The sequence below is a fragment of the Neomonachus schauinslandi genome, chromosome 6 (assembly GCF_002201575.2).
Source record: "Neomonachus schauinslandi chromosome 6, ASM220157v2, whole genome shotgun sequence".
Lineage (NCBI taxonomy): Eukaryota > Metazoa > Chordata > Mammalia > Carnivora > Phocidae > Neomonachus > Neomonachus schauinslandi.
Window position 1 is genome coordinate 134,553,450 of NC_058408.1, and position 144,179 is coordinate 134,697,628.

The window sequence follows — 144,179 nt, forward strand, 5'->3', positions numbered from 1 at the left end:
CAACATCTAGTAATCCCCTATAATTCAGGCATGCTTCTAAAATGGCAAACAGTTGTTTACTGGAGCCAATAGAGGTCTAGCAATTACAAAACTAGTTATTAAGACCAAAAAAAAGAAAAAGAAGAAGAAAATAATGAATAAATAATTGTCCCTGCAGTTTTTCCACCTTCTTGTTACCAAGAAGCAAGTAGTTTAGCTGACCTGCACTAAGGGGGTTATGGCATGCTTTTAGAGAAAACATATCCAGAAAGGAATTTTTTCCTGAATGTGTTCCATCTAAATTTATCAGGGATATTAAGAAGTAGGCCAGGAAAAAATAAATCAAACAAAGAAGGATAAGTTCCTGAACTCAAGGATTTACTAAAGAATTCCACAGAATTTTGCTGTATCCTTAACTTTCTCATCAAGGACAACATTCAGATCAGAATATTGTGAAACAAGGAATGGGAATGTGGGTTTGTTTGGGGGAAATGAGAGGAACCATCTACTCCAAATTTCTTTAAACCTCAGGAGGTTTAGGAGCTACAAGGGACCCTCAGGTCATGTAGCTCTGATGTTCCCCACACTCAGGAATGAGGTGGTAATGCCCACAGAGATGAAGAATCAAAGGCAAACATGGCTCAGCTTCTAAGATAATTCTGTGCACTTAGAAGGTTTCCTACACACACATTATTGTATATTAAAACAAACAGATATACTATTAAGACAAGTTAGCAATTTGCCAGAATTTTTTAAGGAGGCCTTGTCAAAAAACTTTACCGATTGCAGTGGCTGCTCCAAACCCACAGGTCTTCTCTCCTTTCTGCCACCAGATGTACCCAGGGGAATGTCAGAGAAACCCAGAATGAACCAATTCCTCACCAATTCTGTGATGATGGAAAGAGAGACCCAGGAAATGAAAGGGACTTGTCCAGTCCATACTGGGTCTATGGGCACAGCCAGAGCTTGGTTCCCTTTCTTCTCTTCCAGGGCTCTTCCTCTGACCTACAACAGGGTGGAACCTGGAGAGGGGAGCCTGCCCAACCCCATTTGCTTCAGTCTGGCCTTTGAGGTAAAAACAGATTCCCTTGAAAGCTGCTACAGCCTCTCTGGAAAACAGTGGTGGTTCCTCAAGATGTTAAAATAGAGCTACCCTATGACCCAGCAATTGCACTACTAGGTATTTACCCCAAAGATACAGATGTGGTGAAAAGAAGGGGCACATGCACCCCAATGTTCATAGCAGCAATGTCCACAATAGCTAAACTGTGGAAGGAGCCAAGATGCCCCTCAACAGACGAATGGATAAAGAAGATGTGGTCCATATATACAATGGAATATTACTCAGCCATCAGAAAGGATGAACACCCACCATTTGCATCGACATGGATGGAACTTGAGGGGATTATGCTAAGTGAAGTAAGTCAAGCAGAGAAAGACAATCATCATAGGGTTTCACTCATATGTGGAACATAAGCAATAGCATGGAAGACTACAGGGGAAGGGAGGAAAATCTGAAAGGGGAGAAATCAGAGAGGGAGATGAACCATGAGAGACCATGGACCCCAGGAAATGAACTGAGGGTCTCAGAAGGAAAGGAAGTAGGGGGAGGGGATAACAGGGCAATGGGTATTAAGGACACGTGTTGTGATGTGCACTAGGTGTTATACGTAACTAATGAATCATTGAATACTACATCAAAAACTAATGATATACTATACAGTGGCTACCTGAACATAATATTAATTAATTAATTAATTAATTAATTTTTAAAAACTGGGGTGTGTGGGGGGACAAGATTCTCTGGTTGCTGTTTCTCTGGAGAAATCAGCCCCAGGGTGATGGTGCATGGTCCTTCTCTAGGAGCCAGGTCACATCCATTCCCACCCTGTTTCCACCTTCCTGCAACACACTCCCCCTAAAACAGAACTGAGTACTCATCTGTCTTTGTGGGTGGTGTTAAAGAGAGCTCATTCCTTCATTCATTCCTTCACTTTTATCCTATGCATGTTGATGGAAATACAGAGCTAAGTAATTGAGCCATTGCCTCTCCCCTCAGGGAGGTTACAGTTTAGTCCAGTAAGAAGGCAGGGAGAATGGTGTCCATCTACTTGACACTCAATGTGCATTCTCCATCCTAATTCTCACCCCAGGAGGAGTTTTAATGACAGAGAAAATGATTTGTCCTGCCCATGCCCAGCAGCTGAGATTGCTCAGTCCTATCTCCCTGATGAGAGAAAGTAACTGTTCCTTTCTGGTCCTGCCCCCAACTACAATAAAATATATCAACAATAAACAGTGGAACTGAAGCTCTAGAAATTAATCATTTGGGTAAATATTTGCCTGATGATGATGAAGCCTCCAGCAAACTTCAGGAGAACGAGTCCTGGTGCTAAGATGGAGACTCAGGGGCTTTGTGTATCCTAAAGACTTTTTCCCCTTATTTCTAGGTGTTGTATCCTCACCTTTCCCTGCAACATGTGAAGGCAGGATGGAGATTAAGGCCAAACGTCCTGACCAGCCATAACAGAGTGTGGCCCCAGGGCCTCTCAGCCAAGTGGCTTCCTCTCCCTGCCTCCCTCCATGAGCCACACCCCTTCTTCTGGTCTTCCTGATGCTTCATGTTTCCCTCCATCCTGTTGAAGGAGGAAGCACCATAAGCAGCCCTCCTCTCCCCCTGGGCCTTCTAAGAAGGAGAAGACCCTAGATGTCAGAGGCCAACCTGCCACCTAAAGTCAAAGAGTAGAGCACGATCAATGTTTGCAAATACAACTGTTGATGGGTAGATTGTGTTCCAAAGCATCACTCTATCTTGCCATTCACTACCTCTTTCCATACTCTACTTAAAAAAAAAAAAAAATGGCAACATCTTTCCCTTTTTGACTCATGATAAAATGGGATTTTCTTGTTCTGAAGAGCTGCTGAGGCAGGAGACTTGGATTCTTAAAGACAGATTAGCAGACGCTAGCTGGGTTTATGAGCAGCCATGTGATTTCTCATACAGATTCTTCTTGTCCAGTTTGATTTGAAAATGTTTGATTTGTGTATAGTTCACTTCTGGGTATATTAATACTTATAATTTCCCTTGATCCTTGCTACAATTCTATGGGAACTTTTCTTATTATACTGGGGAAGAAACTTATTCAGCCAACATTTACTAATTGTCCTCCAAGGGCCATCACTGTGCAGTGGATATAAAGTTGAGCCAGACCCGTCTCCCATTTTTAATACTTATAATACTCTGTGATACATGAGCCTCACCACCCTCATACTATCTTATATACATGATATTAATAAATGTTGATGGTTGTCCTGTCATCTGCTCTACCTGGAGAGAGCAGGGGAAGATCTAATGAAGATATTCTAGCAGAAACTTGAAGGAAGACAATTTACCAAGTGAGACCTTTGAGGAAAAGAGGCAACAGGACATGCAAAGATCTGGCGCATTAATGTGCATTATAGCATGTTTATGGAACTTCATAGTGGGGAGGTAGTAAAGTGACTTTTCCAAGATCCTGCGGCATCAAGGTTGGGGATCAAGGTCAGCTCTCTTTCCACCATCTCTTTCTCCCCACTTGTAAGCAGCCAGGCTCTCCCTAACACACTGAGCTTCCCAAATGGAATTCTGCCTGACCAGGTGCCCTCTCAATGGGTGCTCACAGCAAATCACCTCTGTTATTCATGATTTCAAGCTGCATCTCTTTGGACACGCTATCTCAATACACTGGCAAATTACAATAGTTATGATCATAGTAATAACATCACAAGAATAATCACATGCTATTGAAACAAAAATGCACCAATTTAAGCTAGGCTTCAGCCACTGTAATGTGCATTTAAGTTTATGCACATTTATGATTTATGATAAAGATGATGCCCTTTATGATTCCCTGGAAGCTGTGATAGACTGCTCCCTTTGCAATCTGGTTTTGTTTGGCAATTTATCTCCCCTTCCCCCATCCTCAGTTTTGAAAGGGAGGGAAAACAACCCACTGGCTGCAATCTGAGCCTCTGCATACTAAGGCAAGGCTAAAGTCATGATGAACTACTAATTGATAATTCCCTTCAATCCACTTTTCACTGGCCAGGACCAGATTTGGTTTGTGTAAATAACCTTCATGCAGCAATCAGCTCAGCAAGTTGGTCCCTTTATCATTTTCCTGAGGCTGACTGGATACCACATTCTCCTTCCCCATGTCTGCTGGTGTCATTCCAGCTGCTCAGGTCATTTTCAGACTCTTGAAAGCAGACAATGTCTGCCACTGATTTTCTCTGCAGAAAGAAGCTGTCTGATTGGTTGGAAGTGGGGGCCAGAAGACTTTTTTGAAGCTTGCATATCAAGGACATTGGGTTGACTGCAATTGTGTGCTTATTTGAATTTCAATTTGTTTATCCCTAACAAACCGTAGATGAGCAGCTCTGGATATAATTATTTAAAAGGGAAAAAAAGGAGGGGCTGGGGGAGAGGGGATGCAGGTGTGCCTAGGAGGTACTCTGTACCTCCCACAGGGGACCACATATTGGGAAGGTTGCTCTGTTCTTCCATACCTATTTTAAATTCCGTATTTCCCAGCAGCATTTTCTTCCAGGAGCCCAGGAAACATTTCATTGACAACCAGGGGCATAGCCACAGGAGAGGGAGGCACACAGAACTGAAAACCCCATCTCCATCTCCACAGTTACCTTGGTGCTCTTCACCTCTCTGAGTGCCTATTACAGCCTCCAGGTACTAGGATTACTCAGGTTTGTGTGTCTTTTATCTATTCCATGTTGAGCTCTTACAGGAAGGAGTACCATAGTTATCTCTGCCTCCCCCATGTACAATAGGGGTTCAATAAAACCTGGGTAGCTTGTCAAAGGCAAAAACAGGTCAGTAGTGGGGCGCCTGGGTGGCTCAGTTGGTTGGGCGACTGCCTTCGGCTCAGGTCATGATCCTGGAGTCCCTGGATCGAGTCCCGCATCGGGCTCCCTGCTCGGCGGGGAGTCTGCTTCTCCGTCTGACCCTCCCCCTTCTCATGTGCTCTCTCATTCTCTCTCTCTCAAATAAATAAATAAAACCTTAAAAAAAAAAACAGGTCAGTAGTATCTCAGTAAATCTGGGGGGAGAGGCAAACACCAAATGAATAAGAAGATTGATTGCATTCAGGCTGTTGCAATAAAAAGAGCACCTGATCCAAAGATCAGGACATCTCCATCGGGTGGTTTTGCCTTAAACTTCTAAGGGAGCAGAAGGAGAGTGAATAAGTTGCAAGTGAGGTGATTTACAGTTGGGGTTGTTTTGCAAGCAGGACAAGTCTCAGTTAGTTATCAGACCAGAAAATGATTTCCTCTGTGGTTAGCTAGTTTCAGGGGGACAAACAGCTCTAATCTCAGCTAATCAATCATGAGACAAAGAACAGGAAGTTGGAGAGGCTGTTTCCAGCCTTGTCAGCAGGTTCAGACAAAAGGGAGAGGGCTGTGTTTGGCTTTGCCCTGGGTAAATAAGGGAGGCACCCCCATGTCTTATGCAAGCCATAAGAAAGAATGGACTTTGAGTCTTATCAAAGTCACACGGGGAGGGTAGTTCTTTATGATAAACTGTTTATTGGAACACAAAAGGCTAGGAGATTTCTTAACTGTCACTGTTTTCCAGGAGCAATGGGCTCAGGTAAAGTTTAATATTGTGAAACGGAATAAGCAAATATGCTAAACACAGAAAGAGAGAGAATGCTTTGTAGAGAGTATATACATATTATATATATATATATATATATATATATATATCTTCAATATATCAATCTATATTGGCCAGTGGTCTCTTCAAAGAAAGATTATTCCCGCTTTCTCTTCCTGCCTCTTCTCTCTATTTGTGACCTACTCAAATGAAGAACTAGAGAGAAGACAGGAAGTCCAAAGGGAAGAATTGCTTTTGAGGTTATTGGATTCTAAAATTTGCAGGATAAATATCACACTGGCAACTAAAGGTGTGAGAAGCAGTGAAAAAAAAGAGTGTTTCTGCATGTGTGTATTGGGTGTTGACGGTGGTCAAGGGTGCTGTGATCTGAAGAACTGTAGCCAGGGAATCATGAAGGTTTGGCGTGATCCTTGTTGACCCCATGGTGGTCCATTACTGGCCATCACCACAGTTCGGTGGAGCTGAAACCCCATATCCCTATTGTTCTGCAACCACCCACATATACCTGAGGCTCACTGGGTAGGGCCTGTGACAAAAGAGTGATGCCTGCACAGGAACTAGCTAAAGATTTCTTTCTTGCTAGGGGCATAGAGCTTGTGCCCATGTGTTTCTAGCCCAGACTGAAGAGCAAACAGAAGAGCCATAAAGCCATAAAGAAAAGAGTTCTAAGGTGAAGAAGTTCTTTGAAAAACAAGCTTTGTTTGAAGTCTCTCCTCTTTTTTAAGTTTCAATTTGTTTATCCCTAACAAACAGTAGATGAGCAGCTCTGGGTATAATTATTTAAAAGAAAAAAAAAAGGAGGGGTGCCTGGGTGGCTCAGTCGGTTGAGCATCTGCTTTCAGTTGTTCAGGTCATGATCTGGGAGTCCTGGGATCGAGCCCTGAGTTGTATCAGGCTCCTTGCTCAGAGGGGAGTCTGCTCCCTCCCCCACTTGTGCTCTCTCTCTCTCTCAAATAAATAAATAAAATCTTTAAAAAAAAAAGATAAGCCTGTATGTACAGAAATTCTTATCTTATGCTATTTGGTGGGGTGCCGTGCTGTTTTTAACTCTAATACCCCATCACCTATTATAGTCTTTGGCATATAGTAGGTACTCAATTGTTATTAGTTGACTGAATTTCAGTCAACTTTCAGTGGTGTATCTTATTAGGGGATATAGCCGTACCTCCCAGCATTTTGTGGGAGCACAGCAAGGTTTATTTGTTTCCGGGATTTTTAAGGAGCTGCAACTTGTCATTAGTGTGGCAGGTGAAAGACTTTACCCACAGACCCAGAAGATGCAGGCCAACTTGCTCAAAGACAGCACAGGTGGATGCTAATTCTCAGTCAAAAGAAAGAAAAGTTCTCTTCCACTTGCCTGATGAAGGCTGAACTTCCGTTCATAGAGAACGAAGCTTTTCACACCAGGATTCATTTTGGCCTTGGAAGCCAGGGTCCTCCTCCTCCTCCTTCTCCCAGCCCTTGTCACCGTTCAGTGGAGCTGAACGAAGTGGAGGCATAAGATTCACATGGAATCAGGGCATGGTCAACTTGGGGAATGGCCATCATGTGCCTAGGCTTGTGCCAGGAGCCACAAGGTGTGTGGAGCTAAATCCAAGATTCCTACTCTAGGAGCGGGTGTGAAAATGCAAGGCCCCTGGAGACAGTGGAATGGGCACCCTCAAAGCCTTCCCCAGAGAGGGATTTGGGTTTGGGAAGTGCTGGGGCACTTTTCTCCTGTGATGGGGAGTGCTGACTCACAGGGAAATCAGAACTGAGTTGGACAGCAAAGCCCAGAGCTGAAGCCCCGTTCCCACGTGGCCCGGTCCTCCTGAGGCAAAGCTTTCAGAAGATGCCAAGTCCACTGTACATCTCCACCAGCTGCTCTCCCTGAGCTGAGTGTCATTTGGGACACTTCACTAGCTTGTTTTGCTGTTCGACCCAGTGGTACCACCAGTTTCTAACTTTTCCAGACTAATCTAGAGAGGTTTTTGTTTTTGTTTTTGTTTTTAATTTTCTTCTCTCATGCAGTCTGAGCAGATTAACCCACTGGGTACCAGCGTGTTCTGTGAAGCTCAGTCGTTGTGAATTTCTTTATCTCCTTGATGCAGCACTTCTCCCTTTGGCCTTTTTGGAGTTTTTCTGACCCCCAACCACCAATTCTCTGATTCTCCAGACACCAACCGGGTACTCAATAACTCAATTCGACTCTGATACTCAACTACCCGGAGTTAGTGCAGACCCCATAGGTTTAGGGCTCAGTCCCACAAGATTGCCCCCAACCACTTCAGATGCCAGCTGCAAGTCCTGGACCTCCTGTACTTCTGACCAACAGGCTATAAGTCAGGGGCTCCCACAATCCCTTCCTCAGGGTGGATAATTTGCTAAGTCAATTCACAGAACTCAGGAAAGCACTTTCCTTTTTATGAGCACTTTCTTATAAAGGGTACAACTCAGGAACAGCCAAGTGGAAAAGACACAGAGCAAAGATGCATAAAGAAAAGGGTGCACAGGACTCCCCTGCCCTCTCCAGGTGTGCCAGCTTCTTAACACCTCGATGTGTTTGTTTACCAACCCAGAAGCTCTCTGAGCCTGTCATTTAGGGGTTCTTACGGAGGTTTCATTTCATAGGCATGATTGATTGAATCGCTGAGCATTGGTGATTAATTCAATCTCCAGCCCCCATCCCTCCCCAAAGGTTGAGAGGTTAGGGCTGAAAGTTCCAAGTTCCTGATCAAGGCTTGGCCTTTCTGGACCAAGCCCCCATCCTGAAGCTATCTAGGGGTCCAGAAAGAGTCACCTCATTAGAACAAAAGAGCTTCCTATCACCCTCATCACTCAAATTCCAAGGTTTTTAGGAGCTCTGTGCCCAAAACCAGGGACAATAGCAGCTCTCTAAATAAAATATGTCCTGCTCCTTGTTTCAATCAGTTCATAAACAATCAGATATGGCATTTTGAGTGTGTGTAGTGAGAGAGAAGCACAAAAAGATAGGAAAGACAGTGTCACTTCCACAGGGAGGCTTATGGCAATGTCACTAGTAATTACTCTATCAATTAAAGTATTATCCAAGGCAATGTCTTATCAAGTGCTGAAGTGGGCATTTTTCCAGTTTCCTGCCCAGCTAACACTGCCTCCCATTCCCATGTCAGAGAAACTGACCCCACCCACAACGTGTACCCTTGGTTGGGTCACAGCTGATTGAATCACAGTGGTATCCTGTAAACACCAAAATGGGCTAATAAGAGTGTCCCTTCCAGGGTGCCTGGGTGGCTCAGACTCTTGATCTCAGCTCAGGTCTTTTTTTTTTTTTTAAGATTTATTTATTTATTTATTTATTTGAAAGAGAGCAGGGGGAGGAGCAGAGGGAGAAGGAGAGAGAGAATCTCAAGCAGATAACCCACTGAGCACAGAGCCAGACATGGGGCTTGATGCCACGACCCTGAGATCATGACGTGAGCTGAAAGCTGAAATCAAGAGTTGGGCGCTCAACTGACTGAGCCACCAGGCGCCCCAATCTCAGCTCAGGTCTTGACTCCAGGGTTGTGAGTTCAAGCCCCATGTTGGACTCCATGCTGAGCATGGAGCCTACTTAAAAAAAAAAAAAAAAAGTGTCCCTCCCATAACATTGAAATTCCTGTGTGTCTCTTTAAACACCTGAACTAAAAGGACATGTAAGAGCAGAGGGATGCTGACCAAGTAAGGGACATGAAATAACACAGAAAACCTTTTATACGGAAATAATGGAGCAAAACACAGAGAGAATCTAGGACCCAGAAGAGAGGAGCAGCCTTGCTTCCTGAAGGCTTTCAAGTCCCTCATAAGGCCCAGCTACATGACCTGCCCCTCAGTTTCAGGAGATACTTTTGTGTCCTTCTGGTACATTCTCTTCATATGCCTGAGGTTGGAGTGGCGTTTGCTACTTTTGACCAAAGGACATTGACTTAGACAAGTGCTCACCTACATAGTCTAGGCCCTGCTTGCAGTAAGAATTCAAAGAAAGGAAAGGTCTACACAGCCTGGAGCAGCCTGAGATGTCACAGAGATGAGGGTTCAAGTGGGGCCTTAAGAAATTAGAAATATTTGGAGAGGAAGACAGAGGAGGAAAAAGTCACAGACGGTGAGAGTAGCAGGACCAGAGGCAAAGGGATGGGAATAGACACACAGAGGGGAGACCATGGGGCCAACCTGATTAACAAGATGTGTTTATGTTATGAGGCTATGACAGGTAAGAGCAGGAACACCAGAAATGTCCATTTTGAGGAAGGTCATGGTTGTTGCCCCTTGTAATGTTGACCTGAAATATCAAGAATGCAACATGGGAGCCTTAACTTTCCATTGCCTTTCCATTACCCCTTCTGCAAAATGCTGTGACCGAACAAGGCAGTCAGTTGTGAACAAAAACACATAAACTTTGGGACCAGCCACACTGGGACCCAAACCTATCCCCATCATTTATCAGTGAGACTGAACAAGATACTTAGATGCTCTGGCTTCAGCTTGCTCATGTGTAAACTAGAGATAATAAATTAAGGCTAAATGAAACAATGTATGTAAACTGCCTGGTACAGTCCCTCGAAGATGTTAAAATATGTGCAATTACCCACAACCACTGTACATCAGTTAATTAGGGTTGTAACACAGCACTGATTAGGAATTATGATAGTAATAATAACACTGTTGATTACTTCTGTTTATTGAGCACACACTCTGCCACAAGCCCAACATTAAATGCAGTATGTGTGTTATCTCATTTGAACCTCACAACAACCTTGAGAGTGAGACAATCCAGTACAAGTTTACCCTTGTAAAACTCTCCAATGAAATTATGGCCAAATGATTATCAAGTTTGGACAAATAAAAGCTTCTCTGTTGTGAAGAGGAGTTGGACACTGTCATGAAGACAAATACTCTTCCTCAAATCTAAGCTCATCAGGCTCTGAAGAATATGGCTTTGTTCTCATGAGAAGGGGGGTAAGAGTTCAGAATTCAAAGAGAATTAACTGCTCATAAGTTGGTAATGTGAGAAGGTAGACAAATTATGGAAACAGCCCAAGTGTCCGTCAACTGATGAATGGAAAAAGAAGATGTGGTATATATATACATAGTGAAATATTATTCAACCAAAAGAACTAAATCTTGCCATTTACAATGATGTGGATGGAACTAGAGAGTATTATGCTAAGCAAAAGAGGTCAGAGAAAAATTTCACTCATGTAGAATTTAAGAAACAAAACAAATGAGCAAAGGGAAAAAGAGAAAGGCAAAACAAGAAACACTCTTTAGAGAACAATCCAATGGTTACCAAAGGGGAGGAGGGTGGAGGGATAGGTGAAATAAGTGATGGGGATTAGGAATGCACTTGTGATCAGCACCAGGTGATATATAAAAGTGTTGAATCACTATATTGTATACCTGAAACTAATATCACACGGTATGTTAACTAACTGGAATTCGAATAAAAACTTTAAAAAAGAATTAAATAAATTAATAAATAGCAGCATAGGAAGGAGACTTTGGTTCTAGATGAAGATCTGCTGTATATTAGGTTCCTTGTGTGACCCTCAGACAAATCACTTGACCTCTCCACACTTGAGTTTCTTCCCTTGTAACAGATGAGTTTTGTCATATATAAGGAATGTGCCTTAGATCAGTGGTTCTAACTCCTCATTATACATTAGAATCACCTGGGGAGAATTGTTTGGGTTTTTTTGTTTTTTTTTTTTTAATAGGATGTCCAGGCCTCTACCCAGGCCAATTAAATCACAGTCTCTGGAGAGTGGATCCCAGGCATAGATGTTTTTTAAAATTCCCCCATTTGATTTTAATGTGCAGCCAAATTTAAAAACCAACAAACTAGATGATTTTTTAAGAGTTCTTCCAGATTTAAGATTCAAAGTAACAGACACTTGAAACAACAAGATGAAGAAAAAGTAGATATCCCATTATTTGAATTGAAAGGGGTCAGTGAATATAGTGTGGTACAAATAAAAGTTATGGCTGCCTGGTGATTTGGGGCAACTATTTGAAGAGTTGAGCCCAATGTGATGAAAAGATGTATGAATCTGGACAAAGACAATGGGGTTAGTAATAAACCTAGACATCAGCATCCCGGGAGATTTACTGAATTTATTAATCAATAAATATTTATTGAGCACTATAGGCCAATCGCTGTTAGACTCTGTAGTTGAAACATAGGTAAATTGGACATGGATAGCTAAATATGAGCATAACAGAGACCCTAGCAGTGGCGACATTAATCACTTCCCTGTAGGCATCAGGAATTGCTCATGAAGGAAGTGATAATTGAATTGAACCTGAAGAATGGGGTAGAGGCACATACACATGTGGAACTCAGGTTGGGGGTGGGAAGCACTTTGGAGGGAAGAGGAAGAGGGTAAACAAAGCCTCACACTTCACACTCAGCAAAACTGAACTCCGTGTTTCTCCACACACAGCTCTTTCACCTCTCCATACCTTTAATCAAGGTAATCTGCCTGCCGCTGGTACCTTTCCTCTTTTCACCTGGCTAAGTCCTGTCATTTCTTTTTTTTTTTAATTTTATTTATTTATTTGATAGAGAGACACACAGCGAGAGAGGGAACACAAGCAGGGGGAGCAGGAGAAGCAGGCTTCCTGCCGAGCAGGGAGCCCGATGTGGGACTCGATCCCAGGACCCTGGGATCATGACCTGAGCCGAAGGCAGACGCTTAACGACTGAGCCACCCAGGAGCCCAGTCCTGTCATTTCTAAACAGCCAGCTGAGAGTAACTTACTCTAGGACACCATCCCTGAGGCACTAGTTCTGCCTCCCAATACTTCATGCCTGCCTCCATCATGACGCTTGCACATAATAGCCTCAGTCACTCTGCAAGCTCTTCTAGGACAGAAATGTCCTATATATTCATCCATGGTCTGGTTTCCATTGTCTATCACATGTCCTGGCTCATATAGGTCTCCAATAAGTGTTTATTTAGTTGAACCCAGAAAACAGTCTTTTTAAAAAGATAGATTGTATCATTCTTTAGCCAAAAATTTTGTACTGGTTTCTTGTTTACTTTAAGTAAAATCCAGATTCCTTACTGGGGTCTACAAAGTTCTAGATGATTTGGCCCCTAAATATTTTTCTAACCTTTAGTCACTTTCCTCCTTTTTTCACTATATACCTAAAACAAGTCTTGAGCCCCATGTAAATTAACTGCCTGCCAGGACCAAATTTAACTCTTCTAACAAGGAAAACGATAAAATACAGATAATCATACTGTGGCATCCAGCATACAACCAAAACCTTCTAGTCATGTGAAAAAGCATGAAAATGTGACCCAAATCCAAGAGAGAAATCAGTCAATAGGAACAGATACAGAAATGAAAGGAATGATGGGATTACCAGAAAGGGCTTTAAAATAGCTGTTAGAGGAGATCAAATAACATACTAAAAAAAGTCTCAGTTAATCTTAAAGAATGCAGGAAAGGAGGGAAAAAGGAACAAAGAACAGATGGCCCAAATAGAAAACAAAAAGATGGTAGACTCAAACCCAGTTAAATGTAAATAAATTAAACACTCCAATTAAAGGGCAGAGATTGTCTGACTAGATAAAAATAAAATTGAAAATAATTACATGGGAAATGAGAAATGTCCAGTTTGACCACCTCATCAGGTGTGAAAGTTACGTAATGGGTGATACGACTAGGAAGTCTGACTGAAGCCCAATTATGTTGGGTCACAGATATCAAATCCTATACTTACTTTAGGCACTTGTGCCACTGTGTGCAAATAAATAGTCCACCCCATAAAATGGAATGACCTTCTGGAAAAACAAGTATAAAGCTGACTTATTTTCCAGAATGTTTTATTTCATAAGAGAAGCAAAGCTTTCTCCCATCTGATTCTTCTCACCTTCCTCATGAGGAAACAGGGTGGTCATGGTCATGCATTTCAGCTGCCCAAGCTACAAACGCATAAAGAAGCCAGGACAAAACGTCAACCTTTAAGCTACACACTATGATCTTTTTTTTAAAAGTGAAAATGTACTTGGACACTGAAGAAAGTAATAAGTCTAATCTTCTCTTGTCATTAAATCAATAAAGAAATTAAAGAAAACATTACTCAAAACTGTGGTTCTTAGAAGATATCACTATTTTTTATTATTGTCATTATTATTATTTCATTTTTCAGTGGCCACCGAGTATAAAAGTTCCTGGAGTTAAGGGCATAGCAAGATATAGAAAAGATATTGCTTTTGCCTGAGTTTCATGAAGCTGATATCAATCTTTTATTTCATAAACGTCAGGCTGGTTATTGCTTTAAACGCAGGCTTTGGTGCATTAAAAGTGGCGTGACAGGAATACAAATAAGAGAATTCCCAAGGATACTAAGCAGGAGCCAGGGGAAGGACTGGCTTCACTCCCACGCCTGGAGAATGAAATTCAGGAAAGGTCACAGAACAGCCAGACTTTGGAGATAAATCTGAGCTCAACTGACTCAGTGAATAACTCAGAGGTACTGTGTTTGCTCTTGTTTTTTCTCAACCAGAGGAGAAAGGACAAAAGATTTGACTGAGCCTCAGAGGGAGGTCTGGCTGTGGGGAGGTGGAAGAGGCCCAGACTTGCATCAGAAGATCTGGAGTTTACCCCACAATTACCCCCTGGGGGCCTCAGTTAGATTAGTACAATAACAGCATTTCCAAGCATGCTCACTCTAAAAATCCTTTCTGGCTTGAAATTTTAAGGACCTAGTACATACCTATATGGAGGAATCGTTGACATTTGGAAAATACTCTTCAAAACAGCAGTTGTCTCCATGCTAATCACAACTTCAAGAGGAATGAAGGGTATAGTTGAGTAAATTGAGTTTTAGCTAAACTAAAGGCTGAGCAATTTTAGCTAACCAGCTGACAGCTCTGGTCCTAGGTTGCAGGTCTTCTGGCTTCAGGCCACGTGTCCTCAATCCTATCCCACACTGCCTTTCAACAAAGAGAAAAGAAGGCTTATTTAAAGGGAAGATTCAGAGGCACCTGGGTGGCTCAGGTCATGATCCCAGGATCCTGGGATGGGCCCAATTCATGGTCCCTGCTTAGTGGGGAGTCTGCTTCTTCCTCTGCCCTCTCCCTCATTCATGCTCTCTCTCTCTCTCTCAAATAAATAATTTCTTAAAAATGAAAAGTAAAAGTAAATAAATAAAGGGAACATTCAAGCAGAATGGGGAAATGGTGCTTTTGAGTTCTGCAGGAAGGATTTGGATCTGAGATCAAACTATAAAATGGGATGGGGCCATCCATCAGGTCAGGATTAAGAGTGGAGTTTGCCTACTTTGGGGTATGTACTCAAAAGAATTGAAAACAGGTCCTCAAACAAATCATTGTACACAGATGTCATTAGTGTCAGGGGATAAGAACAAATCTTTAGGCAAGACATCTGGATAATTTCACCATTAACAAAACTCTTAACTTCCAAAGTCCCAAATCATCTGCCCACTCTTACCTTTCCTCACTACTATTCCCTTCAGGTACCTCATGCCTCAGGCAACCAAAGGACAATTGTACCTGCCCTACACTCTCCTGACACCATATCCTTGCTCACACTATCTCCTTGGTCCATAATTGGATTCTCTGCCTTCATCTAAACATACCTCCACAATTCTGAGAAGCATCCAGTGATTCTTCCAGATGCAAGGGCTTCTCTCTCTTTCTCCTCTGTACACTTTACTTCTTCCCTATAATTATTCCTGAACTTGCCTTAGCTCCCCTCTTAAACGGTACATCCCTTTAAGGCTAGAGGAATTGTCACAGGACATAAATTTAAGGATTCAAACCAATCTTATCTTGATCTTTAGGGTGCCAAGAGCCACGAATTGTCATCTCAATTTGGATATTAAACAGCCCAATACATAGTAAGTGTTCAATAATATTTGTTGAATGTTATTTCTTTGCTTACTCATTTTATTTTAAGACCATTTCAATATTAAAGCTCTCTTTCTACATTTATTCACTAGTTTATTTTAAAACTGGCTTTTGGAGGAATATTATCTAATGCCAAAACAAATTTGCAAAATAGCTATGGACTTCTATGAATTTTTTTTATTTTTATTTATTTATTTGTCAGAGAGAGAGAGAGCACAAGCAGGGAGAGTGGCAGGCAGAGGGAGAGGCATCTCAACAGGGAGCCGGATGCAGGACTCAATCCCAGGACCTTGGGATCATGATCTGAGCCAAAGGCAGACGCTTAACAGACTGAGCCACCCAAGCGTCCCTTCTATGAACATTTTTAGGGAATTTTCTTCTAGAAAAAAAATGGAGGCTCTAAAGACCAAGACTCAAGATCTCTTTCCCATTGCTGATATCGTCAGGAGAACCTTAGCCTTGGAGAATTTTTCTTGTGACGTGTTTTTACAGCTCCCAGATGAAAACATGTTGAACTGAAAGGAAATACTTCCATTTCATTGCTTTAAACCCTTATTCTCTTGACTCCTAAAACACATACCTAATCATGGCACATATTTAAAGCCATGAAATATTTACAGTGCACTGCCTAAAGCAAATGATACATCATATAGCCATTCTACAGTTCAGTAAATTCTGGATACAAAGACGCAAGATGATGCTCTCAAGTGATCATGTCAGGGCAAACTAACTTTCCTTAAAAAACAGTTCTTCATCTCCAGAATTTGATTTTCACTCTGAAAGATGGTATTCTCTAGACATGTCTCAGATGACATAAATCGATCTAAGCCAGAGCTCTCTCCTACAGCCATCAAAGTACATTCTGCCTTGTGACTGACTCGTTTCTGAACAGGCGAAGCTCTTCCTGCTGCCCCTAACAGGTTAGAGCTGCCCCATAAAAGGCTACGTCTAAGTACGTATTTGCTAAATGAAATAAAAATTCTCCATTGAATTTCCCAGAGTTTGGAACAACCCCCCACCATGGTTTTGATGTCTCTCAGGAAGTGCTGGCTACCTCAGGGAGTTCGTCATCCTGGAAAACCACAAACCAGACAGTAGACACGAATGGAAGTGTGGCACGTCAAGAGCCTTGCTTTGTCGGAGACTGAGAAACTGTTGTACTAACTGCCATACTTCATCCATTTGCCTCTTTAAATCATATTGTCTCTGCAACTTTCCCTCTCTGGTGATTCCACCACCATTATGTTTTGGGCTTTTTTTTTTTTTTTCCTTCTCTCACTTTGTACAAATAGTCACTAGCATCAGTCCATAGGTGTTCAGTAGATATTTGCTGGATGAATGGAAGAGTATTTGTGAAACTCTGTTACCACGTGTGAGGTACAATGCTAGGAGCCTAGAGGTTAAACTGCGAGAACAAATAGGGCCTCTTACACTGTGGACCTCACAGTCTGGTGGGGAAGACAGAGCATCAGTCAAATCATGACAAAATAAATGTTGGCTTACAGGTGCAGTAAGTACCACATAGAGCAGCAGGTGCGGTGGTAAGAGGGTGTTTTGGGTGGGGAAGGCTGCTCTGAGCTGGTCAGGAAGGTCAGGGAGCACTTCCCTGAGACAATGAAGCTCGAACTGAGATCTGACTTGTGAGTGGGAGCTGACAGATGGAGACAGAGGAGGTGAGCATTCCAGGCAGAGCTAGTGGCATGTGCAAAGGCCTGTGGGAAGGAGTCTGGAAGTTAGCAGGGGCTGAAAGTCAGGTTGTAGGGCTGGAGCAAAGGGAGTTAGAAAGAGCTCAAAGAGAGAGAAGCCTAGGGAGGGAGGACTATGTCAAGTCACGCAGGCCCTTAGCTCCACATTCCAAGGTCCTTATTCTAAGAGCCTCAGAAGTCAGTGGAGGATTTTGAGCAGAAGGTTGACATAATTGGATTCAGGTTTCAAAACCAATGTGAAAATTACTGATACCAAAGGAGGAGGGGGCAGCAGAACTGCCCAGTGAGGGGAGAGAAACAGTAACCAGAAGGCTAATATTAACAATATGTTTTCGTGATTGAGCTTTTACTGTGTCCCACTCTCAGTGCTAAATTGACCATTATTCCTAGAGGAATAATCTATTTGAAATCATCTCCAAGTAGATCCTTGCCAACCCACCCTCCTGCACTAACTTGCCGGCCTTCAGAGGCACTAATGGAAATGATGGGAGAAAGAGCATCCCTCTGGGGCCAGTGGTAGTCATGAACTCACTGGGTTTCCACACGTGAAGTGCTCAGAGGCCACATAGTGTGCAGTTTCCTGGGCCACTGGGAAGCACAATGTCGCCGTGCAGCCAGCTCCAAACTGTACCATTACTGAGCAAGGACCTCAGTCACATGCCAGCTCACTCTTGTAGGAACTCTGAGCATGTGACTTTAAGTCATAGGTCCATCACATTAGTTTTGTATATGAACCAGTGGCCCTGTTTGCTTTCCCTCTAGGGTGTTTTAGTGACAGTGATGCCTCACTAAGTCTTGAGATTTAGTACATAATAGGGGACTGTCTGATAAGGGAGGAGGCTTTTGAAATGAGAACCCTATCAACTTGTGTGCTTAATCATCTTTGTGTGGATTACAGGACTAACTTTGGGACTACTGTTTATTTAGGAAGACTCCCTAAATATCAAAGACATTCTACCTAACAATCTGAACCTTTATCCTCAATTCTATCTTCCTAATGAAACTGAAAAGCCTGGTCCTGGGGAGGGGGTCTCACTGATTGTCAAATCTGCTATGTTCACAAATCCAAGCACAACCCTGCAGGGAGGGGTTCCCTTTTCTTCTTGGTTGAAATTCCACCAATCATCAGGGTCCATATTTCTAACAATACCTCTTCTGTTGAGCTTTTCCTGATTACGGCCCCTCAAGGGGCCATGATAGTTTTCTTCTCCAAATCTTCCAAAGCTTTTAGAACACAGTTAGCTTTTTAGACCAATGCCTCCACATACACACTCCCTAGGTGGTAAGTTGTTTGAAGGCAGGAGCTTCAACAATGAGCATCTACTGCATGCTGAAGTTTTCAGGGGGTGGTCCATGTGTTGAGTTGAGCTTTAACTGACATGTAGATGGTCCCTGAGAGCCCCAAACTTAATCCCTGTCCTCCCAAGGCTGTCTCAACAATGTAGGAAAATACATTTCTTATGTTTGAGCTGCTATTTCCATCAGCGAGGCTGGGTCTTCTTATTGCCAAGATAATAATAAAGATGAATCCAAGCCTACAAAAATGAGAGAATTGCAATCTCAAGTGTGTAAATGTGTGAAAATCACTGAAGAGAGCAATGGGTGTGTGTATGCTACTGTATACAGGGGACTTATTTATTTATGTAAGCTGCTCTTTGCTTTCCTTACAGAACCTTATATGCTAAGGAATTAGGGCCATCCTCATCTTTGTACTCACAGTACCCAGAACTATGCCTGGTTGGCAGTAGAAGCCCCACAAATATTTGTGGAAAGTGATTCTGGTATGCCTTGCCACCATGATCAAAGTAAACTATGCTATACAATGTTACCCTTTCCCAGATGTATTTCCATGTTAAAAGAGACACCTGCAGAAAATACAGCTTAATCTACATCTTTACAAAAGTTGGTTGCTGCTTCTTTGAACCACAGCTATAGGATGGCCCACCCACCCCTCAGAAGGCATTCTGTTTTCCCAGCTCGACTTTGAGTTTGCCAAGAGCAAGGACTGGGTCTTGCATGCATTCCTCAGTCACCGGGCACAGAAGGGAGCACACAGAAAGAATACGGTAAAGATTTGGTATTTCTAACCAATATTTATGGGTGCAATCTCAAAAGCTGATAGGAGAGAGTAACAATGCATTGCCTCCGCCAGTCCCAGCTCCAGGAATGGACACTATAGAGCACCAAGCTATCCAATGCCAGAACATTCTCACCCACCCAGGAAGAAGGCATGTCCAGGTCTTCCAAAGGGCCAGAACTGAGCCGTAAAAAGAGGATCGATAAAACAAGCATTGGGCTGTCACTTGTGAATTTGACTTTTTTTTACCTATATCATTACCAAGAGTGGTCAATCCAGTAAACCTGAATATCCTCTTTATCCCGTCAAGGAAAAAGTCCATCTTTGAACAGTCTTGGCTGTAGAAATTCATCCTGATATTGGGCCTGTCTTCCCTGCAACTTCCTCTATTGGGAAAAAAAATCAGCTCCTTAAAGACAGGCATTTTTGCCTTTTTTTTTAACTGTTTGTATCCCAGTGTCTAGAACAGAGCCTGGCACAGAATAGCACTCGATAAATATTTGTTAAATGAATGAATGCTGAGTCTTCACTCTGCTTCTCTGAGCCACGTGGAGTAAGTCTGCCTTCTTCCACATAACACACTTTTAGACACTGAGGACCCTCCCCTTCCCCTACAATTTCTCCAAGACAAATTTCCAAGCTGCTTCACTATCCTGGTCTGTCTTCTCTGACCACGAAGTCAAGGTGCTCAACAGGCTGGTTCAAGGTGGCTTTCTCCCTCTAACTAGACTACAAGCCCAGTGAGAATGGGGTCATGGCCACAATTATGTATGTAATATGTATTATGTCTACACAGCCTGGGACAGCACATTGCATCACTGCATGCAGTAAGTATTCAATAAATGTTGATGAATGGGGGTACCTGGGTGGCTCAGTCGGTTAAACGTCTGACTCTTGATTTCAGCTCAGTTCATGATCTCAGGGTCAAACCCCGTGTTGGGCTCCGTGCTCAGTGGGGAGTTTGCTTCTCTCTCTCTCCCTCTCCCTCTGCACCTCCTCTGGCTTGTACTATAAATTAATTAATTAATTAATTAATAAGATCTTTAAAAAAAATAAATGCTGATGAATGAAGCTTTCTTTAGGTTTATAGCTCCCTGCATGGCTCATCTGGATTTCCATGGCAAGGTCTTTTGCTCTTTCTTCCTTTCTGTTTTGTCTGTCTTTTCTCCATAGCATTCCTTCCTCCTGGACTAATTAGGACTTGCCATTAATTAGGAAATTAACAACAAAACACACTATAACTATAAAATGGAAAATACCCTAAACCAAGGTTATTCTCCCTACCCCACCCCCATGCTCACACATCATTTCGTTTCAACCTGTAGAGTAGGAGCTAAGAGCCATGGGAGAGAATTAAAATGATCAATGAGGCAAAAGCTGAGATGATGGGGAGAGCGTGGATCCCCTCATTCATGAGTTAAGTGAAATCTTTGACACATGTTCATTTGACATGTGTCCGAAAATCATGGCTTTTTTTTTTTTTAATATATCCCTTCACACTTTCTAGAAGTACAGGAGGATAATTAATTAAATAAGGTGGGTTAAGGGTTTTTAATTAACCCCAGACACATCTTGCTTTGGGAGGTGACTTGCACCTTCAGGGAGTGCTGTGTGCCCAGCCGCTGCAGAAGCCAGCGGGTGACACACAGTCCTCCAAGAAGGTGAAGAGCGTGACGCTCTGGAGTTGCATCCTGAGCTGAACTGAGCGCGTGTGAACTTCCAGGCACTTAGGCTCGCTGGGTCATTGTACCTCCTGCTGTCCCGTCAGCATGAGAAAACTGAAGCTCCCGTGACTTTCCCAAGGTCACTCAGTCAACCATTAGGAGATCCAGGATTTCAGCTCCAGTAAGTCACTCTGCTACCACAGCCTGGGGTCTCGGTCCCTACATCACGTGGTAGCCAGAAGAGGAAACAGAGACTCGGAGCTCCAGCAACTGGGACAGGCATTGTCCCTCAACCAGCGACGCCATAGACACTGCTTCCCCCGCCCCAGGCCGCCGTCTCCCGCTAGTTAGCCCTCGCACCTCCCTGCCTTCAAGTCTCTGTGCAAACCACCCCCTCCTCGGAGCCTCCCCCATCACACACGAGGCTGAGTCCTTCCTGCAGCCTTGGAGAACTGGCCAGTTCCCTGGGGCACTGCCTTCATCCGCTCCATTTTGTGTCCTGTGCTGCTCTGAGAATGTTCCTGTCATTTCACATGTGCGCGCGCGCACGCGCACGCACACACTCTTTTCCCCCAGCTCGGCTTCATGATCCCTCGTCGCAGAGAAGACTCGGCCGGTTTTCGCAGAGCCCCGCTCAGGTTCTGCACGCGGCGACATTCAGTAGCTCCCGGCCTGGACACACTGAGGGAGGCTGAGGGAGGCTGCGTGGCTACGGACAGCCGGCAGGAGACCAGCAGACACAGGAACAGTGGCAGGTAGCCTGCTGTGAACGAATTATGTTCCAACAAAAAGCAGAGTAGAAAGTGGAGCAGTGACTGGAGAGGTTCAGACAAAGTTCTCGAGAATCCTTCCAATTTGGGGCAGGCTAGAAGGAGAAGGTGACATTTCCCCTTGGGCTTTGAAGAATGGTAGAAGTTGGGTATGTGGGAGGGGATGGGTGTTCCAGATGGACAGCAAGGGCAAAAGCCTCGAGGTGAGTAACCACGGGGAAGACACAAGGGAGAAAGAACAAATCCATTCGGTGCATCATCTGAAGGATGGAGCAGGGGAATGAAGGTGGTTAGGTGGGTGGGGTCCAGATGGGCAGTGTCTGAACCACAGGACTGGGGTTTGAGATCTAGTCTGTGGACAACGGGGAGTCATAGGAGGTTTTAGAGCAGAGGAGTGGTGCAATCAGAAATGTGCTTCAGAAAATATTCATCTGCTATTTACATGGGAAATGTACTAGAAAGGAAAGAGACTTGTAGCAGGGATGCTGGTCTGAGTAGGTCAGAACAAAATGAACAAAGTGAACAAAATGAAACAACAGGGAGTGGGGCAGCTCCCACCCAGCAGCTCAGGAAGGGAAAGAGGGTCGTGAGGGCCCCAAGAGGTAGAATGAACGAGATTCCACACAGAGGGTGGGTGTCACAGAGGACAGACACCTGGGGAGCTGGGAATAGTAATATTTACTGGGTGTTTATTGGGTACCAAGCACTGTGCTGAACACTGATGCGCATCTTAGCCCTCAGGATCCTCATACCCACAAAGTGGGCATCCCCATTCTGCAGGTGTGGTCACTGAGGCACCAAGAAGTTACACAACTTGCCCATGCACACCCAGCTGCTAAATGGCAGCCCTGGGATTTGAACCAGAGCATCATTGTTGCAGTTCACACCCCTCATCACAAGATTGGGCTAAGTCATAGAATTCTAGCAGGTTAGGGCAGAAAAGGATGAAGAGCCAGAGAAGGTGCCTAGAAAGCATTGGAGAGCAAGGCAGAGACTATGGGGAGTCCAGGGGTGGAGGGGGAGGAGGCTCCCAGAAGGGAGCACTACTCACTGAGCACTCGCTCTGTACCTGGAGCCATACCAAGCACTTTTTTAAAATTAACTTTTTAGTTTTAATTCCAATATAGTTAACATACAGTGTTATATTAGTTTTGGGTATACAATATAGTGATTCAACAATTCTATACGTTACTCAGTGCTCATCATGCTAAGGGTCCTCTTAATCCCTATCACCTTCTTCTCCCATCCCCCCACTCTCCTCTCCCCTGGTAACCTTCAGTTTGTTCTCTATGGTTAAGAGTCTGTTTCTTGGTTTGTCTCTTTCTCTCTTTTCTTTTTTTCCTTTGTGCATTTGTTTTGTTTCTTAAATTCCACATATGAGTGAGATCATATGGTATTTGTCTTTCTCTGACTGGCTTATTTCACTTAGCATTGTACTCCTTAGCTCTATCCATGTCATTGCAAATGGCAAGATTTCATTCTTTTTTATGGCTGAATAATATTCCATTGTATATAAATACACCACATCTTCTTTATCCATTCATCAATCGATGGACACTTGGGCTACTTCCATAATTTGGCTGGTTTTGTTCTTTTGTTGATACATTTGTCTTTGTCCCTGTTTAGCAAATTCAGCCTCTAAATTATATTATCTTGAAATTTGGCTGGGCCCAGAAATCCCCAAACGTGGGCCCTGCTGGTATGAATGAACTCCAGGGTTCTGGGTGCTGTGATTCACTGGGCAGAGCTTCTTCAAGACTCTGATCTTCTTGGTTAGAGCCCCCCGGACGGCTGAGTATGGAGAAGTCCACAGACGCCCATTGGGGCCTGAGAAGCTGCAGAACTAAAACTCTGGACTTTTCTTAAGAGGAGAATGAAGAGAGGGAGGGGAGGTGTATAGCCCACACAAACTGTGTCCACACAATGATAGTAAACAACAGTGTCAACTTCTCTTTAAAACAGACCAGATGAGGTTTAGTCAGGCAGCCTGAGGAAACGGTGTGTAACCCACTTACAGGACAGGACCAGAGAACAGAACAGGACCACATGAAGTCACGTCTGAGTGTCCCCACCTTGGGGCCCACGTGGAGTTCAGGAAAGAGGAGAGGCCATGGGCTGTGTGCTAGAAGACCCTCAGAGCTGAAGCGGGACCTTGAAGAACCTGCAGGGCCTCATGGCAGGCACTCAGTTAATTTAAAAAGAAAAAAAAAGGGCGCCTGGGTGGCTCAGTTGATTAAGCGACTGCCTTCGGCTCAGGTCATGATCCTGGAGTCCCGGGATCGAGTCCCACATCGGGCTCCCTGCTCGGCGGGGAGTCTGCTTCTCCCTCTGACCCTACCCCCTCTCATGTGCTTGCTCTCTCTCACTCTCTCTCTCTCAAATAAATAAATAAAATCTTTAAAAAAAAAAAAGAAAAGAAAAAAAAGAAAAAAAAAAAACTTGCTACACTAACTGGCAGAGGGGTAAGAAAATCCTGTGCTGCGGCAAACAACACCAGCTGTGATGGAATTTGAGTCCATCTGCAACACCTTCCATCCAACAAGAGCACCCAATGAAGAAACCCTTAAAGAAAAACCAGGATAAACATGGAAGAAAGAAAAAATGGAAATTCTAGTGTGCCCAGTTCTTAAGGCGATTATGGAGCCTGTGATGGAATCTTCCAGCAAGATCTACTCAAGGGGAGGGGTCTTCACGGGAAATCTCAGATCTACCATCCCCACAGGTGCGCAGTTACGTATGCCGCTGAATCTCCTTCAGAACAATCCATTATAAGGCAATCCACTTCAAATCAAGTCAATCTGAGGCTGTTTCACATCACTAGTTTGTAAAAGGATGCACCAAGAGCTCCTTTTTATAGGTAGTGTCCTGGTCCATCTGACATAGGATTCCTTACAAACATAACTTTTTTAAAAACCTTACATATTGCATAAAGCAAAATATATATCAGTAGCTCTCTACCCTTGGTGTTTTTGCCACTGGCTCAACAGGGGGCAGTTTTATTTTGTTGTTGGCTATACAGGCTTCAACACCCACCATTCCATTTCTGGTAGCCCCTCCATCTCCCGTTTGGGAGAATTCCCCAACTTTCAAGGCCTTGGCAGAAGGTAAGTAAGTCCAGGCCCTACCACCTCATACTGCCTCCTATACTAGCAGAAGCCAAGGGGCTACATTGTTTCTCCACTGCCCCCTGAGGCAGTCCAGCAACCCGGGCTTCACAGGGCAGGTTCCTGGGACCCTGAGCCTTGGCCACGTGGTGCTAAGTCAGAGAGAATGCTGAAGGGCAGATTCAGCACAGGACTGCACCCTTTTGGCACCATCTGTTCCTGATGCCCAACACCAGTGCCACCAGCCACCCTCCATAAACCTCTTCTCCTTCCACTTTTTTTCCCCTAAATATGGAAAGAGTCAATTTCTGATTTTTACAAATGGGAACCCAGCTGGTACAGTTTCTACCACATGTATAATGTGGCCATATGTCCGCTCAATAAGCTCTATCTCCAAAACATCACAGATTCTTCCATAGTAGAAACATGTTCTATTATCTCTTCCCATAGATGCTCAATAAAGGGTTGGGCGACACTCACTGATACTAACAAAAGAAAGAGAAAGGGATTCGATGACCTCACAAGTCAAGGTATCAAAACTTAGTATGAAGTTCCCTGAAAAGAGGTCAAATAGGCACCTTAAATCTCCCGGAGTAGATTTGGTTTTAAATAATACAATAAGTTAACATGCTAAAGTACAAGAATATAAATAACTCCACTTCATGTCTGCCTCATGAGACATTATGTCTTAGGTATTTAATTTTAAAGTCACACTGAACATTATGTTTTAGTTAATGAACCTTGCTTCATAAGGCAATGAAAACATTTCTGCCAATTAGCATTAGGTCTACCTTATAGCCATGTCCTCTAATTCTGCGCTTGCACCCTGGGGTAGGGGGGTAGAAGGTAATGACTTCCCTTTCACTTCATGCACAGGGGTGTTTTCACCCACTGGCACCTCACATTTGGTCACCAAATGTGAGCCAAAGGACAGCTAGAACATTACATCTGCATCTGTAGATGCTATTCCTTGGCCCATGATCATGGCAAATATCATTCCCTTCAGAGTGCTCCCCCAGGCCCCCAAGACCTCCCATCCCATCCAACTTGTGCAAGGAGTGTCCAGCTCTGCAAACATCGGCTGCCTACCTGGGATCAGCGTGAGGGTGGGGATGAGGGCGGTGTAGCCTCTCAGATAGGAGCATAGTCTCCAAAGTCAGACGGCCAGGTGAGATTCCTGGTTCCATCACTTACTAGCTGTGCAATCATGAACAAGTCATTTATTTCATTTCCTCTTTAGCTTCTTTACATACAAAATTGGACTCTTAGTAGTACCCACCCTATAGGGTTTGCGGGGAGGATTACAGGAAAGAAGAAATATGTGGTACTTAGAAGAGGACCCACACGTAAGAAGTACTCAGAAAAATAAGTGTTTTCTATCACTCTACCTCCAATATATGTACTTGGTAGAGATTTTTCTGCCAGTCTTTATAGGAAACTGATAGACCCAGATGTCATCAATGTCAGGGTTTGGTTTGGTTTGGTTTGGTTTCACACGCAATGCACCTTCCTTACCAGATGTTCTTTGAACCAGGCACCCAGGATGGTGATGGGCTACATTGGCATCCAGGCTCCCTCACCTGGTTGCAACCAAGTCCAGTGCTGTAGAAGTTAGTAAGCCATGTGTCTTCTGATGCCCTTCAGAGAGAAGGATAAACCACAGCAGGGAGTGGCCTGGCAGGATCAGGGATCGGAACTGACCCAGCCCTGGGGCAGGCAGCCACACCAAAAGAGCAGCAGAGCAATGGTGCTGGAGATGGAGTGAGAGGCAGTGTTCCGGGCTAGTGGCATCTCGGCAGAGTCCCGCAAAGGGGGACTGTCCCACCAGGTATGAAGGAACATGGGGTTCTGTAGTCTGGGCGTGAGAAAGACGGGCAAATAGTTGGCACCAATCAAGCTGGAACATTCCAGGTCCCAGGAACCCAAAGACAGAGGAAGTGGGAAAATGGCAACTATATTTTGTGGAAGATTGTACAGGCAAGGTTATTAGCCACTCCCATCCCTTTAAGAAAGGAAGAAACTGGTTCAGAGAAGCCAGGGAACCAAGCCAAGGTCATACAGTGGCTAAGTGGTAGGTCTACTCCACCCCCACCAGGTTAGTACTTCTGCCCTTGTGAAGTCCAGGAGCCACCAGAAGGCTGAGCAGGAAACAAAAGCTGGACCTCAAGCAGGCAGGATCACTCAGAAGCCCAGGCCCTGTCCTAGAAGTGGGCACAAGGGAGAAACCCAACTGGCACAAGAAAGGACTCAGGATCAGCTCAGCATTCAGCTGGGCAGAGGATGGGTATGGTCCTGGAGTGTGGAAGGGGCCAGGCCTGAAGGTGGGAGCTAAAAGACCTCATTTTTAGACTGAAGAGATGGGGATAAAAAAGGAGAAGCCAGGACACCATGACAATGGTGACAAGTTTGAAAGTATTGGCTATGATCATGGAACAAAAGAAATCTACTGGCTCACCTGGGCTCGAAACAAAGGATTCTGATCTTATTGGTGCTGAGCTCCAAATCACTAAACTAACCAGACTTCCTGAGTCCTGAGGCTAGAGTACAAATCGCAACACGTGGAGAGGGCAGAAAAAGTTTCTAGGGTCGGAGAGAACATAACCCTTTAGCCTTTGCTTAGATAGGAAATAGCACTGTAGACGGGAACCCATAGCTGTATATTTCCTGCTACAGATAATGAAATCCACATGGAGTTTCCTTGTTCAAGACAAAAAGGGACACAGGGGAAAGCCACAAAGGGCTGCAAAGTAAGAGTCCCAGAGGGAGAGGGAAGGGAAGTGAGATTGCTGATGGCGAAGATGAAAAGGCAGCAGCCACTGGGGAAGACAGTTTGGCAGGTCCCTACAAAACCAAACATACTCTCACTATACGAACCAGCAACTGTGCTCCTTGATATTTACCCAAAGGAGTTGAAAACACGTCCACACAAAAATCTGCACATGAATGTTTAATTCATAATTGCAGCCTTACTGATGTTTGTCAAAACGTGGAAGCAGCCAAGGTGTCCTACGGAAGGTGAATGGATAAACTGTCGTAGCTCCCAACAATGGAATATTATTCAGCACTAAAAAGAAATGAGCTACCAAGCCATGAAAAGACATGGACGAAACTTAAATGCATACGGCTATGTGAAAAAAGCCAACCTGAAAAGGCTACATACTGTGTGATTCCAACTCTAGGAAATTCTGGAGAAGGCAAAACCATGGAGACATTAAAGATCCGTGCTGGCCAGGGGTCGGGGAGTGGGGGATGAATCGCTGGAGTACGAGGATTTTTAGGGCAGTGAAAAATTCTGTATGATACCATAATGATGAATACATGTTCTTATACATTTACCCAAACCCACAGAATGCACAGCGCCAAGAGGGAAACAGAATATAAACTATGGATTTTAGTGATTATAATGCATCCATGTAGGTTCATCAATTGTAACAAATGTACCACTCTGCGGGGGGGGGGGGGTGTTAGTAATGGGGGAGTCTGCACATGTCTGGGGGCAGGGGTACATGGGAAATCTGTACCTGCCTCTCAATTTTGCTGAGAATCTAAAACTTGTCTTAAAATAGTTACGTCTTTTTTTAAAAGGCCGGAGAGCAAAGCCGCGGTGATTTTTCTAGCATCTGGCCTGGTGAGCCAGCTTAGCAGAGGTCGGCTACTTTAGCTGGGTGGACTCACACAAGCTGGGAAGTCCGGATATGCCAAAGGGCCGGAGCACGGGGCGGGGGGGGGGCTAGAGAGGTTCTGCAGAAACCTCCTGGCTGCCCCACTTACATTATAAACTCCCCTGTGTTGTAGTCACACTTGGACATGTGTCTCCGTTAATGCACATGGCTCTGTGAGGGGCCCCACGAGACGCATCTTTCTGCACCCATCACACCCGGCTGACGGTCCCATCAGAGCTAGCATTTCAGTCCATCTTTGTTAAATGAACTCTACTGACATTCCTATCTACAGACGTGGGCTGGGCACATTGATTTCTGAGGGGACACTGAGTGGCAGCCCTGGGAGCACATGAGGGTGCTCCGCAGGTCTTTCTTAGTACCTAGAATTCCACGCGCCTCCTCCGCGGCTGGCCATCTCCGCTCTCTCTGAAGAACCACACTGCCATCTGCTGGCGGAACACAGGAGGGCCTCGGACGCCGCGGTGCCCGCCCGCACTGCAAGGGCTTGCTCCAAAGTCGAAGGGTTTGACTCCCAGCGTAATGCCCACCTAAGCCCTGGTGTGCGACACTCTCAACTCTGGAAACTCCAGGATCTCTCCCTTCTGGTTTTCCAAGCATCTCCTTGGGCGATTCATCCTTTTCTTCAAAAACGTTTCTCTTGGGGCGCCTGGGCGGCTCAGTTAAGCATCTGACTCTTGATTTCGGCTCAGGTCATGATCTAAGGGTTGTGGGATCAAGCCCCACACTGGTCTCTGTGCTGAGTGCAGAGACTGCTTGAGATTCTCTCTCTCCCTCCTCCCATCCCTCTCTCTATAATAAATAGATAAATAAAATCTTTAAAAAAGAAATTTAAAAAAATTTCTCTTGTTCAGTAAAGTGTGTTCTCCCCTGTCCCCCTGAGCATATTGCAGACTCTTCTGACCCTGGGAGGAAGGGAAGAGAGGATGGGGTGGTGGAGAAGCCATCTCCCACTCACTCCTTTTCCAAGAGGCTTTACCACAGCCCCAGATCACCCGAGCAGGTGTAGTCAGGTTTTCTGTAATGAGGTCTGTTACACATTCTAACAACTCAGACCTGAGGATGCATCTTAGAGTTATGTCTCTGTGTGAAAACCTTCTTTGATACCTTCTGGGGAGATCGAGAGAAAGCACAAGCATCAGCGTCTCACTTTAAATAGAGAATTGCATATTGTGTGAATTATATCTCAATAAACTGCAATTTCAAAAACAAGTCTCTCCGGCTGGGTTGGAAGTCATGGCCATCCAGGCTGGGCTTACATTCGGGGACATGCTCTGCAGGAGCTTTCCCAATCAGTCCTCACAACCAAAGGACAGGAAGAGGCCACCACTAATCTCCCTTTGCAGAAAGGGACACCGGGGCTCAGAGAAGTTGCGCTCTTACCCAAGGACTCACCGTGAGTACCCAGTACCATCTGCTTTGCAACCAGGTTCCTAATCACTACAGTACCCTGCCTTTCACATGCTATTCCTATCATGAAAAAATAAAAATTCCCTTAGAAAGAAAAAAACTTTCCCTCTTATTAAAAAAATTATGATAGATGGGCACCTAGGTGGCTCAGTCAGTTAAGCATCTGCCTTCGGCTCAGGTCATGATCCTGGAGTCCTGGGATCGAGTCCAGCATCAGCCTCTCTGCTCAGCAGGGGGTCTGCTTCCCCCTCTGCCCCTTCCCCTGCTCGTGCTCTCTCTCTCAAATAATCTTTAAAAAACTTATGATAAAAAAGACATCTTCCAATAGATGAATATACGTATAAACAAGCTGGCATATCTATTTGATGGAATATTATTCAGGGATAAAAAGAAATAAGCTATCAAGCCACAAAAAAGACATGGATAAATCTATATATTGCTAAGTTAGAGAAGTCAGTCTGAAACAATCTACATACTGTGTGATTCCAAATATATGACCTTCTAGAAAAGGCAACACTATAGAGACAGTGAACAGATCAGTGGGTGCCAGCAGCAGGGGAAGAGGTGGGAAGTCCGAACAGGTGAAGCCCTGGGGACGTTTTGAGGGTTTGGGTAAAACTATTCTGTATGACACTGTAGGTGTGGATATGTAACACTGTGCATGCACCAAAACCCAATGAACCACACAGCACAAACAGTGAATCTTAATATATGCACATTGGGAAAATCATTTAAGAGGTTGGGAGAATCCCAGGATGGAACGCAGACTGCGACAAGACACTAACTATATTCAAATGTGTGAAACAAGTTCCCTGAAGGGAGAGAGGGGAGGGTGCTGACTTAAGTCACTTTGGAAATGAGTGGTGTCTGCAAACCAAAGCACAAGGAACTGCACACAAACACTGTACTCGAGTTGATAAGAGTTTTTCCCACAGAGGCACAGGCTCACAATCCTAATACTGCCATACATGTACATCAGAATTCAACAGTTTGGCAAGTGGATGGGGATGGCGGGAGCCAGGTTTCTCATAGGTAGAGTGGGAGGTTCCAGATAAGCAGGGGGAGGTGATCATGGATTAGAGCCGGAGACAACAGTACAAACTCACATCTAGTTTCATATAGACACAGATGGTTACATATAGAAATCGGTAGGTAAATAAATGATAGATAGATGATAGATGATAGATGGATAGATAGATGGATAGATAGATAGACAGATAGAGATGCATTAGTGTGCATGTATACATTTCCTTGCTCTCACTGAGAGGGCCTACAAACAATGACAGCCCAGTAGCAAAGCACCCATCTGCTGCCCAGATGGTAATTTTAAATACCTTTCTCCAATAAAAGCAACGAGAGCTCCTTGGAGAAATGGCTGATTCTAGAACTGAGGTGAGAAATATACAAAATGAGCCTGGGGCTTCTTGGGAGTGCCAGAAAGTAAGAACATGCTTCACACACACACACACACACACACACACACACACAATTATGGAAGTGTATCAAAAAGACGAACCAACTGAAAGAGTTCCCTATGGCCAAAGCTAGAACAACAAAATAAGTAGTATTAGTTATAAACCAAAGCATAAGTCAATTTGGATATGAAATGATTGAAAAAATGTGAGAAAAGAGACAAATCTTCTATGCAGAATTCCAAATAATTGATGCAGATAGTCCACCCTCAAGAAAACTGAGCATAGCTTAGTAGGCTACACATAGTGACTTCCTTCCCGAGTACACTATGGAAATGGTAGATAAGAGTACAGTGGAGGGCGCCTGGGTGGCTCAGTTGGTTAAGCGACTGCCTTCGGCTCAGGTCATGATCCTGGAGTCCCGGGATCGAGTCCCGCATCGGGCTCCCTGCTCAGCAGGGGGTCTGCTTCTCCCTTTGCCCTCTTCCCTCTCGTGCTCTCTGTCTCTCATTCTCCCTCTCTCAAATAAATAAATAAAATCTTTAAAAAAAAAAAAGAGTACAGTGGAGAAACCTGACAAACACTACCTCAGCCAGAGGACCAAGGTCAACAACAATGGGAAAGTCATGTTCTAAGTCTGCACCCTTGATATGATGCAATAAAAATGACCCTTTATCTCTGGGGTTTTCCTCCCAAAAACCCATAACCACAGTCTAGTAATGTGAAAAATCCCCATAGAGGGACATTCTACAGTACTCCTCAAAACTGCCACGGTCACCCAAAACAAAGAAAGTCCAAGAAACACAGCTAAGAAGAGTCTCATGAGTCTTTTGATTCTCGATTAGCTCATCCTCCCTCTGGGCACTTGCACATTGCAGTTTTATTCCAGTTCTCCATCTTTCTGGGATCAGCTTGCCTAGTTTTATCTCTTGGACTTAATGCCAAGACATGCAGATCCAGGCAGGAAACTCCAGGCACCCGGCATCAGGAACCTTTGCTTCTGGGGCTTGAGCCAATTAAATCAAACTTTGCTCTAAGGCTGCCTTGGGAAGGGACAGGTTTACGAGCCTGATGAACAAACAGTGGAGTTGCTGTCATGCTTGAGTTCAGTCTGCTTGAACTCCAAACCAACTGCAATTCACAGCTCCCGTTTTCTAGGAGAGGAAAACCTTCAGGGGGAGCAGAGGAGATGATGGTCTGAGTCCTAACGGGGAGGTCTTCTGACTTTTAGAGGGATGACGGAGGAGAAACACGATGAATACATCCTATCATTCAAGGAGAAACTTCTTTTAAGAACAATCCCGTGGGACATAAAAATAGGAGCAAGTGCGAAACAAACACATTCAAGAATGGATCTTTGGTGGATCAAAATACATCCTGTTATTGAGTCCGCATCACAAAAACAACCTGAGAACTAGCCGTGTATCTTGCTTCCTCCACACAGCAAGTTGGAACCAACGATCCTTCAGAGAAAAGAAGAGAGGAGGGAGAACGGAAATGTTGGCAAGGGTTTTAAGGCGCTCTTGTCAATTTAGGCTCATCATATCGGTGAAACTTTCCCTGCCGACACCCTGGTTCTGAATGGTAAAAACAGATTAGCTCACTTCATTTTCTGCTTCCCCAGCTGCAAAGTAATGGACGTTGCCAACCATGCTTTGGTGGATGGCCGAAGTATTTTATTATATTTATTCATCGTTCAAAGCCATCCAAATCCAAGATATGGTTTAAGATTTAATGAGACTATTTAAAAAAAGAACTAGCCATACAACGAAATATCAAAAATAGTCAAATCTATTTGAGACTCCGCAATGTGTAACACATGGTGGACCATGGAAGACTCACTTTTGACATTATACTCACCAAAATATTAGGTTTTCCAGAGAAATATGTGGAGCCAGACAATATGTGGAGAGGCCAGGGATCTCTCCTGAAAGGGGACCTTCTATCTAGAAAATGTCTCCCCCAAAGGCCACCAGTCCTGGAGATGAGCTTGCCTGACATGCGGGGTGGACAGTGCTGAGAGGAAAGACACAGTTGAGACAAAGCACATTCTGACATTTTATTCACTGATCATAAATACAGTCTCATGAATCAAGGTGATCATGAATAATGTACTAGCACCTGGAACCTGACCATCAGAGAGCAAGCACTCAGTGTTTCACCATCACTGGCCAGAGAACTCACTGCGGCTGCTCGGGGCGTCTCCCTGAGCGAGTGATCAGCTTTGCGGGGACCCTCCTTCTGGTGCAGCAATTTTATTCTTGGCTCGTTCTCAACAATTAAAAAAATCATAAAAGATTGAGTGTTTGCAAGAAAATATCAAAGAGGATAAGAAGATTTCTCAGTTCTTCTTAGAATCTCAAAGTAAAAAGGGGAAGAAGGAAGGGAGGAGAGGAAAGGGGACAGATGTCAGGGATCTGGCAGGCTTCTTCCCTTCCCCAGAGCATTTTACAAAAACAAAAACCAGGGAGGATTAATGCTGCTTGGAGATGGGCTGCGTCTCCCTGATGAGCCACTCGAGAGCTTCCTGGCGGCCCTGCTTCTGCAGTTCCTTCCCGATCACGTCCCTGCAGGTCAGGTGGTAATTGTTGAGCCAGTCACACTGCAAGACGGGAGAAAGACAGGCAGTATTCACACCTCTCCCAGAGGCCACAGGGGCAAACAGGGAGAGGCCCCTGGGTGCGGAGATCATGACTTGAGGGCAGAGATACACAAAACCTTTTCCCCCTGCTCAGGGACGAGTAACTTCCTTGGGCTCCATTTCCCTGGAAATCAAGGGGACAAGGCCATGCTGCTTACGGTAAAATGCGTCCAGAACAGTCTACTGCAGGTGGACTGGCAATGACTGTGAAGGAACTATAAATACCTGAGAGCAAGTCATGGCTCCGGGCTTCCCTGGGTGCAGAGTAACCTGTAACCAGGTATCCTTCCCAACAGGACCCCCAAGCCATACTCACAGGACACTTTCAGAGGGACGGGGCAGGGGGTCTGGTAGGTCCTACACCCACCCATGTGGCCTCCTTCCCTCACACCTCAGCCATCTCGGGGTGGCAGTGGAGGGGAGGGGGGCTGAAAACTAGCCCTAGAGGGCTGGTGAAACTCCTGCTAAGAGACACACCTGAAGGTGTCGCACCAATGCACTGAGCTTCCTACCCGTTTCCACTGACAGAGCTGAATAAACTGGGATCAGCCAAGCCCCCACGGTCCTGTGAGTGTGGCTATCTAGATGAACCCCAAACCTCTGGTGACCAAGGACTGTGGTGCTGCAGGGTGGGGCCGGGAGCTTAACTTTCAGACACTCAACGGAACGTGCCCACCGCCCCAGGAGATCTTTTAAAAAGAGGTAAGAAGGGAGGAGGTCTGACAGGACTTGGTGCTGGGTCGGGGCGGATCCACAAGGGCCTAACGGTGAAAGTTCCGCAGCCGTAAAAGGGTGAACTCTCCCCTCCCTGGGGTGGGGCAGGTGTGAAGGCTGGAGTGAAGCAAGTTCTACCAGAGGACAACCACCCATTCTCTTCTCTGGCCATGAAGTGGGCCCGACCCGACACTCAGCTGCAGCGAAGTTGGCAAGACAGACCCCGCCATCCGCGCCCCTGCTGCCACGAGCCATACGCCATCTGGGAAGGCAGCGCTCTTACAGAAGCATGGGCACCGGGGACCCAGTACCAAGTCCGGACCCTGTACCAAGGACGAGCTCCGGGGTTGTGATGGGCAGACGGACACGGCGGTACTGCCAAAGGGCTTCGACCCAGCCAGGGCTCCACTCCCCACGGGGAAGAGCCTACTGGCCCCTGCTGGGAGTTGGGAGCGGGACAGGGAGTCAAAAGCAAGCAAACTGCTGCGGGTCAGGCAGGGCTACGAGACAGCCTGCAGTCCAAAGCAGCCAAGCCCGGAGCCAAGGTGAGACCCCTGAGACCCTTTCAGTTGTACGCGCAGCCTCAGGGGGGCTTGACCAACATTCCAAAGGCCCCGAAAGTCTGCAGCTGCCCACGGTCATGACCAAGTCCTCAGCTGCCATCTGGCGATAAATGACGGGAATGCAAACCCAACCCAAAAAGTCCTTAAAGTAACCAAAAACACTGTCAGTTTGGGAGGGGCATGACTGAGTACTTTAAAAGCCAAATAGACAGAATCTGGTTGTGGGGTATTACTGTGCCTTCTGACAGAATGAGGCCCCAGATTTAAGTGATATATGGAAGGAGATTTTTTTTTTTTTTTTTGCTAAAAGAGACAATAAAGGTACTCTGCTTGGTATGTTAAATACATCTACTGTTTATTTGTAGGAACTTGCTTATGATCTAAGGGTAAGAAGCTATTATCTTCCCTACAGAAACTAATCGGCAGAAAGAAGAGTTCAGTGCTTCGGCCACACAAGGTATAGTAATGAACCACTGAGTACAACAGAGCCCACTGGTCTATGTTCAATGTCATGGGGTGGACCGAGCCAGGTTAACAACATTCCTCCCTCAAGGAAGAATGGCCTCACTCAACCTTCCTCACACACTATTTCTGTGGATAAGGTGGAATGTCACTGGGAGGAAGCCTCCTGATGAGCACACTCTATGTGGACAGCAGGGATTGCCTGACCTAGAGCTGATGGTAGGAAGCCACGGCCTTGGGCTTCCGAGAGCAAAGTGACTTTGAACGGGAGAGCCCCTTGCTAAGACCCTGGAAGCTGTACCCGAGGCCATGAGAAGAGACCCTGGCTCCTACTGAGCACAAAGGCCTCAAGCCGGTGGCTTCCACGTCCGCTCATGTGTTCTTGTCCCCTCTCCCCTAAGCCAGGGACCGCTGGAGGGACTCTTCCTGCCAGGCCCACACCGGACACTGTGCCGCTAACAAGCGGTTTCCTGCCCGGCACCCTCGACAAGCTGAATAAACCCACAATGGTCGCCTCGTTTAAGGGCCGTGAGCGGGGATGTCTGGCCGGTCAAGGACACTGACGGGTAAGCAGAGGTGTCCACACTAAGCAGGAAGCAGATGACCTTTTGCTGTCACCCCTCTGTGAGCGGGTCAGGAGAAGGGGCTTCTGGCTGGGAGAGTCCCATTCCACGGTCCAGCAGAAGGGGCCTCCCCACGCCTCAGAGGCACTTTTCCTAGTGCCGGGCATGGGGCCAGGCGTGCACCGCGGAGGACGTCTCAAGAGGCGCTTCACCGTGGCCGGGGTGAGGTCAGTAGCTGCTCTGGCAACAGGAACTTACTCCTACGGGACCCGCCAGGCTCATCCTGCCTTTGGCTCCCACCACTCATTTGCCGTTTGCAGGGACTTCCGACCACCTGCCTTGCTCTGAAACTTGTGTCCTTCTGGCTTCTGGCTCCCTGGCTCAGGAACTGTTTGGTCTGTCCAGTGCTGATTCTCCCCGCCCTGTTTCTGACCCGTCTCTGCTCCGATGTTGATCACCTGCCTGATCCCTCAAGCCTTACTCACCCAGGTCCCGGGGCCCGTCACCTCACCTGGCCTTGTGGGCCTGGGGACCCAGCACAGGATTGAAGGGGTTTCAAGACCTGTATCCCTCGGAGCTTGATAGTGAGCCCCACTGTGCTCCTAGCTTTATGAAGAGCTTCACAGCCCGGAGTGACCAGAAGAGTAGGCACCGCCTCTCTCCTTGTCTGTGTGAAAACTGGGCATATGATAATAGATTTCACTTTTCATTCCCTTAATATTTCATTCAACACGAGAAAACAATCTGGTACGTGCAGTGGCCAACAGGCCCTACCACCCAGCTGGCTCCTCCTAGGAAGACACATGGCCCATGGTTTGCTAAACGCTCAGTGCAGCCATGGCTCATGCCCTCAAGGAAAGCAGTGGCGAACTAGTCCCACTCAAGAAACCTTACAGCCCCACAATGGTGCAGGGAGGACTATCTCTACCTAGAGAGCCAACAAATACAGGAAAAGCATCTACAGTCCTCAACAGACCTTGGATTTTCAGACTCAGGTGGCACAGATCTCTAAATTACAAAGTGAGAAGAGATGAGAGAATGTAAGGTAGCTCTCCACCCCCACTCCCACTCTGTCTCCTCCAAGCCACCCTCATTACCTCTTTGTCTGTAAGAGAATCCACATCTATCATTTTGGTCTGTATCGGAACCAAAGTTAAAGGTTCAAAGGTGAGGCTTCCCCGGTTATTGAAGTTATACTGTTGGAAAAGGAAGAAAACAGAGGCTTTTACTCCTGTCTACCCCAATGAACCACCATGAGGTCATTCCCACCAGCCATGACCACCCCCCAGGGCAGGTGTGAACGGGAACCAAGAAGGGGTTTGCTGGTCAGCATCTTCAGGGGGCCCAGGAGGCACGACGAACCCACTGGACGCCACTGTCCTAGAGCTGCCCGCTGTGCCAACAGCCACCATCGGGGAAAGCCGAGGGGCTCTGAGCAGCAGGTCCCTGGGCTAACGTCCACTGTGACGGAGAAGCAGTGGGGGCAGAGCATGGCGGTGTCTGGATGAGGGGCATCACTGGTTTGGGTTCTCAAGACTCTCCCAGAGTGCAAGTCCCCAGCATCACTTTTATTTAACAGTTAGCCACGTGTCCTGCCTCGACCAGCCAGTCCCATCCGGTGACAGATAGCAAGCAGGTTTATCCATGCTACGGAGTACGGACTGGCCAGGGCACCTGAGAGCATGCTGGGTCTCTGTTCCTGGCAAGGCCTCTGGGAGCGAGGTGAGAGGCCACTCTCAAGGTGACTTCGATGTGGAAGCAGAGAGCAGAGGCCAGCACGCTGAGGAAGCCACTTCCCTCCAACTGTTCGATTTCCACCGTCACCCACAGAAGAGCAATAAACGGGTCTTCTAGGTAAAGCCGAACACCTAAGCCCTCCAACCTCTTGGTAATAGTGATGGGGAGAAGGTGAAGTGCCTGTCTTCTGGAAGGCAACAGACCCGTCTCATCACCAGCCTGTGGGGCCTGACCTACCGTATAACTAAGGGTTCCTCGGCTTTACCCAATAAAAATCATTTGAGGCATTTGTTGAAAATACAGTTTCCAGGCCGTGGTCCCGGGTCTGGGAGGGGCCTTTAAACAAGCACCTCCCCCACCCCCAGCATCATGACAAGGAGATGCCTCTAGTAAACTCAGAGCCCCAGATCCCATCAGGCAGGGGCCTGCCTTGTGCCCCAGGAATCCCAGTTCTGGGTCCCAGTTCATTACGGATTTTCTTTCTGGCTTCTGCAGAGGAGACTGATTTCTAGGAGACTCCCTTGTATCGGGGAGGAAGCTCCATTTTGGCCCCAGAATGGCACACTCTTGGCTCCAAAGACAAATATCTTCATCTTCCCTCATTAAAAAATAAGGAAAATTTAAAAATAAACAGCCAATTACCTACCTTGGTCTTCACAGGAACCACCAGGACCACATTTTCAATGCGAATTCCAAAAGCCCCATCTTCATAATACCCTGGCTCTAAAAAAAAAAAAAAAAAAAATCAAACCCAGAAATGAGAAGCAGCCCATGATGAGCACGTACACGCGGAGTAGAAGTGCTTGCTCCCAGGATGACAGCCCCACCCTGAAGGAGGAGGGGATACAGGCAAACAGCCCACTCAGTCCGGGGACAAGAGCCCAGAGATGCCGCCTCCTCCCACACAGCCACTTCCAACAGGTACTCGAGGAACAGAAAGAAAGGTTCTAAAGTCCCTGAAAACTCGTGCCAGGATGGAGAGTACAATAGCAGAGGATCCACCAAATAAGTCACGGTGCCCATTCGACATAACGAAGCAGGCATCAAACTCTATGCACAGAGATCTGGTAATGACATGGGAAAAGTACATTAAGGAAGCAAGCTGAATACAAACAAGACATCCAGTATAATCTGAATGAGGAGAACAAAAGATGTATGCACATATAAAAGACCAAAAGCTAATACATCAAAACATGAAGCAATGTTTCCCCTGGGCGGCTGGATTATAAGTGATTTTCACTTTCTTCCACATGCTGTCCCACGGCCTCACCTTTTCTAAAATGAACACGTATCACTTTTATAATCATAAAAAGTTGTTGTTCTTGTTTAATTCAAGGTGACAAGAGGGGGAAATTATATCCAATTTACTTTAAGATAATCAAAAGATAAGCAACAACAGAGAGCCTTCAAACAGGCTCGAAGACCCATGCACACCCTAGATGTGAGGGACACTTACCATCAGTGACAATCATGCCTGCCTCCAAGGGCTCATCGGAGAACGTTTTATAACTGATGCCACAAGGGCCCTCGTGAACATTCAGAAAAGACCCAACACCATGTCCCGTTCCGTGCAGGTAATCCAGGCCAGAATCCCATAAAGCTGAGCGGGCAAACGAGTCAAGAAGGTGTCCTGAAAGACACATAAAGAACCACTTGATGATATTTGTCCAGTACTTTTCAATTTGCAAAGCACTTTAGAGATTAGATTTATTATGTTTGGCTCCAGAACAGAAACCAGCATGTAAAAGTGACTGGAGGGTTCTGATTTCAAACCAGCACAAGAAAGAACTAACAATGCGAGCTCCCGAGACAGCCGCGCCCCCGCCAGCCAGAGCTCAGTCTAAAGCAGGAGGACTGTGTCCAGGAAGCCGATAAAGGGGCTGGCCGCCTGCAGCACTAAGGGTGTGGCTGAGGCAGACTTTCCCTTCCCAGCTCTGGGACCCTGAAGCTTCAGAATTACAAAGATGAGACTCTAAGGAAACAGATGCCCAGGGGGATGAGTGCAGACCTAATCTAAGCAGATTCAAGGCCCAGGTCTTGTCAACTCCCCGTCCAATGCCCCATCCATCAGTCCTCGAGCAGACTGGCATGTATCTGAAGTCAGGTTCCCAGTAAAAAGGAGTCCCAAAAGGAGGCACTGGCCCCGCAAGGCAGGACAGACAGGAGGCTGCACCAACCAACTTCCACTTGGGCCCGGAGGCCTTCGTGCGCTGGCCGCGCTCTCCTGGGAGCCACCTGCCTGGGTCACCTGACACCCCAGGTGGTCAGGAGAGAGGTCCACCGCTGACGTTAAGCCCAAACCGAAGCCTGGCTCCCTGGGAAGCCCGCCGAGCTCAGTCAGTGGATCTAGGAGACTCACTCCACACAGCACTTGCCCTGGCTGGGCCTCAAGGGGCCGGGGCTGACAGGGACAAAGGACGTTCTTCCGCTCAGACTTAGACATGTTTGGTGCCTGAACAAGGAAAAGCCTGCCAGATGACAGAAGGACCCACCTACCTTTGGTTCCAGTCGGGAAAACGGCTGCACTCACAGCTATGTGGCCCTTGAGGACATATGTGAAGCATTCCTGCCAAAGAAAACCCAGGGGCATGTTGCAGAACGAGGACAGATGCTTCAGTCCTGGAGTTTTCCGGCAGCTCAGAAAACCCTGCCTCTAAAGGTTTTTAGGAATACCACAGAGAAAATCAGAGTAAAAAGAAAAAACTCTGGTGGAAAAACAAAAAGCTTGGCCATGGGACCAATTTTCTAGAAAATCTTGAAATTAAACTTAGTTAAAAGGAACTGTCAGAGAGATGACCCCACAGGCCCTCCCCTTGTAATGAACATTCTGACACACTCTGGCTGAGCCTGAGAAAGACGAGCAGAAGTCATAAAACTACCGATGACGCGAGCTAACATTTACTGAGCTATTCCTCTGTGCCGGGCATGGTACTAAGCACTGAGCACTTCATCCCACACTTGGTGCTGGAGATGCTGTTGTCATCCTCACATGGCAGAGAGATTAACCAGCCTGCCAGGTGGCGCAGTTCGTAAGTGGTGGCATCTGGCCTTGAAGCCAGGAGTCCAGCATCAACATCTGTCCCCTACCCGTGTTAGACTCGGGGGTGATCCCTACTGCCCGGGTAAGAAAAGTGACGCTTGGAAGGTTAGTGGCCAGTAAGGTGCAGAGCCAGCACTGAACCCACACTCTTCCATCTGGCCTGGAGCTCTTTATCCAGCACCGAAAGGAGTCACACCAAAGGTATGTGGAGCCGAGGTCAGATTCTTTAAGGTGCTCATGCCTACAAACAGGTCAGGTACAGAACTAAAACTATGAAATCTGCTCTGCCGCACTGCGTAAAACTCTCTTCCTGTAGGAGCTCCTAGAAAAACAGATTCACTCAGGGACTCAACCAACATCTGCTGGGTAGTGACTGATCCGGGAACTTGCGAGGGTCCTGGAACCGTTATAACCAGCCGTGGAGGCAGGTACTCATATCCCCATTTTTATGGACGTGTCTAAGTGCTTTACTCCAGGCCACAGAGCCAGCAAACAGCAGAGAAGACCTGAAATCCAGTGTCCAGACTCCTGCCTCACCGTCATCTCCTCCTCTCCATGCCAGGCAGACCAGAAACTGAGCAGTGTATACCATTTTAGAGGCTTCCTGAGCTAAGCCTATAAATGGAAATGCTGAACTTGAAAGAAGAAGGGGGGGGGTGGCTTTCAGAATCAAATCTAGACGCTGTTTGTAAAAAGTATACATTTCACTACCCTACTCCCATCCCCAAAGAGATTGCCTGATTCAAGAGAATACTGACGCTGTTTAAACTTGAATCTGAGTTACTCTGACCTTAGCAGACAGAATGCTTTTAAAATTTCTCCAGTAATTAATTAAATGGACATCATAAAGCAGAGAAGCCTGACTCCACAGTAATGAGCTATTTTACTATCCCACATATAAATTTTCTTTCATTGTACAATTCCTTTTCCTAAGAGCAATGCTGTTGTTAAGAAAGCAGAGAGGGCTCTCCAGTTTCCTGCCCCACCTTACCTTCTCGTAGGCTGTAGGGGTCCCAAAATGCATGGTCCGTGTCACATCTGTCGTTCCATCCCTTTCCAAAAGAAAGGACAAATTAGTTTTCACTCAAAATAAGCTCTGGCTCAGGCTGCCTAGGTGGTGCAGTTAGGCATCTGAACATTGGTTTTGAATCAGGTCATGATCTCGAGGTTGTGAGATCAAACCCCATGTTGGGCTCGGCACTCAGCAAGGAATCTGCTTGAGATTCTCTCTCCCTCTCCCTCTGACCCTCCTGCTCGTGCTCTCTCTAAAATAAGTAAATCTTTTTCTAAATAAATAAATAAAATGAGACAAAGTATGAAAGCAAGGATGGCCTGAGGTAGTGAGAGTGAACTCAGTCGGCCCTGACACACACACACTCTTGGTCTACAGTGTGAGGACTGTTTCATGGGTGACACTATCATGGGGTTATAAACGAGAAGGAGGAGGACAAAGGAAATAGGAGCAAGTAGGAGCCTGATTCTATCAAAAGAGGGCCAACCTCTAATTCTTCCCATCAGGACAGCAAAGGACTGGACCCTACAATTACCCAAAGACATCTCTTAGAATGCACTAATCCACACCCCTACATAGAAAGGATAACTTCTGGAATCTTGCTAAAATTTAGACGTGACCAAAACTTACACCAGAACCTAAACGATCTCAACACCCTGAGCTCTAAGCTGTTATTATGAATACCGACCCATGTGTCCCGAGGCTAGGCTGTGATTTCCATCTATGTGGTGGAGCCCGCTTAATAATCAGGCTCTCCAGGGGCACCCGGGTGGCTCAGTCGATTAAATAACTGACTTGGTTTTGGCCCAGGTCATGATCTTAGGGGGGTGGGATGGAGCCCTGCATCAGGCTCTGCACTCAGCGCGGAGTCCGCTTGAGATTCTTTCCCTCTTTCTCCCCCTCTGCCCTTCCCCCTGCTCTCGCTCTCTATCTCCCTAAAATAAAATAAAATCTTTAAAAATAAAAAAATAATCAGGCTCTCCATCAGCCACAGTCCCAACTGCAATGGGAACGGAGCATTAAAACTGCTCATGCTATCTTCATGCAGACAACACCTATTCCAGTGCCTTCTCGTGGGTTCCACATTGGGACCCAGCCAAATCTTGGGTTCTCCTCTGAGAAACATCCTAGAGGATGAATAGAACAGGAGCGAGATATGAAGATGGAAATTCAGAAATTCAGGGGCAACCCTAGTTTCTCATTTACTCATTTAAAATTAATCCCTCACTTCCCAAGGCGATGAGGGTGCTACAAGTCCAGAGAACTAGCAGGCTGTTTATGACCTAGGGCAGAAGGCTTTCTAACGGTTTTGAAAGCTTGCTTTCAGTTATTTATTTAGTATTTAACAACTTCCGGCCAAGAACTAAACATTTCTATCAAACGGTCTTTTGTGGGAAGAGTCACCACTGGACAACTTCAAGCAGGGGTGAAAAAAAGGACAAGACATGAGAAGGATTCCATTAGGGGCTGGCACACAGTGAGATTCCCATCTGGGCACCCTCTGCTGGAGCCTGGCTTACCCCCTATTCAACTTTTTTGACCCAACACGATCCCGTTCTATGGCAGCCCTAGTTCACTTACTTGTATTGGGCTCCCGAGTCGATCAGGTACACTTCATCTAGCGACAATGTCCTATTCGTCTCAGGGACCGGCCTAAGAAAGTTAATTAAAAATTAATTATTCCACAAATGTACTTGCTGAATCTGGGAGGAGACATATGAGAGTTCCTTATACTATTCTTACAACTTACATAGGTCTGAAAATATATCAAAATTTAAAGTTACCCACTAAATTGATTATTCCAAATAATTTAATCTTCTAGAACTACTCAAAGACCCAGTCAACCTATCTCCCCAACTGGATAAAGAGCTCAAGAGAAGGAAGAATAACATATTTCCTCATATCTATCTCCATTTGTGTCTGGAACAAAACAGGTTAATGAAATAGTTGTCAAAGCTACAAAAACAATAATCATCAGATGCGAGAGGACCAAGCTAGAGTCTTGAGAACTGGGAATACAGCAGCCAGGAGTCACCTGTCTCTGGATGTGGGGTCCCAGGCCCCATGTGCTTCCCAGACCAAGAGACAGACAGGAGGTAAATGTCTCAATTTGGGAGAAAAAGTAAAGGGGTTTTTATTAGGAAAAGGAGTGAATCACAATGTTCTTATGCCATAGCACTTTTTTTAAATTAACATGAAGTATTTTTAAAAAGTGATCTAATTCCCCCATGCCATTTCCAGACAGTACCACTGTACTGGAAAATGCTAGAAGGAGTAAGGGCATTCCAAGTCTCCACCCTGCAGCTGAGAAAGGGACTCGTTCATTTCCAGGCACCACCCCCTCTCTTCAGCACGAAGGGCATCAGTGGTCACTCCAGCCAAACGAATGGAACCAGCTCCAGGCCCTGCTTCTCAACAGGCTTCCAACAGCCCACGGCGAAAAAATGCCAAAGCAGAAGCAGACTTCTCCCACCTTGATCTGAAATTTTTTAATGTGTTAATTACATGCAAAATTCTAGGATAGTATCCAGCCAAGAAATTCACCACCTGAATTAAACATTAAGACAAAAACTGAAAGTCCTTTTTATATTTTAATTTTAGAACAGAAGCATTAATAGGAGAGAACTGCACAATCACATCCGTGACTGTCTCCCACACACAGGTTCAAAATGTGCCCCAAGACTAAAAGCTCTAAAAGCAATTACTAAGAGTGTGCGGGGAGGGGGGACCTCTGCCTGTGTACAGCACAGTGAGAAAGACCAAGTGTCCCTCCACTGATTGTGTACATCATGCACACAGAGCAAAGAACTCAAAATGCCCGACACTAGGCAAAACCATTCGCCTGGGCAAATCTGAAGCTGGCGTCCAATGAGCAAGCCACGTTCCACTTCCCACCGTCTCCACAGGCAGATCAATCCTAAACTTATCAGGGCCCATCCCGTCTCCCAGCACAGGGAATGCTCCACTCTGTGAGTCCACAGGCTCTTGGAGTCATCTGCTGAAATCCCCCACAGGCTGGGCACCCAGCCTTAAGCCCACAGGGAGGGAAGAAAGGGTGCTGATTACCTCCCTCACCACAACAGGATGCTCAACAACCTAGTGCTAAGTTTTTCAGTATGGGGGTGATGGAGCTCACAAGATGTTTGGACTCATGCATCAAGAAGGCTGCCATTAGGGCGCCTGGGTGGCTCAGTCGTTAAGCGTCTGCCTTCGGCTCAGGTCATGATCCCAGGGTCCTGGGATCGAGCCCTGCATCAGGCTCCCTGCTCTGCGGGAGGCCTGCTTCTTCTTCTCCCACTCCCCCTGCTTGTGTTCCCTCTCTCGCTGTGTCTCTCTCTGTCAAATAAATAAATAAAATCTTTAAAAAAAAAAAAAAAAAGAAGGCTGCCATTATCAGTAAAGACAAACACTAAAATATTACGATCACCATGATCAAGAGCTATGAATACACCTCCTGTTGCCTCGGAAAGGAAAGAGGGGGACAATCCGTTTGACTACCTCATGGAGAAGGTCAACACCATACACCTGAGCCTAAGAGGAGGCTCCCAAAAGGCAGAGACTTGGAGATTTAGAGGAAACGAGAGAAAGCAAGTCCTCGTTTCCCATCTAAGAACAGTCTCAACAGACACAGGGAGGTGGGCACTGGGGCCCCTGGTAAACTAGTGTCGTCTCCCCCCCCCCCCCCCCCCGCCCCAGGCTCCTGCAGAAGCAGCAGCAAAGCCAGGCAGCAAGCTCCTCCGCATGCCTTACGCGTAGTGAATGATGGCGCCATTGGGTCCCGTACTAGAGATCGTTGGAAAGCTCAGGTCCACAAAGTCAGCCTGCTGCCTAGAACAGAAAGACACAGGGAGCAGAGCAGCATGAAGGATTTTATTGTGCCAAGAACAGGGGCCCTCTCAGCCTCATTTAAGTCGCCAAAGAAATGCCCACAAGGTTCAGGCCCCCCACACACACATGGATCCTCACCTGCGAAATTCCTCGGCTTTGTCAGCAGCTGAGATCTCTGACACGCCACCTTTGGGCACCTACAAGGGAGTTGCTTATAAATCATGTGGGGTGATAAATTCATGTGCTTCATACAAGTTAAAGGGGATGCAGTAAAAGCTTATTTTTTCCTCACTTCCCATGTCCCAACTGTCCCACCTCCAGGACACAGCCAATGTCTCATCTTTAACCAGGAGGGAATTTCCAAAGACTCTCATCAAAGCTATCTAAAGTAGAAGGATTTCTATCCTTTCAATTTTCCACTCAACTATTTGTCTCAGTGTTATATCCTAAAGCCTCCCCCAAACTTAATCCAGCTAAGTTTAAAAATTCAAAAGCATCTCCTGCTAGGATATCATCCTAAGAAAGCCATCCTGAATAAATAAAAAAGACCAATGCAAAGATATTATTACAGGTTGACTAATAATAGCAAAAAAAAAATTAAAAATGATCTAAACACTTGAAAATAGGAGGAATGGCAAATTGGTCTAAGCACCAAACTCAATCTCTCTACTTGGATCCCTTTTTTTTTATTTATTTTTTTTTTAATGCAAGTAGAGCTGACACACGATGCTATGTTAGTTACAGGTGTACGAAACAGTGATTCAGCATCTCTGTGTTACGCTGTGCTCACCAGAAGTGTAGCTACCATCTGTCACCACACAACGCTTTCACAATTTGGATTCTTTTTTAAAGGCCTCAAAGCACATGGAGAAGGCTCACACTATGGTACTAAGTGAATAAAATAAAATACAAAACCATATCTATACACTGAGAGACATGTAAAAATGATTTACACAGAAGAACAACAGCCAGAGGGAATAAACTAGTTACATAGGTGGGAGTAAGCGTGATGTTCTTTTTCCACTTTAAGCTACTTTTAAAGAGTTGTTTATATAATATTTAAAGGGAACCTGAGATTGTTTAATAACAGCACAAAGAAATCCCCTGCTGTCAACCGTAAGGAATGAAAAGGCGAGAAACTAATGGCCAAGAATCAATTTACTATCAAAAGTTTTACATCTTAAACTGAAGTCCAAAATGTACACAAAGATCTTTTTCTCTTAATACAGTCAGCTTGCCGATAATATTATTGTGAACCACTTTTCCTTATAATGAAATTCCACTTAGTTAATAAGACAATGCCTTGACCCAAAAAGGATCCTTTCAGTTAAGGAAATTCTTCCTTCATCTGTGTTACTATTTTCTACAGTTAAAAAAATTTCTAAATACACACCAAATTTCCAGAAAGAACTACCAAGAGAAGAGTCCTAAAATTAGATCAAGACCTTGGACCTCATGGTCTCCAGAGCACGGAGGGGGCCACAGTTAGAATCACATGTTGACAGTCTCTGATAACCGAAATCCACGTGTTAAACAAAGACTAAGAACCAACCTCTTTCTCCAGCCAGTTAAAGAGTTCACAGAGGGCAACAGCATCTTTAATCTGTGCAAACAACGGAGACATTTTTTAAAAAGTTATTACTGAAAATCAGCTGGGCAAATTCAGAGCCCAGCCCCAACATGGGACTGGGAAGGCTGGAGCCGCGGGGCACAACCACCAGCAATAAGGGCTTCCCATGCAGGCACGCCCTGTAACACGTCTGCAGCAATTCCCACCAGCAGGGACAGGGCTCCTCGGCTGTTCAGTAGCTCAGGCACAACCAGGAAAGGGCCTACCGGAGAGCAGGGGCAAATCCCTCAGCAGGTTCACTCCCGCCCTCCAGAAGCAGGAAAGGCAAGCCACTGGCAAAAGCCATCTGTGGGCCTTGCATCTTTCCAGACCCACTGCTGGCCTTGAAACATACTCTGGGCATCATCATCATCACCTTTTTTGGGGGGGGGTATGCTATACTTTGTAAAGATCTAGCCTATTGAGTATTCTATTTCATGCTCTCATTAACGCTGAAAGGCTCAAAGAATTTCCCATCTTGTGCCAGGCTCAAAGCCACCCAGCACGTGAGGGACTGGGCCTTCCGACCACCATACACCCCTCCTCTGCACAGGCTGCTTTACTCACGTGAGCTCGCCTCATGCCTTCTGATTCGGCAGAATTCTTCACAGCTTTGGCGATGCAGATGGGGGTGTAAGGCATACAGCATCGATGATCCTAGGGGCAAAAGGGGTAGGATGGGAAATCGAGCCTGGCTCCACACACCCAAGACCAAGGCAATCACCTCTTCACCGGGCACATCACACTTAAGACAAATCATCTGAAGAGCTCCCTCTCAGGAACCCCCAGCTGTGCCTTTTGGTTGATGACTCTGAGCATGACAAAAGGGGCTTGGGCTCTTCCAAAAAGATAAAGTACATCAGACAAGGTATTTCTCTTCTCTCCCCCACATCCTCAGCTCTTTGACACTGCTGGCCACCAGCCATCAGGAAGATACTGCTTTTCAAGCCTCCATGGTCATGGTCAGAGTTCACTAACGATCAAAGCTTGACCGAAATAACCCCTTCCTTGCCGCACAAAGGAGGCTTTTTCCCATAGTCTGGGGACACACATGACTGATGAGGGAAGGGCTCCCACTCCTTCCTCCATCTTGCTCAGGAATCACACATCACGTACTCTTCATGGTCTGATCATAAAGGGCTAAGGAAGACCCTTCCCAATTTAAGAACAAGTTAGAACACCACCCTGCATTACGAGAGGGGGATTCAGGATGACCCTGCACTTGCACAGAGCTTGTTGAAAGGTGCTCATTCTCTCCACTCTCCTATTCCCTCGCTCTCACATGCATATCCCTCATGAAACTGAGAAGGCAGGCATGATCCCCTAACTCAGGTCAAGGAAGCAAATCTCTGAGTAACTGAGGGTCACGCAGCATGAGAGTGGAAGGGCCAGTGGGCCAGGCCTAGGCTCTTCCCAGGACGGAGAAGAGAGGATACCCCTGGGCTTGGATATCCCCTTGGCAGCCAGAGGCCCAGGGCAGGACAGTCGAAAAGGCTACATCCAAGGTGGCTTGGATTCCAGTCCTGCCCTGAGCCCTAGTTAAAATGAGGAGACAGGTGTCCACTGCTTAGCACCACCCAGCAGGGGCTCAGGAAAGGGCAAGGCTATCACTGTCATTTGACCCCCGACAAGTCCCCAACTTCCCAAGCCCCTCTGGGCCTCCAGTCTCCTCAGCTGTAAAATGTGGTGGGGAGGGGGCACGCGAAGTGTTTCCCAGACTTCAGGCACTCTCCTACCACCTACGCAGCTCGTACCCTGGCTGCCTACCCTCTCGACCTCTATTTACTTAATACTTTTCTTCAGACCATCTTTAGATCAACTTAGTCTGTTAAACCCTGTCTCAAGAAATAATTTTTATAACCTCATGGTCTCAAATGCTAGAAATGTGTTTTCTAGTATAGACTAAATTGCTTTTAAAAAAGAAAACATTTAAATAAACCTAAGTTTGAATGTATACCACCTAAAGTCATCTCTCATGCCACACTCTGGAAAACACAGAGGACTCCATGAGTTCTAAGGGCCCTCAGACTCTGAATATGGCTCCAGCCCAAAGGGCTCTTCTAGGGAGGGGGCATCTCTGATCTGACAGCTAGTCCCAGAGATCTTCCAGAACACCCTCTGTTTCAAAGACAAAGCTGCAGGATGCTGGAACTGGGAAGGGGCTGGCAGTTGGAATGTGGAAGGCTTTGAATGGGCATGGGCCTCAGCAGGGCTACCAACCTTGGGGATGGCCTCGCTCACGGCATAGCTGGCTTTGTCGCTGACCCACACCTTCTCCCTTGGAGACAGATTGGCACAAAGAGCCTTGAGCTCACTCAGGATGGATCTGTAGGGAAGCACCTGGATCCTGTATTCTGCTTCCAGGCCCAAGTCAAAAAGCAGGTGCTCCTTCACACTGGGGGCATCTATGCGGTCACCATCAATGAAGAGCCTGCAGAGGGGCGAGAGGTAAGGTGACAGAGAAAGGAGAGCATATGAGCGAGAGCTGGGGGAACACGGACCCACAGATACACAACCGGCTCCATCTTCTAGCCCTCAAAACCAAGCAGCTTCTCCTTCCTCCCCATGCCTTTCCCAAATCCTGCTCTCCAAGTTGTGTCCCTATCCCTGTATATGTTATCACCGTCCACCTCATTCCCCCAGCCAGGACCTGGGCACTGTCCCTGATGTCCTTCCTTCCCTCCACTAAGATCTCTGGACCTACAGTCTAAACCCCCATCAAAGCTGTCCAGCTTTGCCTCCAACCCTCCCCAGTCAGGCTGCACCGACTCTCTGCCGGATTAGTGCCACGGTCTCCTAGCTGGTCTCCCTGCACCCAGTCCTGCCCCCAGCCATCCCATTTGCACAGCCACAGTATTCTTTATGACTTGCCAACCTGATCCTGTGGTTCCTTGTGAAAAATCCATTCAACAGCTCCCCCGTGTCCTCAGAATAAAGGTCCGAGCTCCCAGACTTGGCTCACAGGCCTTCCTTTACGTGGCCCCTGCTCACCCTCCGGCCTCACACTCCACATTCCAACTGCACTGCACCGCTCCACGTCCTCTGCAGGCACCGTGCTCTCTCCTGCCCAGAGCCACCGCCAATGCTGTTCCCTCTGCTCAGATCACCATTCCCTTTGCCCCCCCATTCACCCAGCCAACTCACATGTGCCCTTGATCTCTGCTTCAGTGTAACTTGTCAGTCTCTTCGGAACACCCCCCCACCAGTGTGGGCTAGGCCCCTCCGATAATACCCGTACCCATCCCACTGTCAAGTCAGTGCCCACTTACATGCCTGAATCCCCTGAAGAGACACTCATCTCCCCAACTCTAGCCCAGGACCCTGCCTGCCTCATTCGTCCTGGCACCCAAGAGAGACCCTAGCAACTTAATAAACATTATCAGAATAAAGAGAGCCATCCAAATCAAAGAGCAACCACAGGAAGGCCACAGCAATTCTTTAACAGATAGACAGTTCGACAAAGCACAACTGAGGGGGTTTTCCTGTGTCATTTCTGACCTTCGAAATGCCTGGGTTTATTTGAATTGTGGACCCAGGACTGAATAATGGAGCCTGTATATCCCTTTGCACGGGCTGCTACAAAACAAAATCAAACATGGGGTCTGACCAAGACCTTGCAGCAGAAATTTTGTGAACTAACCTCATTCCGGTTTTGTTCTGCTGTCCCTGCCTACTTATTTTTTTTAATCTCCTAGTACTAGAGATACGTCCATAGATTTCAAGTCATTTGGGAATTAAGAGAGAGGCAGGATGTAAAATATACCTAGTGTTTAGGAAGACCAGAGGGAAAGGAAGAGAGAAGCAGCAAAGGGGAAAGGCAGAAGAAAAGCAGCACACCAGCAGGACCTCAGGCAGTGATGGGGTTGACCAGCAAGGAAGGGGAGACAGGCCATCTGAGGAGCTTCGAGGAAGGAAGGACTTTCCGGTGTGGGGCAAACACTCACATGATTGTCTCCAATCCTATGATTGCATAGGAGAAAAACACCGGATTGTGTTCCACATCTGACCCTCGGAGATTGAACAGCCCTTAAAAAAAAAAAAAAAAAAAAAAGACCCTGTCACCTGCCTGACTTGAGATTTTAACAGATAGATTAGAGGGGGAGGGAAGCACTCTGGCATCCGTGGAAGGCTTCCATGGAAGGATTCGGCAGCATCTCTCAGAAAAGCAGGAAACCTGACTTCCTGGTTCCCCCACTGAGCTGCAGTTGCTCATGTCCACCAAATGATGGCACCAGAACTGTTTCTCAAGCTGCCACATCACTGTCCCGGGAACAGAGTGGAGGTTAGGCAAAAACTTGAGAATTACCCTCCAAACAAAGAGTTGAAACGGTCCGCCCGGTGGTGACCTGCCGGGCCTGGCCTTGCCGCGGGGAAAACCTCTGGCACTCCCAAGTGAAGGGAAAAGAGCCAAGCGCCCTCTCCCTTCTGAAGCAAACGACTAGGGCAGAAAAACTGAGACCCACCCACGAGGAGGGAACCCAAATAAGGCCCTCTGGCTAAGAGTCAAGGAGCCCCATGGAGGCGGAGCTTCCAACACAGGAACAAAAGCAGTGAGTCAGCAGGGCTTAGGCCCATGAATGAAACCCAAATCCGAGCCCACCCAAGGGCAGGCTGTGGTACAGAACCAGGGTGGGGGACCCGCCTACACCCAGTGTCAAGGGGGGGTTTAGGGAGGTCACTGCATGTTTAAGAAACTACGGGGGTCAGCAGAAAGCACAGCCTGATGCTTGCTCTCCTGAAGAACACAGTATAAAAAAGACCCTGGTGAGAAAAGTATTACTTCCATTTTAGAATAATGGCTTCTCATAGTAAAGCAATGCAACTTCTTTTACCTATCAGACTAGCACTTTTTAAAAACGACAGTACCCGGGACTGGGAAGGTGTGGCAGGACAGGCATATTCATATCCACCGTAAACATTTCTGGCAGGTAAATGGCAAGATGCGTCCAAAGCACTACCACGCAGACACCCTCTAATACCGTAATACCACCCCTAAAAGCCAGCCACAAACAGAAGAAAATCATCGGAAACCAAGACACAGATTTTGATGCACTAAGATTTTGATGGTAGCATCATAATAAGATCATGGGAAAATCAGAAATAACTCAATGGTCATCCTTAGGGTAATGGTTAAATAAATTATGGTATAACCGGATGGAAGGATATTTATATTAACTTAAATTATGATTATATATGCTTAGAGTATACTGATACATTGGAAAAATCAAGCTATAAAATTTATATACGCACAGAATATTAACAGTGACTATCTCTGGGTAACAAAATTATAGGTGATTTTTTTTTCTTCTTTTTACTTCCTCTACATTTTCCAGGTTTTCCACAACAGGAATGCGTTTTCTTAAAATCAAAGGGAGAAATTAACTTTATATATGCTATTTTCTCTAATGTCAAGGTTGTTAATTAATTAAGGATATCAATCACTGATACACGACATACCTGTCAAGCATCACTAATATCTGACAGTTTTGGGGCTGGGGATTGGAAAGATAGGACACTGTGTAGTAGGGTCTCTTTCTCTAGTGAGAAAATAAAAAGATAAGGTAGTGCCCATTCTCAGTTAACCCTGGGTCAAATCCAGTCAGAAAACAGAAGACAGGACAGGAAGGTTCAACCAGATTCCTTCAGGTTCTGGAGGATGACAAGGTACTAAACAATTACATAAGGGTTACATAAAGATTCACAAACTGCTACTGTATCAAAAAGGTTGGTGAAGAATTTTTAGTTCCTGAGTTTTCTGAGGTAGAAGTATTTCTAGAACATTCTCACTGTAAAGAACTTAGGGAACTAGAGGAAAAGTGTAGAGAAAAAAATAATCTTCTATGATGCCACTTCTACAAATAGAGACACACATGAATGTCGACAGACTCAAAATGTTAGGAAGAAATGTCCTTCCTCAGCGGTGTCACAGTGCTGAAGAGACTGGCCAGGGGTGGGCATCACCACTGATTTAACGTCAGCCCCTAGCTGTAATACTACTCTGGGAAAAGCCACATTCCTCTCCGCTTTCTCTATAATTCTTTCTCCATCCTATTTGGTGTATCATATACCCATTTGGTGACACAGTCTTTTGCTTATTCCCTGGCCACTCAGAAAGCTGATTGGCCTGAACACAGATTCCCAGAGAACCCAGGGAGAGACTGGGTAACATGCCCAAACACTAAAGCCAGAGCTCTTACATGCAATCTCATCCAGGGCAGTGACCACAAACCACACGACGTTCCTCTCAGCCATTTTCAACCGAAGGTCTGCAACCTTGTCCTTCCAGGAGATGCCTGCAAGAAACAAATGTGCTTGCAACTCTCGCTCCAGGGACCCACGGGAGCCAAGTGGAAGAACCCATCTCGAACACTGCGAACCAGCACCACATCCTAGAGAGAGCGTATCACTTGAGCAAACAGGAGGCCTGATTCAAGCCTCTGTCCAAGCCTGTTGACTTTCTGGAGCCCTGACTGCCTCACCCACAAAATTAATGCATCTGTTCATCCAACAAGTGTGTATGAAGTATCTAGACTTCCCAGGCATAGATATCTGCCAGGCGCTGTGCTGGTCACTGCAGTTCCAGCTCTGAGCGATGCCCAGCCCCTGCCCTCATGGGGCTTACAATCTATCTAGAATCTTCTAGATTGTAAGACAGACAATCCAGCAATAGCTATACTTCTGTGTAAAGACTGACGCAGCTGCAGAAGCACAGGGAGCTATGAGAACATACTGCCTGGCAGAGAAAACTCAGCCAGTCTTGGAGGCCAGGGGAATACCACCCACCACTTCACATTCTTGGAGCCCAGAGACTCACGTCTTGGTGCCAAGACTTAGGAACTCCCTGCCATCTGACTCACTGTGACTAATGCTTCCAAATCACACTTGCCCTGTCACAGCCAGGGTCTCCCTATGGCTCTCCAGATGAAACTCTGGCCCTAGAGAAGCTCACCCTATCACCACCATGACCACCACCACCACCCCCATGAAACAGCACTTACAACTCAGGTTACAACCCCTGGGAACAGGGTAACCATCTGCCATATTCACCCACACCTGGCACAGTGTCCCGCACGTAGTAGGCACTCACGTTTGCTGAACAAATGTCTTACCCCCAACATTTGCTCTCCCCTCTCCTACAAGTAATAGGTCCAAGCCTCTGATTCAGTTAAAAAAAATTCAAAACACTCTCACGGAAAATGTTTAGCTGACCCTGGGCCACTCACTGGACCTATCCCCTTCAGTGTGCACTACCCTCCGGTGAGGGCGTCCGTCACAGGGAAAGCAAGCTGGGGGCTGCCCCCACAACCAACACCGCTTTGAAGATCAGCTCCGGAATGCTGTTTAAAACTTGGCCAAGAGTCTGGGCTGTAATGCTTTCTTCCCAGGACCCCTCTGGGCAATCTGCCTGCATTCCAGACATCCCCCATCCACCTCTCCTCTTCTGTTTCTACTGCACGGCTCCCTCCCCTACAGTCCCACATCCCTGGCCTCTCTCTGCATCCCTCGCTGTTCCATAAATCCACACTTTCAGCTCCCACGAATAGTTCACAGCGCTCGCTCTTCACCAACCACTATCACACAGGCCAAAGAAACCCACCCACACCCAAAGCCTCTAAAGCAGAAGGTACTAGATCCAAGGTCGGGGGGGGGGGGGGTGTCTAGGAAGGTAGATTTACAAATGTGGGCAGAAGGAAAGGAAATGGAACCTAGGAACCCGCACCCACCCCTGCCCCGGCCATTTCCAGTATCAGACATGTTAGAGAGGCAGTGTGGTAAAAAAGCCATCTTAGCAGCAGCCAAAGGTCTGCCCAGAAGAGCGTGGCAAGAATAAATTATGTAAAATAAGTGGCAAGTGGGTGGCTACTGTGGAAACAAATAAAGCTCCTGCTTTCATCAAATGCCGCACTGTGCCAGGGTGGGGCCAAATCCTGCCATCAGCTCAAGCTCAACTCTGATGCAGAGGACTGGGATGGGGAGAACGGTGACAGGTGGAGGGGACGGTGGCCGGGAGCCCCCAATGGGCGCAGCAGGGTTCTGACCTGTGTAGTCCAGACCCAGCGTGAGGAGGGGCTTGCATGGGCGCTCGGGGCGGTCTGTCCAGATTTTGTCCACGAGGTTCTCCTTGACAGGAATGAGGTGGTGGCCTGCATTTCTCAGAACCTTGGCCATCTTCTTCCAGTAGTCTAGGGAGAAATACACGTGGCCCAGCCATGCATGAACCGCACGCCATTTCAGCTGAGGCAGGCAGCAGTGCCTTCTGAAAGGCGATCCTCCTGTGGCCCAGTGCTGGGTTTGCAGGGTGAGGAACTATAAAAAGGTTATCTTCACCACCCATAGCCTTCCCCTGCCTCTCTGCCAGAACTCTTTTGTTCACCTTGACCTTTATCATGACATCAAGTCATGCTGAGCCCCCGAATGATCCAAGTCCCACAAGCAAACAAAGAGTATGGAGAACCATCTAGAAGCCACTTCCTCACCCACGCTGGAAGGACTCCAGCTCACTCACCTGTAGGAATGATCAGTGGGTCCACACCAACCCTGGATCCTTCAGGAAGTACACTCACCAGCCAGTCTTCCTGAGTTGGTGTGTCCTTCAGACCTACAGAGGGAAGAACATAGAAGAAACAATTCCCAATGGACCCAAGCTCATAGTTCTACCCAGAAGGATGCAATCCACCAACAACATGATAACAGGGTCCTTATGAAGCACCTTCTGTAAGGTGGGTTGGCAGCACTTGAAAAATCTGAACTTTCCTTAATCCTGGAAGCATGCAAGGAGAGTAAGATGGTATATTTAAAAGCGTATGATGGGGCACCTGGGTGGCACAGCTGGTTAAGCATCCAACTCTTGGTTTTGGCTCAGGTCATGATCTCAGGTTTGTGGGATCGAGCCCCGAGTCGGGCCCTGTGTTTAGCATGGAGTCTGCTTGAGATTCTCTCTCCCTCTCCCTCTGCCCCTCCCACTTGTGCTCTCCCCCTCTCTCTAAAATAAATAAATAAATCTTAAAAAAAAAAAGCATAGGGGTAAGAAGACCAAAAAAAGAGAAAGAAAGAAAGAAAGAAAAGGCAAGATTTTCATTCGACTCCTGGTAAAAATGGCATCCTGAGAATCACTGCAACAATGACATGTGTCGTTGCAAAGAACATTCTCTCAGCCTTTGGTCACTTTACCACTACTGGGCACTTGATGAGCACTTGGGTGGCGACCGGTGAAGGCTGGGAGCTGGGGACCTCGCTCACACCCCACACCAGGTTAAGGGAAACATGGGCCACGGTGGTCTCCCCTCCCTGGAAGGCAGGGTGGGTGGCAGACAGGAGGCACCCGCCCCTGAACCAGGCCTGACTGGATGGCTGAACACAAGTCTCAGAAGCAAAGAAATCTTTCGAAAGATTACAAGAGGGCCGCACAGGTCCCGTCACCATCGTCTCTACGATGGCTCCCTGCCTTCCCAATTCCCAAGAACAAACAGCCCTTCCCGTTTCCAAGAGACTAGTCCTAGGACACCAAATAAGCTTCAACAGAGGAACTGAAATTATTTTTGATATTCCAGTTTTTCTTTAATCTAAGCCAATACCTTCTACGTTTGGATGTATGCTTCTTAACTGATCAGATTTTACTAAAAAGTTATCATTTTGGTGAAACAGATCTATATTTAGAGTGAAAGTTCGTATATTCTAAAACAGCACTTATCTTTACTGTTTTCCCTACTGACTGCTGATAACCACATAACCACAGAGGGGAAGTTCAAAGGTTTATAAAGAAATGAGCTCATGAATCTCAATTCCAAAAAACTGCCTAAAAACTGGCACTGACTTGTTATTTTGCTATTTGATTCTTTGCTATTTTTTTCCAAACCGCTAAAAAGCCACTTACTAATGAAGTTTCTTTTAATGCCCCTAGTATGACTTTTATAGGATGAAGTCATGCTATTTCCTAGCAGACAGATATCTGGCAAAATCCCAGGGATGAATCACTCCCCAACCAAACCCACCAGAATTTCCCTACACAGGAGAGATGCCTGAGGAAAGGGGGGTTTAGGGAAGACACGGCGAAGTAGAGAGGGACTTGGAAGGAAGGAGGACTCGTCCCCCGGGGTCGCCATGTAAGGAACAGGCAGACAGAATTCGCTTCTCTGACACTCTGACCCCCAGAGTGCTGACAGCTGGAGATGTGGGCCCCAAAGAGAGATACCCACCCCCCAGGGGTACACTGAATGATCCACTGGGGTGGAAACAGAAAGTATTAAGATGTGTATTTGTATTTTTTTTCTAAAAAATAAAGAAATTAAGCTTTGCTCACATGTGAAATGCAGATGGACACCAGGACGTGTGTATAACCCTATAAACAAGTACACATGTATGTTGAGGGTGCACGAACCATTAACAGAGGCATGCAATCAAAAAGTTTAAAGTCCGCCAGCCTGTCCATTTGTAACAAATGTCTGCCTCTGTGTGTGTGTCTGCATGTATATGTGAGAGAAAGAGGGCTTTCTTGGGCCATGAACTGGATCGTGTCCCCCCAGAATTCATATATTGCAGGCATAAGGGTGGCGTTCTCATCTGACAGAACTGGTGGCCCTTTAAGTAGAAGAAGAGAGAGCTCTCTCTCTGCCAGGTGAGAAGGCGGCTGTCTGTCAATCAGGAGGCGGGCTGTCTCCAGAACCTGACCAGGCTGGCACCCTGATCTCCGACTTCCGGCCTTCAGAACTGAGAAAACAAATTTCTGTCATTTAGGTCACCTAGTCTATGGTATTTTGCTATGGCAGCCCGAGCAGACTAACCCACCCTGAATTCTCAAAAGGGTCCTTGACCTCATCAAAAGGTTAAGATCCAGAAACCCTGAGGCCCTCGAGGGTCCCTTCCCAAAGCTGGCCAACTCAGGTTGGGCTGGCCATAGGCCTCTACACACCCATCTTCATGAGCGTCCAGTTGCTGTCCATCTGCTTGGCCGCCTGGAGAAAGTAGCGTCCATCAGTCCACATGGCCGCATGCTCTTCTGTGATGATGGCCGTGCCTGGAGCAGGGGAGCCAAAGAAAGCGAAAGGTTTCTGACGACCACACGGAAGCTGCACACAGCGGCAACAAGCCGGCAAGCACGTGAGAAGCACCAGCTCCTGTGTGGCCCAGCCTCCCACCAGCACTCACTCTAGTGAGGCAGATGGGCCTTCGACTCCAGGAAAAACTCTAGGCAAGGGAAGACGATGCCACGGAGAACCAGCTGTGGGTCAAGCTCTGAAGGACGCAGGCTGCAGGCAGCCCCGGCTGCCCGGTCCCGGCCCAGAACCCCATTTGCACAGCACGAGTCAAGGCCAGCAGAACAGGGGACTGTCCACCTATGCTCCAAACAGCCTCATACTCAACAAGACAGCGGTGAAAATGATTCCCGCACAGTGATCACAGCCTTCTGCTCCACCGAATACCCCAAGGGAACTGCTTCACCTTTGAGAGAAACCAAGTGGACTCTTAAGTACTCACAGGGACTCACTGGTCACCAGCAGGGAGCTGACACCTCCCACCCCTACCTGCCCAGTTCCTACAGGCCTGACAGAACCCCGGGCTTTCAGCAGAGGTGCCAGCCAAAAGCAATCCTGAGGTGCCAACCAACACAAGCACGTATAGGAAAGGAAGCAGTTCTTGCCGAGTCTAGCTAGCTCAACAGATGGGAGTCTGAGGGGCGGAGGAAATCACCCTAAACCTCAAGAGCACAACAGTTTTGGACAAGTTAGGGCAGGGCACCAATGTAGCTCGACGTTAACCTTTGTTACTTAAACTGAAAGTGAAATTACTGAGCCCCAAAGCCAAGCACTTAGAGAATTACATAGGACCAGCAAGCTAAGGCAGGGGATCTGGGGTGCTCTTAGTGTCCCATTTCTTGCTAGTTACACAGGTATTTTCAGTTTAATCGATGCAGCTTTCTGTATGTATGCTATAGTCAAAAGTTCCAAATATTTTTAAATAAAAATGTTTTAAACGTTACTAGCAAAAAAAAAAACAACAGTAAGAAAAATAAATAAAACTTTAATAGCAAAAGCACTGAGAAAAGGGCCACTGAAAGGTGAACTTCGAGAGCTGGGGGATGCTGGGAGTTCACACCTTTCTGCAGAGGCTCAAGGGGGGAGTGTCTGGTTTACATTTTCTTTTTGGTTCTCTCACAGCCTGCAACTTGGCCCAGTTATTTTGGGGAAGCAAACAAAAGTACAGAAAGAACAGAGAGAGAATTTAGCAACTCACCCGCAGAGCCATCAAATCCAGAGACGAAGGCCCGCCGGCAGTCACACGGAGCAATGTACTCGCTCTGGAAAACAAAAAGGATGAAGTGGACCTGGACCCGTCACATACCGACCGCTTTCCATGTGCTCAGTTGTGTGCGAGGCCTAGCAGGGACACAGAGGCTGGCGAAGCCTTGGCACCTTCAAGGAACAGTCTAGCTTAAAAGTCAAGCTGCACATGAAAAAAAATTAGCACACACTGCAGAAGACCCTAATTAAGTAAGGGCTAAAGAGCTATTCCCGCTAACCTCTCTTTCTTCTTCTAGAGAACAAAGCAAATCAAGACAAAACATAATAAACTGCTCTTTCCTCACTGAGATCTTACTCAAAAAACAAACCAACAGCCTTCCCCCTTCCTTTGCAACTGACATTTAGGCATCTGTTATTTTTCTGAAAGGAAAGGCTGAATTTCTGTTTTAGGTGCCAATAATTCTCCGAGATCCCCTTAGGCATGAGCCTGCTTCCGAACTTCCTGTGTGCGTTCCCCTCCAAGGTAGCATCACCAATCGCTACCATGCAGACCCTGTCCCTTCCTATTACGGAATAAATGGAAACACTTCCTCCGATCCAGGAGGCTTCAGCAAAAGCAAACGTCATGACCCAAACCAGGTCTTTGCCATCCCTCGCCTCTAAATGGAAGGGGCTGGGAGACTGAAGAACACAGGCGGTCCTCACTCCCATGCAGAGGGTACACGGCCACGGGGTACTTCTGCCAACAGCCAGGAAGCACAGAGAGTGAAGTGACTTCCCCAAAGTCACACAGTGGCAGCGGCGGGCTTTGAACTTGGGCTCTGAAGCACCCCGCCACGCTGCTCCCACAGGACACATTATCTCTCATCCTCGTAACGACTCTCCAGGGTAAGACAACTGGCAAATGAGAACACTGAGGGGTGAGGCCAGAATCGTTAAGCAACGTGCCCACTCCCAGGTCAGGAGCAGGCCCGGATGTGGTGTGCTGCTGCCCCTTCCAGTGCTGGCAGCTTTCTCCCGAGCTAAAGCACCCGTCAGGGTTAGGAACGCTGAGGATGGACAATGGTGCTGCCGGACCAAGGCACTTTTAGGTCACCACGAAGGAGGGGCGAGAAGGCACCCATGTCTCACTCCTGCCCCTTTCACCGAGGCAGCTGCAGCCAAAGGACCGCTACCCACGAGATGCCGGAAGAGCTCTTGGGGACCCCTGCCCTCCAGCAGGCCCCTCTAGGTGGTCTGCGGTAAGTCTCACTGCACCTCTTGGCTGGGTTCCTCATCTAAAACAGCTCTCCTCAGACTGCTGCAAGCAAGAGCAGGTACATGTTTTACCCCAGAACACAGAGGAACACTTGATCTTAGCAGTAAGAACAAGAAGAAATGGCCACCAGCAGCACTGATGAGCTGCAGAATTCTCATTTGATTATAACCCAGTAATCACTGGGTGTGAGACTAAAGAAAAATGGAGGGCAGAGGAGAGTTCCCACCCTTCTCCCGGGATTGTCGTGAGGAAGACTAAGTTAGTGTTTGAAACAACTCACCAGGAAACCGAGAATGCGGCATGTATGCAATGGAACAGAAAGTATTAGCTTCTTCCTGAATCATGCATGAAAAAGCCACCAAGAGGCTGGGCAAATGAGGTCAACAAAAATAACTCTCGTGCTATAACTCAGGGTACACAATGGGGAAGACACAGGGGACACTCCTGATGGACGAGGAGGTCCCCCTGCTTGGGGCTCACCCACCTATGACATACAGTGAGGATGCCAGCAAAGGGCTGGCAGAGAAGGTCCTGCTCATCTCGGCCCAGTGAGACTCTTCCACGCAGGGACGCAGCTCTCCTGCCTCCTCCAGGGACAGGGCCTCTCGAAGGAGCTGCCTATCAGCAAAGGCAGGAGGCAGGTTTCTCCAAAGGGAGGTGGAATTAACAGCAGGTGAACATGTTTGGTTTGGGATCAAGACAAGGTCTGGGCAAGAATGTCTAGACATGACCTAAGTAGTCAACACGCCAGGAAGCCGTCACTGACCGAAGCTGTCACCTCCACACCAACGGGCTAGGCAGAGTCCAGACAAGAACTGGGCCTGGGCCTCCCACTCTTCCCCCAGTTGTGAAGCTGGCAAAACCCAAGAACATTCTCCCCAGACAACAGAAAAAGGTCTAAAATAAGCCAAATCCTTAGCATGCCGGGAAAAAGAAACAAGGAAGCAGAACTATTGGCTTTTTCTCCAAAACCACCATTTCTCTCCATCTCTAAGACCAGCACTCAGTCCAGGCCTCCATCATCTCCCCCTGGACCAGGGACCCAACAATCCATTCTTCACACACACTCAGAGTGAGCTTTCCCAAATGTCTATATAGGCCATGTTAGCATCCTGCTCAAAACCCGCCAATAGCTCCCCATCATACTTAGGGTAAAATCCAAACCCCAGCCCAGTCCCCAAGGCACTGCCTGACCAGGCCCTGCTGTTCTCTCAGAGCTCTCCTCCACTCTCCCAGCCACTCGAGACATTAAAGCCACACCGCCTGCTTTCTGCTCTTTGTACTTCCCAAGCTCGTTCCTGCCTCAGGGCCTTTGCACATGCTCTTTCTTGTGCCTATCAGAGGCTCTCTCTGATCGTGGCTTGGCTAGCTCCTTCTCATCACAGCATAGGTAACACATATTGGTCCTCAACCAGTATCTGCTGAATAAACGAACAAGCGAAAGGAAAGATGAACCTGGGGCTCCTGGGTGGCTCAGTCTTTTAAGTGTCTGCCTTCGGCTCAGGTCATAATCCCAGGGTCCTGGGATCGAGCCCCACATCAGGCTCCCTGCTCTGCGAGAAGCCTGCTTCTCCCTCTCCCACTCCCCCTGCTTGTGTTCCCTCTCTCGCTGTGTCTCTGTCAAATAAATAAATAAAATCTTTAAAAAAAAAAAAAAAAAGGAAAGATGAACCTTTTTCCCTCTATCTAGTTAAAACCTTAGCCATCTCTGTGAAGACGGAGGAAGGGCTACAACCCAAGGAATGCAGGTGGCCTCTAGAAACTGGAAAAGGCAAGGAAATGAAATAGATTGACCCTGGAGCCTCAAGAAAAAAACATAGCCCTACTGACCCACTGTAGACTCCAGAGCTCCAGAACTGTAAGATAATAGATTTGTGTTATTGTAAGCCACTAAGTTTGTGGTAATTTGTTACAGCAGCAGTAGGAAATAATATATTATTCAGACCAGAAGGGATTGTAACTGTGGTTTCAAATTCAAATGTCTTGGGGTACACGCAAGCAAACTAAACCAGTAAAGCAGGATAAGGAAGAGACTTTTCCAGAGAGCAGCTCTTCTCAGCTCTGATTCCTTTCATGCTGGAATGCAGGCCACGTGTTGCCACCCCTTAGTATTTCAGAAGCTAAATATATGTGTGTTCATGAGAGATCACCTAACTTTTAAGTGGTGGCATCAAATACAAACAATGTAAATAATACACAGCCAAATAGAGCACATCTATAAATAAGAAAAAAAAAGCTTTAGCCACCTCTCAAAATCCAGCTCAAACATGCCCTCTTCCACAAAGCTTTCCCACTCCACTCAGAGAACTCCCACGTGTCAGAATTTTTCAGGACCATCCACACGGGCATTTATCCATGCCCTACCTTAGGTGATGAAAACAGAATTGCCAACAACCACATTCCCATCTAGGACTTCATTTCTCAGGTCCCCATGCAGCTAGGTGGGATCACATGACTAGTTCTCACCAATGGAATGTGGAACCGAAGTGATGTCCGGTCACGACAGTTAAAAAGCAGTGTGGCCTCTCCATACTCCTCCTCCTTCCACCAGCTGGAATAGTGGCATCAGAGGATGGAAAGAGCCTGGATCTCTGATTCACTCTCTTCCTAGTAGAAGAAAGACACCCACCACCAAGAACACCCACTCCAGACCACTACATAAACAAGAGACAAGCACCAGCCCACTGAAACCGTGAGAGGTGTTATCACAGTAGCAATACTCTAATTAATACAGTGGATAAAATCACTGTGATAAAAATCATTACTCCACCCTAGGAGAGAGCCTGTTTAAGAAATACCAAACAGGAAGCCAACTCCAGGAAGAATGGGAGTAGGACAGAGGTTAGGAAAATCTGATTCAAGTCTTCCAGAAGGAGGAATCATAAAAATAGCCAAAAACTCAAGTTGGCAGAGTCACCCCTGACAGAACATGACCCTTTGATTGCACTACGCCCAAGAGCAGAATATGAAGCCTTAAAGATGCGGAGGATAAAGAACTGGGATTTCTAAAAGGCAGTGCTGGTACAGCTCGGGCCCAACCAATGGTTCTCCCGGTTTGGAGCCAGTGGTACGACAAATCTCAGTGTTTGACTTAGATGGTACATGGAAGCATCCAGATTACCAGAAAGAATGGACAATTCCTCACTGTGAAAGTGCCCCTGGGCCCAAACTCACGGTTACCACAACCCTTGTTCTGGGTTTACAAAGAACGAACCCTTAGAGTTGCAGAGGACAGCAACCGGAGTGCCCGGGCCTTACGTAATTATGCATTTGGGGTGCATTTTCTCGCTAGCACGGAACAGTGTGTGGGTGTGTGTATTTGTGTTTTGGAAAGTACACAAAGGACAGAATTCAAGATTCCCCTTCCTTCTCCAACACCCTCCCTTCCCCACCCTTAGGAGAAATTCCATCAACCCTGAATCTAGCCTGAAATGAAACAATTAGAAACAAGAGCCACAGAGAACAGTAGCTTCTATTAATGAGAAGGCTGCTGCGGCAGGTCACACACAAAGCCAACCCTTGCTCCTTGTCCTCACGGTCCTGGCAAGGCCCCAGAGTCCCAATTAGCAGTCACCCCAACTATGCCCCACCTTGCCAAAGGAACTGAAACAAGGAACTGAGGACTTCTCATTTGTTTGTCTGGATGGCACCACAAACCCTCCCAGGTTCCAACCTCCCCAAGCCCCTCTGCCATCTGCCTGTAGGTCCATACTCAATCTATGTTCTACTGCTTCTCCTCCAAATCCTTCCCCTCTTCTCCACTCCGAAGGCCAGCACCAAGTCCAAGCCCTCCGTACCCTGACACCAGGATCCTGCAATGGTCTCCCAATGGCTTCTCAGTTCCCAGTATGTCCCTTCTCCATTCCACACTAAACACTACTCCTTTGATTAATCATGTCACTCTCTTGTTCAAAAGCCCTCAATGGGTCCCTACTACCTGATAAAAACCTAAATTCCTGACTCACAGTTTCCTCATCCAGGGAGAAGCCATCCAATTCTAAAATTCTGGGGTCATTAGCAGGGGATGAAGAGCTGGGAAGAGCCTGGAATATCACCTGTGGTTTGGCCAGTCTCACTGCCATTCCCCAGTTTAACAAGGAACTGCTTTGGGCATATTAGGCCCAATCAGGGTTTCAGACTAGGAACAGGTTTATAATGACGGGAAAAATAAAAAAAATGGCTCACGAACAGCACCCAGAACCAAGAATATCAAAATAAACTTGGCTTATCTTGGCTACAAGGACATCCCCTACTAGTAAACATATAGATTGTATCCTAACTCCAGGCAGAAGAATACAAACTGAAATCTCAACCCACCCTTAACCAGAAACTTTCAACTTCTAATTCAAATAACATTCACAGTCCAGCCTTTCCTACACCGAGGCCTCCCCTGGAGGTGAAGGCTCACAAATGTAGTAGTACTGTAAGGAGTCTTTGGCTGGGACTCTACAACAGGCTGGGCGACCCTCTCGGAGGAGAGACCCGATTTCACACGACAGAGTGCTAGGGGACTGTGATGGTGAATTTTCTGCATCACCTTGGGGGTTAAGGCACCCCCCGAGAGGTAGCTGGTAAAACATTATTTCTGGCTCTGTGAGGTGGTTTATGGAAGAGACCACATCTGAATCAGCAGACTGAAGACTGCCCTACCAATGTGTTCAGCATCCAATCCACTGAAGATCTGAACAGAACAAAAGTATGGTGGGAAGTCGAATAGGCTCTCTCGTTTGAGCTGAGACATCTGTCTTCTGTCCTCAGAGATCACCGTTCCTGCTTCTCGGGCCTTTAACTCAGACAGGGACACACGCCATCCGTGCTGTCTGCAAGCTGGAGAGCCAGGAACGCTGGTGGTGCAGTTCTAGTTCAAACTCAAAGGCCTGAGAACCAGGGCAGCTAATGTGGGAGCCCATCCCTCAGGATAAGTCTCTCTCTACGTAGATATCTCTATATATCCTATGGGTTCTGTCTCTGGAGAACCCAGACTGAGGGACTTACAGAAGACGCCATACCAATTGCCATATAAGGGGCTCCCACCACAGGAATCACCATCCTGCTCAATACTGAGATAAAATAGCTGCAATCAAATCAATCCAGGGCAACTGCCTGATGCTTGAAAGGCAGAAAATTAAAAACACCACTGGTACATCAGCACAGAATCCACATGACATGAAGCCCAAGCCCAGAGGCTAGAGCCTGGTCCTGACAGGAGGGCGGCGGGGGTGGGGGGGAAGGGGTGCATTTCCTCAGGGACAAGACTAGAGTCTGCCCTTCTTAAATGCTGGGTGCCTGTTACCTAGACCTCACGACTCAGGCCCAGGCTGTGTTGGCCAGCCTACTTATTCATCTAGTCCTCAGCCAAGATGAAACTTCCATTCCTATGAAGGTGGTGAATCTTGTTCGTCTATCCTAGAGAACAGAGGTGAATGGAAGAACTGTCATCAACCCCCACCCTAAACCGCACCCACCTCCCCCCCCACCTCCCCATGCTTATTCAATCTAACAGTAATGCACCCCACTACCATAGCTTCCTCACATGCCACCAAACCCCGCTCCAGCCGGATCTGCTACTTCTCCAATACTCACATCTTGCACTCTCTCGCCTCCCCTTCACCCACTTTTACATGCAGAACCCTAGTCTTCGGTGGCTTCTCCTCTCCTCACAAGGATCTCCCATTCCTCTCACCTCTTCGAGGATCAAGTTCTGACCCATCATAGCATGAAAAGTACCGCTGTGGATCAACGGACCAAGGAATTCCATGGAACACTGAGTCCCTGAGCCTACCCCTGAGAGGACTGTGGGAATTCCATGGTCATTTAAGTCTAGAAAATGCTGAATACTTCATCCTCTCCTTAGAGCTGCACAGTGCACATTAAAGGCCCTGAGAAGTCCTGCAGTTAGGAAACTTGCTCAAAAGGGCAAAGGACTTTAATAGACATTTCTCCAAAAGAGACATACAAGCATATGAAAAGATGTTCAATATCACTAATCATCATGAAAGTGGAAATCAAAACCACAATGAAATATTACCTCATATCTGTCAGGATTCCACTATTGAAAAAAAAAAAAGTGTTGGCAAGTATGTGGAGAAACTGGAACCCCTGTGTACTGCTGTGAGAATGTAAAATGGTACGGCTACCATAGAAAGCAGTATGGAGGTTCCTCAAAAAATTAAAAATAGAATTACTGGAGCTCCTGGCTGGTTCAGTCCATAGAGCATGCGACTCTTGATCTTGGGGTCCTGAGTTTGAGCCCCACATTGGGGGCAGAGTTTACTTTTAAAAAAATTGAATTACTACATGATTCAGCAATCCCACTTCTGGTATATATCCAAAATAATTGAAAACAGGATCTCGAAGAGACAATTATACACCCATGTTCACTGCAGCGTTACTCCCAAGAGCCAAGAGCTGAAAGCAACCTAAATGTTCATAAAAAGATTTTTTTAAATGTGGTATGTAAAAAAAAATGTGGTATATACATACAATGGATTATCAGCCTTTAAAAAGGAAATCCTGTCATAAGCTACACCATGGACAAACCTTAAAGACATTTTGCTAAGTGAAATAAGCCAGTCACAAAAAGACAATTGTATGATTCCACTTCTATGAGGTATATAAAGCAGTCAAACTCTTAGAAACAGAAAGTAGAGTGGTGATTGGTGGGAGGCAAGGGTAGGGGGTGTTCAATGGGTATAGAGTTTCAGTTCTACAAGATAAAAAAGTTTTAGAGATCTATTACACAAGAGTGTGCACACAGTTAACACTATTGTACTGTACACTTAGAAATAGGTGAGATGGGGGCGCCTGGGTGGCTCAGTCAGTTAAGCGTCTGCCTTCAGCTCAGGTCATGATCCCAGGGTCCTGGGATTGAACCCCGGGTTGGGCTCCCTGGGGCTCCCTGCTCAGTGGGAAGTCTGCTTCTCCCTCTCCTTCTGCCCCTCCTCACAACCCCACCCCACTCGTGTTTGCTTTTTCTCTCTCACTCGCTCTGTCAAATAAATAAAATCTTTAAAAAAAAATAGTTGAGGGCGCCTGGGTGGCTCAGTTGGTTAAGTGACTGCCTTCAGCTCAGGTCATGATCCCGGAGTCCTGGGATCGAGTCCCACATCGGGCTCCCGGCTCGGCGGGGAGCCTGCTTCTCCCTCTGACCCTATCCCCTCTCATGCTGTTTCTCTCTCTCTGTCAAATAAATAAATAAACAAAATCTTAAAAAAAAAAAAAAATGTATCATCTCATAGTTGAGATGATACATTGAATGTTAAACTTGTTATTCATTTCAGCCCTTCATTTGCTCCTGAGGCCAGGAAATCTTGTTTCCAGGCAGGGGTCCAATCTTCCTGCTATCCCAGGTTAATGCTGTTGTCACAACCATGGGGTCTGACACCTTTGGGGAGGGGCAGAAAAGAGGCCAGTTAAAGTGGACATCTGCTGGCAACTGCTCAACTTACAGTAATCTCTTACATGCCGCCCCTCCATCATGGTAGACCCTCATCAGTCATGTCTGCACCACATGCCATCCCACATATGCACACACAGAGAGACAGACACACGCACACACACCAGGACCAAGGGTAAACACCAAGCTACTGTGCTAATCAAGTTCTCACCCAGGACTCTGGATTTGGGATTAAGGTTCTAGCCCAATCTGGTATCTTGAAAGTAAAGGATCAAGAGATATAAATGTGGGAACTGTTGGACGGCCCCCTATTTACCATCTACCTTGTTGCCTAAAAAAGGGAGAAACAGATCTATGGCGAGAGCTGAAACCCTTCCCATCCCAGTAGTTCTGGGCCAGCTGCATACCTGCCCTCAGTTTCCATGAGACACCCAATCTGAGGCCCTGACATTCCACAAGTCCAGAGACCACCATTCACAAGCTGGAGTTCTGCCTAAGCAGTGGCCCTGCCCCTAAACCCTTATAAAGCCTTTTTATTGTTCAAAGGATCTCAAGGCGGTTTCTATTACCTGCAACTAAAGGATCCTACAGCGCCAGCTAGCTGTATTTCCCCCTATTGCTTATGCCCTCCTTGGGCTTCTGACAGGGGAATTTGCTATGGTGTTTCTGAAAAGCACTCCAACCTTCCCTGCTTCTCCGCCTTTGCCCCTCCTAACCTTCCCACCTACAATCCTTTCCACTTCCTCTATTTATCCAACTCTACCCATTCTTCAACATCCAGTTCAAATGTCTCCCCTGCTCATGAAACCTTCCATCATCTTCCCTCCCACCCTCAAACTTCCATAGTGCTTTGTCTGGATTTTCTTGATAGCACTTCCACATTCCACCTCGTAATACAGACATGTCTTTACTCCATCACTCAACTGTCTGCTTCCTGAGAACAGGACCACTCTCATCTTCTTGTCCTGCACCACACCCAGGGCAGTGCCTTGCACATAAGCAAAGGCTATAAAATATATATGTACAGATGACTCTATGGAAGAATAGTACTTTTTATGTTGTTTCATCCCTCCATCAAACCATAAGCATAGTGAGGGCAGGAATTCAATTATAAATTCATCTTTGGAACCCTGCAGTCCCATGGCCATGTTATAGGCATTCAAACACTTGCTGACTCAATGACCTAAAAGAGAAGATACTAGAATCCTTTCACCCTTCTGCCCTTTGGCCCCATCACATGCAGTCTCCACCTCTCCAAACCCGACTCCTCCACATTTAGGTCACTAGTGTTTTCTCAGTGACTTAAGCAACACTTACTGAGTTGCTTCCATCAAAGGTAATGGTTGTGGGTGGAAGGAGAAAAGAGGATGGTATTCAGAATTATCCCTAAAATCTGCTGGGGTAGAGATCCATGACAACTTTCTGGCTGTTTCTCCGGCCATGTGAGAGGGATGGGACACTCTGGATGGGAAGAAGGGAGGCCGGATAGACAATTCTTGTAAGGACAGGGTGTGGCAGAAGAGATGGGGTAAAGTGTGTCAGCAACACAAAGGCCCAGACCTCTGCTCCTTCACTTGTCCATTAATGCTTCCACAAGTTATTGAAAGCTGGCTATATTCACCAGAAATAAGGAAGCCAGGGACAAATCAATACACGTTCAGTAAGACCCTATTAGACACAGGTCCCTGCGCCAAGCCCTGGAGGACATGCTTAGTTGTGGACTGACAACTAGAATCCTACAAACACACTGGAGATGGGGGAAAAGAATGAAAACACATACAAACACACTGGAGATGGGGGAAAAGAATGAAAACAGATGAAAGGCTGATGAGATCCATCACCTGCCCAGCTCCACTCAGTACCTGGTGAGCATCTCCCGACGGGATGATGTAGGCCTGGATTGGTTCTGCCACATACTCGGTGTTCCTCATGGCTTGTCTCAGCTGCCAAAGCAGCTCGGAGGTGATCTTTGGAGCCATTCCGCCGTCTGCAACAACAGGAGAGTTAGTTCCAAAACCAGCCTGCCCCATGCAACTCAATGACTAGTTCAAAGGGAGCCCTAGAGATCACCTATAAATTGTTTTGTAGTGTACTATTGCATCCATTAAAGTTCATTTACCCAATTACGTATTCCCCCCCCCCACTTTTTTTTTTACTATAAACAAAGACAAATCTCCTCCCTGCTCTGCTCTCTCTCGTTCTGTCTCTCTCTCTCTCAAATAAATCTTAAAAAAAAATTACAGAAGATATATAGATTATTCTTATTTAAAATTCTGTATGTGCATATGCACAGAGAAGTTTCTAGAAGGCCAGTCACCCAAGTGTGGATCGGAGGAGAGGGAGAAACAGACTCCCCGCTGAACAGGGAGCCCAATGCGAGGCTCAATTCCAGGACCCCGGGATCATGACCTGAGCAGAAGGCAGACGCTTAACCGACTGAGCCACCCAGGCACCCTAGGAATGATTTTTATTTTCTTCTTCTGGTGTCTTACTGCTTAAGTTTGACTGCATTAAAAGAAGTGTGTTTTACAGTTTTGTTAAATAGCCAACCACTGATTAGGAGTAGAAAGGTCAATCCACTAAAAATCAAAGTCAAAGTCACGTGCTCTGGTGAATACCTACTATCAACTGAGGGCGTGCAACCTCAAGGAGAAGGGGATCGGGGCCTTAGTGGTCTGTGTTCACCACTCTAAAATATGGTGGGAGCAGAGTAGATCCAGGATTTTCGGACTGAGCCCTGAAAAAGTCACAGGGGTCCCTAGGAGTCTATCCCAGTAAAGCTAGACTTTTTGGGGATAGAGTCACCAGCTCCAGAAAATACAAAATAGAAACAGAAATATGAAAATCATTAAAAAGAAAATGATAAATGTAGTCTTACTAGAAATTCTTAAACTTTTACTAATTTCTATGTACTCAAGAGCATTGCCTCCTAGTGAGTACAGAAGACTTTCTATGTGATAAAGGCACAGATGATGCAAGTTGACCTTCAAATCATTTTTGTTGGTTCTTCAAAAAACCTTTTCTCAAAAAAATATTGATATCAGCGAACAGTTCTGATAAATCATACTGTATGGTAACTACAGATAAATGAATACATAAGGACTATCTCTAGCTATAGTCCCATGGGTGTATAACAAAACAACTTCACAAAAAGCCAATTATAAAACAGTGACCATACATATTTTCCTATATCCCATACAGTAGCACAAAACTATACTATTAGAATTCAGGTAGAATAATGACTTTTTCCAGCTCATTTTTTTTTTTTTTTTTAAAGATTTTGTTTATTTATTCATGAGAGACAGAGAGAGAGGCAGAGGGAGAAGCAGGCTCCCAAGGAGCAGGGAGCCCGATGCGGGACTCGATCCCAGGACGCTGGGATCATGACCTGAGCCGAAGGCAGACGCCCAACCATCTGAGCCACCCAGGCGCCCTCCAGCTCATTTTTTAAACAGATTTTATTTTTTTAAAAGAGTTAAAGATTCACAGTAAAATTGAGCAGAAAATACAGAGAGTGCCCATATACCTCCCTTTTCCCAACATACCCACAGCCTCCCCCACAATCAAGACCCCCACCTATGGAGCTACAGAGCATTACGCTAAGTGAAATATGTCAGTCAGAGAAAGACAAATACCATATGATTTCACTCATATGTGGAATTTAAGAAACAAAACAAACGAACATGGGTAGGGTGGGGAAGGAGAGGAAAACGAAGAAACAGACTGGTAACTACAGAGAACTGATGGTTACCAGAGGGGAAGTGGGTGAGGGGATGGGGGATGGGGATTAAGGAGTGCACTTACTGTGATGAGCATTGTACACCTGAAACTAATAGCACATTATATGTTAACTAACTGGAGTTTAAATAAAAACTTGAAAAAAAAATAAAATAAATTATTTAAAAAAGATCCCTCGCCAGAGTGGTGTATTTGTTATTACTGATGAACCTACACTGACACGTTATCATCCCCCTAAATCCACAGTTCATATTAGGATTCACTCTTGGTGTGGTACATTCCATAGGTTCTGACAATCGCAAAATGTCATGTATCCAATATACAGTATCATACGAAATAGCTTAATAGTTTTCATTGCCCTAAAAATCCTCTCTGCTCAGTCTATTTATCCCTCCTCTCACTGTCCCCAACACCTGAAAATGACTAATCTTGTTACTGTCTCCATACTTTTGCCTTTTCCAGAAAGTCCAACAGCTGGAATCACAGAAGTACACAGCCTTTTCAGATTGGCTTCTTTCACTAAGCAATATGTATTTAAGGTTCTTTTGTGGCTTTTCATGGCTTGAGAGCTCATTTCTTTTTAGTGATGAATAACAGTCCGTTGACTGGGTATACCACAGTTTATTTACACATTCATTTACTGAAGGTCTTCTTGGTTACTTCCAAGTTTTGGCCATTATGTATGAAGCTGCTATAAACATCCATGCGCAGGTTTTTGTGTGGACGTAAGTTTTCAACTCCTTTGGGTAAATACCGAGGAACACGACCACTGGATCATAAGGTAAGAATATACTTAGTTTTGTAAGGAACTGCCAAACTGTCTTCCAAAGTGGCTGCACCATTCTGCATCCCTACCGTTAATGAATGACAGTTCCTATTGCTCCACTTCCTCACCAGCATTCAGATTTTGCCAACTCATTTTTTTAAACAAATAAAAATACTTTACTTAACCAAAAGCATGCTAACATACAGCGCTGTAAGTAACACAGAGTTACACTGGGGCCATTACACTACCAGTTATCTGCAAGGATTGACACCCTGACTCACTGTAGCTTGAACTCTGCTAGGTATGGATCTTTTTTAGTTTCTTTCTCTTCAACATTTTCATCTGCTTCTTCTCCATCATTACCAGCATCTGGGGCTACAGAAGTCTCAGTCATGATGGTCACCTCCCACAGATTCCCCTATGAGGTACCATACTGATCTTGGGACTCACTGAAAAAGTGCCCCATTCTTAATTTGCAAGGGTAGCTTCAACCACCAGCCTCAGAACTCCATCTCAGAGTCTCCAAAGGACAGACGTACTTAAAAGACAGAGTCACGGGAAAGGGTCCTAGTCACAATTCAAACATGCCCATGTTCCTTGCATTATAGCTGCTTCTGAATACTTTACAGAGGAGCATCCTCTCCTTTTGTCTAATGTACTGAACCTATAATTTCTCATCTAAGAAAGAGAGATCACAATTATCTTATCCAACCTAAGTTTATATGTCAACACCTCCAACTAGCTTCAAAATAAAGCCCATTGTGATCTCATAAGCTTGCCAGCATCTGAAACCTTTTTAGGACATTTCCAGGGGTTTCAAACCAAATTTCTAAGCAAGTTAACAGTATTAAAGAGGGCACGTACTGCATGGAGCACTGGGTGTTATACGCAAACAATGAATCACGGAACACTACATCAAAAACTAATGATGTAATGTATGGTGATTAACATAACATAATAAAATAAAATAAAATAAATAAATAATAAATTTTAAAAAAAGAGTCAAGCCAAAATGCAGACTTCCTCTGGAGCGGTATTTCAACCCTGATTACAAAATAGAACTACCTGGGGGACTTCTAATTTAATTAGTCTGGAGTACAGCCTGGGCATCTGGAATCTTAAAAAGCAAATATATGATAGAAGCCAATGTATTTTCTGTCAAGATCATTAATTTCCTTATAGAATTTGGCTTCCATTTGGGCACGTTCTGATGTAAGGAATTCGATGGCACTGACTGGGTGTTCACAGCACTGACTATAGTATGTATCAACATTATCAGTCACTGACTTCATCAATGAAGCCAACAGAACCAATGGCAAGCCCAAAATCCTCAATTACAAACCGAAAACCATCAAAGGTGAAACGGAACTGGTCAAAGGCATCCTCTGGCTCCTGGGCACCAGAACCTGCGTCCTCACCACCACATTCTGGCCTTCCTCACCGTCTCCTGCCTCACCATCACCTTCCTCCTCTTGATTGGCCTTACTCTAAACAGGGGCATTTCACACTTTCCCAAACAATGCCGCCTGCCATCACCACTGTCCGTGCTCCCTCCTCCTCCATGCCCTTCACATTTGGCTGGCCACCCGGGTCAGAGGCAGCCACTTCTTTGTCGCCCATATGAGACACAAAGAAAGAACTCGCAAGACCACAACCTGCAGGTAGGACGTGGTAAGCAGCAGCGGCATCCACAGCAAAGGTGACGAAGACAGTGCCGGGCAATGGCCAGAGCAATGGGCTGTGGCTGTGGAGAGAGCTTCCACTGAGGTGGCGACAATGCCCAAAGATGGCGGGGGCAGCTGTAGCCACAAGCACAAGAGGCCGTGAAAGTGACTGACTGGGTGAGCAGCTAGCTGACGAGGGGACAAAGCTGATATAACTACAAGCAGCAGCCAAGAGACAGATGAGAGTCTTACAGGGATCAAATGGGTTACCATGTGCAAAGCACTTAGAAACAGTGCCTGGCACATAGGAAATGTTATGTGTGTTCAATGCATAGAGTTAGACACACAGTTAACTAGCCATGAAAGCAAAGTGATAAATAGTGCAACAGGTATATATATTGCTTCTCCTTAAGACAGGGACATGTCATCCTCATTCCTGAATCCAGGTATCTAGCCCGCTACCTAAACCTACGTATACTCACTCAAAGATGACTGGGGGAATGTCCCACCTTCGTGTCATGATCTCTTCAGACTCAATATAATCAACAGTAATGAATCTTCAGTGAAAGAAGAGAGCTAGGCTATTAGACAACGTTGTATTACAGCATCTGCTCATTCCACATTCCATGACTTTCAGAAATTTAGAAGCAGCCAAGAGCTAATCAGGGTGTGCAGGGAAGTAGGAGGCCAAGAGCAACAAGCCTAATCCATGATGTAACATTAGCCCATACGCTGCCAGGTATTTTTAAATCATGCTTTAAAGAGAATGACTCATTTCAAAGTCTCTTGCATATGTGGGCCTGCTTTTAGAAATAAGTTCCGAAACCTTCAGCCTTTATCATAAACAAAACTTTTCACTGCTTAGAAGTGCATGAAAAGCACACCGTATTTACCTCACTGGGTGGGTAGGAGAATTCAATTTGAAACAACATGTGTGAAAGCACCATGCACAGCATCTGGTACATATAAAAGCTCAAGAAATATTATTTGAATCTGGATCTGCAGCACCAGCTGGGTTTCTAACATGCCTTGTTATAAGCCTAGAAGAGGCTGGTTTACTCCAATTTCAGCATCTTAACACACGCATAGATGCCAGGCTGCTCTTCCAGCATCAATAGCTTTAGAGACAGTGGTCTGTTTCTCTCTCTCACTGCTGAGCTAGGACCAAGGGCTTTACACACATTAGTGGTTAATTCTCAAAATAACCCTCCCAAGGGAGGTTTCAGTATTCCCATTTTACAGATAAAGAAACAAGAGTTAAATACTGGCCCCAGCCAACTGGATTATCAAGCACCAGGACCCAATATCTATCCAACTCCCAAGTCTATGCTCTATTATACCATATTATCTAGAGGACATGACAGAGGCTCTCTTAAAATATCCTAAGACCAATGGAATCAAAACAAGTGGATTCCACTTTCCAGTTGGATCTGCAACCTCAGACAACTGATGTACCCTGAACCTCTATTTCTTCATACAAACTAAACAGAAGTTCTCTTTAAATTCTACATTTGATAATTCTATCACTGTTTACCTTTCCTTACTTTTTTCCCCTTCCTTCTTCCTTCTTCCTCTCCTCCCTCCTAATATGGCCCAAAATATGTTGGATATCTGTATTTTTAAAGAAAAGGGACCTAATTGCATGCAATTATAGCATTATTCTTCCAAAGAGAGACCAGTCATGATTTATAAACTTCAGGTAATCAATTTTTTTAGTCAACTAAAAGAAAATGCTCTGGTTCTCCTGGGTGGCCTACAGAAAAGCACTAGCTTTCAAGGGATAGAAATACAGTAATATACCACTTTTCAGAATTCAGGTTTCTGGCAACCCAACAATACAAATAACCAGTTCTGGGAAGAGAGCATGGTTCCAGAAATTTTCCCAAAAAAGATTTTCCTGAATGCATAATTTATACAGCAGAGTAATATACTCTTAACTTTTCTCTTTTCAAAATCTTATGACAAAAATTGAAAGCCAACCTCTAAGGTAATCAATAAAAGTTTACATTAGAGATGAGAAAAACTAGAATTGGGCTTTTGGGGGGTGGGTAGCGTGTGCATGAGGCGGGAGAAGGAGAGAGAGACTCTTAAGCCCGGAGGCTGATGCAGGGCTTGATTTCACAAGCCTGAGATCATAACCTGAGCCAAAATCAAGAGTGGGACACTTAACCGACTGAGCCACCCAGGCAACCCCTAGACCCTAGAATAGCGCATTTACAGTAATAACCTATCTCCTCCACCACCACTGCCCAAGCCCCAGAAATAGGACATACAAAAATTATAATTCTCTAACTTACTACCTAAAAAAAGTGGTAAATATACAAATAGTAACCAACTACCCAGAACCCAAAGGACAAAATGGTCTTTAATTTCCAGATACATGTCCCCTTAGTCCCAGCCATGAGCAATTATTAATCCTTTACCCTCTATTCTCTCCCAACTTGGGGTTAGGGTACAGGAACCTAAAATTCTTTTGAGACATTCCATCTAATTAATAAGCAAAATATTACCTCTTTCCACACCTGGGTCTCCTGAGTGTGTCACCTCGTTAGGCTCAATTATTCTTAAATTTTTCAGCTGAAAATCCTGATGATTCGCCCTTAAGAAGAGAAAGAAGAGGATATTGTAGACTTTGACCATAGGAAACGTGGCAAGGCTTAGTTAGCAAGTATATCTACTTGCCTTAGCAATTTTCCTTCGTGACTCAGAAGGACTCTCACCCCAGTATCATAACGAAATAAGTAGAAGTTTCAGATAAAACTTGCAGCTAAAACAGCACCATGGTAGGCAAACCTTCTCAGATCTAACCTCTAATTCTTGAATTCTCTTCAGCTATGTCTAATCTCCTAACTAGTCTAAAAAGATTTTATTTGCAATGACTGTATTTTTCACATGTATAAATTCTTTTGGTTCTTTTTAAACCTGCCTGCTCTTTCTTCACGGTGTCCCATTCTTTCACTATGGTTTATATTCCTTCTCTTAGTTTTAATTATTTAGGGCCTTTATTTTAAAATTCATTTCAGGACTTCCCATTAGAAGGTCTTGGGATAGTAATCTTCAAGTTTGCTGGGTCTGCTGGCTCCCCCTCAGTAAGTTATTCCTTATTTGTTTTGTAATCTTTTATTAAGAGCTTATCTTCAGTAGAGACTACTTTATGTATGAAAATTAGTCTCTTTGCTAACAGATGATATTTTAGCAAAGTCCTAAAAAAAAAAAGTGAGGGATCAAGCCATGTGAATGTCTAAGAAAAGAACGTTCCAGAAAAGGGGAATTTTAAGTGCAAAGGCCCTAAGGCAGGAGTATGCCTGGTATACATCAGAGAAAGCAAGGAGGCCAGTGTGTTGGCAGGTGGGGAGATACGTGGTTAGTAGACAAGATCAGAGAGGCAACAAGGAGCCTGTAATAGGTTATACAAAGGGTTTGGATTTTATTCAGTTATGAACTTAAAAGTAATTCTGTTATAATTTTACCACATTTTTATGTGTTAGTAGAGGGAGAAGAGCCCGCATTAGCTCCATCCACCACACAGAGAACCAGAAGACCAGACATTTTCACTAATCACTCCAGGCCTATTCTCAGAAGGAGAATTTAATTTTGTTGGACAGAATGGGATGTTCTTTACTGAGGGAACCATATATTCTTTCATTAAAAAGTAAGACATATCATTATTTCTTATAAATTAAGTGCAAATATCCTCAAGAAAATACTAGCAAAACTGAATCCAGTAACATATAAAAAGGATCATACACCATCACCAAATGGGATTTATCCCAGGAATGCAAGATTGGTTCAACATACAAAAATTAATGTAATACACAATTATCAATGGAATAAAGAATAAAAACTACATGACCACCTCAACAGACAGAGAAAAGGCACTTTGATGAAATCCAACACCTCTTCATGATAAAAGAACTCCGTAAACCAGAAGAAAAATTCCTCAACCTGATCAAGAATACTACAAAAATCCCCAGCTAACATCATCTTTAATGTTAAAAGGCTGAATGTTTTCCCCCTAAGATCAAGAACAAGACAGAGATGTCCAATCTTGCTACTTCAGTCAACATTGTACTGGAGGTTCTATCCAGGGCAATTAGGCAAAAATTGAAATAGAAGGCATCTAGATTAGAAAAGAAGTAAAATTACCTCTACTTGCAAAGGGCATTATCTTCAGTATAGAAAATCTTAAAGAATCTACACCAAAAAATTAGAACCAACAAGCTCATCAAGACTGCAGGATACAAAATCAATATATAATATAAATTGTTTTTCTATATACTTAAAATGAACAATCCAAAAATGAAATTAAGAAAAGTTCACTTACAATAGCATCAAAAGAATCAGTACCTAGGAATAAATTTAACAATATAGATGCAAAACTTATATTCTGAAAACTACAAAACACTGTTGAAAGAAATTAAAGAAGACCTAAATAAATGGAAAGACATTCCATGTTCATTGATTAGAAGACTCAATATCGGGGTGCCTGGGTGGCTCAGTCGTTAAGCGTCTGCCTTCGGCTCAGGTCATGATCCCAGGGTCCTGGGATCGAGTCCCACATCGGGCTCCCTGCTCGGCGGGAGGCCTGCTTCTCCCTCCCCCTTTCCCCCTGCTTGTGTTCCTGCTCTCACTGTCTCTCTGTCAAATAAATAAATAAAATCTTTAAAAAAAAAAAAAAAAAAGAAGACTCAATATTGTTAAAATGGCAGTACTCCCCAAAATAATCTGGAAGCAATCCCTATCAAATTTCAGCTAGCTTGTATACGCAGAAATTGACAAGCAGATCCTAAAATTCACATGAAAATGCAATCCAGAACAGCCAAATCAATCTTGAAAAAGAACAAAGTTGGAGGATTCATCCTTCCTGGCGTCAAAACTAATAAAACTACAGTAATCAAGACAGTGTGAGGGGCGCCTGGGCGGCTCAGATGGTTGAGCGTCAGGTCATGATCCCAGGGTCCTGGGATCAAGCCCCATGTCCGGCTCCTGGCTCAGCGGGGAGCCTGCTTCTCCCTCTGCCTCTCCCCCTGCTCATGTTGTCTCTCTATCTCTGTGTCTCGAATGAATAAATAAAATCTTTAAAAAAAAGAGAGTGTGATATTGGCAGAAGGACCGACTCAGAGATCAATGAAACAGTTCAGAAATAAACCTCACATTTACCGTCAATTTTTGACAATGGTGCCAAAACTATTCAATGGAGGAAAAAAAAAATAAATAGTCTCTTCAACAAATAATGCTAGGACAACCAGATATCCACATGAAAAAGAATGAAGCTGAACCTTTACCCTCACATCATAAATAAAAATTAACTCAAAATGGGTCATAAACATAAATGTTTTCTTAGAAGAATAGACACAAATCTGCCTGATCTTGGAGTGGGCAATGATTTCTTAGATATGACATCAAAAGCATATGCAACCAAAGAAAACAGATACACTGGACTTCATTAAAGACTTCTGTACAAGCACCTGGGTAGCTCAGTCGGTTAAGCGACTGCCTTCGGCTCAGGTCATGATCCCAGGGTCCTGGGATCGAGTCCACGTCGGGCTCCCTGCTCAGCGGGGAGCCTGCTTCTCCCTCTCCTTCTGCCTGCCACTCCCCCTGCTTGTGCTCTCTATCTCTCTGACATATAAATAAATAAAATCTTTAAAAAATAAAAAAAAAAAATAGACTTCTGTACTTCAAAGGATACCATCAAAAAAGTGAAAAGACAAGAAAAAAATGAGAGAAAATGTTTGCAACTCGTATCTGGTAAGAGTCTAACATCCAGAGTATATCAAAAGCTATTACAACTCAACAATAAAAAGACCACCCAATTTTAAAATGGTCAAGGGCATCTGAATAGACATTTCTGAATAGACATTTCTCCAAAGAAGATAAACAAATGGCCAATGAGCACATGAAAAGATTTTCAACATCTTTATCCATTAGGGAAATGCAAATCAAAACCACAAAGAGATAGGGCGCCTGGGTGGCTCAGTTGGTTAAGCGACTGCCTTCGGCTCAGGTCATGATCCTGGAGTCCCGGGATCGAGTCCCACATCGGGCTCCCTGCTCAGCGGGGGGTCTGCTTCTCCCTCTGACCCTCTCCCCTCTCATGCTCTCTATCTCTCATTCTCTCTCTCAAATAAATAAATAAAATCTTTAAAAAAAAAAAACCACAAAGAGATATAATTTCACATCCACTAGGAAAGTTATAATAAAAAAAAAAAAAAAACAGACAATAACAAGTATGGGTAAGGATGTGGAAAAAAGTGGAACCGTCAAACATTGCTGGTGGGAATATAAAATGGTGTAGTGACTTTGGAAAACAATTCAGCGTTCCTCAAAACATTAAATAAAGAATTATCCTATGACCCAGAAATTCCACTAGGTATGGGAAATTTAAAACATTAAGTCCACATAAAAACTTATATACAAATGTTCATGGCATATTCATAATATCCAAAAAGTAGAAACATCCCAAATGTTCATCAACTGATGAATGGATAAATAAGTGGCCTATCCATACAATAGAATATTATTTGGCAATAAAAAGGAATCAAGTAATGATAACATGCTACAATATAGCGAACTCTGAAAACATTTTATGCTAAATGAAAAAAGCCAGTCACAGAAAACCATATATTGTATGAATCTACATGCAATGTCCAGAAGAGGCAAATCCATAGAGACAGAAAGTAACTGGCCATTGCCTAGAGCTAGAGTGAAGCTGGGGGGAAATGAGGAGTGACTGCTAACGTGTACAGGGTTTCTTTTGGCAGGGGGATAAAGATGTTTTGAAAACTGATGGTGGTGGGGCGCCTGGGTGGCTCAGTTGGTTATGCGACTGCCTTCGGCTCAGGTCATGATCCTGGAGTCCCTGGATCGAGTCCCGCATCGGGCTCCCTGCTCGGCAGGGAGCCTGCTTCTCCCTCTGACCCTATGCTCTCTCTCTCTCTCTCTCTCTCATTCTCTCTGGCTCAAATAAATAAATAAAATCTTTAAAAAAAAAAAAAGAAAACTGATGGTGGTGATGGTTGTACAACTCTAACAAATACTCTAAAAGCCACTGAAATGTATGTTTTAAAAAGGTGAATTGTGTGGTACATGAATTATATCTCAAGAAAGCTGTTATAATACTTTACAAAGTAAGAAACCTCTTTTTTTTGGACAGAGGTCCACGTAACATTGTCACTGGCTTTCCTTTTACTTCATATACCTGTTGACAAGATGGTGAGCCAAGGAAGTCAGTTTCTCTGTATGTTCGGAGTTAACTGGTCCCAGTGACTAATTAAGACACAGGCAAGACAGTTGGAGGGAAATTATTCAGAAGTAGCTCTATTCATTCACTTTACAAGAGAACAAAGATGACTTGCCACAGGCCATACACCTCAGCTGCAAAGCCAAGACAAGAAATCAGGTCTGACACGTGATGCTCATGGGAGAATTTGAATTCAAGCTCTCTCCCTTAGCATCACTACCTCTACCTTCCTATCAAGATCAAAGGGGCCATAAAGCAGCTAAACATTATAGTTGTTCCGCTCTGGTCCTACCCTGGTCTCTGCAGAATCCAAGATCCAGCCGCCCTTCACTTACTTGAACAGATACATTCGCAGGCTCTCAGTTGAAGCAGGGCTACCATTTAAATGTTAGAGCTACAATGTACCTTAGGGACCATCCAACTCAGCTCCCTCCTCTAGACAAAGAAACAGAAACAGATCAAACAACTTGCTGGAAGCCTCACAGCTAGCTGGTGACAGAGCTAGTCTAGAACTACAGTCCAGGCCTCCCAACTGCCAGCACAGTGCTCTTCCCCTTTCCAGGGCTTCTTCAGCCTACACCTTCTCAACGTCATGATGTGCCATGTGCCAGGGGGTGGGTCGGGGTAAGAAGCATGCAGAGAACTTCCTGTTCAATCTTTGCATAAGATGGGAAGGGTACATCTTTCTCTGTCTCTCTTTTTAAAGAAATCCCAGCAGGGTTGTGCTTATCATCCCCCTTTCCCTGGTCCATGATGAGAAACATACATATGTATCACTCGGGACAGGGCAAAACAAGGACCACGTTGCTCAATCACACCTCAGGAGTTCAGATAACGGTAGACTGAAACAAGTTATAGGGTGTAGTGGGAAATGTGGTCTTTTCCCACCCCAAATCTATCCTTCCCTCTTTTGGTCAAAGCACAATGGTTTCCATCTGAGACTGTCTTGTCTCCATTTTCAGTCCACCGAGTTGGGATGAATCTCATCCCCTAACCCACCAAGTTCTGGGACCCAATCTATCCCTGTGGCCACAACTGGTTCAGGAATAAAGATAAGGTCAAGTCAGCCCACTGGAAATCAGATCTGGGATTTGTGCTCCAACCATTAGGAAAGAGGGCTCTATTTCTGCTGGGGCTGCCAGCACAGAATGGTCATACCTCCCAGAAGGAAAGTTTGCCTCAGAACGAAGCCTTAAGAAATCAGAGCCAAGAGATGCAAAAAAAGAGGCCAAGTCTGATGCCAGTGTTGGTCTCCTGGACTCAGTTGCACTAGAAGCCAGCTCAACCCCTTTTTACCTAAGTCAATTTTACCTGAACTTCAATAAGTTCTCATGTTTACACTGAATAGCACTTAAATTTTGCCACTAGGGGAAGGGCCTGGGGCAAATGGCCCTTCTCAGCCTCTCAGTTGCCTTCTGTGTGTGATAAGGAGGCTCTGCCAGTTGATGCCAACAGACTCTTCTGCCCCCAAAATGTTGTGATTCTATAAATCTAATCTTGGTCCTCAAAGCTACTCATGTGCCTAGGACCTAATTCATCATTATCCACTTGCCTAACCCCATTGCCAGCACTTAACATAGGGGCAACTCCTTCCACACTAGGTTTGCCACACCTCCCCACATCCTTACACCAAGATAGGTCTGGTTCTCTACTCATCCCCAACCTGACATAGCGAGGCCAAGGCCAGGTCAAGGTCAGCTTGGAATCTGTCCACTCACAATCACAAGTACAAGCCATGGTCTGTGTTCAGCAAGGGAGCCTGGCCATGCTGCCAAGTGTATTCATTCAAATCTCAACGGGGTGAGATCCCTGATCCCATGCGGACCCCTGATCCCATGCGGATCGCCAGGGATTCTGGCTTCCAGCCTTTGTGATCTCCAAACATTTCTCAGTCTCCCACTTTGTTAGCTACTGTAATAAGTACACCCTAGTTGTGGGGGGAGTATAGGCTGAAATGTGTTTGAGACCAGGAGATTATCCTTCCCACCTCCCTACCCCCAAGGAGAGCCCAGGACAGGTTACTGGTGGGATCTTTCTAGAGATTATGCCAAAGTATTCCCTTATAGACAGCCTCTGAAACCATGTGGGTGGGGATGGGCCCGCAGGTGCCTATCTTCCTGGCCATGGCAGATCAATAAGGCGAACTGCTGGTGTACTGTCAAGGTTGTAATCTGAAGACTGTATTCCACGGGAAGAGGGGCGAGGGCAGGGGCTCACCCACTTCCCCGGACAACCGGAGGCGCCTGGAGGGGCCAACTTCCTGCAACAGCGGGAACCTTCCTGCCAGGCCAGGGGGAGAAGTGGGACACGGCCACCGCCCCTCGGGCTGAGCGCGGCAGCTCGGCGGGCACAGGCATCCGGGGGCCGGGATTGGGCTCCCAGAGGATGCCCGCGGCCCTCCTGAAACGAACCGGAACTTGCCCGGCTGCATGGCCCCCTCCCCCTGCTCCCGCTCAGGGGACTCCCGCAAGCCGGAGCCCTCTCCAGACTGTGATGGGCCGCCTGCCGCTTCTCCCCCTTTCGTTCCTGCCCTCCGGGGTGCAACATGCTCGTCCGGGCCCCAGGGATCGCGCACTGCCCAGAAGCCGGCTCCCCGGCAGAGTCCCTCACCTTACTCGCGGTGCCTTTCTGGAGGCTGCCATTCGGCGGTGACGTGCCCCGACCCACGTCAGGGGAGCGCAGACCAGCTGATCACCCTGGGAAGAGCAGGAAGGAGCGACGCCGGCGCGCACGCTGCAAGCGCGCGAGCCGAGCGGCCACGCCCCCTTCTGTGGCGTGCGCTCGCGCCGCGGCCCCGCCCACCCGCAGGCCCCGCCCACCAGCGCGGCGCTCCCGGGGGGTCGTCAGGGAGACGGAAAGCAGCAGGCGGGTCTGCTTTCCACCCCAGCAGGCTTTGCCGCGGCGCACCATTTCTGTTGATTTTTCTCACTGTTCCCCAAAGAGCAAAAAGGGCCTTTGCCGGCTGAAAGGGTTGTGGCCCGAAGAGCTGCCCTCCAGGGAGGTTCCGGCCTTGAGGAGGGCAGAGAGGAGAGAGACGAAGCCAGTTCTGATAGTACTTCAGCAGGGTCTCACTTCCTGAGGCTTTAGAGATGTCCCTCAAAATCACTTCCCCAGGCAACGTCCAAATCCAGCTGGCCACTCCACTTGGAGAGCTAACAAGCCCTTCAAACTTAACATGTCTGAACCGCGCTCCCGGCCCAAAGCAACAAAACAAAACAGCTCCACCAGTCTTGGCCATCCCAGTCAGTAGCTACTCCATTCTTTCAGGATGCTCAGGCCAAAATCTTGGAGTCATCCCTGCCCTCTTCGTTCAAACACCGCATCCGGTCGGTCAGAAAATCGTGTTGACCTGTTTTTAAAATAAATCCCTAATCCGACCCCTCTCACCCCCCCGGCCCCCAACAGTCCCTATTCTGGTCTGGCGCACTTGTATGATTGATTTCACCTACCTCCCTACTGCGGGCGGCGCTGCACAGTCCGTCCTGAACACTGCGGCCGCGGCAGCCCTGTCAGCTCTGGGATCCTGTTGCTACTCTGCTGAGCCCTTCTGATGGTTCCTCGTGTCACTCAAGCCAAAAGCTCTACTCGATCTGCCCCTAACCTCACTTCCTTCTTTTCTCACCTTGTTCACTCTGCTCCAGCTAAACTAGCCTCCTTGCTATCCTTGGAAAAAACAGGCACACTCGCCCCAGGGCCTTTGGACTTGCTCTTCCTGCAAATATTAGGGCTGTCTTCCTCACCTTTCTCTCACCTTTCCTTTGAGTCTTTGCTTACACATCACCTTCTCTCTTTAAAATTTAAAAAAAAAAATTATTTATTTATTTAAGAGAGAACAAGCAGGGAGAGGGGCAGAGGGAGAAGCAGACTCCCAGTTGAGCAGGGAGCCCGATGCAAGGCTCCATCCCAACACCCTGAGATCATGACCTGAGCTGAAGGCAGACCCTTAACCAACTGAGCCACACAGGCACCTTATATACCACCTTCTCAAAGAGACCTTCTCTGACCACCCTATTTAAAATGCAACTCCACTCCCACTCCTAATCCCCTTTACCCTGCTGTATATTTTCCATAGTGCTTATCACCATTTACTACGATAAAAATTTACTTGTGTGTATTGTATTCTATCCCCTCTTATACACACACACACACACACACACACACACACACACACACACACACACAAAATAGCCATCAGTGCAGGAATTGTGTCTGTGTTGTTTAATGATGAACAATTCCTGCTGTGTAGTAGGTTCTCACTGCATATTTTCTGCGTGAATGAATGCCCCTTGAATGTGCAGTCCTCAAGGGTAAGGGACCCTGGTGCTTAGAACAGCACCTGGCACAGAGTCAGCACTTCGGAAATATTTGCTAAGTGAAAGTAACCACATGTTTAAAGGTGACCTACACTTCTTGCTTTGACCTTGGTGAAGGCCTTAATACACCTTATCAAATAGGTCCTGCAGCCTGCAAGAACTCGAAGTTCTGGTTATTATTCAGGAAGCATTGAGACAAGCTAAATTAGGCCCTGTAGAAAAAGTCTGAAAGAACTAAAAGATGTGGCGCCTTGGCAAGCAGCAGACAGCTGTTCCATATCCCCAAATTTATAGAGCCAAAAAGAGAGAGATTGTAAATAAAATGACTGGTTCCAGCCCACATCTGATAGATGGTGGGAAAGATCAAGTTGTAAGAGAAAAAAGGAAATGTCAGAGAGACGGATAAGGGGGGGCATAAAAGAAACAGGTATTTCGTAACCGCACTGCCGAGGAGGAGCCTGCTCAGCATTTACAGCATCTGGCTTTAGCAGAGAAAGAGAATACTTTGTGTTCCCTGGACTGGATTTGAATTCCGGTTTGCTGTCTAACAAGGCATCCCTCCCCCTCTTAAGCTTCTTTTGGGACAAGCTCAGAGAGAAGTTGTTGAGCCAAATTATCACAAAAGGTGAGAACACTGGGGTTATGTCAGGCTCTTCTGACTCTCCGGTCCTCACATGTCTGAAGAGGTGGTACAGTCACTAACAGTTCCTGAGCGCTATGTGCCTGGCCTACAACAACCCAAGGAGTGGAGGACTGTTATCCTCATTTTACTGGTTAAGGGGACTGAGGTTTGCAGAGGTTAAGTCACTTGCCCAAAGTCCACAAGCTAGGCAGTGGTGGGGCTCTGTGGGGTACATTTAGGCAACAGGATGGATTCCTAGCCCCCAAGCTCTTAAACACAAAGGGGCCCTAGAGGTCATCTCATCCAATCTGCTAGTCCACACACCAGCAAGAGAGTAGTAGCCAGATTCATCATTCAAACTCAGACTGCATGGGCCTTAAATGTAGCCAGAAACATTAAGTGTGTAAAGACACATTATAGGTTGAATTGTGCCCCCTACATACACAATTCATATTTTGAAGCCCCAACCCCCAGTACCTCAAAATGTGATCAACTGTATTTGGAAATAGAACCTTTGCAGGTATAATTATTAAGATGAGGTCATACTGAAGTACTGGACCCCTAATCCAATATGACTGGTATCCTTATAAAAAGGGGAAACTTGGACACAGACAGAACACCGCGTGACAATGAAGGCAGAGATCAGGGTGATGCATCTACAAGCCAAAGATTGCCAGCGAACCAGTGGAAGCTAGGAGAGGGGCATGGAAGAGATTCTCCTTCTCAACCCTCAGAAGGGACCAACCCCGCCTTGATCTTGGAGTTCCAGCCTCCAGAACTGTGAGAAAATACATTTCTGCTTAAGCCATCCAGTGTGTGGTAGTTTGTGACAAAAGCCCTAGGAAACAATACAAAATGAGCTCTAAATGTTCAAGCGTATGAATTGTGGGACTTATTTTGGCCACGCGATATTCACCCATTCTCCTTCCGGTAACCATCCTTCTTTTTCCCTCGGAAGACGCATCCTTTCCCCCCTCCCTCACCCCTCATTCTCAATCTCTGTTATTCTGGTGAAACACTCGGATTCCAGGAGTCTTTCATGACCTGGGCGTAAGCTGCAGTGAAAACTCCGAGATTGCTATGGGATTAGGGCAACGCGGTTTTCATGGTGAGTGCCGGAACGGAGCTTTGTTCTCCTCTGCCAGGCGAAAACCTGGATGCATGTTCTCTGGAACTGTTGCCTTTACATGTAACATGTGAGTGGCACCAAAGTGCAGAAGGCAGAGCAAAAGGAGAGAGGAAGAGAAGCAGAAACGTCATAACGTTATTTGAGCCCTGAATCCTGCCATGCCTGAAACCAAATCTCCCCCTGGACTTTTCAAATGTCAGCCAAAAAATTTCCCTTTGTGTTTAAGCCAGTTTGACATGGATTTTCTGTCACTTGCAATTGAAAGACTCCCTGAATCATTTAAGTAAGTTACATTCCATCTGTACAACTGAATGTTATGCATGAAGTAGATATAATTTTATTAATATTGATAATTAATCATGAACTAAGAAATGGAAAAAGCCGATTATAAAACAATGTAATATCCCATTTTTATAATCATATATGTACATATATCTCTATTAATATAGATACATTTTTTTAGAATAAAAGGAGAATGATCCACAGAATATTAACAATGCTTATCTTGAGGTGGCAGAATTTGGGTTAATCTTAATTTTGCTCTGCTTCTTTATTTTGAGATTGGTTTTGTTATTTTTAAAAAACTCAAAATACTACTCATTTCTCTGACCCTTTCTGCTTGAAAGATAGAATGAAAGACCTGTACCATTGTCCAAATCTGAGCATCACAAGCATAGTAGCCCTCTAATATTCACCTTAATAACTGCTTGATGGCCTGACCATTGATGTGGGGAAAGGAGCAACATCCCTTTTGATAAACCCCCAGATGAAAGGACTGAAAAAATAAAAATTCTTGTAGGATATCAAACAAAATTACAACTTCAGAGGAGGGTTTTAACCTTTTCAAACATTTCAATTTGCTCTAACAAAATTGATAACTATAGAACCAGTGATGAGTGAGGCTCTCATAAATTGTTACAATATGGCCTTATTTTTTGTAAAGTTAAACAAAAGATAGGCTTGTGGTTACACCCTAGAAAGGAATGGGAGAAGAAAAGCCAACTTTGGGGATTGTAGAGTCTGCCAAAACAATGTACTGTAAATTAAGGGTGGGAGAATGCATTTGGCTCAGCTCAGAATCTACTCACCCTTTGTATTCAATGAAAACTGAACTCAGACCTTTTGATATCTGAGTTCTATTTACTCTTGGCAAAATTCAGTTCTTTGGTTCACATAAAAAAAAAAAAAATTTTTTTTAACTTAAAGAGACCCAAAGGATTTCTTGGAAATCAAATGGTTCTTGCACAAACAACATAATGATGAGCTAAGTATAAATGAATCAGGAATGTACAGAGTAAGTGACTGAAACATGCAGACCTCCCCATGCTATAGGAAAAGAGGCTCAGGGAAGTACTGTGTCTGTCTCTTCCTTTAAGGAGGATTCCTTTTTGCCATATTTTATCCTTTTCTCAAGAAGTCTTTGAGGGACCTTTGGAAAATGTGGGGAAAAGATGAGAGTATATCCAACTGTTCCTGATGTTGACTTTTCACAATCCCTTCCTGGCTCCGCCTTGAAATCTGGGCTTTGGATAGAAACAGCATGGCCTAGAGGTGAAGGTCAAGAGACGAGTTCTGGCCCTGACTCTGCCACTAAATAGGCATGTGACTTTGGAACTGGCAGATCATCCTCTTCTCCGGTTTCCTAGGAATTTGGGTTTGACCAGCCCCTTCCAGACCTGCTACGCATTCGATGGAGTTCTAATCAAAAGACTTGAAGTTGGCAGCCTGGTAGATATGTTTTGTGTGGCTCTCACTATGGTCATTTTTTGTAACAGTTTTATTGGGATATAATTCACTTTCTATACGATTTACCCATTTAAAGTATATAACTCAATGGCTTTTAGTATATTCAATTTTAGAACAGTTTATCACCCTTGGCATTTACTTCCCATTTCCCTTGGCACTGACTTCCCATTTCCCTCCATCCTTTCTATTCTAGGCAATCACCAACCTACTTTCTATAGATCTGCCTTTTCTGGATATGTCATGTAGATGTAATCTTATAGTATATGGTCTTTTGAAACTGGCCTCTTTCATTTAGCATAATGTTTTCAAGGTTTATCCATGTTGTACTATGTACTTGACTCCTTTTTATTGCCAAATAATATCCCATGCAATGTTTATCCATTGATGGATATTTGGGTTGTTTTCACTTTTTGGATATTGTGAATAATGCTGCTATGAACATTCATGTACAAGTTTTTGTGTGGACATGCTTTCATTTCTCTTGAGTAGATATGTAGGCATAGAAATGTTAAGTCATATGGTCACTCTATGTTTCACCTTTTGAGGAAGTGCTAAACTGTTCTCCAAAGTCGCTCCACCAATTGTACATGCCCATCAGCAATGTATGAGAGTTCCAATTTCTCCCCATCCTAATCAACACTTGCTGTTATCTTTCTTTTTTATTTTAGTCACCTATTATAGTAGACATAAAAGGATATCTCGTGGTTTTGATTTGCATTTCCTGATAGCTAATGATGTTGAGTTTTTTTTCATGTGCTTATTGGCCATTTGCATATCTCCACTGGAGAAATAGCTATTTAGACCCTTTGCCCATTTAAAAATTGGATTGTTTTTTCAGTATTGAGTTGTAAGCATTCTTCATATATTCTAGATGCAAGTCCCTCATCAGATACATGATTTGCAAATATTTTTTCCCACTCCGTGGGTTGTTGCATTTTTAAATTCTAGTTAGATAGCAACATTTAAAAAAGGAAAGGTTTGCTATTTAAAAATCCCTATCTTCAGCTTCTTTTGAAAAATCAGAAGATTGGTTTGGCAACACCGGCCCTTCCTTCTATGCAGCAACAAGCAGCATGAACAGGGCCTTCTCCCTTAAGATGGGACAGAGAGCCCTCCATTTGACCATGTAGGAGGATCTGTTACCTGCCAAGCCACTATAGACATCCCAGTATGCGACTTCTAGAGAATTTGACAAAGCATGGCCTGGATTTAAACTCCATTTAAATTGCCCTTGCAATTGAATTAAATCAACTACATCTTGCCGAAATGTTTCACCTCTGGCACTTAAACACAGAATGCCCCAAACTGAGCACCAACTAGCAAGTCCTTCACTCTTCCTGTTTAGTGATTTGGATTTTGCAAGGCATGGGGCAACTCACTGGGGCTTGGCAAGGTCTGCAGAATTTTGGCAGCCCTGCTGGTACTTACGTCATGAGTGTCCCTTGCCATAATACATCCTCATTATTAACTCAAACAAACCGAACTCAAACAAATGGAATAAAAAAACAGAGGAGCAGTCTGCCTGAGCTTCAAAACACTGCATAAAAATATCAGGAAAATAATTTCATGCTTAGGACCATAGCCAAGAATAAAAATCACAATTTCTGATTGTTAAACATCCCCTCCTCTAACCATAATTTGCCTACTAAAAGCAGCCCCTTCTCAGAATAAAACGAAGAGCTCTAAAAATACGTATTAGTAACTTAACATACTCTATAACATTCTTCTCTTCTATTTCTCATTAACCTTTGTTTAAATTTTTATTCATACACCCCTTCATTTAAATCTTTTTATCCTTAGTATTCTTTTTTAAACAACTTCATTGGTATATAATTCACATACCATATAATTCACTCATTTAAAATACACAAGTAAGCGATTTTTAGCATATTCACAGAGTTGGGCAACCATCACCACTATAACGTTTCATCCCCCCTAAAGAAATCCCATATCTGTTAGTATCACTCCTCACTTACCCCATCCTCCCCAGCCTCATAAAACCACTAATCTGTCTTCTGCTTCTATAGGGTTGCCGCTTCTGAGCGTTCCATATAAATGAAATTATACAATATGTCACATTTTGTGTCCGGTTTCTTTCATTTAGCATAGTGTTTTCAAGGTTCATCCATGTTGTAGCCTATATCAGGGTCTCAGTCCTTTTTATGGCAGAATAGTATTCCATTGTATGAATATGCCACATTTTATTTATCTGTTCAAATGAATATTTGGGATATATAAGGAAACTCATACAATTCAATAGCAAAAAGAAATAATCTAATTTATAAATGGGCAAAGGACCTGAATAGAGATTTTTCCAAAGAAGCCATACAAATGGCCAACAGGTTTATGAAAAGGTGCTCAACATCACTAACCATCAGGAAAATGCAAATCAGAACCACAATGAGGTATCACCCCACACCTGTTAGAATGGCTATTATCAAAAAGACAAGAAATAACAAGTGTTGGGGAGAATGTAGAGAGAAGAAAACCCTTGTATATTGTTGGTGGGCATGTAAAATGATACAGCTATTATGGAAAATAGTATGGAGGTTCTTTGAAACATTAAAATAGAACTACAGTCTGATCCAGCAATCCCACTTCTGGGCATATATTCAAAAATCACCATCTTGATAAGATATCTGCCCTCCCACATTCATTGCAGGATTATTCACAATAGCCAAGACATGGAAACAACCTAGGGGTTCATCAACAGATAATGGATAAAGAAAATGTGATAATATATACACAATGGAATATTATTCTGCATTAGAAAAGAAGGAAATCCTCCATTTGAGACAACATGGATGAACCTGGAGGACATTATGCTAAGTGAAATAAGCCAGACACAGAAAGACAAATATTGCATGATTTCACTTACATGTGAATTCTAAAAAAAAAAAAAAAAAGTTGAATTCATAGTAACAGAGTAGAATGGTGGTTACCAGAGGCTAGAGGGGAGTGGAGAGTAAGGAGGGAAGAGGTAATGTTGATCAAAGAATACAAACTTTTGTTATAAGATGAATAAGGTCTGGAGACCTAATGTACAACTTGATGAATATAGCTAATAATAATGTATTATATATTTGAAATCTGCTGAGGGAGTAGATCTTAAGTATTCTCACCACACACACAAAAAAAGTAACTATGGGAGGTAATGAATATGTTAATTAGTTCAATTGCGGTAATCATTTCAGAATGTATACATATATCAAAACATCACATTGCATACCTTGAATACATATAATTTTTATTTGTCATAAATAAATAAATAAATTTTTCAATGGACATTTGTGCTATTTCTACTTTTTGGCTGTTATAAATAATGGTGTCACGAATATTTATGTATAAGGTTTTTTGTAAATGTATGTTTTCATTGCTCTTGGGTATATACCTAGGAGTAGAATTGCTAGGTCATACAGCAACTCTATTTTTAATACTTAGAAGAACTACCTGACTGTTTTCTAAAGTGGTTGCTCCATTTTATATGCACACCAGCAATGAATAAGAGTTCCAATATTTCCACATCCTGGTCTGTTCTTACTATTCTTTATCGATATATTTGTCTTTCCTCCATCTACTCTCTCCATATTTCTTTCTTTTTTAAGATTTTATTTATTTATTTATGAGAGAGAGAGCACAAGCGGGGGCGGGGGGTGGGCAGTGGCAGGCAGAAGGAGAAGCAGGATCCCCGCAGAGCAGGGAGCCCGATGTGGGACTCGATCCCAGGATCCTGGGATCATGACCCGAGCCAAAGGGAGACACTTAACTGACTGACCCACCAAGGAGTCCCTACTCTCTCCATATTTCAAATGAAATTCCTAATGACTTTTGCCACTGGCAAAGTGAGGTAGCACTTCATCTTAGAGTGAACCCTTATTTAGCCTCTCCTTTTAGGGAAACCGGCAGGAAAAATTACACCTCAGATTTCCCCTATACTCTAGTAAATTAGATTTGTTTCCCTAGTGCACCATAAGCCTGAGTCTCTAAGCACCCAGTATAGACATTTTAGGTACAAACAAAAAAAGGAGTACTAATTCAATCACTTACATTAAAGCCATAGATTCATGGAATTTTGGAACTGGAAGGATCCCTTCACCAATGCCTTCATTTAATAAATGAGGATGTTCAAACCAAGAGGGTCATGTGAGCAAGGCTACACAGCCAGGTTACTGCAGAAGCCTGGTCTTCTGCTTCCCCTCTATTCCTCTTGTTCTTCAGCCCACAGTCTCTCAGTCAGCTGTGCAAACCCAGCATAGCAAACCCTGGATGGTTATAATTTCAAGAGCAAGGGCTACATTCATGAAGTAAAGTGAAAAATTAGGTGATTCCCTGGATAATCTCTACAACAAAACTCACACAAGTGAAAACCGCCATCAAAGGTTGTGAATTGGGTACCCAAGGACTAAGTCTGGCCCATAGATATGTTTAGCTCATCCCACATGGTATTTTAAGATTTTTAAAAAGTAGTTGTCAACACATAAAAACGAAGAGATTTCACCCCACCACAAATAAAAAAAAAAAAATCTATTAAGATTGGACCTGTGGTTCTTGCTAAAATTTTGCAACCAGACATGGTGGAGTTGAGCAGTGGTGCCCAGTGCCCAGCCAGTGGGCCTCCTGCATCATGCTATCTGCCTTGTTCCTGAAAGTATTCAGTCGGGCACTCTTAATCCAGGTGATTGAGACATCCATAAGGTGTTAGTGCATTTGCTGTCTGCAGGAGAGGTCTAGGCAGGTTGACCATAAACATCTTTGCTGCAAGCATTTTTGCCACGTTAACTAATTGGCCATAAGGCAATTTTGCCACACAAGATAAAATCATGAAAAATAAAAGAGGGACATTCACTTAAAAGAACATAATGAAACATGAAAAGTGAACAAAATTTAAAAGACTATTACAAAATGCAAAATTTTTGAATATATTCAAAACATATAGTGTAGGTTCATGACGATACCGCACAAATAACTGATTTTATTTTGTGGACTGTACCTATGCACTTGTCTTCAAAGTCTTGTTAATAGTATTATATATATATATTTTTCTTGTTAATTTGTCTTTTCATCCAGCATCGCACTTTTTCTTTTCCACTAAGATTTCTTCCTTCATTAAAAGAAATACTAGGATGGATATTTGTTACTGAGCTCTGTATTGCATTGTGAAAGCCTTCTTTAAAAAAAAAAAAGATTTTATTTATGTTTTTGAGAGACTGTATGAGCATACAAGCTGGGGGGAGGGCAGAGGGAGAAGGAGAAGTAGACCCCCGATCCCAGGACCCTGGGATCACAACCTGAGCCAAAGACAGATGCTTAACCCGCTGAGGCCCCCAGGCGCCCCTTTTGAAAGCCTTCTTACTGACATTTGCTCTTGGCATATTGTCGCATGTCTGTTGATAGATGTTCTAAAGTTCTATGGGAGATGTGGGCTCAAAAGTACACCACTGTATAGACCATTATGAGGGCTAAGATTTATATAATAAAAAAATGAGAGTACTGCAGCAGTGGAGAAATGAAACCAAACTGTCAACCAATTATTTTTTTCTTTTATGACACAAATGCCTTATGGCCAATTACTTATGCAGCAAAAACATTTGTGGCGAAGGTGTCTAGAGCAGAGATGCCTACAGTGACAAAGCCAGACATGCTGCGGGACTGCTCCCAATCTACGTGGTTCTGGTTAATAGAGAGGAAAACAAACACCAGACAGACAGACAGATGCTGGTGGGCGAGTGAGATCCTTGCAGGCTTCGAGGGCTTATCAGAGGAGCAGATGATCAAAAAAGGGCACCAGAGTGCTGAGAAAGTAGGGCAAGGAGGAGGCTGTGGGGCCTCTGTAGGACCTCCTTTTGGCCGAAGTTCACAAAATAAGCAGCAGATGCTGTAAGACCTCCACAGATTTCAAGGAGAACTAACGACAGTGTTGCCTCAGAGCACAAGTCCCCACAGGAGAAAGGCTGGGAACAGCATGTGGTCTTGTGAGCTGGGGCCCTTCCCCCCCTCAGGTGCAAGGAGCTGGGCCTCCCTTGTTTCCAGAAAGTGCCATCTAGTTTGCTCTGCTGTTCAGCACATCCATTCTTGTAATCAATTGCTCATTGCTGATTGGGAAAAAGAAGAGGTGACCCAAAAGGCTCTCTGAAGACTCAACGAAAGAACACACGAGAAGCCCTTTGCACTTTATCGGGAACCCAGAAAGAACACAGTGAACGTTAGCTCTGTTATTACTGGTGAACTCCCACAGTGCATTTTAAAAATCTGAAATCTATGCATCTTCATAAAATCATGACTGTCAAAACCGGAGTCCTTGGAGACCTCCTAGTTCACTGAACTTACGGGAAAAGCAGTTTCCTCCTCCAGAAGAAGAGGTGGTGGCCCTGACCAGCATGTGGCCCTACAATCTAGGGTTTTGTCAATGCTCGGATTGTGTAGAGCAAGGCACACCTGTAGCTAGGAGCGGGGCTCGGCCCAAGGGGTAGGCCTTACTGTTATGCTGAAGAGTCACCTCTCTGGGCAGTTTTGGCTCACTACGTAATAGTCAGAAATTAAGAGGCCCCTGGGTGAGGCTCAGAGACAAATGAGCTCTGAACACATGGGGGAGGGCATGATTTACATCCTCTCCCTCCTCAGTGGAGTCGCCCGAGGGAGCGTGCGAGGAGTGGGATGGAGGGCCCTCAGGTTGGAGTTCAGCGCAGCTGTAAAAACAGCCTGTCCCCATGATTCCCCCATCCCCAGCTCTCTGGCACAAAGGAGCTGCCGAGCGGCTTAAGGAAGTAAGAGCCAACCAGGAACTGCTCTTAAGTGGAGAGAGAGTAAAACAAAAAGTTTCTATTGTACGACCTCATCACCAATCGGGTCTTTCTTCCTTTCTTTGGAATTAGGAAGAACTGGAATCATGTGGGTGTTAAGTAATTTAAAAAAAAAGAAAGAAAGAAAGAAAAGAAAGTTACAGATTGAAAAGCTCTAGAGAAGATTTTGTTGTCTGTCATGATTACCAGTTCTCAGGGCCTAACAACCACAGACAGGCTTTAAAAATCTAAAAATTTGAAGCTGCTGCACTGGACAAGGCCCTGACCCACCCTCTACCTCATCGATGCCCCTCTCTCTGGGCTCCAGCCCTACCTTCCAGGTCCTCTAGGGAACTTCCCTTGTGCTTTGGGACTTTTGCACAGAATAAATGCCCCCAAGGGGCTGCATGTTCCCTGAAACAACAACAGTGCTTGGGGTGAGGGGGCTGGGACTGGCGCGGAGCTTAAAGAAAAGGGGATCCAGCTGATGGCTCAGAGCAGCCATAGGACAAACTAGAAGAAGGAGCCCTGGCTCTTAGAAGACCTGGCTCTGCCAAGGCTGAAATGTGTGACCTCAGGAACCCATGCCCCACTGGGCCACAATTCAAGGAGAGCTGTACTCTTTTAACGTATGCACTTCCCTGTAAGCATATTATACTTCAGTCAACAACATTTTACTTAAAAATACTTTTAAAGAAGAAAATACAGGAGACTACCTTGGGGTAAGGAAAGATCTGGGGTAAGGAATATTTTCTTAAATAAGGCACAAAGAACACAAATCATTAAGGAAAAAATTGATTAATCAATAGTATAAAATTTTTTTTAATTAAGAGGGAAGCAGAGATAATAAGTGCAGTGAACCTGCAAACAGCTTCAGTCTGATAAGGAATAACATCAGGGGGCGCCTGGGTGGCTCAGTCGGTTAAGCGACTGCCTTCGGCTCAAGTCATGATCCCGGAGTCCTGGGATCGAGTCCCACATCGGGCTCCCTGCTCCGCGGGGAGCCTGCTTCTCCTTCTCCCCCTCCCCCTGCTGGTGTTCCCTCTCTCGCTGTGTCTCTCTCTGTCAAATAAATAAATAAAATCTTTAAAAAAAAAAAAAAAAGGAATAACATCAGGAGTAGGTAACGTTTATTTTGCGATGAACTATGCCATGCCCTTTGCAAACATCACCCATTGAACCCTTATAATGACCCTGTTGGGTCAGCACTGTGATTCACCCCTAGTCCTCTCCCCCTGGGGGTTGCCCCCAAATGCCAGGTTCATTCCAACCTCTGAACACAGTTTCATAGTTTCTCCTACCTGGAGGTCCCTCCCCCTCCTCTTCAATCTAGTTCTGCAATCCTTCCAGGCCCACCCAGAGCCATGCCTATTCTCCAAAGTCAACCTCTATCACTCTAGGCCAGCACGGCCCGATAGAACTTTCTGCAAAGTAAAAATATTAATTTTGCACTGTCCAATATGGTGGCCACTAGCCACGTGTGGCTACAGAGTACCTCCTCCTATGGTGAGGATGACTGAGAAACTAAGTTTTTCATTGCATTCCATTTTAATTAATTTACACTTAAATAAATTTACACGTGGCTAGTGGCTACAGTATTAGATAGCACAGTTCTGGACTATGCTGACTCCCTGTATTGCCTTGATTTTTTTCCCTTCTCCCAGAACTAAATACAAAGTTGGTTAGTTCTCTAAATATTTTATTTGCATAAGTCTTACCTTTGGGGCTGGACCATTAGTTAAGGTAGGAAAAAGCTACTTTTGTGGCCCTACTATTGGTGTACAGTGCTGAGCACAGAGCAGGTTGGTATCCTGCTAAAATCAGTTGTCATTCAGAACAGGGAGAGGGGAAAATGCAAAGCCAAGAGCACTTGGAACCCAAAGTAGAGGATGCTCCAGGACGGAGGGGTGGTGCAGGGTGGGGTGAGGTTCCAGGGAAGCGAAAAGCTCCCGTTAGAGAAGCTGTGCCTAGAGCCCAGATGAAGGCAGCTTTCGCTCTAGCCAAGTATTTAACCTCCTCTGAGGCCTCCTGCATTTCCTGGAACCCTCATGTTGCACCTCACAAAAGGCTCACACGTTCAGTAACCGTCGGGGTAGAGATGGTTCCACTGCGGCAGGCGGGAGGGAGCCCCAGTGCCCCCGGGTGCTGGCTAGGGGCGTTGACTGTCTAACACTCCTGTAACGCTGTCAACTCTCTCTTCCTTCTCCCAGCCTCAGAAACACGTCATTGAGACTTGCTCTCTGAAGTGCTGACTGAACAGCAGGGGTTGGAAGGGGAGGTGGGCCAGGGACACCTTGATATGGACCCAGTCACCGCAGCTTGTCCTTAGGCTCTGCCCACCAGACCAGGGTGTTTTCCATGGGGACAAGGCATGAGGAAGGGGTCAGCAGGGGCACACTCAGAAAAGGAGAAGGGGCTCTTAGTCCATTGAGACAGGAAGATAGAAGACATACAGAATGTTCATCAGATCCACCCCCGCCCCCCGCCCCACCCACAAGGCACAGGCACTCCCACAGGTCAGATGGGGATTTTGAAACAGACAAAGGTTAAGTTGCAAGATGAAGATAGGAGTGAAAGCGAGAGGATTTGGGGAGCCTGGATGTTGTGGCAAGTAGTCTACACATTAGGCAGTCTGGGAGGTCCTTGAGTGGAGTGTGAATGGTCCCCAGTACCTTCCTTTAGGGGAAGGGGGGAGGTGGAGAGGAATGGAGATATCCCACTATCCCCCAGGATGCCCGGACTGTCACTGGAAGATGTCTCTGGGCTGGCCGAGCGAAAGGAAGAGCAGGAAGGTACCTGGGTACCTGGGTGTGTTGCAGATGGGCACCCTGGGGTGCCAAGTGTCCCTACATAGTCTGGGAGGAGAAAGTATATGGGGTCTGTAGGCTGTGGTCTGCCATCTGTAGTAAACTCCACTCCCACCTGCTACGCCCACACTTGTCCTTCCCGTCCTGAGAGAAGTGTGTCAATAGAGGAAAGGCCCAATACAAAAAGTTCTTCACCGCTCTAAGCCCCTATTAGGAAAAAGATCGCCTTATCCCTCTTCTCTGAATTCTGCCCTCTCTCCCTTGACCTTCACAGACAGGCTCTGCAGCGTGTGACCCTGCCACCACTGCCTCACTTCCCCCCTCTCCTCATGGACTATCCTCCACCTACCTCATCCCTGCACAGGGACCACCAGTGACCTCCCAGCCACCCCCCTGAACAGGCACTGCTGAGGCCTGATCTAACTTGGACTCTGAGACAACCCCTCGCTCCTTCATGAACTGCTCTTCCTCAAGAGGTTGATACAGTGTTCTCTCAATTTCTCCAGCCTCTTGGGCCCCCCTTCCTTTTCCCACTGCTGTAGGTGTCAAGGCTTCTTCTCACTCACCCTGCACTCCTCCTGGGCACTGGCCCTGCACTGTCCCTGAATGCTCGCCCTGAGCCCACTCACCTCCACTGTCATGTCTTTAACTACCATATCTATATCACCAGTAAAACCCGATTTTCTGAGCACTGCGTCCTTATTCCTAACTTTCTACTCAACAGCTTTGCCCAAATATTCTGCAGGCACTTGAAACTCAATAAGTCCAAAACTAAAATTATATGCTCTGTCTTTGAAGTTTGATTCTCATATATTTACAAATATTCAATATCATTCTATTCACTAATAAAAAGCCAGAGCCTGATGAGATGCATTTTTGCATTTATTTTCCTTCTTTCCTTTGACAATACACGGATTTCCATTCAGGCAAGATCCCTGGCCACCCCATCCCATCTCCAGCCCATGTGTGTCTGGTTAAGATAGTGCCAGGAATGGTCCTTGTTTACCAGCATATCCCATCCTCTTGGCCCCAAACTTAGGTTTAGGAATAAGGAGTACATGGCCCAATTTGAGCTAGTGAGATATGAGGAAATATTCTCTGGGGGCGGGAAAAAAACTACCTCACCCTTATAAACTTGAACAATTGGTTTTATCCTAATGGATGTAACTAAGGAAGCATGAACTGCTCAGAACATTCTGGAAGCCTTCCTATGATCATAAGACAGCCAGTCTTATGGTGAAGTAGAAAGCCTGGAAGTCCGAAAAGAAGAAGGCAGTCATTAGGCAGTCTGGGAGATCCTTGAGTGGAGTGGGGAGAAGAGAAGAAGCTGGGTCTTTGGTAAACTTCGGAATCAAGCCCTACCTGAAGGCCACCTTACCACTGGGCTTGCCAAAAAATTCCTTTTAATTTTAAAAAGTACTGGACCTGGATTTTCTGTTACTTGCGACTGAAAGCACCCTAAGTGATACAACTAGTAATAAGCCCTTAATAACTATTTGTTGAATTAAACTGACTTTTTTTTTAAAGATTTTATTTATTTATTTGAGAGAGAGAATGAGAGAGAGAGAGCACATGAGAGGGGGGAGGGTCAGAGGGAGAAGCAGACCCCCTGCTGAGCAGGGAGCCCGATGTGGGACTCGATCCCGGGACTCCAGGATCATGACCTGAGCCGAAGGCAGTCGCTTAACCAACTGAGCCACCCAGGCGCCCTAAACTGACTCTTAAAAATGCATTATGTGTTGACCTCCCAGCAATATAATGCCTTGATCCAGTTAAACTACACAGATCTCATTAAGAAAGCAAGTCAGTGGCAGAGATTGCTCATTTTAGAGGTTTCCAGAAATAGTAGGCCTTACGAAATGCCTCTAGTCATACCGTGGAAATAACTAGCCATGCTGCTAACACATGAGCCTGGTTTGCTCTCTCTATTTCAATTTCCTTGTCTCTAAATCCAGGTGATTAAAACTTACACTTCCTTCTACTGCCCCAGGTCATGAAAAAGTTGGGAAATCAGAGGTACTAAATTTTGCAAGGTGTTTTTTGGTTTTTTTTCCCCACAGCAAGAAGTACAGATGTTATCTATAGAAAGCATGCCTAGTAATCTCCTCTTCACCTTTGGAGGGGCCATTTGTTTCTTGGAAACTTGTCAGAAGACCCCTTAGGTTGGCTCCTTACGTTAAGAAAACATCTGATGAGGTATCAAAATCACAAACAACTCATTATGCCCAAAATAAACTTATCAAGCTATAAGAAAATCTGGAAAATGAGAAGGATGAACTAGATAGAGGTTTTCAATCACACTTTTCTAACATACTGGTAAATCGCAACCCAATTGTAATGTGAGTTGTAAGTAATTTCTTACCAATAACTGTCTAAGTACCATGTTTACTGTAATGAACATCTGTGAGTTTCGCCCACCCAGCCTCCGTTCTCCTGGTTTCTGGTAACAGCCCCTCAATTTTCCTTTGGGGAATACCACACACCCACTGTTAGACCATGTGGTTCAGATAAAGCTGACCCTAACTCCATCCCCCTCCCCCCATGGTAGAGAGAGAGAAAATACAGTCCCAACCAATTAGCACATCCCACTGACCCAAACCCAGAGCCTGATTCAGAAAGAGCAGGCACTTCTTCCAATGAGTCTTAATCCTGGGATTTATGCTGGAACTATTGGGAAAATAAATCTCTCTTTTCACAGAGGGTGCTAAGCCTTGCGAAAACAAGCCAGCAGCCGTTTATCACTCATGAAGAGACTCTGTCTGAAAATGTCAATACAAAGAAAAGCAGAACCTGGAGATGGATAGTCTAAGTCCTGATGAAATCATTTGAGCCCCTGGATCCAGCCATGACTGAAGCATCTGCTCCTGGACGTTCTTTTATTACATAAGTCCGTAAATTTTATCTGTTGCTAAAGTAGGTTTGGTCAAGATTTTGTTTTATATAAGGATCGTGAGTTTGTATTTTTGGAAAACAAATTGAATGAAATCAAGGTTACCCTCCTAATAACATCTCTCTTGCTTACCTTATGATATGCTTTCTTTTTTTTTCTTTTTTTTTTAAAGATTTTATTTATTTATTTGAGAGAGAGAGATAATGAGAGAGAGAGAGCATGAGGGGGGGAGGGTCAGAGGGAGAAGCAGACTCCCCGCTGAGCAGGGAGCCCGATGTGGGACTCGATCCCGGGACTCCAGGATCATGACCTGAGCCAAAGGCAGTCGCTTAACCAAGTGAGCCACCCAGGTGCCCTATGATATGCTTTCTTGAGTGAGAAAGAAAGGAGCCAACACCAGCAATGGCATTCGACCTACAGTTTAGGCGTGTCTTGAAGTGAGAGACCAAAAATCTGAGCCTGCCAAAGTAATGTGTCCTGTTCTTTTTTTTTTTTTTTAAGATTTTATTTATGTATTTGACAGAGAGACACAGCGAGAGAGGGAACACAAGCAAGGGGAGTGGGAGAGGGAGAAGCAGGCTCCCCACAGAGCAGGGAGCCCGATGTGGGACTCGATCCCAGGACCCTGGGATCATGACCTGAGCCGAAGGCAGTCGCTTAACCGACTGAGCCACCCAGGCGCCCATGTGTCCTGTTCTTGACCATGATTCATCTGAGGGTCTTCACAAGACAAAGGCTGAAAACCTCTTTACTGTGTTATTGCTTAAGTTTCCTTCCAGATTGTATAAATGACTTTTATCATCACAGCACATTTCTGTCTTTAGCTTTTTTGATTTCTCAAAGCACTTTCCTGCTCAACACATGGGCACATTTGCACTTTACACAACCCTACGCACCCAAGAGAAATTATGATACCACTTGACAGATGAAGAAACTGAACCTGAGAAAGATGCAGGGACCCGCCCAGCCCCGGAGCAGGAGGAACTCAGGTTTGCTCATTCTTTTTTTTTTTTTTTTTTTTTAAGATTTTATTTATTTATTTGAGACAGAATGAGAGAGAGAGAGAGCACATGAGAGGGGGGAGGGTCAGAGGGAGAAGCAGGCTCCCTGCCGAGCAGGGAGCCCGATGCGGGACTCGATCCAGAGACTCCAGGATCATGACCTGAGCCGAAGGCAGTCGCTTAACCAACGGAGCCACCCAGGCGCCCCAGGTTTGCTCATTCTAACCAGCAACCTTTCCTCATCCTGTGAGGATATAGGAAAGCACTTGGGAAAGAAGGAAACTCTATGGATGCCAGATGTATTACTATAAAGCCAAACCTAAGTACAGAATGACCTTGTTATCACCCCTGGAGTGGGGATGCTTACAGATCGGGCCTGCTTAATCTCCTTGTCCCCTGGGGAGAGCATCCGCAGCTTTCTCCAGCGGGGCTGAGTCTTGTAAGTTCCTGACATCACTTTCTCCAGAGGGGACCCATCAGGAAGAAAAGAGTGACATCTCCTTCATTCCTTGAAAACATCGCCCCCCTAATTATGCCCAACTCAGGCCGATCCAAACGTCAGAGGGTAATAGGGGAAATGTCAGGATTCAAAATTTATAGACAGTGTGGACATGTGTGATGGTTTGTTTGGGGAGATGGATTCGTCATGTGCATGATATATGGCACCAGATAAAACATCCTGACAATATTACACGCTTCGGGGTGGGGGTGCACGAGCATATTATTTTGAAAGCACACTGTTATGACATTTAAAAAATTCCAGACTGAATGCTGAGCAGATCTAGAGGCTGATGCGATGCGGGAACACGCAGCTGTGCAGGACCATGAAGAATGAGCCGTTTTTGCATCACAAAGTGCATTTTTCAGTTTCTTCTCTCTCAAATCACGGAGTTCAGAGCATTTTAAGCGAATTTGATTGAGGTCTATTTAAAAGTGTGTAATGTAAAGATGATAATAAAGACTCGTTTTTGAAATGTTGAAAATACGAATACTCCGAAATTAAGAATTCGTTCAACATTGCAAAATTTTTAACCTGAGAACCAGTGACTTGGAAACTCTGCTTATTCTCTTGCCAGCTGGCCAACATAAAAGGCCACCATCCTTTGTTAGGAGGAGCCTTGGATCATGAGGTTTGTTTGTTTTTGACTTACAAGAGGTCTCACAAAGTACAACTCTCATATAAAAAACTTCCCTATACTCAGATATACTAAATGTTTTAGAGGGCTTGTTATGTGTAGGCTCTCACACATCTGCTATTTTAAACTTCACAACAGCCTAAGAAGTAAGTAATACCACCCTCATTTTCCAGAGAGGAAAATAGAGGCTTAGAGGAATCGAGTAATTTGCCCAAGGTTATGTGGGCAGGAGGGTGCAGAGCCAGAACCCATAGGTAGGGCTTCTAACCCCTCAGACACAAGCACCTCAACCTTTTGGGGTTGAGATGAAGGACATTCGTGCATGCATCCATTGACCTCCAGGCAGGTACAGGCACTGAGCTGGGCACTGAGATGATGGGGACAGGAAGATTCCAGAACCAAGATCTCAGATGGGCAGACAGTGGCACAAGATACAGGGTGCAAAGTTCCAGGCTGGTCCCTCCAGACTTCAGTATCTGGAGATTTGCATGGTAGTAAGACATAGGAGGTAAGGCTGTGGGTATTCCTCCTACCAATTGACTCACTTTCTCTAACTGAGTTCAAAGCCCTGAGAGAGAACATCTGTTTAGTTCACTTAATCACTATTAATCCCCTGGTGCAAAACTTTTATACCAGGCTACCTTATAGCCTGTGGGCCAGCCAGTGGACTAGCTGCCTTTAGGACAAGTGTTCACCACTGTTCCAATCAGCTATGACTTTGGAGGTGGAGTGGGATGGTGGTGGGATCCTATAATACAGAACCACCTATCTATGCTTAAGGAAGAGCTTAAGACCATTTCTTCTGCAAGGAACTGTCATTCATCCAACCTTCCTTTCCTGGAATGCTGGGGAGTCTAACCAGGCTGGACTTCCCAGGGCTGGGCCTGAGCATGGAGCCAAGAGGAAGTCTGAGACCTGAATGAATGGGGAGCAAGAATCAGATACAAAACCAAGGGTCAGCCAAGAAGATCAGGCAGGAACAGCTGGGGAGGCAAGGCCCAGCGAGACCCTCTGAGATAAATGGGCCTGCATCAAACCTGTGGGCCAGCAGGTAGGAGGGAGGGTCACTGTCTGGTTTGGACTTTGGTTTGGCTTTTGATCCTTTTGCAACACAATGCACAACCCACACTTCATATATTGATCCCATATACAAATAAATAACTAAAACGTAACTTCACAAAACAATGTTTACCCTTGCTAGATGGCTTGCCTGCTGTTATTTTCTTATCTTTTTTATCTCATTTTTATGTTTCTAAAAAATGTGACTCACTAAATTGATTTCACAGCTCATTAATGGGTCATAGCTCACAGTTTGAAAACATTGACTTGATTATATTTACATGCATCCTTTGGCTATTTATTCTTTTCTATGATTGGCCCTTGGCAATGCCAATACCAAAATCTTTCAACAAATGCCATGTTCTTTTTTTTTTTCTTATTTATTTGACAGAGGGAGAGAGAAAGAGAGAGTGCAAGCAGGGGGCGCAGCAGAGAGAGAGGGAGAAGCAGGCTCCCCACTGAGCAGGGAGCCCCATGCGGGACTCAATACCAGGACCCCAGGATCATGACCTGAGCCAAAGGCAGACACTTAAATAACTGAGCCACCTAAGCGCTCCAGTAAATGCCATGTTCTAAGATGTATACCCTTCCCATACAACCCCTTCTCTGAGAACTCTTTCCAATTCCCCCCCAGGAAGGCTCCCCAAAAGTAATGAACCTTTAGATTCATGTGTCTATAACATGATGTTTCCATTCTGGGCATATCTCATTGGACAGGAATGGACAACTGATCCAAAATGGACAACAGTTTCTCCCAGAAATTTGAAACTAGACCACTGAGATGATAGCTAGTTAGATGATGGGTGGTCCTTGAGGCAGGGCTGTAATATATAGTTGTATAGGTTGTGGACTACACAATGTTAGGGATTGTCAATCACATAGAGCATAGTGTGAAAGGTGCCCCCTAGAGTTCCTTAGTGTACACGGTGTACAACTCTACATGACAACCCTGCTGGAGCTGGAAGTTAATTAATTCCAGGGATACAATGGCCATATTCTATCATTTCCATGTAAAACAAAGTGAAAAACATTTTTATATTATCAGATAGAACTAGAATTCATTTTAGGGAAAGAATTATCTCTGTATGGGAAAGTACCTTGAAAAGCTACTTACGGAATCTTTCAATAACAAACATAGGCTGGTGCTGAGACATCAGGAGAGAAGGGAAGCCACACTGCTGGACACAAAGAGAAATATTTCTTGTGTTTCTCCTAAAATGGAAAAAAGAGTTGAACAATGCTAAATTAGGAGGAAGCTGGTAGGCCACTGCCTAGAATGCCAATCTATAAGCAGCAGTAAAACCTCACATAAAAATGCCACTGGAAACATGAAGAAAATGGAAAATTTGAGGTTATCAAAACTTCTTTCAGAAAGAGAAATGTAAGTTTGTAACAGATATTTTGTTTAGCCACATGGGTTGGGATGAGTCACCAGAGCATGGCTGCACAACAACAGATAATTGGTTTTAAAACAACTTCCTAGGAGAGTGGGTCAAGCTAAACACAATTCTCTTATTTTACCTAGTGAGCTGTGCATGTTTGGGGCTGGAGCGGAATTGCTCAGGAGGACAGCAGAGGCTGAGTGTGAGCCTCATCCTTTGCTTTCCCCCTTATACCCCACAGAGGACGTTGCCTCCCTTCCAAATATTGGTTTGAGAAACATCTCATTATTAGTATTTCCAGAGCGACAGATTGTTGATCTGTCCATAGTATCTAAGGACTTTTGTCTGGTTCTGGGTATAAGAGGAAGGAGAAAGAGGGAGAGAGAAGAGTGAAAACTAAGGAGAGAAGTTCAGAAGAGGTGAAGTGAAGCAGTGTGTGACTTAAGATTGGCGACACCTACAGTTTTGTTTAAGGTTTGCATCATCAGAGTTGTAAGCTCTTCCTCCATTTCTTCGTCTCCAGTTCCTCCGTACAAATTTTCATGCTTGTAAATAACTTGTGTGAGGGGTGTGTATGTGTGTGTGAGTCAGAAAAGGGTTTAAGTTTCATGTCTGGTCACTGTGGAACAGAACAGAGACTATATGAGCTGAAGAACTCAAGAGGGAAGAGAATCCATAAGATCCATTGGGAATTGAGAGACAATGTGGAAAAGGCTTGGGATACCCATAGGACAAGGAATTGAGAGCTTGTTCAAGTTTCACCTAGAACTCAAGGAAAAAGGAAGTTCCAGTTAACATCTGGGTTACATACAGCAGAGCAATGAAAGCCAGCCTCCAGAGAGAGACAAAGGGTTAAACAGAGAGACCATGTTGCTTCTTGTATTAAATAGGCTAAGCTGTGGTAACAAGTACACAACTCATAATTGCTCAAAGGCAATAGTTTATTTTTCACTTACTCAACAGTTTGAAGACAGCTCTTTTCCATCTGATGATTCAGAAACTCAGGCTCCTTCCAACTTGTGGCCATACTATCCCTTAGGGTCCAGGACCTCATCATTATCTATGTCCAGCCAACAGAAGGGGGATGAAGTAGGAGGGGATACACAAACTTCTTGACCTAGAAATGGCCTGTATCACTTCCACTCACATTCTGTTGGCTAGAACTCACTCGTAGACACATCTAACTGCATATGTAACCTGGAAATTGTGGTCTATCTGTACATTAAAGAAGAAGAGGAAATGGATTTTTAGTAAACAGCTGTCAATCTATCACAGTCTGCCCTTCCAGACACAGCTGTCCATTTGCACCCTTCTTCCCAAATAGAGAGCCTACACCCATGTCCTCTCAAGGAAGACAACCCAGAGCTCCACTCAGTCACTACAACCACTTCAAAGTCTGGGACTCTTGAGAACACAATATCTTCTCAATCAGGCCTACATGTGGCTCCTCATGGTCCCACAATTTATTAACTAAAAGACCAGTTACCCACTCCGCTAACTCACATCTGTTATGCCATGGGGGAACAGGGACATGGTAATTGCAATAAGACTCTCATTCAGAAAAAGGAAGAATGGGAAAGAGTCCTTGGCTAACAGCATGATGGGATCCTGCTAGGTGGGCAGTGTGAAGACCCTCTGCCTGATAAGAGGGGAGAACTGCCTTGCTTACTCCTTTAATCTGCTCTCTGGGAGGATTTCATTGTCTGTTTTTCTCTAGGGCCCCTTACTCCATCCTACTGGATATCCTTCCTTGTCCATTATCCTTTTTGGCCACTTCCGAAGTATACTCCTTGAAGACCGTACAGCCTTCAATAGCCCACTTTCTTCTCATGCAAATTTAGGAACAAAGGGTAAGCTTGACCCAATAAAGATGATTTCATCCCAGCTTGTGACTTCTTTAGTAATATGATTCCCTCCGAAACTTAGTAAGCTTCTCATTTATTTGCATCCATTGAATTCCAAGTGCTAGTAAGCACACCCAGAATTTTTTCCTGGACATAGTTCTGAAGCCTAAATTATTTTTTCCCTCCTCTCCATAGCTTTCTCGCAACTTAATGGCAGCTACCTTGAGGCCATCTGAATGATAGACCTTTAATCTGATTTTTGCTGCAGGGGCCGAGCTGCTATATTTAACTGACTTCTTAATGGGTTTTTGTCCTCTCCAAGTCTAGGGTTTAATTTTTTTTTTCTTCTAGCCTTATTTCTTTCTGTTTGGGATCCAGAATCAATAGGCTTTTCCAGATTTGGGGGCTGTCTTCATTCCCTTTCATTTCTGCTTATAAACTGGTCAATTATTGCCAGGGACCATATTTTTCTAGGAGCGTCACTTGTTATAAGCAGCAAGGAGCTCAACTCCAACACACACTAACATTCTGTCTCTTTCCGAACGGCTTCCCCAGAGCTACAGGCTCATCTTGTTTCTGCCTTCCAAATGATGTGGGCAACAGTTTTAACAAGGATTTTGCCACTGCATAACATGGGTCACCATTTTTGCGGCTTACTCTATTTTCTTGTCTCTCATGGCATGACTACTAAGCGCTCATACTTTAGGTGTTTCTTACATTAGCACTCCCTCTCTAACACTAATTTCTGTATTACTCAAGGTAGGTAAACCGTAGCTAAAAATAGACCCAAAATGTATAATGACTTGAGGAAAATAGAAATTTATTTCCATTCTCATAACAGTCTGAGGCAATTGTTCCTGGTTGTTGGGTGACTCCCCTGCACAGGAATAGTATTCCTTTGTCCTGTGGCTCTGCACACAACGCCCCCCCCCCCCCCCCCCGCCCCAGAACTTCCTCATCTTATGCAACCAGTCTCAGAAGGTAAGGTAAAGAGACTGTGAAGGGGCATATCTGCTTATTGAAAGGTTTGACCCAGAAATGCTCCACATAACTTCCACCTGTGTTCTATTGGCTAGAACTAGTCATGTGGCCATACCCAATTACAGGGAAGCTGGGAGATTAGTCCCTGGCCGAACAGCCATTTTCCATTTTTCCCCTAAAGCACGTCTCCATACTTCCTACCTTCCTTGATGTGGCCTCCTCTCTTCCTCTAGTTGTGGAGTTTGTTTTGTCAGTCCTCAGATCAGTTTCTTGGGTACTCAGAATGATTTGTTCCAGGGACAAGACAAGCCTAGGGTCCTCCTACTATGCCACCATCTTAGCTCCCCTCCTGAGCAGCCATTTTCCAAAAGCAACTGTATAGTTCCAGGGATCCACAAACTATAGCTGTCAAGCCAAATCCAGCCCATTGCCTGTTTTTTAGATAAAGTTTTATTGGAACATAGCCATGCTCATTTATTTACATATTATCTATGGCTGCTTCCACACTTTAACAGTAGTGCTGAGTGTCTGCAACTGAAACTATATGGCCGACAAACCTTAAAATAGTTCCTATTTGGCACCTTTACAGAAGAAGTTTGCTGACCCCAGCTTTATACTGTGGGCCATCTTGCCACCACAAGGGGGAGTCTGGAATGGCTGGGGCCCACCACATGACAGCTGAAAATAAGCCAATCAAACAGAAGGTAGAGCCTAGAGATGGAGACAAACCAAGTCCTGTTGACCTAATTTGAGCCATGAGGCCAGCCACTCCTGAAGCCAACCCAGCCTTGGGCTTTTTAGTTAGTCGATCTGATACATTTCCTTTTTCACTTAAACCAATTTGAACCGAGTTTCTGTCTCAACGGAAAGGGCCCTAACTGATAATCTCTCCCACTCTAGCAGTGGCAGGGAGTGGGCTAGAAAGCAATGCTTATCTTATACTTAAGAATAGTAACAAAACTTCAGTCTGACTTAGCCCACCAATGGGTCAGACTTGAACTGTGGACAAGAGCTACTAAGGTGAGACCAACATGTGACACTTCCCCAATTTAATCCTGCAAAGCTATTGAGTCACAGATCACTGGGAGCTTCCTTTGAATATTTCATGTCTCTGTCTAAGTGGATCGAATTTCTCAAAGCAGGTGAATGTGAAAGGCAAGGGTTCAACAAGGCAGCTGCTTAATCATCCCTCAGCCCTAGGAGACCTTGGATAAAACCTGGCCAAGAAACAAAGCAGTGATTTTTTTTCAGTCCAGCCTGTCCTGGAAAGGCCCTGTGTCATCTACACAATGAAACATAATAAGCAGTCTCTCTTCCGGGATGAGCCCTCAGAGTTCTCTGCAGGTGCACTGACAGAGCATGGAGGGGTTGGCAAAGGGCAGGTGGCTTTGTTCCCCCTGCTGCCTCCTCCTTAGAAGTTGCTCATTACAGAGTGAGACGGTGGTGTTATATAACATAAACTCAGCCTAATTCCACTAAAGTACAAGGAAGAGCAAAATATTTCATTGTCCTCAGTACACAGCAGACAGACCATATATAGGACTCTTTAGACCTTGACAGATGGGCAGTGCATTGAAGTCATAATATGCCCTGGACTTCCCATGAGGTGCCCTTGATGAAGGCAAACACTTGTTCTATGATAAGAGTCTTCTAGAGTAGGTTAGCAAAGCCTGTATTTCTAATAAATTTTGGCATTGGCCAAGCAACCTCCCTCCACGGATCTCCAAGGGCCTTGCAAACATTTGCTGCAAACTGACACACAAACACATACACACCCACAACCATACTTACTCTATAGAATCTCCCTTGTGAATAAGTGAAAAATAATGATACACACTCCCTTTTAATTAACAAACACCTACTCCTATAGCCACTTATCTCCTGTGACACAAATAAGAAATACATCCCCCAGGAGATGGAAATGGGTCCGGATGCTTTTTAACCTTTTGTGAAAGTATGGGAATACTGTGTAAACAATGTGGTTTCTGAGTAGGGCAAGAATTTTTACTCCACTGAAGCACAAAAAGCCAGAAGCCCTGGAGGCCGTGAGTGTGTGGACAGTTCTGCATATAGCTAGCTGAGCTCAGTCATATGTGTCCAGGTCCCTCCTCAGAGTCAACGAGGACACAGGATTGGCGGCAGATCAGAGGAAGTTTGACTCAGGGAAATAAACAGTAGGTAGGCCAAAAAGAAAGTTTAAATCATGGTCATCTAGGAGAAAAACACAGGTTGAAGCTAGAGATGTAGAGCTAAGGAGTGAGGCTAGTTCATGTGTCGAAAAATAAGTCAGAACCTGAGAAGGTCGGATGGGGAGGTCAAGTGCAAGGTAAATCAGGGCAAATGGTCCAGCAAAGAATATGTATATAATGAGAGAGAGAGAAAAAAGAGAGATCTATTTTCAGAAACTGGCTCATGCAATTGTGGAGGCTGACAACACTGAAATCTGTAGAGAAAGCCAGCAGGCTGGAAATTCAAGTAAGAGCTAGGGTTGCAGTCCCAAGTGCGAAACATGCAGGGCAGGCCAACAGGATCTCAACGCAGGCAACGCTCCTGTTAGTCTGGAGGCAGAATTCCTCCCTCTCCAGGAAACCTCTGTCTTTGCCTTTGAGACCTTCAAATGATTAAATGAGGTCCACCCACATTATGGAGAGTAATCTGTTTTATTTGAAGTCAACTGATCGTGTTAACCATATCTACAAAGTGCCTTCCTGGCAACATCTAGATTAGTGTTTGACCAAACGCCTGGGCACCATAGCCTAGCCAGCTGATGCATAAAATTAACCATCACATGGTGTTTAATGACACCCAACAGAACCAGATGCTTACTAAGTTCCTTCCATCACAGAGATTTAAGGCTAGGAGAAACTCTATAGATGAGGAATCTTAAAAAAAAAACAAAAACAAAAACCAGACAGTGGTGAAGAGTGACCCTTGGGTCATCCAAAAGAGAAGCACGGACTTAGGCCTCCTAAACCCCACCAGTCCAGCACTTTTTCTCAAACTCTGGAGCTAGGCATCCCAAGCCCCAGTGCCAAAACCCACAAGGTTTCTTTTTTGATCAAACTTGGTTGGGTGTAAAAACAGACATATGCCTTTAAATGAAAGCCAGCTAGATCACATTCTAATCATCCAAGTATCTATTTCTTCAATAACTTCAGGAGGAAGTTAGGGATAGCAGAGGCTAAGGACAACAACAAAATGCAAGAGTTTCCAAGAGTCTGGAAAACATATGTGGATTTGGAGCCTTGCCTTTATGGGTTTTAATTCTAAGTCAACCTCATCTAAGCAGCAATTACCCTGGGAATTCTCATTTGCACCTATGTTCATCTATTTGCAAAAATGAGTTTCATCAACATGGGCCTACTTGTCAAGATAGGGTTATTTACTTTCCCAATTTTTTAGGGCTAAAATGGTGAAATCAGCTTGTTTCTGACTTTCTGTGAATGAAATAACAGTGTTTGCTGTGTGCAACCATCTGGCCCGTGCACAGCATGGATTGTGTGCATCAAACTCTGCCTGGCATCCCTCTGAGGTCAGAATCCTCCTATGACCGTGGTGCCTCCAGGAAGTGCTTAGAGCCACAAAAAAATTGGCAAAAATAATCCACAAGAGCATCATGAATGCAAAAACCCTTTCCACAACAGAACAATTATCAGACAAGCCAGGCACTTTTCTGTGGGAACCAGGGTGTACTTGAAGAAATCACTCAGAGACCAAGGCAGAGAGAAACGATCTGCTACCATTCTCCCAATTTGGCTTGCTTTTATTTCTCTAAAATCACAGTTTGCAATGTGTGGGTGTTACCATGCTGTTTTTTTCCCCTAGCAGAAATAACAACCATGAAAACCTCCACACTGCACTGGAACAAGTATTTGTCAATTTGAGCAGTATATATTGAGGAATGACGATAGCTGATTCAGTGCTCATTATGTGCCAAGGAATGTTCTGAGCATTTTACATTAACCAACTCATTGAATCCTCACAACTACCCGGTGAGGTAGATATCATCAGTCCTCTCATTTTTTAACTGTGAAAATGAAAGAGAGCGACGTTAGTTTAGAAGACTAAATTCCCAAAACAAGAGCCATAGTTCATCAATCCTAAAACAAATTTTTGTCACATGTTAGCAACCACTGAAATTAGGACCATGCCCTACCATTGATGGCACATTCATATTGTGTTCTCATTTAATTGGCAGCTTTTTCTTCTTTCTTAGTGATGCTTAACACAATGATGTGTCTTGTGGTCAATAACATCTTACATGTGATGAGAAACGGAAGGTGGGAGAGCCAGAGCAAAACCCAGGCAGTTTGGTTCTGAAGTCCATGTTCTCAGGCCATGCAGTGAGAAGCAAAGGGGAAGAATAGGCTTTGATTTCAACCAGGAATACAGGAAGTGACATGAACAGGATTTCCAAGAAGACCACACCATTTACATTCTTTCTTTTTTTTTTTTTTAAAGATTTTATTTATTTATTTGACAGAGAGATTGACAGCGAGAGAGGGAACACAAGCAGGGGGGAGTGGGAGAGGGAGAAGCAGGCTTCCCGCTGAGCGGGGAGCCTGATGCGGGGCGGGGCTGATCCCAGGATCCTGGGATCATGACCTGAGCCGAAGGCAGACGCTTAACGACTGAGCCACCCAGGCGGCCCTACATTATTTCTTAAATTGGTCATTAAAAAGCAAACCTATTTAGTTGGTTTTGAAATGGAAAAAAAGCCAACGCAGCCTAAGCCAGTTTCTCGGTCCTTTTATTTTTTCTTTAATCCTCAATGCTTTTTGATAAACAAAAAGCTCATCCTGGTTCCCTCCCTCGGACACCCCCAGGAATTCTGATATGCTGAACTTACCGTCACCCCACTCAGAGTGAGAATCTTTGGCCTGAAGAATATCCAAAGATTTTCTTGTTCTGTGTACAATTATGCATGGGATTTGATCCACCTTTGTCATTTCCTATCTTCTTGAGCATAATAATATTCACACAGCACTAAGCTTAGAATTTTTAAAAAGAGTGAAGGCGAATCAAAGGGTGAAGAGGGAGTTAGGGTGTGTGTGTGTGTGTTGTTGTTTTTTTCCTTTGCTTTGTTTTATATTTTGGGTTGGTAGGAAGGAAATCACTATCTAAAAAAAAAAGAAAGAAAATCTGTAAGTTAAACCAATTTATTATTCCCAGTTTTTCTATCAACAAAACATCGATTTTTGTTGTCCAGGAAACTAGAGGGAGTTTCTGGAGAATTAATTACCTCATTCCAAACCAAGGGGTCACTAAGAACTCTCTTTTCAACTCTATTTTCATAGGAAACAAAGGCCCTTCCTTGTAGCTCACCTGAGTCTCTCTCCAGTCTGAAACCTGAGCCTCTACTCATTCCTGGGATTTCGCACTTCCTGCTGCAAACCATATGTTAGGTTATAACAGGAAAACCCTACAGTTACAGTTGGGGAGGGTGGGGGAGAAAGGATGAGGTCACAAATCCCTGTAGGAGGCAATCACAGCTCTACCCCAAAGCTGCTAGAAAAACATGTTCCAATAAATTAGATTGTTTTCATAGCCCTTCAACTTCAACATTTGGCTCCTAATGGTTGGAAGTGTCTCTCCCTCTACTCTGCGTCGTAAGTGGACTCTTTCTAGACATCTGCAAAAGCTCGTGGCTTACCCGCCCTGACCTGTAATCGGCCTGGATTTTATTCCCTACACCTGGAAAGTTATTTTAATTAGATGTATTTTGATCCTTCTCCTTCCTTTGGTGGAGACACTGCATACAGAGGGCCTGGGGGAGGAGGGGCCTCCAGGGTCACTAACACCGACCGAGGCCTCTTCCCGGGCTTTGGTGGTGCTGAGGACCCACCTGGGATTCCAACAAAAGATGCCTGAGGTACCCGGGTGAGAGCACCGGGGAGAATTTTCCCTCCCCAGGGCACAGGATGGGAATGAAGGCACACTCACGCACACCACTGCTGGAAGGAAGACCCCAGCACCCAGGAGTACTCCGGGTGCCAATCTGAGCCGAGAGAAAGTCATTACCCGGATGAACACACCGTCATTTTCCCGTAAGTGGAAGACAACAGGCATGTTACCTTAAAAATGACTGGCAGAGAACTGACCCAGGTCAGAAAGGCGGAGGAGAAAGAAACAGGATTTGAAATCTAGCAGACCCAAATATGAATCCTGGCTCCACCACTTGCTAGCTGGGTGAGCTGCAATGGATTACCTGAGCTACCTGAACCTCGGCTGCCTCCTCTATAAAAGGAAGATTACAGTATAAAGTAGGACTCTTGTGAGAATTAAATTATGAATTTACAGTGCCTGACACAAAAAGGCACTGAGTAAATGGTCTGCCCCTGTGCAGTGCCTCATCCAGATGTTTATGACTTAATGTCTCTGCATGAGGGGATTAGGGCCACACCTTTGCTTGGGAGGGAGCATCTCTCCAAGACAGCAGTTATGCTCTGTTTTTTTCTCCCCAACTAAGCTCTGACTTTTCCCATTCTTCAACGCATCTCAGCCACTTTTCTCTGGAGTCTAGTGGGCCTCAGATGTTAGATCTGGGCTTATTCCACTTCTCCTAACAAGAGACCAGGAATGTGGACATCTCTGGCCTTGTAGGAACTATATGCTATTTGGACCAAGTGGGATTAATGTTGTGAACCATTCACTGTCTTGCGTACTTTCAAAAACGACTTGAAGGGGCGTCCTTTCTTTCTTCCAATTCTGTTCTTTGAATTTATTTCCACAATAAGCACATTTTAGAAGCCACGTGGTCTATGGCTGCTTCCATTAATCCTTTCTATGGCCTAGATGCCTTTAAAATCCCCATTCTGCCTGGTGTGAGAACCCCGTCTCCTCCATGAAGCCCTCTCTGACTGCCCTGCACCCGCTGTGCCCTCCCTTTCCAGAACTCCTGCAACACTGCTAATCAGCACCAGATGGCTCAGCAGGGAGCCCTCCTTTCGCTGCATAGTGCTGTGGTCATTGCTCCTGATTGCTCTTAAGTCCCTCGGCGGGGCTTGCCAGATAAAATACAGGCTGCCCAGTTAAATTTGAATTTCAGAGAAGCAACAAATACCTTCTTAGTATAAGTCTGTCCCAAGTATTGCATCCGTATTGTCTGCTACCTCTGCCGATAATAAGGCCAGACTGTCATGCTTCTGCATCTACAGCAGGATTCAGCATGGAAGTGAGACTGTTCTAGGCCACATGGTAAATAATGGTTGGTAATAACAACAGCAATAGTAACAGCTGACATTGATCAAGCATCAAGCACCTCCATTTGCCAGATACTGTGCTAGACACACAGACGATGTCAAGGACAGGACATGTATACATTACATATTTACATAATGCAAGGTGGAATATGATTTTTTTTTAAAGGCGATGTAGCTTAAAAGATCAAGGGGAGGTCCTCGAAGCCATCTAAGCCAGCTCTGTCATTTAGTGTCCCCGTGACACTCGGTGCTTACCTAATCTTTCCTTATTCTCCTCATTTATAAAATGATGTCTTTCCTCCTGTAACTGTTGAATTGAGACAATACACTGGAGGTAAATAAGATAATATAATAAGGACAAAACACAGCACCCAGCACACAGTGAGGGAAGTTTTCAGGAACTGTTAAAGACATCCTGGTGGTGTAGAGATGGTGTCACTCTTGAAGTTTAGAGAGGAACGCTCTTTGGCCTGAGTGGTTAGTAGTCTTCGAGGACTGGTAGATTTGACAAGTCGAGGGCAATTCCCAAGAGAGCAGGAAAGTAGAAGACAGTTTTAGGAAATGGTGAGGAGACTTATTTGCCAGAGATCAGCAAATGAACTGCTTCAGTTTGCATGGGATTGATTAAAAACTTTCTTTACCATCAAAAATGCTATGTTAATCTAAAGGAATTTTAAGTCCTCATAGCTAAAAAATCTGCTGTCTTGAGTTATAGCAATTTACAGATCTTTAAGCAATTTACAGCAATCTAAGGACACAAGTTTAATATTCAGGGATAGGATGAATTTTTTTTAAAAAGGAACCACCACGTACTATTCTAACTTGATTTCTTAGCTTATCAAAATGAGATAACCAAGGCACTGAGATATTTACTGCCTATGATTCTATCAGTTGACAATAAAAAGAGTTGTCCTTTGTTAGTAACGAACCTTGAGAATCCTCTCCAGAAAATTCCTTTTGCCCCTTCTTTCTTACAGGAAGACTTGGGTACAGAATCATGGGCCTAGCACTTGGGACCTTTTGCAGGATCTGGGCTTCCGTTGAGGTTTCTGCTCAGAGCTGGGGCTGTGGGAATGAAACCAGAGAGGGTGCCAGATGGCAGGGTGTGGGAAGTCTCGGGCTGGAAAAGGATGGCCAAGATAAACAAGCGACTGGAGGTCTGAAAAATGAATGGATAAACATCCAGACCAAAGTCAACAGTGCTGGAGAATCCAACCCAGTCTCCATAGCCGGGGAGGTTTTGACACATGAGTTCAATCTCAAGTCCTTGAAAGAACTTTTGTGCATCTGATTCTGAAGCATCCCTGCCTTGGGGCACTGGGTGTGGGGGGATCACACAGTTCCTGGAGCAATTCAGGGACTGCTTGATTTTCATCAGTCTGATGAAATCTGTAAGATTGCTGCGTAAAAATCAGCGGATGACTGGATGCTGTTTGATATTAAAGAGATAATGTTCATTTGTAAAGTCTGATAATGGTATGTGTTTGTGTTTTTAAAAGACTCTTTATCTTTTAAAACTTCGTACTAAACGTTTACAGATGAAATGATAGGATGAGGATTTGCTTCGAAATAATCCAGGGTTGGAAGGTGGGGATTAGCCATAAATTGACAATTATTTAAACTTGGAGAGCATTATATTATTTTCTCTACTTTTATATATGATCCTTGAAATCGCCCATGATACAAAGATTTAAATAAAAGCTGTCAAAGACATACTTATTTCTTATCATGAAAAAATCCAAACTAGGATCTAACAGAATATATGTCTGGGTTTGTTTTTTTTTTTTTTTTTAACATGAAGGACATTGGTTTCGGGTCTACATAGAGTTAAAATGAAATGGCGCCCAGCAAAATTAAGCCATTTGGAGCTACAAACTAAATATCTTACACATCTGAATATTTCGCTGCAGAATGCCTACACTCTCCCGCAGACTCACAGGTAACATGTGTATCATACTACTGGTATTCTCACTTTCCTGGATAACTGGATTGTATAGACCTACTCTTAGGAAACAGTAAGTTCAAGGGGTAGAACGTGTAGTGTGGATCTAAGAGATGCTTCAGACATCCAGCAGTTATCACTTGGTTGGCTGGTGGCCCGTTTGCAGTTCAACGGGGTCTTAACAGACTGGGGCAAAAAGAGGAAACAACTACTTGAAAGTAAGGACTCTAACACACTGACCAAAAAATCCCCGCTGGAATTCTTTCCTGACTCAACTCATTTCCTCCCAATCTTCTGGTACGATGGGGGTTTTTTGTTGCTGTTGTTTATTTGGTTTGTCTTTTCAATTCCCAATAAATTTGAATTATAGTAACTTGATGGTGTATGCTATGGGGGGAAAAAAAAAGAAAAAAGAAAAGTATTTAGAACTCTTGTTTAAACAGGATTAACGGATTCATCTTTGAAAGGAATACATGACCATTTCCTGACCAGCAAAAGACCCCAAATCCTGTGTGACCGGGGTTAGTACTTATGCAACCCAAATGCCTCGAGGCTGCTGCCCTTGGGGGCTGGACAGAAATGCCCTGCTTTTTCTCTCAAGAATGGCTGGCACAGCCACGGACGAGATAATCTTACTTAGCTTGCACACGTTGTTAGAAACCCAGCCCATGTCATATCATATTGTTTTTAATGCAGTAAAGGGTCAGATGATCCTGCACAGCTTGCTCAGTGCGGGAAGGCCGTGTGCAGGCCTGGCTGCTCCACTCAACGAGTCCAAATCAATTATGCTCTAATCAGGACTGTTTCCGGAACTGGTCAGAGGGAGGTTCAGAGCGAAAAGGCAAAATGGCTATTTCACTCCAGATCCTGTTTGCATCAGCTGACTCCATCTCAGACACATCCTGTTTGACCTCTGGCATAGCAGGGGAGGGTGATAGTTGGTTTGACTTTTGACTGTCACTGATCTAAGGGCCTCTGCTCTAAAAATATTTTAGGAAAAGCTTGAATGAGTATCCAAGCTCAGTCATCATCCTCCGTCCGTAAGGATACACAGTCTGGGCTATTTATTTTCTCAAATGCTGGTTCCTGGTGCAGCAGAATCCCTGGGAAATGCTTGTTTAAAATGCAGATTTCCACCTCTACCTTAAGGCATGGTCTCTAGGAAGGTGCTAGTAACAAACCACACAGGCGATTCCGAAGAGCAGGCAAGTTCAAGAACTTGCATCAGGGGCGCCTGGGTGGCTGAGTCAGTTAAGCGTCTGCCTTTGGCTCAGGTTATCATCCCAGGGTCCTGGGGTCAAGGCCAGAGTCAGGCTCCCTGCTCAGTGGGGAGCCTGTTTCTCCCTCCTTCTGCTTGCTGCTCATCCTGCTTGTGCACATGCTCTCTCTCTGTCAAACAAATAAACAAACAAACAAACAAATAAATAAATTCCTAAAAAAAAAAAAGAACTTGCATCAGGATGTGAACTGCTCAAATCCATGCAGGCCCGACTCCCCTATTTATGCTCTAATGCTGGAAAAATTGTCTTGAAATTTGGGCACCTACAAGGGACCTCCAAAAGAAATGGAGGAACTCACATCCATACGTTCTCAGGAGTGGTCAGTGAGAATGGGAACGTCAGCCCAAAGGCTACCGTTTTCACCAAAGCATGTCCAAAGGAGAAAAATAAGGGTAAGATTACACTTATTCAAATTGCTTTGTGATTATGTTAACCATATCTTTCGAGAGATGTTAAAATATCCGTCTCACTCTGTTTGGGCTGCTGTAACAAAATACCACAGACCAAGTAGCTTATCTACAACAGAAATTTATTGTGCACAGTTCTGGAGGCTGAATGTCCAAACTCAAGGTATCAGCATGGTAGGCTTCTGGTGCGAGACTACTTCCTGATTCATAGCCAGTGCCTTCTTGCTATTTCCTCACATGGTGGAAGAAGCTAGAGATCTCAAGGGAGTCTCTTTTATAAAGCATTAATCCCATTCCTGAGGGTTCTACCCTCAGGCCTTAGACACTTCCCAAAGGCCCCACCTCCTCATACCTGGGGATTAGGATTTCAAGACATGAATGGGGGGTCTGGGGGACATAAACAATATATTTTCTTTCAGAGACTTATTTTCCATTTCTTTATTTATTTTTGGAATATCAGTACATAATGCCCCTTGCACAAAATTCAAAATGTACATATTGACTATGTGGGACATCTTTCTACTCCAGAATTCTGGTTCCCAAACCCAGAAGCAGGGCGCCTGGGTGGCTCAGTTGGTTAAGCGACTGCCTTCGGCTCAGGTCATGATCCTGGAGTCCCGGGATCGAGTCCCGCATCGGGCTCCTTGCTCAGCGGGGAGCCTGCTTCTCCCTCTGACCCTTCCCCCTCTCATGTGCTCTCTGTCTCTCTCATTCTCTCTGTCTCAAATAAATAAATAAAATCTTAAAAAAAAAAAAAAAAACCCAGAAGCAGCCACTGTTACAGGTTTCTTATATCTTCAAGAAATGCTCCATACAGGTACAAGCAGATATATTTATAGAAATTCATTTTTGATACAGCAGGTAACATCTTGCATCTTGCTTTTTTTACTTAACATATTACAGAGACACTTCCATATCAGTACATTTGGGGAATTTTTTTTTAATTAAATAATAGTGATGGTATATTGTAGTTGAGCATTTAAAAATGCCCTGAAGACTACACACACACATACATTTAGCAGTCTCATACTGGAACCCCAAAATATTTTATTTTTTTTTAAAGATTTTATTTATTTATTTGACAGAGAGAGTCACAGTGAGAGAGGAAACACAAGCAGGGGGAGTGGCAGAGGGAGAAGCAGGCTCCCCACCGAGCAGGGAGCCCGACACGGGGCTCGATCCCAGGACCCTGGGATCATGACCTGAGCCGAAGGCAGACACTTAACGACTGAGCCACCCAGGTGCCCCACCCCAAAATATTTTAAATTTTTTTCTAGTTGTGAAATCTGAAAACTGAAGCTGGCATAATATAAATATAAATATAAAGTATAAGTATAAGTATAAATATAAATATAAAACAATAACAATGATTATAGTATTATAATAGTATTATAATACAACATTTTGTAATAAGATATTTATGTAATAATGATTTGTTAAACTATTAAATGATAAATGATAAGAAGAGTAACAAACATTTCAGAATCCAATAGTTCTGGGCTAAAGTCCTACTTCTGTCCTTCTGTAGCTCGAAGAACTTGGGGAAGTTACTAATGTCTCTGAGCCAGTTTCCTCATTTGGCAAAACTGAGGGTAGGATGGGAAGTGAAACGCCCCCTCCTGAAGTTGTGAGGATTAAATAAATAATGAATAGAAATCACCAGGAGCCTCACACCCAGGGAGATGACTGGCGCATGGGGCACAGCCATAGAGCTGGCAACAGACACATGCTGCTGAGAGACTACGCGAGGAAGGGCTGTTAAGTGTGCATTGACTTCGGCAGTTGGGAGATTAAGTGAAGACTCAGGCAGAGCTCAGCAGAGTATTACCAGCAGAAACCAGAGCTGGGAGGAGGGGAGTGGCAGCTGCTGAAGAGAGCAGTGGTGAGTACATGCACAGTTTTTGAAGTTGGGCACTATGTGGTCCAGTCTCACAGCAAGCAACATCTTGGCCAAAGAAATACCATCTGGCAACCAAAGAGAAAATTCAGCCTTCTGGTCCTTTATCTGCATTTTCTGAATACCTGGAAGGAAGAGTGTAGAGTGATTTTTCTTTTTTTTTCCCATCCAAATCCTACTTGTAAATAGGAAGAAATGGAGAATGGGTCCCTTCTGTGTGCAAGTCGATTGGGAAAGACAAAACATTGAATAAGCGCTATTGAAACAAGTTTTAAGAAGTGGCCTATACAGTCTTGAGAAGTGAGATATTGTAAAATATTCTTTTTAAACAATGATGACAGAAGTGATGCATCATGTTCTGTTTCTCATTTTTTGTTTGGTTGGGTTTTTATGGAGAATTTCAAACATATATTAAGTAGAAAGACAGCATAATGAGCCTTATGATCATCTTCAACAACTATCAACTCATGGCCAATTTCCCTGCATATTCCTGCACCTCCCGTCAATATTATTTGAAGCAAATACTATACACCATGTCATTTCATCTCTAAATATTTCAGCATGTAATCCCTTAACATCATCAAATAGCCAGTAAGTGTTCAAATCACCAGTGGTCTCATGGATGCCATCCTTTCTTTTAACGGATTATTTGAGTCAGGATCCTGATAAGATGCATACGTTGCAATAGGTTTTTTTGAAAAATCAGTACGAACTCCCTCCATTTCTCTTTCTCCCCCTTGCAATTTATTTATTGACGAAACATCTTTCCTTCAGAGTTTCCTTCTGTCTGAATTTTGCTGATTGCATCCTGTGGCATAATGGAACACATTCCTCTCACTCTTCCCTAACTCTTGTATTTCCTAAAACTTGGAAATTACATCTGAAGGCTTGGTCAGATCCAGGTTTGATTTTGTGTGTGTGCATGCATGTCAAGACTATTTCAGAGTGTTGTTTCCATCAAGAGGAACTTATGGCTACTTTTCTCTTTTTTGTGCTGTTAGCAGTTACTAGTGTTCAATGCCAAGTATCTCAGTGTGTTTGGTTTTCCTGTCTCTTTTGTTCACCGTCATCCAATGAACTGTTACTCCTGGGCGAGGTCAAGTTACAGGTTAAGGTCTCCAAGCTTTGGATTACTAAGAATTTTCAGAAATCCATCACCCCAAAGTTATGGTTTTTCAGGATTTTTTTTCCAGTTTGTTGAGCTATAATAGACACATAGCACTGTATTCGTTTACAATATACAACATAATTATTTGATGTATATCTATATTGCAAAATGATCAACACAATAAGTTTACTTAACATCTATCACCTCATATAGTTACAATTTTTTTTCTCATGGTGAGAACTTTTAAGATCCCCTCTCTTAGCAACTCTAAAATATACAATACAGTATTGTTAATTATAATCACCAAGCTGCATATTACATCCCCAGAACTTATGTATCTTATAACTGGAAGGTGATACCTTTTGACCACATTCACCCCTTTCCCCCCCTCCCCACCCCCTGCCTCTGGCAACCTCTGATCTATTCTCTGTATCTATGAGTTCAGTTTCTTTAGATTCCACATATAAGTGAGATCATACAGTACTTGTCTTTCTCTGTCTGATTTACCTCACTTAACATAATGCCATAGAGGTCCATCCATGTTCTCACAAATGGCAGGATTTCCTTCCTTTCTGTGGCTGAATAATATTCGATTGTGTATGTATTTGTGTGTGTGTGTGTACATATATATATACACTACATTTTTTTATCCACTCATTCATTGATGAACACTTAGTTGTTTCCATGTCTTGGCAATCGTAAACAATATTGCTATGGGCATGAGGGTGCAGATATCTTTTCCAGACAATGATTTCATTTCCTTCAGATATATATCCAGAAGAGGGGTTGCTGGATCATATGGTACATGTGTGTGTGTGTGTGTGTGTGTGTGTTTTCGAGGATCCTCCTTACTGTTTTCCATACTGGCACACCTCACATGTGTTCCCTTTCCTCCACATCCTCACCAACACTTGTTGTCTCTTGTCTTTTTGATGGTAGCCACTCTAACAGGTGTGAGGTGATAGCTCATTGTGGTTTTGATTTGCATTTCCCTAATGATGAGTGTTGTTCATGAGCATCTTTCCATGTACCTGTTGGCTATTTATATGTCTTCTTCAGAAAAATGTCTATTTAGTTCCTCAGCCCATTTTTAGATTGGATTCTTTGTTTTTTGCTATTGAGTTGCATGAGCTCTTTATATATTTTTATATTATCCCCCTTATCGATATATGATTTGCAAATTTTTTTGTTTTTTGTTTTTTGGTGCAAAAAGGTGATTTTATTAAAGCACGGGGACAGGATCCATGGGCAGAAAGAGCTGCTACTGGTTTGCAGACATTTTCTCCCTTTCAATAGGTTGTCTTATCATTTGATTGAGGATCTTTGCCGTGAAAAAACCTTTTAGTTGCTCTTGCTGCCTTTGGTTTTGGTGTCAAATCCAAAAAAACTCACTGCCAAGACCAATGTCAAGGAGCTTACCTCTATGTGTTCTTCCAGGAGTTTTATGGTTTCAGGTCTTATGTTCAAGTCTTTAATCCATTTAAGATGGTCCTTTATCTGCATCTTTCTGAACACCAAGAAGGGGAAAAGAGTGTAGGGTGATATTTCTTTAAGCCCCACTTCTCTCTTAAGAACTTCACCCTGTTCTTGTGTTTCTTCTACTAAAATGGTTCCCACCCTGCAATCTCCTCAAAACCTTTCTTATCGGTTAATGCGCCTCTTCCTCATCTTCCCCTTCCCTTCTGATTCTGTATCAAGAAGCCCAAAGAACTATTCTTCCGGCAATGACAGAATTCTTAAAGGACAGAATGATTCACAAAAAACACAATCCGCTTTGAGTGTTAAGAGGGGGGGCAAGGTGGGAACCCTGCTATGCAATCATTTTTGTCCCTTCACAAATGAATGAAAGATCAACCAGGCCGAACTCCAGCTGGGATGCTGAGAGCCCTGAAATGTGCCAAGTGATGAAACTTGAGCAAAACCGTGAGGTGCTGTGAGAAGTATGTGCCCATGACAAAGTGCAAAGCGCACACTGCATTTCATATGAATTAGTTGATTACAGGCACCTTGCTGGACCAGCAAGAGGGGATATCTGGGGACAGAGACTGTTCTGAGGCCTCTCCAGTAATTGTGTTAAGGGAGCCGGTTATTCTCTCTGCATATAACACTGGCATTCATCACCCTGAACCATAAATCCTGTGGTACGCTACCTTTTTCCATTTCTAAATAAGCCATCCATGGCCAAAGCCCAGCTGGGAAGTGCTGGGTGAGAGGCCCACCGTCCCAAAGTGAGCACATGATGGGCAAAAGAAGACAGGAGCCAAGGGGAAAGGGCCAGTCGCTTAGCTCTGAAAGCATTCCAAGCTCCTTGGAATAGAGGCCTCTCCCAGCCTCTCTTCCCTACTCCCCCCTGCAAGAAAATTGGAGCCCAATTTAACAAGGCAGAAAGGTGGAGGACTTGACCATGTGTTAAACTTGGTTACTTTCAAAATGATACTCTGGTTTACTTAAAGGTGCAGTACACAATAACTCAATTGATGTGTTTCATCAACTCAAATGAAAGGTGAATGTCAATGTGAATAAGTGATAACTCTCTTTTACACAGACAAACTCAAGCTAGGAGAGGCAAAACTGGAATTGTGGGGTTGCCCAGGCTTTGGGATTAGACAGACCTTGTCACATCCTGACTCCATCAGTCCATCAGTTTTTATCTGTGTGTCTTTTGGAAATTGCTCAATCACTCTGTGAACCATGCTTTCCTTATCTGTAAATGAGAATAACTAACCATGCCTACTTCATAACATTATTGTGAGAACATGGGGAGGACACTTGGCATTGTGCCAACAGAACATGGGGTTCAATAAATACTTTTTTGGGGCGCCTGGGTGGCTCAGTCGTTAAGCGTCTGCCTTCAGCTCAGGTCATGATCCCAGGGTCCTGGGATCGAGCCCCGCATTGGGCTCCCTCCTTGGAGGGAAGCCTGCTTCTCCCTCTCCCACTACCCCTGCTTGTGTTCCCTCTCTCGCTGTGTCTCTCTCTGTCAAATAAATAAATAAAATCTTTAAAATAAAATAAAATAAAATAAATAAATAAATAAATAAATAAATACTTTTTTATTGTTGCTACTAGGAGTTCTTGGAGAATCAGACTTCATGAATGCGCAAGATTTGTTCAATAAACTTTACATTCTTGGAATAATTTTACCTTTGTGGAAAGGTTGCAAAGACAGTCCAGAGAGTTCCCAAATACTCTTCACCCAGATTTTTTTAAATGTCAACATCTAATACTATTGTGGTACATTTGCCAAAACTAAGAAGCCCACCCTGGCACATCCATATTACTATAAACTATTACTATTATCATTACTATTACTATAAAACTTGACACTTTCCAGATGTCCAAGTTTCCTATTCCAGGATATAATCTAGGATGTCACATTGCATTTAGAAGAATATTTTTAATTGACACAGCAGTCAGCATTGTTAGTCAATCAATGACTCCATGGTCAAAACTTAAATGTGCCTTTTTAAAATCCTTGAGAGGTCTTGAAAATCATTTATTCTCTTAAGTAGTTTTTTTTGCAAACTATTAGTTGGTGTAGTAAATCCTTTTGCATGGTCAGTGAAATAGTCAAATGCAGGTTAGCGTCTGCCAGAATTATCACATTATTCATTTTATTCAGACTTGAAATTCCTAAGATTTTACTGTGCACGTACTCGTGGCCTGCAAAGAGATAACAGTGTTTGGCACTCAGTAGGTGTTCAAAAAGTGTGTGTTGATAACCTAAATGTAAAAGGTAATTCAGATCTTCTGACAGCTTGATCTGCTTACAGACACAGTTAAGTGTATTTTGCCTTGGGCTGGGTCTTATTTTGAGTGATCTCTTGGAGTTTGGCTTTGCCTTTGCCTATAGAACCTGTTTGTACAAGACTACACAGAATCTGAGCAAATAAGACTCACTGTTTGGCAAACTATGAATTTCTTTACTACCATTCACTCAGCAAGAATTGTCCCTTGGGGAGATCAATTCTGATGTTGAAATAAATCGGTTTTACTTTTATCTCCAAAAAAAAAAAAATACTCATGTGTGTGAATTCAATTTCTTGCAGGTTAGTTGTGGTAGTTGCTGTTTTTTATAAACAGTATTAACCCGGGAGGATGAGAATCACCAAGGTGGCTCTGGCAAGGAGAAAGACGGAAGCGGGGGTGTCCAGCCAGCCATGAGTTTCCTGGTGTGATCGGGTGGGTTTGCTGCAGCCACACTGGGACCTCAGGGGTAAGTTATTACAAGGTCGTTGTGGCAAGGGCATGTCGTCCTTCCCCAGTATTGACAAATGCTGTACTGCATCCAAGCCATTCACTGAATCATTCTTGTATTTAGTTTAAAAAACCTATCGAGTGACAACTACATACCATTGACTAGATGTCTGTTACGGAAAATGTACCCTGTGAAGCATTCACTTACTTGGAGGCTTATTAGAAACGCAGAATTTCAGGGGCACCTGGGTGGCTCAGTCTGTTAAGTGTCTGCCTTTGGCTCAGATCGTGATCCCAGGGTCGTGGGATTGAGCCCCATGTCGGGCTCCTTGCTCACTGGGGAGCCTGCTTCTCCCTCTCTCTCTCTGCAGCTCCCCCCTGCCTATGCTCTCTCCCTCTCTCTCCCCCTCTCTCTGTGCTCTGTCAAATAAATAAATAAAATCTTTAAAAAAAGAATGCAGAATTTCAGGACCCACCCCAGTCATCTGAATCAGAATCTGCATTTTAACAAGCTCTGGAGGTGATTCTCACTGGACTAGATGACAGGGATAAGAGCCAGAATCCCATCATATAAGTGATATATATTTATTGAAGGGACTATTGATAAAATTTCAGTCAGTCACAGGATACCAATAAGGAATGGTGAGGCACACTGGCCTTAGTGTTAGCAGAAACCTATTACCATCCCAGCAGGAGCTGCTCAATAGAACCAATGGTCTTTGGTAGCAAAGAATGTGTCTCTGGCAGGGCCAACAGAAAATATCCATCACACCATGAAACATGGCCTCTGTTCTCAATGACTTTGGTCTCTAGAAGACCTTATGTACCTGTGGGTTGGCGGTGATGAAAGCCTCCATTGTTGCAACCTAGACAAAAACTACCATTTCAAAATGACCTTGAATGTGATATTCTAGGATTCTCTTAGATCATTCCTTAACAACCTAACCATATTTCTGAGTAATTATTATGTGAAAGGCACTCACCTAGATACTGAGGAGGTAGAAGTGTTAGATATGGTCCCTGCCTTCAAGAAGTTTGTGATTTTAGGTTTAGCATCGATTAATGCTTCTTACATAAAACTGAAAAAAGGCTCAAAAATTCAACTAGAACCCAATGAAGCAGGCTATGAAGTTGAGACTCTGGAACCAGACCACTAGGTTTGAACTTCAGTTCTAATATTTACTAGCTATGGAGCTGTGGATATCCTGCCTAGCCTCTCTATGTCTCCTTCTCTTCCTCTGTAAAGTTGAGATGATAAAATCAGTTGCCTGCCTCAATGGGCTATGGTGGTGGCTGTCAGGATTAAATGAGTCAGCATGTGAAAAGTATTTTCAGTGGTGCCCAGCACATCATCAACCCTCTACGTGTTAGTTATTGGAAACTAAGAAATAACCATGTCCTCAGTGGCAGAGAACCTAAAAAAGCAGAGTACCAGGTCCATGACATAAAGCTGCCCTTCTAGGGCGCCTGGGTGGCTCAGTCGGTTAAGCAACTGCCTTCAGCTCAGGTCATGATCCTGGAGTCCCTGGATCGAGTCCCGCATCGGGCTCCCTGCTCGGCGGGGAGCCTGCTTCTCCCTCTGACCCTCCCCCCTCTCATGAGCTCTCTCTCTCTCTCTCTCATTCTGTCTCAAATAAATAAATAAAATCTTTAAAAAAAAAAAAAGCTGCCCTTCTAAATTTATGCATTTTTATTTATTGATTGGCTTTTAAAGATCTATTTATTTATTTTGAGAGAGAGAGAGAGAGAATGCACGAACAGGGGGAGGGGCAGAGGGAGAGAGAGAGAGAATCCCAAGTGGATTCTGCACTGAGCACAGAGCCCAACGTGGGGCTCAGTCCCACGACCCTGAGATGACCAGAGCCACAACCAAGAGTCGGACACTCAACCAACTGTGCCACCCAGGCACCCCTAAATTTATGCATTTAAATAAGTCGATTAAAGGATAAAAATAATAAGTTAATAATCATAGAGTTGGTACAAGGATAAAGTATTGAAGAGTTAAGTTTGAGAAACCCTGACCCTCAGTTACTTCTAGCCCCCAGACCCATGCAATGCCTTGTCTAAGTGTTCTTAGAGGGTTAAGAGACTTTCTGAAGGGACAGGTTCCCACAAAGCCTTCTGGGTTAAAGGAAAATGAAATGTAAGTATAAAAGTAGGAGTGCTTTTAAGAAATTGAAGTTAGTAGGGCACCTGGGTGGTTCAGTTGGTTAAACGTCTGCCTTTAGCTCAGGTCATAATCCCAGAGTCCCAGGATGGAGCCCCACATCAGGTTCCCCACTCAGCAGGGAGTCTGCTTCTCCCTCTTACCCTCCCCCATCTCGTGCTCTCTTTCTCATTCTGAAATAAATAAATAAAATATTTTAAAAAAAAGAAATTGAAGTTAATTATGTATTCAAAACCAACTAAAGGAGTTGTAAACACATATGGGGGTGCAGTTACCCTGCATATCAAGGTCAGAGGCTCCAAGAGCTACACATATAGTTATGCCAATGGAAGTCATGTACATACATCTGAGGGCAGAGGTCAGCTCTTGAGATTTCATTTAGTTACCTCTTCGTCAGGATTTCCAAAATTTCAGGCTTCTTTTGTTAGATCCAGCATTTTTTTTTTTTCTTCGCATTCTGATGAACTTGTGACCTAAATTGTATTTCCAATCTCCAGTCATTTAGTGGAAGGCCATTAGTGACTGGTTAAACACACACATGCACGTGCACACACACATTCATATATTACATTTTCAGACCAATTGAATTACAGAAGGAGCCAATCTGAAAAGTTATTGAATTAAAACCCTAGAAGGGAGAGATGGGTTTTATTGTTAGTGGTTGGCATGACAACTTGATATGCTAGAGAGGAATATGTGCTGAGTTCATGTCTTGGAGCCTCTGACAAGTTCAAGGCAGGGCTTTTGCCTCTAAATCTTGTTGCCAAGGTAATGCAGCATAAGGCCAGAGTCCACTGAAATGAATACCTCTGACAGCTCATGCCAGCAGGAGCTATCTGATTAAAAGGGATCTTAAAAAAAAAGAAAAAGAAAAAGAAAAGAAACAGTATTTTAACAAGAGCAGGAGGAGAATGCAAAGGCGGGATATTGAAATATGGACAAGAGAAAATCTGAAAGGAAAGCAGTTAGCGGGTGCCAAGAAGTAACTCAATAAAGGGGTCTGTTTTATTAGCAAGGGGTTGGTGATGTGTGAAGGTCTGCAGGCAGGGATCCCAGCCCGCCGGGCCATTTTGTTAGTGAAATGATACTGCCCCAGTTTGGTTCCCTGGCTCAAGTTCAGCAGAATGATTTCACTTGATTGGTGGCTGCCCCTTTCCGACTACAGATTTTAATTTGACAGATTTCCTTCTCTGATAATACATTAAAGAAAATGGCTTCTGAGGGACCTTATAGGTCGCACATATATCTCAAAATGAAAAGGGAACCCACAAAAACCTCAACCCAGAGTAGAGGCCACCAAATGCCATGCCTTCAGCCACCAGAAGAAAGAATCCTCAAGTTCATGATCATATTTCCAAGAGGGATTTGACCCAGACTCCAAGTAAGCTGACTCTCTTTCACACTTCCAGGGATTTAATGGGGATAATTAGTAAGTGCGGACATGTGGGTAAGAGGGTAAAAGGTGGAATCTGAACGGAATTCAGAATCCCAGGTCAGCAGTTCTAACTTAGTTCCTATGAATTCAGATCAGAGTACTATTTCATAAACAAATGAGGGAATGAAAATTTACTATCCTCATCCCACCCTATATAAGTAGCGTCGACGGTGTGATCTGGAATGGAGAGGATATTGGCCTTAGAGTTACCAAAATCCAACTCCTGCCTCTGCAATTGATTTGCTGAGTGGTGTTGGCCCAGTATTTAACATGTTCTGTCTCTGTTTCTGAAGCTATAAAGCAAGGTGGATTATCCCAGCCTCTTCCTGTAAGACTAGTTCTCTACCTGGAATGGATAGCCAAATCACAGAAAAAGCTCTTTTTAGAAATTCAGATTCCCTGGGCCCTGCCCCAATTTCTGCTAAGTCAAAATTTAGACCTTTCAAGAGCTCTACACATGATTCTGATTTGCATCTCTGTTCAAGAATCACCAAAGATTATATATAACTTGTAAAGATGAATAAGCTAACATATGGGAGTTGTCTTAAGCTCCTCAATCAATCGAAAAGGAAAGGTGCTGGGGCGCCTGGGTGGCTCAGTTGGTTAAGCGACTGCCTTCGGCTCAGGTCATGATCCTGGAGTCCCGGGATCGAGTCCCGCATCGGGCTCCCTGCTCGGCTGGGAGCCTGCTTCTCCCTCTGACCCTCCCCCCTCTCATGTGCTCTCTGTCTCTCTCATTCTCTCTGTCTCAAATAAATAAATAAAAAACCTTTAAAAAAAAAAAAAAGAAAAGGAAAGGTGCTACCAAGTTCAACTTTTTTTCCCCCAGCTTACATTTTTATTATTTAAAACATGGCAAAGAGATTAGGAATGTAGGAAAGTTGGCATATGTAAGGGAGTTCACATTTCTCTTTACAGTTTGAGGTATTTGGAGATGTTCAAGCTTTAAAAGAAAAGCTCTTGAAGTAACTCTTTTTGTTCATGGTTTCCATGCAATATCCCCCACCATCTTTATTGATCTGAAGAATGAAAAGTGAGGTTTATCTAATGCTTACTGGCACAATTTTGAGTGTTTTGTTATATGTTAACTCATTTGATCTTGCCCCCTCTTATACACACTATGGAGAGATGAAGTAACCTGAGGCCATTGGTGACAAAGGGTAGAGCTGGGCTTTGAACCCAGGAACCTCACTCCAGAGCCCCACTCCTAGTCACTGTGTTGAAACCATTGGTAGGTCAAACATTTCCATGAATAAATTGTTCAGCCTATATATGGGAGTTTTTCTAGGTCTGAGTCATCACTTCCTAAAATGTGGTCCTTAGACTTCCTATGTCTGGATCATCTGAGGTGCTTATTAAAAATTCTGTTTCCAGGGATCAATCCCAGGCCTCTGGCACTAGCATCTCAGGTATGAATAGATGGCTGGAACTGGCATTTAGAAAGTATACTCCTTAGGTGATTGTTTTTCCAACTTCACTGAGGTGTGACAGGCAATACATTTAGGTTGTACAATGTGATTTTTTTATGGTGTATAACACAATTTAATATATACATATATGTTGTGAAATGATTACCACAATCAAATTAACACATCCATCATCTCATATAGTTAACCTTTTATGTGTATGGGTGTGGTGAGAACACTTTAGATGTACTCTCTTAGCAAGTTAGGTGAGTAAGCCCAGTAAAATTTAAGAACCACTGGCCTGGGATTAACATTCGTAGGTCACCATTGTCGAGGATGAGGACATTTGGGAGCCGTCAAACCAAAACTGTTTTCCAGAATTAGACACTGGGCACTACCTGGGGTTGTTCATGGATAGTTTGTGGCTGTTGGATAGTTTGCACAAGACACAACTTCTGCCCAGAAAAAAAACTGGTTGTTGTCTGTCATGGAAGGAAGCCAGCAAAATGACAGTATGAATTTGCCTTCAGAGCCCAGATCTCATTTCCCCCCAAGGGGTTCCTACTTATTGGTAGCAGGGCTAGCACTGGACTATAACTTTGATGTTTTCCTTCGTAATATCCAAGCGCTTGGAAGTCCCCATGTCACTCGCTGCACACCCCATTGCGGACACAATGACAGAGTCAGGGAGCAGACCATGTGGAATGCAGTCTGGCCCCCTTGGGGCTTTGAATTGAGCAGGAACTTGCAGACTCCCACAAGAGATCACTGTGGTGTCTTTTTCAGATGGGCAAAGAAAAGGAGGCCAAGAAGTAAACCCAGAAGGGTTGGGGATTTGTACTTTGGTAGTAGTCCACAGTGATTTTTTTTTTAATTAAAAATTTTTGTGTGAGGCTTCTTGGGATGTAATTTATACACAGTAAATTCAGGTGGGTTTTTTGTTTTGTTTTTAGTGTGTGGTTCAATGAGTGTTGGAAGCTATACTCAACATCATACCACCAACACCAGTTCTGTGAATTTGACTGATGTATATGGTCAGGTAACCAACATCAAAAAAGACAGAACACTATCAATTCCCCCGAAAAGTTCCTTTGTACCCCTTTTCAGCCAACCCCACCCTCTTTCCCCCATTCTTTGGCTACCACTAATCTAATACGCATCCAAATTCTAGAATGTCACATAAATGAAATCTTATCATATGCAGCCTTTCGTTGGTGTGGATGTCAATAATTCTTTCCTATTTATTACTAAGTAGTATTCCATTGTATGGGTTGCCACAATGTATTCGTTGATTCACCAGATGATGGGCATTTGGGGTATTTTCACTTTGTGGCAGGAACTGAGATTTAAATGAGCACAAATTCAGCAAGCCCACAGATAAGCCGACTCTGGAAAGTGAAATGGTTTATGCCTACAGTCGTTCATAAAAATCACCATCACACTGGAAATTCCAACTAACACCTAAACATCTGTGGCTCTGGAAACCAATGGGAAGGAAGAAAATGCATTAAGTCGTGTTGGTGGAGTGATTAGAAGAGCATTTGGTGTCCTTTGAGAGCCCTAAAATGATACTACCATGCTGAGACACATGAGGGCGCTCTAACCAGCTAGCATTAGCAAAGCCTTCGTTCTAACAAAGGTTGTTTGTTTTTTAATTTATTGGAATGCTTTGTTGAAAACCCTGGTGAATTCTCACTCCCACCCTTGGTCTCATTGGCCACTCTCGGATGATAGAAAAGAATTTGGCATCCAGTGAATCTGTCTTTGACTAATCCTCAGGGGTTTATTGTACCCAAGCACAGTTTTATGGGGAGGCTCTAGTCAGCTTCCCTACTTAAAGTTACATGGAAAGGCTTCCAAAGGAACTCAAGATCAGAATACCTCATAAATCACAAAGAGAACTGAGATGGTCCCTAAAGTTCCTTTTTAATTTTATTGTTATTTTCAGGCCTTCCCAGAATTTAGCACACGGGTGTTAAAAAATAATTGCTGGGCAATAATTTAGAGAGACTTGTGAGTCACTCCTTTCACATGGATCAACAATTTAGCTGGTTGAGAGTTGTTCATTCTCATCCAAGGAAACACTGTGATCCATATAGAGGATTGCTATCTTTATAGCAAAGCAGGAGGGAGAGAGGACAGGGTTACTGGTTTGGGTTTTCTGAGAGGCTATTCAAAATCAAAACCAAAAAAAAAAAAAAAAGTTCTGGATACATTTAAAATTTTTTGAAAATCAATGACTCATTTGTTACAGAGGAGTGAAATCCAAAATAAAAGAAACTTCATATAAACTGCATTAGAAAGCTCTGATGGGACTCTAAATGAATTTCATGCTGGTGGTGCATGATTTTCTTCCAAGGTCCGGGGAGTCTTAAGGATCCCTCTCTTAGGGATAGGGGTTGATCCCATCATAGCAAGGATGTTTCTGCAAGGACTTCGTACAATTAACAGAATAAAATGCTTACTGAAGAAAGAAGTCTTTTACTCAGTCAAAACTCCCAAACATAAAATATGATTGTTTCAAGCAGAAAATTATCTTTGGCTGTTATGTCCAAGTTACATAATAGCATGGCCTTAAAATTAAGAAGAAGACAGGGAAGAGATGATTCTAAGGACAGAGTGTGGCCCTGGCCTGGATTCATGGATGCTTGGCACCAATCAAGAGAACCACCCTGGGGTGCTCTCTCTCCCCATTTGAGTAGAATCCTGAACCGCAAGACCTGGGCCTACACACAGTCCCACTGTAGACTTTCTCAATCACCCCCTTCAAAGGACATTCTCCTGTTCTATCCCTACCTTATCTCTTGGATCCAAAGCTCCCTGGCTGTGTGAATATGGTGGTTAAATGTTTGGACCAATGAGTCGTACCTAGCTATGTGATCTTAAATATATTAACTTTACCTCTCTAAACTTCAATTTCCCCCACTATAAAGTGGAGATTGTAAAAGTCTTTATTTTGGGTCTCCGTAATAGTACCCACCAGAAGTTGCTGAGAAGATTAAATAAGATAATACATATAAAGTCATATAACCCAGTGTTTGGTACATAGTAAGCCCTCCAGAGATTGACATTCTTATTTTTAGCATTATTATCATCATCAACATTATTATCAATATTTCTGGTTTGCTCCTCTCAACTGTCACCTCATCCCCCTCTCCTGCTAAACCACCTTCAGACTCCAGGGGGAAGAATCTTCCTAGTCAACCAAGCCCTTAACCTCTCCTGTCCCTGCATCTGCCCCAAAGCAAACTCAGCCAATGCTAACAGTCTTGTCCCATCACACAGCAGGGTTGTGCTAAGAATGCCAGGAGCATCAAGCGGTCATCAATCTAGCTATAACCATCAATTTGGGATGGATTTACCTTAAAAGTGACGTGCACTCCTTTCTATTATAAATCCCTACACTATTCACCCTTCCAGGTGAGAAATGTGACTTCAAGAGCATATTCTGTCCATCAACAATCATCTTCCTATAAAGGAGTTGCAGAAACAATACAATGTGAGTGGACAGGGGTCCTTTTTAAGGAGAGGAAATACTATTTTATATCATTGCAGTTATGTCCCCAGCAAGCAATAGAGTCAAGTCCCAAGCTGACAACGGTACCTCCAAGTTTTGCAAGAGAACTGGAAGAAGAAAAGGAAATCCAAAGAGATTGTGATCCCAGTTTAACAATGAATGAGGAGAAGCAAAATGCCTCAAAATAGATCTGTTCACGTTTCCTTTTTAAGAATGGGAGGGGGAGGTTCCTCCAGACAAGTCAGAATAACTTACAGTCAAGTTGTATTTTTAACAAGTTCTCTCGATTAGCTCACGTAGTGTTTAGGATTGTAGATTCTGGATCTGTCCAGCGGGGTATTCTGCTTCTGTCTCTTAATCCCCATAGGCCTTGGTTTCCCATAAGTAGAATGGGGATAACAATATTGTGCACCTCACAGCATTCTCATTAGAATTAAATGCAATCATCCGTTTATACCACCAAGCACAGTGCCTGGAAATGAGAAAAGGGATGGGAGAGGAAGGAGAAGAGAAGATCAGAAAGTGACCAGGTCCAGACTCACGATGAGATTGTGTGAACCCAAGAGTGTGATTAATTCAACCACATGCACCAGAGGTTCAAGGAAAGCAAGAAGGTGAAGGAGCTTTAGCCCATGGACTTTGATGATGTGTTTCCCTGCTCAGCATCTTTTGGCGTATTTCCTCCTGTTCCACTGTGTCTGACGAGATGGGTTTGCTGGATAGCCAAGTTCCAGATAAAAGGAGTAGCAAACAAAAAGAAGCTGAGGCACTTATGCATATGCAAAGAAATAAACCCACAGACTAAAGGGACTGCCGAGGCTCTTTAGGTCAACCCTCTGAGGTTGGAGAGGTTACATGGCCTGCTCAAAGTAATGCAGCTAAGGAGACACCAAGCCAGGACTAGAACCTAAGGGCGTCATAATCTCCCTCCCAAGTACATCAGACTGCAAGAGGATTGGAGATACTAATAGCGACGCTACCTTCTTTTATATCTTATGCCCAAGGAAAAATGAAAAAGAAGATTCTATGCAGACACCTTTTGAAGTTCAACTCACAATAGGCCTTACACTTTAAATGGGTCACTCTGTATCACCATGGTGATTCTTCCAAGTTCTCCTGGAATCATCAGCTGTTTTCTAGTGAGGGCACTCCCCAGAACTTGCAACTCCACCAAACAGATAACTATTTCCCAAGGGAAAATACTTAGCTCCTTATTATGCAGCTTAGTCAGCAATTATTTTCCCTTCTCTACTTCCCAGGGAAACGACCTAAAGATTGTGCCTAGGGCTCCTGGGTGGCTGTCGTTAAGCAGCTGCCCTCGGCTCAGGTCATGATCCCAGAGTCCTGGGATCGAGCCCCACATCGGGCTCCCTGCTCCGCGGGAAGCCTGCTTCTCCCTCTCCCACTCCCCCTGCTTGTGTTCCTGCTCTCGCTGTCTCTGTCTCTGTCAAAGAAATAAATAAAATCTTTAAAAAAAAAAAATTCTTAAAAAAAAAAAAAAAGATTGTGCCTACATTTGCTTTAGAAGTCCCAGAGTTCTCGGCGCCTGGGTGGCTCAGTTGGTTAAGCGACTGCTTTCGGCTCAGGTCATGATCCTGGAGTCCCTGGATCGAGTCCCGCATCGGGGTCCCTGCTCGGCAGGGAGTCTGCTTCTCCCTCTGACCCTCCCCCCTCTCATGTGCTCTCTCTCTCATTCTCTCTCTCTCAAATAAATAAATAAAAAATCTTAAAAAAAAAAAAAAAGAAGTCCCAGAGTTCTTTTAAAAACCTCTTGATTCCACTGATGGCAACTCTGCTTTCCTGGGTTTTGTGTGATTTATATGTTGAGAAACAGCCACCATCTTGCCTTCTATCTTTCTAACTGAGCAATAAGTATATCACAACTACAAAGCTTTGTAACAGTACGGCTGTTCCTCAAAAGATTTTAAAAAAGAATCACATATGAGTCAGCCATTACAATTCTGGGTATCCATCCAAAAGAATTGAAATCAAGGTCTCAAAGAGAGATTTGTACACCCAGGTTCAGAGTAGCATTACTTACAGTAACTAAAAGCTAGAAGCCACCCAAGTATCTATCAATGGAGGAATGGGGATAAACAAAATGTGATACATATAATAAAATAGTATTCAGCCTTTAAAAGGAACAAAATTCTGACGGGGATCCAACATGGATGAATCTTGAAGACATTATGTGAAGTAAAATAAACCAGGCACTAAAAGACAAATACCGTATGATTCCACTTATATGAGGTATCTAGAGTGGTCAAATTCATAGAGATGGAAAGCAGGATGGTGGATTCCAGGGGCTGGCAGAGGGGAGAAATGGGGAGAAGTTGTTTAGTGGGTACAGAGTTTCAGTTTTGCAAGATGAAAAAGTTCTGGAGATGGATTGCAAGTAATGTGAATATACTTAACACTACCGAATGGTGAACTTAAAATGGTTGCAGTGGTAAATGTTATATGTATTTTATCATAGTTAAAAAGGTTTTAAATAAAAATAAAATGAGAGAGTGAGAGAGAGAGAGATGGGGAATGTCTAAGTCCTATATACTTATTACAAGCATATGTATAGTTATTTTAACTGTCATTGGTCTCATGATACTTCTGTCATAATTGTGAAGGTTCACTGCTTAGGATTCTCTCTCTCTCTCCCTCTGCCCCTTCCCTCCTACCCCACACTAGCACGCATGCATGCTCTCTCTCTCTCTCAAATAAATAAATAAAATCTTTAAAAATTTGCTTTCACACAATTCATAAAGGATATAAAGTGAAAGGAAAGACAACACCACCTGGGCAGACCTCATCACCTCCGCAGAGATAATCTCTGTTCAAGTTGGGTATGTAGTCCTCCAGAATTTTTGTTTTGTTTTTTTTTTTTTAAAGATTTTATTTATTTATTTATTTGAGAGAGAGAGAGAGAGAGAAACAGCATGAGAGGGGATAGGGTCAGAGGGAGAAGTAGGCTCCCCGCCGAGCTGGGAGCCCAATGCGGGACTCGATCCCAGGACTCCGGGATCATGACCTGAGCCGAAGGCAGTCGCTTAACCAACTGAGCCACCCAGGCGCCCAGTCCTCCAGAATTTTTGGTGCCTATACATGCATGCATATATGATTTGTGCATTTGTTTTTTAAAAAATAAAATATAATCAAATAACACATGCTGTTCTACAACTTGCTTTTCTTCAATTAGCAATATATCCTAAATAGCTTTCCATATGAGTACATATAGGTATGATTCTTTCTATATGTTCCTTACGCTATCTAACCAATTCTCCAATAAAGGATGTTTAGATTATGTCCAGTTTAGTGTTGTTGTAATTAGCACTGAAATGAACATTCTTGTGTCTGTATCTTTGAGCACTTATTTGAGTGTATCTACAGGATTAATGATTCTGCATCCAATTTTACAATGGGGCAGCGGGGTGTCCCCACACCACCAAGCAATTCTCGATAACAGCTGGGTGTCCTACAATTTAACTTGATTCTTTTTTTTTTTTTTTTTTGAAAGAAAGAGGCAGGGGTAGGTAAAGAGCAGGGGGAAGGCAGAGGGAGAAGGAGAGAGAGAGAATCTTAAGCAGGCTCCACGCCCAAAGCAGAGGCTGATGCAGGACTCAATCTCACAACCCCGAGATCATGACCTGAGCTGAAATCAAGAGCTGGACACTTAACTGACTGAGCCACCCAGGCATCCCTCAGCTCAATTCTGACACTATTCTGACACATCTGCCTGGAGAGAGCATCAGATTCCACAAGTTAAGGGCTCAGTCCCGCAAGACTGCCCTCCAATTCAGACCAATTGCAATTCCAGATGCTTCTGACCTGTGCTTTTACCCCTCTGCTATAGATTACAAGTTCCAACAACTCCCTCCTTGGGTTTTATTAATTTGCTAGAGCAGCTCACAGAACTCTGAGACACGTTTTACTTACTAGATTACCAGTTAATTATAATAAGATATAACCCAGGGACAGCCAGATGGAAGAGATGCATAGGGCAAGGTATGGGGAAAGGGCACAGAGCTTCCATGTGCTCTGATGTCGCCCTCTCCCCAAATCTCCATATTTTCACCAATCCGGAAGCTCTTGGAACCCCATTCTTTTGGGGTTTTATGGGAGCTTCCTTACATAGGCATGATTGACTAAATCATTGGCAACTGAGGATTGAACTCAATCTTCAACCCTTTTCCCCTCCCTGGAGGCCAGAGGGTATGACTGAAAGTTTCAACCCTATAATCGAATGGTTTGTTCCACTGCAACCAACCCCCATCCTTAGGTGTGGTCCAAAACTCATCTCATTAATATAACAAAGGACACCTTTATCTCTCTCATCATTTAAGAAATTCCAAGAGTTTTAAGAAGCTACATGTCAGAAACAGGATGAAGACCAGATATATTATTTCTTTTATATTATAAGTCACAATGTCTCAAGGATAAGTTCCTAGAAGTAGAATTCCTGGGTCAAAGGGTGTATGCATTTTACATTTCCATAGATTTTCTCTATGGACTTTATTATCAGATAAATCTGGGGTTGAATCTGGGCTCTGTCACTTACCGGCTGTGTTACTTCAAACAAGTTATTCATTCTCAACCTCAATTTCCTTAGCTATGAAATGGATATAACTTAAAGTCTATCTCAGAGCAGTTCATGGATGAAACATGTTCAGTTGATAATGGTTAGCAGTTAGCTCACATACCCTCATCTCTTTCTCTCTCCTTTATTGTCTCCCCTGTAACTCTTCCTTGGATTTTTTTTCAAAGATCACATTTCATTTCATGTCAACAAATATTTGTAGTGGTCTAATATATGCAAGGTTTGACAAATGCTGAGGGGACTCTAATTTTTTTAAAAGACACAGTCCTTTTTGGAGCTTACAGTATTATACAGGAGAAAAACATCTCTCAGGTCTTAGTATATGGCAAGCCCTCACTTAATATTGTTGGAATGAATGAGTAAATGAAGGAAGGAATGTTGCTGAATAACACCACCCAGTCTGGAAAAGAGCTCAGCAGAGGTGCTATCATCCATACAGTGGAACGTGGAATCAGGAGTGATGGAATTGAGGCTTCTCAAAATTTTCTTCTGAATTCCACCTAATGGCAAGGGAGACATTGGGGCTTAAGGCCAAAGCATTTGGTTAGGAAATCATATGGAGTCTTGTATTTTATCTTGAAACTTCACATAAAATTTGTATTCTAGGGGCGCCTGGGTGGCTCAGTTGGTTAAGCGACTGCCTTTGGCTCAGGTCATGATCCTGGAGTCCCAGGATCGAGTCCCGCATCGGGCTCCCTGCTCAGCGGGGAGTCTGCTTCTCCCTCTGACCCTCCTCCCTCTCATGCTCTCTGTCTCTCATTCTCTCTCAAATAAATAAATAAAATCTTTAAAAAAAAAAATTTGTATTCTACTCCTTACATGTTGTTTGCTTCCATATAAATAGCATCCTTCTCCTTGACCCCAGGGTAAAGTGGACACGCCGGCAAGATGTACTGTATTTATCAGATGACTCAAGTTCCTCCTGACATGGTGTCAAGGGTGTGTATACATGAGTTTGAGAAGCATGAGATTAATATGGATGCCGAATGAGCCTTCATTTCATGCTTCACCAACTGTCTCCCCGTCCATCTGCCCTGCATACCCGTCTCACACCCCCAGCCGCCCATCTCCCCCCCTGTCTGCTAAACTCTCTCCCTCCCTGTTGTCTCTTCAATCCTGATTTTGTTTTCCTAACTAATCTAAGTGTTATGTTGAAACTCCACCACACAAAAAACATTGAAGAAAAATGACTCAACTGCAAAACTCCTCCAGTAACCATTTGAGGTCATTAAAGTTTCGTGGGACACCCTTCATTTATCCCCATTGTGTTGGCTTTTGGTCCGTCTCATTCCCGACATCTATGACAATAGACTCTTAGAGGGATGCAGCTTGTTTCATTTAAATCTTGACAAGCACCCAAACTAATGCCGTGGTCAATTAATGTTGCTCTGGTTCCGAGCACTCAGTTATGTGCTCTCCTCTGTGCTTGAAGGCCCCTGTAAATGGAACATATGTTTTGAATTGCTTCTCCAGAGCTCAGGGTGACTCTGATCTGTCTGCTTCTTCTCCACTCCCACTGCCTGGGCTCTGGGTCAGGCCCTCATCATTTCTCACTTAGATTATTGCTCTAGTTCCCAGTGTGAAATTTCTTGTCTTTCACTTCACCCTCCTTGAAGCTGCTAGAGTGATTTTTCTAACAGAGGTCAGTCCACACCATTCCCCTGCTTAAAACTTAGGTGGGAATGATCTACAACTATGCACAATGACATTATGTTTCACTTATCAACATGAGTGAAAGCACCAGACACAAAAGAGTGCATCCATTAAATAAAGCATGAGACCCAGCAAACCCAACTGGTGGTGTGTTATATATCCCAGGAGTGCCAACAGGTACATGAAGAGATGCTCAACATCACGTTATCAAGGAAATGCACATCAAAACCACAATGAGATGTCCCCTCACGCCTGATAGGGATGGTTTTACTAGAAAACAATAAAACAGCAGGTGTTGGTGAGGACATAGAAAAAAGGAACCCTAAAATACTGTTAATGGGAATGTCAATTGGAGCCACTGCTGTGGGACGTAGTGAGGCAGTTCCTCAAAAAATTAAAAATAGAATTATTGTATGACCCAGCAATCCTGCCTCTGGGTATTTATCCAAAGGAATTGAAATCAGGATCTCGAAGAGTACCCTCATTCCCATGTTAAAGGTAGCATTATTCTCAATTGCCAAGATATGGAAACAACCTAAGTGCCTACTGACAGATGAATGAATAAAGAAAATGTGGTATACATTACAGTGGAGTATTACCCAGCCTTAAAAAAAGAAGAAAATGCTGCTATTTGCATCAACATGGGTGGACCTGGGGAACATTATGCTAAGCAAAATAAGCCAGACACAGAAAGACAAATACTGTATTATCTCACTTACATTTGGAAACTGAAAGAGGCGAACTCAGAGGCAGAGAGTAGAATGTGGTTGCCTGGAGAAAGGTGGGGTGGGGAGATGATATTCAAAAAGTACAAAGTTTCGGTTCTGAAAGATAGATTAGGTTCTGGAGATCTACTACACGGCATAATTCCTGCAGCTAACAATACTGTATTGAAAACTTAAAACTTACTGACAGGGTATATCTTATGTTAAATTTTTTTACCACACAAAGAAAGATAATTATAATAAGGGGGGGGGTAACTTTGGGAGGTGTTGGATATGTTTATGGCCTTGATGGAGACGATGGGTACATGGTATAGACATATCCCCAAACTCACTGAGTTGTACACATTAAATATGCATAGCTTTTTACATGTCAATCAGACCTCAGTGAAGTGGTCAAAAGAAAAAAAGAAGTCAGAATAGCTGTTATGCTTGGCAGGGGGTGGAGCAGTAGTGATTGGTAGGGATGGTGAAAGGGACTTCTGGGTTGGCATTAATGGGATGGCGTTAACTTCTTGATCTGGGTGCTAGTAGAATTGATGTGTTTGGTTTGTGAAAATCTATCAAGCTGTACACTTACGTGTTGGGGACTCTTCTGTATGTCTACTCCTGCAGTAAGAAGTAAAAACAGACAGTATTGGTTGCTTCGCCTTAGCACAATGCACAGGGTCCCATTTGCCCCCCTTCCCTGCCACCTCCAATCATCTTGCCCAACATTCTGCCACACCAGATGACTCCACGTTCTCCAAATGCGGCATGCTTCCTATTTTTCCCTGCCGCTGCTCAATTTGACAGGAAGTCCTGCACTTGAAAGTTGGCTTATCCTTCGATTCTCTGTTCAAATACCACCTTCTCCACGAGATCTCTTCCTGACCAACAGAAGCAAAATTAATGGTTCTCTTCTCTGTGCTTTCATAGTACTTTGCCCTTCCCTTCCTGCAGCTGCAGTGACCCTACTTTCAATATTTAAAGAGAGGATTCTTGTTCTGAGGAGTACGAATTATACTTACAGGGTCACTAGGATAGACTGCTGGGCTCAGGAATGGCCTGGAACATGCAGGCTGTGTAAAACACAATGTATTATAGTAATTTCTCTGGATCTGTGTCTTCATCTAGACCAAAGGTTCTTAATCTTTTGTGTG

At 44.5% G+C, this 144,179-nt stretch overlaps 1 protein-coding gene across 5 annotated transcripts; it reads right to left on the bottom strand.

Annotated features, from left to right (window-relative positions):
* Positions 1 to 33,399: 33,399 nt before the first annotated feature.
* XPNPEP1 (X-prolyl aminopeptidase 1) lies at positions 33,400 to 84,570 on the bottom strand. Of its 5 annotated transcripts, none has more exons than XM_044916599.1 (21): positions 84,438 to 84,569; positions 77,095 to 77,183; positions 70,279 to 70,403; positions 59,755 to 59,818; positions 58,433 to 58,537; positions 56,030 to 56,122; positions 55,563 to 55,706; positions 53,721 to 53,816; positions 51,468 to 51,549; positions 49,864 to 49,954; positions 48,091 to 48,180; positions 47,467 to 47,517; positions 46,053 to 46,111; positions 45,837 to 45,914; positions 43,668 to 43,739; positions 42,066 to 42,126; positions 40,531 to 40,600; positions 39,491 to 39,664; positions 38,681 to 38,757; positions 37,395 to 37,493; positions 33,400 to 33,956 (listed from the first exon to the last, which is right to left on the bottom strand). In XM_044916599.1, the coding sequence occupies exons 1-21, from the start codon at positions 84,467 to 84,469 to the stop codon at positions 33,828 to 33,830; spliced, it is 1,881 nt and encodes a 626-aa protein (XP_044772534.1). In that variant the 5' UTR covers positions 84,470 to 84,569; the 3' UTR covers positions 33,400 to 33,827. The 5 variants fall into 5 exon arrangements, with proteins under 5 accessions (XP_044772534.1, XP_021555859.1, XP_044772532.1 ...); XM_021700184.1 differs by having other exon boundaries at positions 49,744 to 49,954; XM_044916597.1 differs by lacking the exon at positions 47,467 to 47,517 and having other exon boundaries at positions 33,407 to 33,956; positions 49,744 to 49,954; positions 84,438 to 84,570.
* Between the last annotated feature and the right edge of the window lie 59,609 nt (positions 84,571 to 144,179).

Excerpts from the sequence above, each read along its gene's own strand:
- XPNPEP1 (XM_021700184.1), bottom strand. The coding sequence starts at position 84,469 with ATGGCAGCCTCCAGAAAGGCACCGCGAGTAAG. Across the intron at positions 58,538-59,754 it reads TGGATTTGATGGCTCTGCGG|GCACGGCCATCATCACAGAA; the intron begins GTGAGTTGCTAA and ends CCCCTGCTCCAG. Across the intron at positions 33,957-37,394 it reads ATTCTCTTACAGACAAAGAG|TGTGACTGGCTCAACAATTA; the intron begins GTAATGAGGGTG and ends CCCGTCTTGCAG.